General features: G+C 40.3%; 2 protein-coding genes and 1 non-coding gene across 4 annotated transcripts in view; all 3 read left to right on the forward strand.

The window, feature by feature from the left end:
- The window catches only part of LOC126293199 (serine/threonine-protein kinase fray2-like), a 98379-nt gene extending 88950 nt beyond the window's left edge, over positions 1–9429 (forward strand). Inside the window, exons 3-6 of the mRNA XM_049986323.1 lie at positions 2931–3165; positions 4557–4790; positions 5720–6408; positions 7428–9429. Coding sequence (XP_049842280.1) covers positions 2931–3165; positions 4557–4790; positions 5720–6408; positions 7428–8258 — 1989 coding nt within the window. The 3' untranslated portion in view covers positions 8259–9429. The remainder of the gene's footprint in view (positions 1–2930; positions 3166–4556; positions 4791–5719; positions 6409–7427) is intronic.
- A 54196-nt stretch (positions 9430–63625) lies between these two features.
- Positions 63626–121113, forward strand: LOC126293429 (peptidyl-prolyl cis-trans isomerase G). 2 transcript variants are annotated; one of them, XM_049986652.1, is made up of 11 exons: positions 63626–63780; positions 64005–64316; positions 64415–64502; positions 66917–66946; positions 71320–71465; positions 77907–78018; positions 81525–81822; positions 90983–91078; positions 107217–107365; positions 111409–111746; positions 118544–121113. In XM_049986652.1, the coding sequence occupies exons 2-11, from the start codon at positions 64025–64027 to the stop codon at positions 119518–119520; spliced, it is 2526 nt and encodes an 841-aa protein (XP_049842609.1). In that variant the 5' UTR covers positions 63626–63780; positions 64005–64024; the 3' UTR covers positions 119521–121113. The 2 variants fall into 2 exon arrangements, with proteins under 2 accessions (XP_049842609.1, XP_049842610.1); XM_049986653.1 differs by lacking the exons at positions 63626–63780; positions 64005–64316 and having other exon boundaries at positions 66843–66946.
- Positions 103032–103104, forward strand: Trnaa-cgc (transfer RNA alanine (anticodon CGC)). Its single transcript has one exon. It is a non-coding gene; the product is annotated as a tRNA-Ala (tRNA).
- Positions 121114–144179: the final 23066 nt, after the last annotated feature.

The following is a 144179-nucleotide window of genomic DNA, read 5'->3' on the forward strand; positions in this document are numbered from 1 at the left end:
TATCGATAAAAGTGAACATTGTACTACCACTAATTTCTAAAATGAGGTTCTGTTCATACAAAATCCAAAAAACTTTATTTTCCTCAGACCTGTCCACAAAAAGATCTTCCAGGCATTTGTACATTTTTTTGCTGTTGTAATATACTTGCATTAGAGAGCATGATTTTTTTCCACTGGACTGTGTTGGTTACTGAGGAACGCATTGTGATGTTTTGAACCCACCTTCACTTCCCATCCTCGTGTTGTACTTCTTGTCTCTGAGCAGAAGTGTTTTGTCAGAGGTTGGTAAAACAGTGTCAGTGGCCTGATCACATTTTCAAAGTTATCTTTAAATTACCAGATTTGTGTTGCTCCTGTGTGTGTGTGTGTGTGTGTGTGTGTGTGTGTGTGTGTGTGTGTGTGTGTGTGTGTGTGTGTGTGTGTGTGGGGGGGGGGGGGGGGGGGGGGGGTGCACGCGTGGCGCGCGCTTGAGTGTGTGTGTGTGTGTGTGAGAGAGAGAGAGAGAGAGAGAGAGAGAAGCAGGAGCACACTTGATGAAATTAGGTTGCACATAGAGTTTTATGTGCAGCTTTTGCAGTGACCAACATCAGCCCATGTGAAATAAATCGTACTGCAATGGTAGTACATTGTAAGATGCAACTGCAAATTGTTGCCCAAATATATATGTGGTAGTGACCAGGCTGCTAGATATTATTGTTCCTAAGGGCGGGGTAGGCGCGGTGTGGCGGCCGCACGGTTCGGACCGCCTCCGGAGGCCGCGCCCGCCGGGTGCCCGCCCGCCTGCGCCTACCCCCGACAGCACTGTTTGTGTTTGTCTCCTCTTGTGTTGCTAACATTGCTGGCTTCTTTTTTAAAGGTGCCTATATTTGGGCAGCAGCAGTACGCACCCTACAAAGTCAACTCCTAGAAAGTTGTGGTGCTCGAGACGAGACTCGAGTCTTAAGCATTCACGTCACCTCGGTTAACCCATTCTTTCCCAATGTGGTCCAATCTTAGCACACCTGTGGACTATCTGGTAACATTTTTTGAACTTTCTAATCTTTTATATTAATTTTTTTGATGGGAGGAGGGGGGCAGTCAGGGGAGAGAGAGCCTGGTATTGCAACGACACTGTCCAGAGCTTTGAATGTGATGGTTGGGTTGAGAGAGAGAGAGAGAGAGAGATTGTGTGTGTGTGTGTGTGTGTGTGTGTGTCTGTGTGTGTGTGTGTGTGTGTGTGTGTGTGTGTGTGTATGTCGCAAAAGCTGTGGAGAGTAGCGTGCTTCACCAGAATCTCACCTGCCTGCTGCTGCCTCCTCACCATAATGATCGTCTCAAGTTCAACCTCTCTGCAGAGTAACCGGGCATAGCCAGTTTCATTGGCTATCTCGTGTTAATAGATAATGCAGACTCCCTCCACTTCAATAGTACTTTATTGTGTGACAGTACTTTATTGTGTGGCAGTACTTGAACTCAGTTGTAGGCAGCAGACACTTGGCCTCTGTTATTTACGAGTGCTGCTGCACCTGCACTGTACAGTCTGCCATATTTTGTGCTGACATTTGGAACAAACTGTAACTATCAGCAATTCTTGAGAACAATCACATTAGTGAAGAAATGCAGGGAATGCAAACAGGCTGAACTAACTGATCATTTTATTTAAGGTGGAACACTGCATTATTCAGCTTCACCATTTTGTTGAAAAATAAGTGAAATTGTGGTCATTGTTGACTTAATTTTGAAATTATGTTGCTGCTAAAGAAATGCAGGTGAAGCATAGTTTAAAGCAGTGTGTGAGAAATGAACTGGAAATGAACTTGTTTTCATATTTTTCATTAATTACTAAAATTATCATTACAAATATTATTTGATTACACTTTGGTGAAAGTATTAGGGTGGCGTTGAATAGAGTAGAGGTTTGATTATTCATACTTGGTGTGGTGTGGCAACAGAAGAGAACTAACAGTCAATAACATTTTATTCTACCATAATTGGGATATTTCACATCATCTGCCACTGGCATACTGATTTTACAAATCGTGGCCTCCTCTTCACTTTCCTCTTACTGCAGGGAGGGGGGGGGGGTGGGGGTGTGTTTGTGGGAGGAGACCAGACAGTGAGGTCATCGGATTAGGGAAGGATGGGGAAGGAAGTCAGTCGTGCCCTCTCAAAGGAACCATCCCTGCATTTGCCTGGAGTGATTTAGGAATATCAAGGAAAACTTAAATCAGAGTGGCTGGACGTGGGATTGAACCGTCGTTCTCCCGAATGAGAGTCCATTGTGCTAGCAACTGCTGGGATGTTTGATGGAATTCCTGAAACGATGATGTTGACAGAAGTACATGGGTAGAATTATTCTGAAGTAAAACTGAATTAGGAACGTGAAGTGTAAATACTACTACCACCAGTTTGAAAGTACATTAAGTTCCATTTCCAGTTCAGAGAATGCTACTTTCTATTGTTATTTATTGATTTAATGACATTTCATGCTACACTACATTTTCACGCATACAGCACACACTTGACCTGTCTCAGAATTTCTGCTGCCAACACTACCACTGTACTTATACTTCAGCCTGTTCCTTCTCCTAAATAGAGTGCTATGTAATGCTATGTAAAGCTATACATAAGCAAAGTGGTCATAATCACAACAGTGTACATTTCCAGGGGGTGGAAATTTGTTTCATATTACTGAGCATGAATGTGGCCAGTAAATTACTTTCAAGTTTTGCACCATTAACTCAACCCCCCCACCCCATCCCAAAAAAAAACCCACCCACCCACACACACACACACACACACACACACACACACACACACACACACACACACACAGAGAGAGAGAGAGAGAGAGAGAGAGAGAGAGAGAGAGAGAGAGAGAGAGAGAGAGAGATGTTACCGTCTTGTTTTTTCAGAATGCTCATTTTGTACTTTTCTTTTATTTCTAATAGCAATCGTCTGCAAGATGTCACCCGCTCAAGCCAGCACCTGTGTTGTCCTCCCTGCCTGCCCTCAACGGAGAGAAGCCACCCCTCGGCAGGAGGAATGGGCTTCCCAGTGGGGTAGGAACCCACCGTGCCTCGAAGAGGGCTCAGCCGTCACCTTTGCCGCGACCCGTGGACACTGTACCCACACTCACGCCCTCGCCCCCCTCGTCGGCAAGCTGGGCGGCTTCGCCGGAGACTCGTAAGTATAGAATTATTATGTCCTCTTTCAGGGGCAATGAAGATTCTCCTTTTCTCTGCTAGATTCACTCCTCTCTCTTCCTCCCACCTTATTAACTTCCACAAGTGACCAAAAGCTCTGCACTGACACCAGGAGCGTAAGTGCTCCTCCTCACCTCTTTTGCAGACAACTGTGCTACCACCCCTTCCCCTCACACATTCACATTCACTGCCATCATTTCTGCTAACCACTTCCACCACCATTGCCATGCCACATTGACTACCTAACTTTCAGGTTGTCTAACCGACATCTTTTTCTTCCACTCATCTGCTCGTCAATCCCTACCATCCCCCCCTTTTCTACATTCACTACCATCCCTCCCTTCCCCTCTCTCTCACCCCTCCCACAATCTCTACCATCCCTCCCTTCCCCTTTTCCCCACCCCTCCCCACCATACCTCCCTCCCCTCACTGCTTCCACATTCACTACCATCCCTCTCCCCTGTCACATTCACTCAAATACATTCTCGTCCCTGGTTCACTCCAGTCCCCTCCCCTCACACCTTCCACACTCATTCCTGTTGCTTCCTCGCATCTCTCCAAAGTTCACACTTGTCCCTGTCCTGACCACTCATCCCAGTCATCAGTAGCTTGTATATTTGAAGTGTTGTGCAGAACATTCCCTGAACTCCCGTGTTACATTTCATGTTAATGTGCATATTGACCATTTGAAGTCTCCAGTGTATATGAGTAATAGTCTTTCTTTTTTCCATTGTTTGAGATCAATTAAGTTGAGTTCATGAGTTGTGCATTCTCTATAGATTTAAGTAACTTGGGCACAAAAGAGCCTATTAAAACAAGTACCGTGAGTGACATGGGGCAACTTTATTGGTTGTAGGCATACTATAAGGCTGCTCCAAATAAATCTATTTGCTGCAATTGGATGCTTTAAAAAAATGCTGAATAAATGCTGTTCCAGCACAGTATCTGTGTACTGTTGAACCTCTGAAACAGAGATAGAATAAATTATATGTTACTAATTCACAATCAAAAAATTTGCTACTGCTAAAGATATTTTTATCGGGTAGTGACAGTGAATGAGCTGTTAGATTACAGTTAGTTGAAAGTGGAAATTCTGACATTGTTAGGTGTTAATTTCGTTATTACAATTTCGGTGTAAATGTTTTTCTGGTTGGAATTCAGAGAAAAAAAAGTAAGATTGTTCCTATACTTAAGAACTTCACATTCTACGCAGGTCAATAAGTTAGGAGACTGAGATTTACAATTAAGGCAGCTACATGACACAGTATGCAGAATTACTTCTCTGACTGAGTGATTCTGAAGTTTTAAACAAATACCAGGTTCTCAATTCTTAGGAGTCGGTTATAATTTATGGTGTCTTCTCTCCCACAGTGACATCACCGATGTCCGCGTCCATGTTCTTCGCAAGCTCCGCAGTCGCTCCTCAAATGGGAGAGTACGTGGGTACTGCAGAGCATTCAGAAGTGATCTCTTGCTGGGGCGAGCAGCCTCCAGACCTCGTGACGGCAGCCAGTTGCATGGAAAGCTTCATGGACCTGAAGCAGTACTGCAACACATCAGCCTTCACAGAACAACCAGAGGGTGAACTCAACACCCCAATCATAGGTGAGACTCGCTCATACTATATCCCAAGTTCTTTTAGAATTCTAACATATAGCTCAATTTTAATGAAAAATGGAACATCAAAAGAAGAGAGAAAAAGAATACGAAGGTTAAGAATTTGTCACCAAAAGGTCTACGGAAACTGGATTCTAGCTCTGATCGGACTGGTACAGGGAAAGGAGCAGATTAGGACATTCTATTAAAGAAAAATATCGGCACTCACGTGAGGTGACTTAGGGAACTACAAAACCCAGTGAACAGTGGGTATTTAAATCCTATTCCTCCCAGAATGAAGTATCATGTCTTAAACAGTTTACCAGATTGTTGTCCATAGAATTTAATTACAGAGATAGCTGCTATGAACATAAAGCAGCTTAAAGTGAGCTTGAACAAAAAGCCATTATTATTGTGACAGGGGAATTGGTAAATATAGTTATAGTGACCTGAGAAAAAAACAATGAGGAACTGTCTCTGTATTGACACACTGTGGTTGTGAGTTACCAGTGCTGAGTTAATGTCCGCTCTTTCGGGCAGATCTATCTCTGAAAACTGGTGACACATTTGAGAGAACTCGTGTCATATCTTGTGCGGACAATGACCAGTGTGAGGAAAGGTCTTTCTGCGACTTTGCGCATCTGTCAACCACTTTTTGTGCCAGTCGTGGCATCTGACTGGCGTCCGGCCGGTCTAGTGAGTTCTCGGCCTCTTGATACAGGCAGTAGCAGCTCACATTGCATGTTTATGTACGCTGCTAAATGCGATATGTGTTGGGACATCCTTCAAAAAAATCTCTCTTTTTATTATACCATTTGTGAAAGTTCTAATTCTCATACTTGTCGTGCATGAAATATATATGGTGCACAGCAAAATACTAATCAATTATTTTACGTAAGAAATGGTAGTATGGAATTAATTACTATATTCTTTTTCAGACCTTACCAAGGAACCAAACTTCGACATACCGTCTAGGACGGTCCCTGGAAATGACTCTGTCGACTACTCGTGGAGACTAAATGATACTATGGGATTAAATGATAACTACAGTATTGAGGGGTGGAAGGAGACAGAAGAGTCAGATACCCCTGCTGAAGAAATGGATATAATGATTAGTGACAACAACAATAACAATAATAATAATGATGATGACAACAACAATAATGTGGGAAGAGACTACACAGCCAGTGAATATACCCAACTCAATCCTGTCCGTTACTCTCATGATGTGACATTCGGCGATAGTGCTATGCCGTTATTCACGAAGTCGGAACTCGCAGGCACAGAGACGTACACTACTACCACTACTGCGATGACAGGTGACGAAGTGTTTCTCGTGGTCGACCGCGAAGAAGTGGTTCCGCCAGTTGCCGAAGAAGTGATAGTGAAGAACGAAGGGTGGCCGCAGCACACGCGCCACGTCGTCGAGTCCGAGCCAAGTCCCGCACCTGACGACACTGCCGGATCGAGGCACTCCGCACCAGCTCGCCGACGGCATGGCCTTAAAGTCGAGTTGCCGGTGCCGAGTGTCTCTGCGGTGGCTTTACAGGTCACTCCGGGCACTGCTTCGGGAGACCTGTTCCAGTCGGTGCCGCAGGACTTCGATCTCATGAAGTTCCTCCTGGAGGTGAGCAAAAGTATCATATTCTTCTTGTCTACCGTGTAACTGTTGAGAGCAGTTGCTGGACATGAATGTGGTTTGCACGGACAGAGGCATGCGTGTGGCGTGCTGTACTGGAGAGAGGCCGAGAAACATGGAGCTGGTGTCACATTCGTGTTTTCTGCCTTCCCCACTCCGTTAGTTTGAGTTATCCTCTTCTGCTCATTCTCTACTAAAATGTTACTACACTCTGCACTCAATCACTTTATTTCTTTGTGTAATACTTAGTGCATTTCTTTCCTGTCATCCACGGTAAGGGTGCCCATACCCGGGGTTAAAGGGGGCTGCGCCCTCTCCCCCCTACCTCTCAAGGAAAGAAAAAAAATGTATAGTTGGGTGTTTTTGTTTTAAAAGTGATTTAAAAGTCTGTATTCCACAGGTTTTTGATGCAGTTGGAACTGGAACTTTATTATGGCTACTTACGAGTCACCTTTTGTCTTTGTACTCTCTGTTTGCCCGCCAACCTCACCAGCTATTGGATGGGTACTCTTGCTCCATAGAGTACACATACATGCACTGTAGCTATGACAGTAATCGCCCTAATTAAAAAATTATGCCAAATGTTTACTGTGCATCATGAAATTTTTGCAACTGACTGAACTGTCAGACAGTACCACAGTTCTTAACAGTATCTTAAGAGAACCTGCTGCCGGCTTTCTCGTTGCACACCACTCTGTCTACAGTCCAGTGTTTCCTTCACTGGAGTCTGGTATGTCCCTTCCCTTAACCTCATGTAACGTGCAATACTGCTGTTCACTTTTTAAGATGGAAATGGCGATGACTGTAGCAGTTTACTGACACTTTGGGGTACATGCTTAATTCTTCATTTCTGTACTTGCTGTAAGTTGCTATTTAATTGCATATTCATGATAAAGTATAAATTTTCTCAGATGATTACACAACTTAAATTGTGTAGAAATTACTGATCATTTCTCACATTTCTGCTCTTTCCATTTGATATTGACCCAATTCGATTATTGTTACAGGACGGAATGCCTGAGGAAGTGCCGGATCCATTGGCAGCCCTGTGCAGAGACGGGTGGGTGCCCAACTCGAGCTCTGCTCGTGTTGCACCCGCCGGCGAGAAAACTGCCCCTTCAGACGTAAAGGACGACTTACCCGACGTAAAGGACGACTTAACCCTCAGTGCTGACAAAGGACGGGACGACAGGACATCGGAGACCGACCGGCAGCACAACACAGGCAATTCGCGGGACACGAACCGGCAGCGGGAGAAGTTGCAGCTGGTCATCCGGAAGACCGACAGCCCGGACGGCCACGAAAGTCCATCATACGCAGTTGTCCAGAGGCCGCAGAGGGCGGCTTCGAGGCGAGTCCTCCAGGCTATCAAAGAAGAGCTGCAAGACGACTACGAAGAAGAAGAATACTTGCCGGACGACAGCGAGTACGGAGACGAGCTCGAACGGGAGTCGGGCGACGGGCGGCGGACGACCGGGAGGAAGCGGCGTGCACCCCGCGGGACTCGTCGGGAGAGGGTGCAGCACGAGCCTCCGAGGCAGAGGAGGCGGACGGTCTCGACTTCGTCGGCCGATGACGTCCCGATCTGTCGCCGGTACAGGGAACTGAGAGACAAGAACAACGAAGCGTCACGGAGGTCTCGTGAAAACCGCAAGATGCGTGAAGCCGAGATGCAGGAGCAACGTGAGAGGTTGGAGAGGGAGAATGCCCGGCTGAAGGTCCGTGCGGAGGAGCTGGAGAGGCTGGTGGATGCCCTGCGTAAGGCGCTTGTCGCAGCAGTGTCGACGTCTGCCACCAGGCGGAGCACGGCGGAGACGGAGACGCGGACCGAGGACTGAGCTAAGCCCGTCCGCCTGCAGGTGGGCGGAGGGAAGAATGAGGTGTATTTCTAAAGGGCCCCGGGCAGGGTGCCATTTGTATCGTCCGCTGATGGAGTTTGTGTCGGTGGGGTCGCAGGAGAATCGGATCGGTGAAGGCATTTCGGAACGAGTGTGCAGTGAGAACTGTTTGGGAGGAATTAATGGACTGTTCCCGGGTATATGCCACCGATGTCTAGGTACCGGTGGTCACCGTCTGGCTGACAGTTGTACATGTGGATCTGATTGGGACTCTGTGTTCTGAGGAAAACTGGGATTAGTTTGTGTAGTCTCTGTGTGTTGTAACATTCACTGGTATACGAGCGGTGAGAGATACTTAAGTATTGCTGTATGCATAGCGAGTAAAACTGTCATCATTAAGTTGATTTTGTAACATCTGATATTGTAAGTAATTTAAGAGCAGGAATAAGTGAGTTGTCAATTGTAAGTAGTGCACAGTATGTAAGTTGCAATAAGTGAAGGTGATTTACACTGCAGGATGAAGGTAAACATGTATCAGTACAAATTTTGTGTATTGTTGAAAAGACTGACTAGAGGAACACAGTTCTTTTGGTATTAAAGGAACAACAAGCACTTGGAAAGTTTTTGGGGAAAGTTTTTGCCTCTTCAGCATTTTTGTTGGTATTCTTATTTTCTTCCTGTAGTTGATGTGGTTGACTCAGGAGCTGTGTGGATTGTAAGGGAGACAGCATTACTTGTGCATTATTAACATCACATAACTGAATTTCCCAAATACGGTTTTAGCATTGTTTCTAATGTGTAAGATTCCATGTGTTGGAAATAATATAAATGAGTAGCCATAATAGGCACAATGTAAAGTGTCCCATTGATACCATACCAATTTTTAAGTTACTTTTCTTGCCAGGCAAGTATTTGTAGTGGCTTGGTATTGTAAATACTGACAATGTACATTGTCTTCTAACTTCTGAGAAAGATCACTGTCTGACAGTGTTTAGCAGTCAATACCTTTTCATTTACATGGTACACTGCATGTACAATCTTCTTTATGTCTATTAGCATTTTTAATCACTGGTTTTATTCTGTGCAATCTTCGAACAAATGCATGTTTTATTAGTAATCAGACTGGTCAATGTGGTTAAAAGTGCAAAATAAAAGTTTTATAACAACTTCACTCCATTGTATTTCATCCAACTAACCCACAATCAATTTACAACTTCCTTGCTATGATCTAGAACAGTTCAGTTTATTGTATTGCCACAGAATGTTGCAGACATGTTGAAAGATTAAACATTTTGTTAAACCGAGGAGTTAATATGGCAGTTTTGCATCTGGGCACAGTTAGAATCTTAGGCAACCAAAGTATTTGTTTGTGACAGGCATAAAATTTTGCTAAATAATTCACATGTCTCTGGAATATGCAGCTATGCACACTCTGGCTTAGGTCTTGCCTCAGGAAATGAATGTAGCATGCTGTGTTAGGCTGTGGAAGTAATTAACAGAGGAGTGTGTCAGTGTCTGGATGGGGAGTAATTTTAATTCATATTTCAGTAGGGTTTAATCACGAGGCTTTTCTGGTTGTTTATTTTATGTGGATGACCAATTTAATTTGAATCAGAAGCAGAAATGGTTTGTTTTTGATTGAGATATTTTGTGCCACAAGAAGGAAAGGAGCACCGACAAAGGGCTGTAGTAAATGATGGAAAAAGACAGTGGTTTTACTCAATGGCCTTGCTTTAAATTTTTACACTACAGATGTTAGTGAGCTGCTTTTAGAAAATGGCTAACCGAAGCATGTTCTTGCAGATTGTGAAAGGATGGAACAAATATGTAAGTGAGACATCCCTAGAACAAATGTCAATGGTTCATCACTGTAGTATACGATATGTAGTTCATCTCGTTTTTCAAACTTTCATCTCTTTATGCAAGCATTTAAAAAAGGCTTGAAACTTGTAACTGAACAATTTGCAGACCTGGTAAAAGGAGAGAGAGAAAAAAAAAAAAAAACAGTCGTCACATGCTCAAAAAACAAGAGTACGTTAAAGATTCTGAGCTGTAATTTAACTTTTGTAGGTTGAGTAGCTTTTGTAACTGTGAAATTTTAAACTGGCAGTGTAATCTGACAGCAATAAAATTCTTTGTCATTGGGTACAGTTCTGTTGCTCTTTTTAATGTGGGTGCCTCCATGACTGAATTGTTACTATATGTCCTGTTCTAAAGATAATAGGATTTACCAACAAGCAGAAACTGATGCTTTCAATTATAGAACTCAATGTCTTGTTCACATAGTAGTTTATCAAAATTCATGACCAGTCTCTCGGACCCAATGACTGCAATGGCAACATGTAGTCAGTATTGACTATGTCACTGCTGTACTCCCGCAGTCTGCGTTAAAAGAACAGTAGAATCATAAAAATGACTAAAGAATTTAACTGCTGTCCAGATTAGCTAAATTAATAGTTTCGACACTGCAGTTTTACAGTTTCATGGTTCCAAAAGTTTAATTTTAGCTCATTCATGACTACAGCAATATTGGCAGACCTGTACCTAGAAGATTATACATTACAACATCATAGTACATCAAAGGTGAGTTATATGTAGTGGCTGTGAAGTAAACCAACTTCTGTTTCTGTGTGCGTAAACATACCATCTCTCTCAAAATCTTCAGCAACTGACACTTAAGAGCGAATAATTTGATGTCACTTAATGATGTGAATGTAACATTTTGCATATAATTTATAGTCCTTTACATATATAAAGTTACCTTCCGTGAATAATTTTCATTTTCTTTTGAAAGTAAAATTTGTTACATGAGGTGTTTAACCTTATAAGATACAGTGCATTTAAGTTAGGTAACACAGTTGTTGCTGAACAGTTCCATTTTTTTGAACATGTTATCAGAAATCCGTCAAGTGATATCTTTCTTTGAACAAAACTTTTTGGTGCTTTTGACTATTGTAGTGGATAAGTTAGAATGAGCAAACAGTTTGAGGAATGTCAACGTTATTTTATGTGGGATTTGTAATACAACCTACCCGAGGAATGATTCTGGTCGCTACAGGAGATTCTATGGTCATCACTGCCAGTACATGTACTGGAAAGAGAGCAGCTCACCTCAGTACTTTGAGTTGATCTGGCAGTGGTGCAAGAACAGTTAACAGTATTGCATGCTGCAGTCTGTAGTAGTAATGCCCATTCTACGTCTGCTTGTGTCTGTGTATGTGCGGATGGATATGTGTGTGTGTGTGTGTGTGTGTGTGTGTGTGTGTGTGTGTGTGTGTGTGTGTGTGTGTGTGTGTGTGTGTGTGTGCGAGTTTACACCTGTCCTTTTTTTCCCCTAAGGGAAGTCTTTCTGCTCCCGGGATTGGAATGACTCCTTACCCTCTCCTTTAAAACCCACATCCTTTCATTTTTCCCTCTCCTTCCCTCTTTCCTGACGAAGCAACTGCCAGTTGCGAAAGCTCGTAATTCTGTGTGTGTGTTTGTGTGTTTTGTTCATGTGCCTGTCTGCCGGCGCTTTCCCGCTTGGTAAGTCTTGGAATCTTTGTTTTTAATATAAGGATAACATCAGACGCATTTCTGATAATGGCCCTCTCACTAGAGTGAACATCAAGTCAACCTACTAGTGGGACAATAAGCCCGAGATAAAGCATTTGATGGAATGTGTTAATCCAGACTAGGGCTGTCTATAACATATCAATAAACGTCAGTGATACTTTTCCCCCTGATATATTGATATCAAAACATGACAATATCGAGTGCCACTATTTTAATTTCATTTATTTTTTTGTACACAATTTTCAGTAAATATTTGCAGTTGTTCTTTTGAAATTGCAGTAGAACATAATTTTACTTTTGCTCTGTGCAGGATTCTTACTACTTTTTGAGCTTTTGTCATGTCCAATGTTTCATTTCGACTGTGCGGAGCAAGTATATGTTATTCAAAAGAAGAAGAGCTGTCATTGCATTTGGGGGGGGGGGGGGAGGGGAGGGGAGGGGGTGGTGATGTGAATGGAATAAGATTTCCAATGTGGAAAAATAGCACACCAGTGGCGTTAAAAACAATTTTTAATGCAATTGGTGTGCTCTTTCTTCACATCTTCATTCTCTAAAAACAGTTGTTGAAAATGATGAACAAAAATCTAAATGACAAGATTGGTCTTCGCACTGGACATGAGGAATGCTGACGCAATTGGTGCTCAGCGGTACTGACAAAAACTGCAATGTTTAGTTTCACCGTTCTATTTTGAGACAACTGCCAGGTTGCCTGCATTGGCAGAAATGTAAAAATAGGGAAGTGGACAAGAAGTGTTTGAACAAATCTGGTGTATGATGAAACAACAACGGATCCATTGGGCACCTCTTACTGTGCCCTTTACATAGAGTTACCATTGTTAGCAAAGTGGTTATCACCAAACTTGAATGGGCATCGATTTCCTTTCAAATTTGCTGCAAGGGGGATAGGCAGGCAGCTACCTGGTTGATGTACAGAATACCTAATAATAAATCAATACTCTAGTATACAACTCTAAAACTGGCAGTATTTTACAATACAATGCAGCTAATATTATTATAGGCAAGTATGTTGATGTTTTTTCTGTTGATATATCAATTCTTTTTCAATACATTGAGGGGTGGTAATGATATTTTAAAAAATACTGATATATTGGATTCCTGATATTTTTTGAAATATCAACATTCCTAATGTAGACTGTAGAGCATGAAAAATCACTCATGGGAGAGGGACTATCATATTGTCCCTCAATCGATCGCATCATGCATGACATGGTTTGCATCCGAGGCTTCAGATGAGGGATGACTTACAGGACTGACTGCCAGATCCATTCAGTCTAGGCACAGTAGTAGCTGAGATATTCCAGTGTATTCACTAGGCCTTTTAAGGTAAATTCACCCAAAAGACAGAGCTGCAGAACAAATAAAATTGTACTTGAAACTACTAATAGTACAACAAAACACATCAATTTGGACAAAACCAAAGATATTCAAGAACATGTATTTAGTGTAGCGGTCGCCCAACTCTTTTGTTTGAGAGCCTGGCATTGTGGGGTGGCATCACAGGCCACATATGTACCGATCTTATTATCAATTGGCAGGCTACACTGGTTGCCCCCCCCCCCCCCCCCTCAAGTATTGACAGTTAAAAGTCAGCATCACTTGGAACACTTTGAGTCTACTGTTCTGTGTCTCAGATAGCCACCATCTTCAGCAGCCCCAAAACTGCGAGACTGTAATTGCCTGATGAAGTACTGTTGTCTGTGTGAATGGAGATTAACTGATTAATATTAGTAATTTTATTTGTATTTAAATGCATTATACAGTCTGAGACACAACCAAAAATGATTACTAAATGTTTTTAGTGTCAGTTTCCTTCTACCCATTACATTATATTACAATAATCTTAATTTAATATCATATTGCTTGCGAAAAGTATGAACCACATTTGGAGGTGACCATCTGAAATTAATGACTAATTGGAATGAGACACACATCCATGAGTGGTCAGTCTTGGAAGCACATGTAGCAAAAGAAATTCGTGACTGTATAGCCACACTATTGATGACAATCTGCTGGAAACAGTATCTACCATACAATATCTAGGAGTAAGTGTCCACAGTGGCCTTAAATGGATTGACCACATAAAACAAATAGTAAGAAAAGCAGATGCCGGATTCAGATTCATAGCAAGAATCTTAAGGAAATGTAACTCATCCACGAAGGAAGTGGCTTATAATGTGCTTGTTCAACCAATTCTTGAGTATTATATATCTGGGATCCCTACCAAGTAGGACTGATAGAGAGAGAAAGATCCAACATAGAGTGACATGTGTCATCACAGGATCCCGTAGTCAGTGTGAGAGCATTATGGAGATGTTCAACAAATTCCACTGGCAGACATTAAAAGAGTGGATTGTGCAACACAGAGAGATATACTTTTGAAATTTCAAATGAGCACTTTCCAGCAAGAATCGGACAAAATATTAATTTTCCCCACATATGCCTCATGTAATGACCAAAATTCGAGAAAATAGATCCAATACAGAGGCTTTCCGACAATCGTTCTTCCCACGCAATGTTTGTGAGTGGAACAGGGTTGGAGACCTCAGTTAGTGGTACAAAATGTACCCTCCGCCACACGCCATTAGGTGACTTGCAGAGTATAATGTAGATGTAGATGAAGACACACAATAATAACCTTTCTCACCTCTTCCTGCCTCGCAGTTTCCACACTACAACATCAGCTAAAATTAAATTCATCTAAAAATATACTCCCCCAGTAAATATTGTTTTTGTTGTTACTGAGCAGGAAAATGACAGCTTTAAGAAGCCCTTAAAAATAGTCTACATTTCTCGATTCGCTGTTAGCCTTTAGAAGCATATCATTATAATGCATCTGAGAACCACAGGCTGCACGAACACTTGAGGCCACAGTCTGACGGCCACTGATTTAGTGCCTTCCAAAATAGTGGATCATGAAACACACAAGCTTGTAGTGCTGACAGGTCACAGGCCACCAGCAGGAAGTGTCTCAAGTTTGATAAAGCAGCTAGACACAGATTGAACATCTAGAGGTGTTGATATCCAGGTTCGGATTATCTCCCACAGGGAAATTCGCTACACAGATAGAAGACATAGTGCAACAACTGCTAACAATTGATTGGTTCTCGGGCCCAGTGATTTAATTGTACAAAGATTTATCTGACTTGATATGGTCAAATGTTAATGGTAAAGTTTACTGTCCAGTTGGATACAGATTATAGTACAAGGTGCACAACTTTGCTTCCGTCGTTTGCCGATAGCTGGCAACAACGGTAAGTAGCGGATAGGTGGCAACAACAGTAAGTAGCGGTCGAAAGAAACAGATCACAGACATAAGGCAGTTAGCTTGGACCTCGGTTAATAAAACGTCATTCATACATTAGTCGATTTGTGTCTGCATCATAAAGTTGTTCTCGATTGAAAATGTCAGTTTACAAGCCTAATTCTCGTCATATGCAGGAGGTGTTACTGTTTTGTTTCAGTACGAAGAAAACAGAGGCTGAGTCTCATCAAATGTCTCAAGTACATTTGGTAATGATGCTATTAGTGAAAGAATGTGTCTTGAGTAGTTTCAAAGCTTCAAGAATGGGATTTTAACTTCATAGACTAGTATAAGGGTGGAAGAGAGAATGTTTTCAAAGATGCAGAATTGGAGACATTGCTGACTGAAACTGGAGAAGAATTTGCATGATTAGTGGGAGTGACACAGCAAGCCATTTCAAAACGTCTCAAGGGCATGGGCATGATTCAGAAAAGAAAATTGGGTCCCGTGTGCGCTGAAACCAAGAGACATTGAACGGCGTTTGTGTGTTTGTGAACAGTTGCTTCAGAGGCAAAAGCGGTTGGGATTTCTGCATCGCATTGTGACCAGGTACAAAAAATGGGTTCATTACGATAACCCTAAATGCAAAAAATCATGGTGATATCCTGGCCATGCTTGCACACTGACAGCTAAACCGAATATTCAAGGCTCCAAGATCATGCTCAGCATTTGGTGGGACCAGATCGATGCCGTGTACTATGAGGTGTTAAAACCAAGTGAAACAATCACAGGTGCTTGTTATCGAACACAATTAATGCATTCGAGCAGAGAATTAAAAGATAAATGGCCACAATACAGTGAGAGGCACGATAAAGTGATTTTCAGCAAGACAATGCTCGACCTCACGTTGTAGAAGAGGTCAAAAGGTACTTGGAAACGTTAAAATGGGATGTCCTACCCCACCTGCCATATTCTCCAGATATTGCTCCCTCTGACTATCACCTGTTTAGATCAATGGCGCATGGCCTGGCTGACCAACATTTGTGATCTCATGAAGAAGTCACAAATTGGATCAATTTGTGGATCGCTTCAAAAGATGAACAATTTTTTCGACGCGGGATTTGTACACTGCCCAAAAGATGGGAGAAAGTAGTGGCCAGCAATGGAAAATATTCTGAATGATACATGTGTAACCAATTTGTTTCATTAAAGCCTCAAATGTTGGGGGAAAAACATCAGAAGCAAAGTTGTTCACCTTGTAGAAACAAACAAAACTAGTAATCCAAATACAATTCAGCCCACGGAAAATAGTACTGACAGAAACATTGACACTTTCAAATCACTGGCCACCAAGTTCGATGACCACTTTTCGACAGTGGCTGCAAACACTGTTCCCAGATGAGTTAGATTTATTTGGGTAGACAGTGCATCCTACACTGAAATAATCAGTTTCAAAAATACAATGCCTAAGAAGACAACAGAATTCATCAGATCATTAAAAAGTAGTAATTGGATGGGTTATGGCTATTTTTGAAGCACATCCTTAAAATGTGGTGCCAACTTCAGCTATTTTAATATTGAATCAACAACTCTGAATGTACGAATATTTGTTGACAGATTCAAACACCCATGTACAAAACTGGAGATACACATGCCATGTCTAATTACAGACATGTATCACTCTTTCCAATCTGTTCAAAACTGTTTGAACAATCTACCTAGAATACAATACTGACTCATTTAACTGAGTAGAACTCATTAAATGTCTCTCGTGGCTTTTGTAAAGAATTCTCAACACAGAAAGCAATATAAGACCACAAAAATGAAGTGCTTGGAGAGCTAAGCAGGAAAATTATCTTGTTGATATATTCTGACTGTGCTAAAGCTTTCGACTGTGTTTCTACTTAGGGAACAAGTGTTACAGCACTGACTGCATCTTGTATGTGCAGAGCCTTATCTCTGTGACGGAAGGCAGGCATCTCACTAATAGACTGTGTCTCATGCATGGAAGTAACCTTAGACTGAGGGGAATGTAACAGGTTGAGTGGCTGGCACAGTGGTGGGAACTGGGCCCTCTCTCAGTTCTGATCTACGTAAATATCTTCTAATGACTTCAAAGAGCAGTTCAAAAACTGTAATGTCTACTGATGACACAAGTATACTAATGGAGTGTCCGAACCTGGCAGAACAGCTCACGTGATAGTTGAACAGGGCTGCACAGCAAGCAGTTTAAGTCTTAATTTCATGAAAAGTTATTTTTGCTGAAAGCTGGCAAATTTTGACTCTTATTTATGCACTTGTCACGACTGGCTACCTCAACTGTTCAGTGAGTTGTTACCTTTGCTACTAAATTATTTACACACAGGCTAATATTATGAAGTTTTAAAAATCAATAATTACTTTTTAGCACTACAAGAAGGAACTGAAGGTTGAACACTGAATGAAGAACATTGCAGAAAATTAATACTTGGTTTAAAAAATGAAACGTTTTCCAATAAATTGGACATTGGGTCTCGGAGGTGTTGGTAATGTGAAATAAGAAGTCAGTAGTTACAAATTATACAGCAATATTTATTGTGCAAAATGTTTTCAAAAGTGGAATTTTTTTACAAGACACAGGAATCTATACGTTATATTAATAATTTTAAGTACACCCTACTGATATTGTGATTTACAGAACAGTTAATAAGATGAACACTTACAGAAGACTGTTCTCTTTACATTCATTTTGTATGAAAGGCCACAAAGCAATTTGCATATTTTTTTAGGAAAAGGTGAACATCATTTTTTGAAGATTATTTTTGATTTCCCTTGAGATGGTGTGTTTTAGCATCTACCTCCATCTTTGCATTTATCCACAACTGGGAGATGGTTAATACCATCGTAATGTACATTTGATTGCTCTGGATCTTTTCTGTTGAGTCTCTTTTCCAGCTTCTTCACTGCTTGGTCTACCTCTTCTTCTCTTTGTGTTTGTACCTGCTCTCACAAGTCTTTCAGCTAAACTCATTCGAAAATGCAGTAAGTCAAGTGCTTTATTGTCTTGAATTTTTTCACTGAATAGTGTTTTCGATATTCTAACCAGCTGTTGACCAAAGCAAAATCAACGGCATGCATCAGTATTCTCATAGTCCATTTTCTGGATTTAATAAAGATTCTGTACAGTCCAATCAGCTGTACAAACAAGTCTACTCCACCCACTGATTCATGGTACGATTTAAAAACTTCAGGGAGCCTGATTTTTACGTATGATCTTGAGGTTTTGTACCATCGTTCAACAGTGTCTTCTTTACCTATTCCAAAAAAAGTTGAACCCAATACCACAGTTCTGTTATCAAGCTACTTTGTCAGGACTACATTATTGTCTCTACTGACAACCTGGTCAGAAAATCCCCTCCCATTCTTTCTGATATTGTTGTCATTTATCAACACAGGAGAAAAAACCTCTTTACACTAACTGTTCCAGCACCAAAAATTTTTCTGTGTTTTAGTACTTGAAGAAGATGATAAGAAGAGAAGTAATTGTCAAAATATAGCTTGTGTCCTTCACTTTTTATTCTGTCACACAAATGGAGAACAGACACACCTAAGCCGAATAGTTTCTTGTTCTGTTCATCAAGCTCAGTCACACTATTCTGATATATTAGGAAGTCATAAGCAACACCAGATCTTCCAGCCAAAACAAATACTTTAATTCCCCAAGGACACGACTTGCCTCCACATTGAAAGCTGACCATTGAATGGAACCATCTGTTCATCAATACATAAAGATTCTTCAAGAGAGAGTTCTAAACATCATCTTCCGATGGCATTATACAAAGGTTGAACTTTATACAATTTGTCACTTGAGTTTGCAGGGCATTCCAAATTGTTGACAATTGGAATCTAAGAATAAACCTATTCCAACAAACTTGTCCCAGCCAAGTCTCACTCGAGGAAATTTCAAGTTTCCTATCGCTATATATGGGCCAATGAGTGCTTTTATTTCATCTGGGTTGGTTGGTTGGAAATTTGTATAACAAGACTGTAATGCATATATATTTGTGTTTCTCAAAAACATTTCCCATTCTTGTTTAGTTACATACGAATGGAAAAACTGGTAGAAGCCGACCTCGGGGAAGATCAGTTTGGATTCTGTAGGAATGTTGAACACGTGAGGCAATACTGACCCTATGACTTATCTTAGAAAATAGATTAAGGAAAGGCAAACCTACGATTCTAGCACTTGTAGACTTAGAGAAAGCTTTTGACAATTTTGACTGGAATGCTCTCTTTCAAATTCTGAAGGTGGCAGGGGTCAAATACAGGGAGACAAAGGGTATTTACAATTTGTACAGAAACCAGATGGCAGCTATAAAAGTTGAGGGCTACGAAAGGGAAGAAATGGTTGGGAAGGCAGTGAGAAGGGTTGTAGCCTCTCTCCAATGTTATTCAATCTCTATATTGAGCAAGCAGTAAAGGAAACAAAAGAAAAATTAAGAGTAGGAATTAAAATCCATGGAGCAGAAATAAAAACTTTGAGGTTGGCCGATGACATTGTAATTCTCTCAGAGACAGCAAAGGACCTGCAAGAGCAGGTGAACAGAATGGAAAGTGTCTTGAAAGGAGGATATAAGAAAAGCAAAACGAGGATAATGGAATGTAGTCGAATTAAATCGAGTGATGCTCAGGGAATTAGATTAGGAAATGAGACGCTTAAAGTAGTAAAGGAGTTTTGGTATTTGGGGAGCAAAATAACTGATGATGGTCGAAGTAGAGAGGATATAAAATGTAGACTGGCAATGGCAAGGAAAGCGTTTCTGAAGAAGAGATATTTATTAACATCTAGTATTTGTATGGAGTGTAGCCATGTATGGAAGTGAAATATGGACGATAAATAGTTTAGACGAAATGAGAATAGAAGCTTTCGAAATGTGGTGCTACAGAAGAATGCTGAAGATTAGATGGGTAGATTACATAACTAATGACGAGGTATTGAATAGAATGGGGGAGAAGGGATCGGTTGGTAGGACATGTTCTGAGGCATCAAGGGATCACCAATTTAGTATTGGAGGGCAGTGTGGAGGGTAAAAATCATAGAGGGAGACCAAGAGATGAATACACTAAGAGATTCAGAAGAATATTGGTTGCAGTAGGTGCTGAGAGATGAAGAAGCTTGCACAGGATAGAGTAGCACGGAGGGCTGCATCAAACCAGTCTTAGGACTGACGACCACAACAACAACAACAACCTGCTAGCTTATCCCTTCAGTTTCCCACTAGCTTATCCCTTCAGTATACAGACAGATTTTCTGCAAAAACCTCACTGGAATCAGTTTTGGGTTTTAACCATCTTTCTGTACCTATTTTAATGGGAACTCCATTGCCTTTTTACGAGTGCTTCCAAGTCTGGCACTTTGTTGTGAATACTTGAGCAATTAAGCCCTAGGATTTTAATACTCTCACCTTTGGGATACATACTTTTTGATCTCACATTCATACTTCCACATTTCCTATAGCTTCGTTATGTGGACCAGCCAGAGAGTTGTATAATATGAAAAACCATTTTGTGATCACCACAAACAGTAGCTACTCAGTTTAACAGCCTCCTATGTGCAGTGCACACTGACCACGAAGGGGACCCTAGAGTCCTCAATCCTTCAGTGCAAGTTGCAGCAAAAATTGTCACAGAGTGTCTAGTTTAAACCTTCCACTTTACTTCGAAGCGCAGTGGTTACGGCTACTTCTGGGGACATTGCTGCAGATTGTTAGCTTTGAGCTCTGTCGAAACTCTGTGAGCAAAGCTGCCCTTCTCAGACTTTTCAACCGGTAGCTGGAACGATCTGAGTATGACATCAAAGACCACATGACTGGCCTCGCTCGCTCCAGCATGTGCCGCTGTCTGCAGTCGGTTGCATCCCACCCCGTTCCCACGATGGCTGTCTGAACAGCCTCTTCAAGATTTCGAATGAGAGTAGGTGGGAGGGGGATGCAGGCTCCACCTCATTGAGTGCAACATGGACAGTAGTGGGGACAGTGGCTGTGCGAAGGGATGCTCCGCTGTCTTTCTCATCTCTCATTGCCATTTTCCCAAGAGGTACCGTTATTTATTACGAGTTCTCCCAGGTCTCCGTCTCCCTGTCAAAACATCATCTGCAGTTGAATGGAGAAGTGGCGATAGGTCCTGCAGTGCTTCCTGTAGAGGAGATAGTATTCACAGGAGCCATGACACGGTACGGGAGAGACCCGTATTCGGGTGCCTTGTCGAGGATCGCCAATTTGTGTACATGGTGAGAATGGGAACTGAATTAGCCGGGGCGAGAAAATAGCTTCGGCAAGAAGATGAAGGGGGACATTGGAAAAAGAATAAAAGGAAATATGCCAGCTAAATAAATTCACTTTCTCTCCTTAGTTAAAGATAATGATAAAAAAGCTTAATTGGGATATCAGTAAAATTATTAAAAGCATTAGAGTTTTTAAAAATGCCAGAATTTTTAAAAGCTACGACTTAACTGCTGTATTATTATGAATGAAATATTACAAATTATCCAGATAATTAAATGACATAATAAAGGTGAAAACAAAGTTCATACCTAGTCAACGGATCCATAATTCAGTTGACTTAGTGAACAAGTTAAAAGACATGCAAGTCGTCTTTCGTGCCAAACTGGTATCTTTTGATGTTAGCAACTTATCCACTAATATATCTGTTAAGGAGTGCCTAGATATTCACAAAGAATTACTAGATAAATCAGGAGTTGACCTACTTGTCATAGATGACATAAGGTCAGCTACAGGAACTCATCTAACATAAATTATTTCCATTTCAATGATAGGATATGCAAACAGTTGGATAGTCTAGCCATGGGATGCCCCCCTACCACACAACTTCAAACATTACACAAGCAACTAAATTCTAGACACAACAGTACAGAATACAGTATAGAGTCAGGCAGTAACTCCATAAATTACTTAGATCTAGCAGTAGACATCAGTAACTGTATTCATACTTTCAAGATTTTAATGAAATCCACCACCACAGAAATAGCTCTCAACCCATAAACATGCTGTCTTTCATTCTGTGATACATCACCTAATATTCATGCTCATGATTGAAGAAAACTTCCAAATGGAATTAAATGCAATCAAACAATGGTTATCCCCCTACCTTAGTGGACTCCGTAATGCATAAAAAGCAGAAACAATAGGTGTATTTTCTTCTTTACCCTGGCCTTGACCCCCGACTTAAAGAATGCAATAAATGGTACACAATTCCATACTTAGGAAAAGTCTCACTGGATGTAGCCAGAAATCTTAAATCCAAGAATGTGCACAATACTGTTGGATACTTTTTGTCCAATGGTAAAGACAGCACTCCAGCTTTGGAAAAGAGTGGGATATATAAAATTACTCGTAACTGTAATAAATTCTATAGAGGTCAGTCTGGCAGGACAATATGTACCAGTTTGAACGAATACCAAAGAAGTCGGAAACTTACAAAAGGAGACCATACTTCTCCATAATACCTGTGTAAAGAAGGCCATAGTTACAAGATGAAACATGAAGTATTACAGCACATCCATAAAGGACAGAAGATGAACTGCCTTGAAACAATGGAAATTAATAAACACTTGTCCATCAACCTGAGCTTAGTACTGAATGGCCAGACAGTTCCCCTGCTTGCCACCTATAGCTGCAGATACTATTCACAGTCCCATTCAGACCATGTTGTAAAGTACCCATCTTACTCATATGCTCCATTTCCTTTATTTCACTTACAATAATTTCTCCATTGCATTATAATATTTTTACTTTGTATAATCACAGTTGCTTCAGTCACCTGCTTATTACCACTATTGTATCTTATTTGTTTGTAATTTAGGATCTATTAAAGACAAGATTATTTTGTTCAGCCACATCTTTCCATACATCACCAAAGTTCATTGTTCAATTCCGACAGCTGTTGTAATTTGTCTGTAGTTCTCTAGTAAATGAGTCACATAATTTATCTGTTAAATAGTCTTGCAACACACTTACACTGAAGTAATCCAGCTAGTTTTATTCCTAATTCTAACATTACTATTATTCATCTCTGGAAAAGGAGATGCTCTATACATGCACTAGTTGAAAATCTTTGATCCAACAAAATTTCACTGCACCACATACATGGTACATCAGATAAAAACTGGGTCATGTAACAAATAATACATGTTGCAGAGTATTACACCAGTGCTGTGTGTGTTTCATTCATAATGTATAAAACATTCTATCACGAACTGATACAATGGTCAAGCAATGCAATTAACTGTTGTAAATAATCCTAAAGATGACAAAACTGGTGGAATAATACATGTGTACACACAGCACTTTCTAAATATGACATACAATAATGTAACTTACAACTAGTATGGCCTTAGTGATATTTATTACTTGTAATAAAATGCAGAATCACAATACAAGACACAAAAATAATTTTCCTATAGGCTTTGATTCTTTGTCACATACTCTAGTTCAAAAGACAGTAACAGCCTTCCTTCTAATACACAGCAAGAAACTGGAGACTTCAACCAATTGAGAAGAAAATTGCTTGTCTTCCTCATTAGGCACTCTCAAAAATTGTCCACTTACTTAGGTTCAAGGACTGAAAAATCTTGTTAGCTATGTGGGATGTAACAGTGAGCCACACAGCAGTCACAAGTGCACAGGAAACGAACCTGTGTGTCTACTGCCAGAGCTAACTCTTTTCCTCGAAGAGACCACTGTAATTGAGTTTGGACATACTGATCAATTTACCAGGAGGGGATGCAAACCCCAGACTGACCACTTTTCCACACACAGTTCTGGCAATGCACACGCATCCTGCGGACTATAAGATGCACTTTTTTCTTTGAAAAATTGCCTCCAAAATTCAGGTGCATTTTATAATTGAAATTAATATAAAAATGTCCAGTGTTTGATTTACAATTCCTGCCAGTATTGAGAAACCTATCTGGCAAGACTGTATTCAATTGGCAGCAGCAGCGCACCGATGCGATGAACACGAGTTGCGGAAATTCACAAGCTTGCTAATACTGTCTCCCTCCCACCCTGCCATCACAAACCCAGAACACTGTCTGGCCTCATAACAGTCTACGGTGCTAGCAAACTTAAATTGAAGGTGATATGTGTAATCGGTAACAGTAGGGGAAAGGGTCGTACCTTGGGATGATTTTCACATTTTTATTTTTTTGTGCTATACATTTTCACAAGAAATGCAAAAATTTACCCCATCACAGGCAGCAATTGTAAGTAATGTTGAATGAACAACAGTTTAGACTAGCTCCAACAATTACGTCACTATTTACTAAAGAAGACTTCTGTGATACTTGTCCCAAGGTACAGTCTATGGTTTCAGCTTGCAGCAGTGGTGGTTCTACCTTTGGACAGGATAATATTTTTCAATTTCTTACTTTTATTAATGAGAAAATCTTATTGAAATTAGGTAGTACATGTTTTTTTTTACTACGTCTAAATATAAAAGCAGTTTTACCTTAAAACAAGAGGCTGTGGGAATAAAATATTGAACAAATGAAACCCACGACATACCACTGAAACCAGTAGTTCCTTCACTATACAGGGTGTTACAAAAAGGTACAGCCAAACTTTCAGTAAACATTCCTCACACACAAATAAAGAAAAGATGTTATGTGGACATGTGTCCGGAAATGCTTAATTTCCATGTTAGAGCTCATTTTAGTTTCGTCAGTATGTACTGTACTTCCTCGATTCACCGCCAGTTGGCCCATTTGAAGGAAGGGAATGTTGATTTTGGTGCTTGTGTTGACATGCGACTCATTGTTCTACAGTACTAGCATCAAGCACGTAGCATCAACAGGTTAGTGTTCATCACGAATGTGATTTTGCAGTCAGTGCAATGTTTACAAATGCGGAGTTAGCAGATGCCCATTTGATGAATGGATTAGCACGGGGCAATAGGCATGGCACGGTATGTTTGTATCAAGACAGATTTCCAGAACGAAGGTGTCTCGACAGGAAGACGTTCGAAGCAATTGATTGACGTCTTAGGGAGCACAAAACATTCCAGCCTATGACTCGCGACCGGGGAAGACCTAGAACGACGAGGACACCTGCAATGGACGAGGAAATTCTTCGTGCAGTTGATGATAACCCTAATGTCAGCGTCAGACAAGTTGCTGCTGTACAAGGTAACGTTGACCACGTCACTGTATGGAGAGTGCTACAGGAGAACCAATTGTTTCCGTACCATGTACAGCGTGTGCAGGCACTATCAACAGCTGATTGGTCTCCACGGGTACACTTCCATGAATGGTTCATCCAACAATGTGTCAATCCTCATTTGAGTGCTTCATTCCAACGTGATCAAATTGTAAATTTTCACAATCAACATGTGTGGGCTGGCGAGAATCTGCACGCAATTGTGCAATCACGTCATCAACACAGATATTCTGTGAACGTTTGGGCAGGCATTGTTGATGATGTCTTGATTGGGCTCCATGTTCTTCCACCTATGCTCAATGGAGCACGTTATCATGATTTCATACGGGATACTCTACCTGTGCTGCTAGAACATGTGCCTTTACAAGTATGACACAACATGTGGTTTGTGCACGATGGAGCTCCTGCACATTTCAGTCGAAGTGTTCGTACGCTTCTCAACAACAGATTCGGTGACCGATGGATTGGTAGAGGCGGACCATTTCCGTGGCCTCCACGCTCTCCTGTCCTCAACCCTCTTGACTTTCATTTATGGTGACATTTGAAAGCTCTTGTCTACGCAACCCCGGTACCAAATGTAGAGACTCTTCGTGCTCGTATTTGGATGGCTGTGATACAACATGCCATTCTCCAGGGCTGCATCAGCACATCAGGGATTCCATGCACTGAAGGGTGGATGCATGTATCCTCGCTAACGGAGGACATTTTGAACATTTCCTGTAACAAAGTGTTTGAAGTCACGCTGGTACATTCTGTTGCTGTGTGTTTTCATTCCATGATTAATGTGATTTGAAGAGAAGTAATAAAATGAGCTCTAACATGGAAAGTAAGCGTTTCCGGACACATGTCCACATAACATTTTTTTTTCTTTGTGTGTGAGGAATGTTTCCTGAAAGTTTGGCTGTACCTTTTTGTAACACTCTGTATTACTGCACTCAACAGTGCTGATGTCCTCAACATTAAGGAATAGAAAATGAGTCCTTTGCTTCCTTCAGATCTTCACAGTTATATCTTGTTCAGTATTTTCTAAAACTATTCCATCATAGTAAATGTGAGCTCTGCCACTGATGTCAAATTTGACTAAGACCCCTGAGAACAAGAAAGTGTTCCTTTTTCAAATGGAAAGAAGCTGTTTCATGGAACTGAGGAAGAACCTTCAGTTCTCAAAGTCATGGCTTTCTTTCCACAAGGGTGTGCTGTAATGTACAGCCTTCAATTTTTTTTATGTGTGATGTCTTAAAGCTTTTTAAGGATACAGAGTACTTTTCCAGCTCAATATTATGCGAAAATTAACACCTATTTCTTTCAGTCACTGTTTACAATGTATATGTTTTACAGATTTTTCGTTATATCAGGTAATGCAGCACACTTTCTAAATGAATTAGAAGTATTTTAAATATTTTTGAACCAGATTAGTGTTATTAAAAAAATACAAAGAAATTGATGCATTTTTTTCCCGAAATGCTTCCTCAAATTGAGGCATCATTTAATCCAATGTTATACATTTGAAGGAGACCGAATTTTTACCAGATATGAATGACATGATGGCTGAGGTACCAGACCTATTTAATTCCACCCATTATGTATATTACACCCCCCCCCCCCCCCCCACTCCCCATGAACCATGGACCTTGCCGTTGGTGGGGAGGCTTGCGTGCCTCAGCGATACAGATGGCCGTACCATAGGTGCAAACACAACGGAGGGGTATCTGTTGAGAGGCCAGACAAACGTGTGGTTCCTGAAGAGGGGCAGCAGCCTTTTCAGTAGTTGCAGGGGCAACAGTCTGGATAATTGACTGATCTGGCGTTGTAACATTAACCAAAATGGCCTTGCTGTGCTGGTACTGCGAACAGCTGGAAGCAAGGGGAAACTACAGCCATAATTTTTCCCAAGGGCATGCAACTTTACTGTATGATTAAATGATGATGACGTCCTCTTGGGTAAAATATTCTGGAGGTAAAATAGTCCCCCATTCCGATCTCCGGGCGGGGACTACTCAAGAGGACGTCGTTATCAGGAGAAAGAAAACTGGCGTTCTACGGATCGGAGCGTGGAATGTCAGATCCCTTAATCGGGCAGGTAGGTTAGAAAATTTAAAAAGGGAAATGGATAGGTTAAAGTTAGATATAGTGGGAATTAGTGAAATTTGGTGGTAGGAGGAACAAGACTTTTGGTCAGGTGAATACAGGGTTATAAATACAAAATGAAATAGGGGTATTGCAGGAGTAGGTTTAATAATGAATAAAAAAATAGGAGCGCACGTTAGCTACTACAAACAGCATAGTGAACGCATTATTGTGACCAAGATAGACACAAAGCCCACGCCTACTACAGTAGTACAAGTTTATATGCCAACTAGCTCTGCAGATGATGAAGAAATAGATGAAATGTATGATGAGATAAAAGAAATTATTCAGGTGGTGAAGGGAGACGAAAATTTAATAGTCATGGGTGACTGGAATTCATCAGCAGGAAAAGGGAGAGAAGGAAACACAGTAGGTGAATATGGATTGGGAGGAAGAAATGAAAGAGGAAGCCATCTGGTAGAATTTTGCACAGAGCATAACTTAATCATAGCTAACACTTGGTTAAAGAATCATAAAAGAAGGTTGTATACATGGAAGAATCCTGGAGATACTAAAAGGTATCAGATAGATTATATAATGGTAAGACAGAGATTTAGGAACCAGCTCTTAAATTGTAAGACAATTCTAGGGGCAGATGTGGACTCTGACCACAATCTATTGGTTATGAACTGTAGATTAAAACTGAAGAAACTACAAAAAGGTGCTAATTTAAGGAGATGGGACCTGGATAAACTGACTAAACCAGAGGTTGTAGAGAATTTCAGGGAGAGCATATGGGAACAATTGACACGAATGGGGGAAAGAAATACAGTAGAAGAAGAATGGGTAGCTTTGAGGGATGAAGTAGTGAAGGCAGCAGACGATCAAGTAGGTAAAAAGAGGAGGGCTAATAGAAATCCTTGTGTAACAGAAGAAATATTGAATTTAATTGATGAAAGGAGAAAATATAAAAATGCAGTAAATGAAGCAGGCAAAAAGGAATACAAACGTCTCAAAAATGAGATCGACAGGAAGTGCAAAATGGCTAAGCAGGGATGGCTAGAGGACAAATGTAAGGATGTAGAGGCTTATCTCACTAGGGGTAAGATAGATACTGCCTACAGGAAAATTAAAGAGACCTTTGGAGAAAAGAGAACCACTTGTATGAATATCAAGAGCTCAGATGGGAACGCAGTTCTAAGCAAAGAAGGGAAGGCAGAAAGGTGGAAGGAGTATATAGAGGGTTTATACAAGGGCGATGTACTTGAGGACAATATTATGGAAATGGAAGAGGATGTAGATGAAGATGAAATGGGAGATAAGATACTGCGTGAAGAATTTGACAAGCCCCGGGAGTAGACAACATTCCTTTAGAACTACTGACAGCCTTGGGAGAGCCAGTCATGACAAAACTCTAGCATCTGGTGAGCAAGATGTATGAGACAGGCGAAATACCCGCAGACTTCAAGAAGAATGTAATAATTCCAATCCCAAAGAATGCAGGTGTTGACAGATGTGAAAATTACTGAACTATCAGTCTAAATAAGTCACAGCTGCAAAATACTAATGCGAATTCTTTACAGATGAATGGAAAAACTGGTAGATGCGGACCTCGGGGAAGATCAGTTTGGATTCCGTCGAAATGTTGGAACATGTGAGGCAATACTAAACTTATGACTTACCTTAGAATAAAGATTAAGAAAAGGCAAACCTACGTTTCTAGCATTTGTAGACTTAGAGAAAGCTTTTGACAATGTTGACTGCAATACTCTCTTTCAAATTCTGAAGGTGGCAGGGGTAAAATACAGGGAGCGAAAGGCTATTTACAATTTGTACAGAAACCAGATGGCAGTTATAAGAGTCGAAGGGCATGAAAGGGAAGCAGTGGTTGGGAAGGGAGTGAGACAGGGTTGTAGCCTCTCCCCGATGTTATTCAGTCTGTATATTGGGCAAGCAGTAAAGGAAACAAAAGAAAAATTCGGAGTAGGTATTAAAATTCATGGAGAAGAAATAAAAACTTTGAGGTTTGCCGATGACATTGTAATTCTGTCAGAGACAGCAAAGGACTTGGAAGAGCAGTTGAACGGAATGGACAGTGTCTTGAAAGAAGGATATAAGATGAACCTCAACAAAAGCAAAACGAGGATAATGGAATGTAGTCAAATTAAATCGGGTGATGGTGCGGGAATTAGATTAGGAAATGAGACACTTAAAGTAGTAAAGGAGTTTTTCTATTTGTGGAGCAAAATAACTGATGATGGTCAAAGTAGAGAGGATATAAAATGTAGACTGGCAATGGCAAGGAAAGCATTTCTGGAGAAGAGAAATCTGTTAACATCAAGTATAGATTTAAGTGTCAGGAAGTCGTTTCTGAAAGTATTTGTATGGAGTGTAGCCATGTATGGAAGTGAAACATGGACGATAAATATTTTGGACAAGAAGAGAATAGAAGCTTTCGAAATGTGGTGCTACAGAAGAATGCTGTAGATTAGATGGGTAGATCACATAACTAATGAGGAGGTATTGAATAGAATTGGGGAGAAGAGGAGTTTGTGGCACAACTTGACAAAAAGAAGGGACTGGTTGGTAGGACATGTTCTGAGGCATCAAGGTATTACAAATTTAGCATTGGAGGGTAAAAATCGTAGAGGGAGACCAAGAGATGAATACACTAAGCAGATTCAGAAGGATGTAGGTTGTAGTTAGTACTGGGAGATGAAGAAGCTTGCACTGGATAGAGTAGCATGGAGAGCTGCATCAAACCAGTCTCAGGACTGAAGACCACAACAACAACATGTATATTACAAGGATAAAAAATATAATTCTTACATTTTAATTTTTATGATTTTTTTTCCTAATAAAAATGCTATTTTTTCTCTAATTTAGTTGATTCTGCAATAAAGCTTAGATCTGCTACATAAGTACAGACTATTGCAAGTTATAGAAAAAAATTAGAGTAATGCTTTATACACTTTAAGAAATATTTGTACATAAATTCTGAAAAATACAACTTGTGGGAAATTGTGAATGAAGATATGAGTCCAATTAAACTGTGCCTCAGAACATTCCTGAAGCATAGTCTTCATCCTGCAGCATTTCTTCATCTTCAAGCTTCCTTTTTGCATTCCTTTTAGCAATTCTTGCTTCTTTGGTAACTTGAAGAGTGTATCTTTCAGCTTCATGCACCCGTTGCCTGTCACACGTGCAATTGATCTTCCATATTAGAGCCATATTTTATGCCTAAATTTCTCAGGACTTCCAACCTTTCTACCACTCCATCATTGAAACATATCATTGCATCTAGTACACCAACTTTTAATGTATTTAGTCCTACAGAAACATTCTTGGGTTATCTTTCCCATATGCAATGGTTGAAACTTTCATTTGTATTCGAGTGCCCCCTTGAAGAGATTTACTAAGCAAAACAGGGTCACTCAGGTCTGTAAAAATTGGTTTTATTCCATTCATAGCAGGCTCTGGAAGAGAATGCTTATGATGGTATATTTGATCACTTCTTTTTGGTAACCACAGCAAGAATCTGCTCCTTTAGACAAAGTCCGTGAACAGGGTGGTCATCTGTGGACAACTTATGAAAGTAGGTGGCCCATACAGCTTTTCTCATTGCTGTAACATCATTCAGAGGTGCGGTGCCTCTAATGGCCAGTCCATAATAACTCTGAAGAAGATCTATTTCAGTTTCTGTCAGTCTGCCTCGACCAGACAGAGATTTTCCATCAGATAGCAACTTTCCTTTCAGCATGCTCTCCTAATTTTCTAGGCTATATTCAGCCATACTCCAATCCAGAAATAATTTGTTGAAAGAATCGCTAATGAAGTATATGGTGTGTGTGTGTGAGAGAGAGAGAGAGAGAGAGAGAGAGAGAGAGAGAGAGGAGAGAGAGAGAGAGAGAGAGAGAGAGAGAGAGAGAGAGAGAGGAGAGGTGAGAATAGGGTCATGTTGTTAATGCAAGTTTGCCTTCAGACACTCATCTACAGATTAAATAGTGCATTTACTTGGCATTTTCTTCACACTATGCCCAAAAGTATTGATTTTTGTCCAATAGATAAAGGTAATTTGTTGAAGAGTTGGGTACACGTATTTTTCACCCTGTCATGACTTCCGTTCAGTCTTCGCCTCACCATTTAAATGTTGCCCTGCTTTGTGTGTCGTGGTTCTCTTCTTCTTTTTGTTTTGGAAATATCATGACTTCATTACTCTGTAGGTCAGCTTAGTTTATTCTGATCTCCATTCCTGCCCAGTGTTCTTTTATTCACATAACTTTGCAATCTTCTTTGCTCTTAAAATTTATAGAAAGAATTCTGTAATTGAAGCAAAGCAGCGGTCAGCATAAAATGCTAAAAATGAAATACAAAACAGTCTTGACCACATTTCAAGATCTGAAAATGCAATCCAGACTGTTTTTATTTATTTTTAGCTTCTTTGCTCTTCTGTCCATGATGATCCTGTCCTGGAACCCTACAACAGTCCACATTTTTTACTTGTAAGTCATCCTGTTGCAAATCTCTATCTCCTATAATCCCTGTTCTTCCAGATCTCTTTATTTCTCTTGGCTCTCCAGTGTATTTGGTTCCGTTGTTCACTTATACTGTATTACTTGATGTGTCAACCTTCACTGCTCAATTATACAGTGTGACTTTTTCCACCGTGTACAGACTCTAGAGACTGGTCGATGAGAGGATACAGAACAAAAAAGTTCTAATGAACTTATGTCCAGAAATGCATGGTTTCCATGCTACAGACCATTTATTGAATCATATATTGTTACAGAAATTACGGTCTAATATGCACTGTACTATGCAGCCACAGTTACTGTATGTGCTCAAAACTGTTTCCGTGTGCCTCAATGCATGCATGTACATACCATAGCATGTTCTGTCTCACACGGTCACATAGGCTAGGCCACATCCGAACAGTGTCAAAGGCAGCATCAATACAATGCTCCAATGTCCCCACATCTGCAATCAGCTCTGCATACTCAATACTTTTGAGACGGTCACATAATTAGAAATCACATGGGTTGAGATCTCGTGAATGAGCAGGCGATGCAACTGGATCCCCTTGTCCAATCCACTAACCAGCGAACACACAATTGGGACGCATCGGGACTTTAATGGTGAAGAGAGCTAGAGCACCATCATGTAGCAGCCACATAACCCTTCGAATCATCAGCGGCACTTCTGCCAGCAGGGAAGGCAAAGTCATCCGCAAGTAACGCCAATAGTTCCGGCCTGTTAAGCGACATAGCAACTGATCACAAACTACAATTGCCAATTATGCCAGCCCACACATTCTGGCTGCACCAATGCTGATCATTTGCTGACAACATACCATGGGGGTTCCGCATACTATCCCACAGCTGAAAGTTGAAGATACCACTTCACATAAAGATGGCCTAATCTGTGGGTAGAATGAATGACACAAATCCTGGAAACATGGTTGCCTGGTGAAGAAACCAGTGACAAAGTGCTCCTGATGTGGAAAGTCTGTCGCTAGCAAGCCCTGCACATGCTGTAAGTGATAAATGTAAATGTCGTGTGACTAGGGCCTCCCGTCGGGTAGACCGTTCTCCGGGTGCAAATCTTTCGATTTGACGCCACATTGGCAACTTGTGCCTCAATGGGGATGAAATAATGATGATTAGGACAACACAACACCCAGTCACTGAACGGAGAAAATCTCCGACCCAGCTGGGAATCTAACCCGGGCCCTTAGGATTGACATTCTGTCATGCTGACCACTCAGCTACCAGGGACTGATACTATAAGTGATAAAGATAGTAACAACAGTCATGGAGAATGCTCCTCATGGTTGTCTGGCTTACTATGTACTGGCAGGCCAACTGCCTTGTACAGACACAGTGGTCGCCTTCCACAGTATTAATCACATTTTCCTTCAAGTCTGGCATACATTTCAGGTACATCCTTCATGATTTCCTGTTTCCTGAAATGACACAGTCTCAGAAAAATGGGACATACTGCAAAATATTAACCTCTGATACTCTAAAGTAATGATAACAATCTCACTAAAAGTCAGTGATTCTCAAAGCAGTAATGAATGTACTAGGCATTTAAACAAACTGAGAAAAATGTAGAATATTTTTGTGCACACAATTTTTTTAGTTTCTTAACTCACTGTATCACTGGAGAAGTGTCTACTGTTAATTAATATGTGGCAAAATAAATACTATCTTCTACCACAGTCACTATACTACGTACCACAAAATGAATTTTATAATTAGAAAGGTAATGCTGAACATACAAAGTGGGAAAATGTCAATGACAGATGTAAATAAAGTATTATACTACTTTAAAAATCATGAGGTGTAAATGTATTATACTACTTTAAAAATTGTGGTATGTGTAATTTTTCAATAAATTACTATGTATATACTGAATACATGTCTTTTAAAAAATAATTTACTTACCCTTTTTTAACTCAAATTTTGATGAAGTGTCTGCTAAGGAAAGACAGAAGATTCCACTTAAAGGGTTGTCTGTTTGATTTGTACATTTTTGGGGGGTAGTTCACTTAATATTTGGAGCTGAACATTCCCCTTCCTCGATGTATGAGTGAAATTTTGTGGTGTGAGAGAATGTGAATACAATGTTTCACATTAAATATGCTATAGTGAGATATAAAACAAAACAAAACAAAATTATGAACATTTTCTTATCTAACATCCTCTCTCTCTGTCTGTCTCTCTCTCTCTCTCTCTCTCTCTCTCTCTCTCTCTCTCTCTCTCTCTCTCTCTCTTTCTCCCTCCATAAGTCATAAAAAAAAAGAAGGGGCCGGGTGCCAGGCATGCACCAGCCTCGACACTACCCTCCCCATTACCTATTCCAGGTACTGGAAAACATTCCGTCAGATTACTGGCAGTAACCCCATACCTCACTACCTGCTTCTCCATGATAACCACCATTATCTGACAGTCTGAGCAAAGCTAACCACTTTGCATCCTATGTTTCTGACATCTTCTCCATCCCTGATGACTCTCACTTTGATTACTCCCTGTTCCCTACCTTCTACAAACATACTAAAACTGCTGTCCTGCCCCTGGCTCCCAGCTTCCAGTACTTGGACAACATACCACAAACAGAATTAAATACGCCCACTATAGCATGTGACATAAAACATGTACTTTACAGAAAACGCAACATTGTCCCTGGTTGTGGTTGCGTTACTTACTGTCACCGCAAAGAATGTCCCCTCTCCTTTCTCATCACCCTTTCCATCCTTTACACCACTGTCCTCTCCACAGGTTACTATCCTCAACTATGGAAACCATCAAAAATCTTACTTTTCCTCAAATCTAATACTGATACCTCCTCCAACCACCCCGTCTGCCTCACCTCGGCATTTAGCAAGATCTTTGAATCCGTCCTCTCCCGACACATCAGTTGACACTTAAACCGACACCACGTTATTCCTATTAACCAGATGTGTCCCAATTTCTCCTGTGACGACCAGCACCTGCACATCACTCATCTCCTATCCCACCAACTCACCTCGCATGAATCTGCTATTCTTGTCTCCCTTGACCTAAAAAAAGCCCACACCCATGTTTGACATTCCTGTCTCTTTTTCAAATTCCAGACATATGCACTTGCAGTTGACTATTTCCACCTTATTGCACCCTTTCTGTGTAATTGTCCATCCCTTGTCACTCTTAACAGTACCAATTCTTGTACCTTCCATCCCACAACAGGAGTACCCCAAGGCTCTGTCCATCCTCCTCTCCTTTATCTCCTCTACGCTGTTGATACATCCAAACCACAACCATTAGTTCACCTCCTTCAGTATGCTGATGACACCACATTCCTCACCTTTACTGGTGATGACATCAGCTTTGTAGTGTTATGTCCGAAACACAGCCCTCTAGTAACCCAGCTGTGCATTCACAAAATCTTGCATATTTGCCATTTCTGCATCACAAAATTACAAATGGAGTTACTGTTTGTTGATTGTTATTTACTCTTTATACTAAAAGAATACCACTCTAAGCAGTATTATTATCTTTAAATTACTTCATACCTTTGGCCTCAAAAGAGATTGATTCATGGAGTTTAACCTCACACTGTACTGTTTCGACTTTTTATAAAAGGAAAAGGTGTGATACTCACTCACAATGATACTCATAAATGTTTAATGCTTCACTACAGTCTTATGTTTCTCAAATAGTGCCATTCAGTCTCGCCATTAAATTTCTTGACACACACAGATATTTGCAAAGAATGTTTTGTACTTTACTAAAGTATGTTTCAAGTCAATCACTGTACTTCAAATTTGGGTGTCCACTACAGAATATACTTTTCTGTTTCATCGCTAAATCACATACACAGAGATATTGAACAGTCATCCCAAAATATTAAATGAAGAATACCCCACACATAAAAATCTTAAAGTGAAATCCCTTTGCTTCCCTTAGCAAATTCTTCAAAATCTACTGTTAAGTGGTTGTACCAAATGGCAGGGAGGGGGGCAGTGAAAGATAGTAGTTATGCGCAATATACCTTATTTGCTTTCAATAAGTCTCCTATCCATTCTCTCTCTCTCTTTCTCTCTCTCTCTCTCTCACTCACTCACTCACTCACACACACACACACACACACACACACACACACACACACTCTTCACTACATCAAAATTTATGTGATTTTTTCTTAGCAGATGTTTTAAAATGTACAGCTCAAACTTATCATAAAAAGCACAGGTATTTGCATATTCATTTCCTAAATAAATTCCATACTTCAAATTCAGTGCCGGGCGCAGTGGTCTCACGGTTCTAGGTGCGCCGTCCAGAACCGTGCGACTGCTACGGTCGCAGGTTCGAATCCTGCCTCGGGCATGGATGTGTGTGATGTCCTTAGGTTAGTTAGGTTTAAGTAGTTCTAAGTTCTAGGGGACTGATGACCACAGCAGTTGAGTCCCATAGCGCTCAGAGCCATTTAAAACATTTTTTTTTCAAATTCAGTAACCCCCTCAACCAGCTTCTCTCTCTCTCTCTCTCTCTCTCTCTCTCTCTCTCTATATATATATATATATATATATATATATATATATATATATATATATATATATATATAAAACAGAAAGAAACTTCCACATGGGAAAAATATATTAAAAACAAAGATTCCAAGACTTACCAAGCGGGAAAGCGCCGGCAGACAGGCACATGAACAAAACACACAAACACACACACAGAATTACGAGCTTTCGCAACTGGCAGTTGCTTCGTCAGGAAAGAGGGAAGGAGAGGGAAAAATGAAAGGATGTGGGTTTTAAGGGAGAGGGTAAGGAGTCATTCCAATCCCGGGAGCGGAAAGACTTCCCTTAGGGGAAAAAAAGGACAGGTGTACACTCGCACACACACACACATATCCATCCGCACATACTAAATGATGTTTAAGAAACAAAGATGATGTAACTTACCAAACGAAAGCGTTGGCATGCTGATAGACACACAAACAAACACAAACACACACACACAAAATTCAAGATTTCGCAATCAACGGTTGCTTCATCAGGAAAGAGGGAAGGAGAGCGAAAGACGAAAGGATGTGGGTTTTAACGGAGAGGGTAAGGAGTCATTCCATTCCCGGGAGCAGAAAGACTTACCTTAGCGGGGAAAATGACAGGTATACACTCGCAGACACACACATATCCATCCGCACATATACAGACACAAGCAGACATTTGTAAAGGCAAAGAGTTATTACATTTTGTAAGTTTCTTAACAGCTGTTAGAGAGAAAGATGGTTGTGGGATAGGGTGTCAGCGGAATACGACGTTGCTGATAGTTACCTGGGGGTTCTGCAGGACCTTCAGCACGGCTTGCATTGTTCGGTGCAGTGAAGCTCATTGAGGTGATGGTTGTGACATTATCTGTTGCAACTTTTGTTTGATGGGCTGTGCCATGTGCAGTGGTGGTGGAGATTTCTGCTGAGTCGTGGCTAAGGGGACCTGGGGACAGGGAGAGATGCACGTGTAACTGATGTGATAGAACAAGATATGGTAGGTAAACAGAAATAGATGTAGGGGTTTGAGTTAGAAGACTTGCTCCATATGATGACAGTGGGAGCAGGAGATGGAGAGGTGTAGATAGCTGCGGTAGCAGGATGGTCCATGACGACTGAGAGTGATAAATGGTGTTGACTGTGGTGATGGGCCTCTGAAGCTATGCTGGAATGATGGTGACTAGTTGTGATGAAGTTGTGAATGGTGAAGAAGTCTCCAATGAGACAGTGATGGGAGTAGCTATGTCAGGTGTGATGTAGTGGTGATGATAAATGGATGGGGGTGGCGGCAATGATAAACAGGTGATGAAACGGTTGGACACTAATGGAGGCAAATACCAATGTGAGTTGGTGATGGCCAGTGACGAGGGTGTGGGTCTGGGTGTGAAGATGATGACTGGCAGCGAATGTGGTCACAGGTAGTGAGGACTGGCAGTGAAGGCAATGATGAAGACTGGAAACCTTTCTCTAACAGAATTTAAATCCTGAGAGCAGCCCAGGCAGTCCTTATTCATGAGAGTTAGAGGGGTTCCAAACCTCAATTCTGTGTCAAAATCGTAAATGTCCTTCTTATATTTATGTCGCCTTGAAAGCTAGCCTATCAGCATACATTCAGTCACAGATACTGATGCACAACTAGCCAGGATCGAGCATCACTTCTCTTTGGCTGGTTGCAACAGTGAGAAACTGCTCAAAAAGATTTTGTTGCTCAATAAATAAATGCATGTACCCTCTGGCCGTACACGGCAGTGATATAATTCTGCCATTATTTATGTATACATTATGTGAGGTACTGTGGTCATGCCTCTTTCAAAGATATTCTTTGGCTCAAACACCTGAATGAGGCCATATTGGATTTTCTCAACCTTGCATTTGGTGTGTTTTACATTATAACCACGTTAAAACTTGTGTTCCAAAAATAAATGCCATTCCAAAACACTACCACGTTGAGGATGTCTCAGAAAGGTACAATCTATTGATATTCAATATCAAATAATGAGTTATCAGCATTTAAAGGTTTTAGAAGGCATATGACACAGTGATTAATTGGAAAGTATGCATTGTCACTCTGGCACAATGGCTAAACTACGTCGCCTTGTAAGAATGGGTGGAATTACATTTTAGTTGGTTTGGGGGATTAAAGGGACTGGCAAAAATTTTATCATTCATCTTCATGTTCCTGAGAGCTTCTGGGACTTTTCACTGTCAATAATTTACAAATTAGACATGAAACACTGAAATACAAGTGAATATGCAAACCATGTTAATTATCTGGTAAGAACACTGAGAACGAAAACCATAAATAAGCCTAACACATGTGAGAAAGAACTAAAGGGTGGCTTAATCTCTGACATGTAAAACAAGTATTAAACATGGTGAGGTATCTGCATATGCTAAAAACAGTGTCAACCTAGTCTATGAAGTTATAGATGTAAGTATACTGTATGTAGATGCAAAATTTGAAGCTGCCATAATGTTGCCAAAACATGAAATCACACTAAAGATGTGTTTGGCAAGCTTCTGGAGAAACTAATACTCTTGCTACTCAAATACAAAGATTACAGAATACAAATGTTTGGTGATATCGATATAGCCATTAGGTTTAAGGATAGAAATGTTGATCATTTGCTAAATACATTACGAGTCATTATTTTTTGTCACATAAATGACAAACCCACAAGGCAGGAAGCATGTCTAGATAATATAATATGAAATCTCCATACAAACAAAAAAGAACTTGACACAATCAAACTTTGCATTTCTGATCATGAGGGACTAATGCCTCAGACAAACCCTTAACAGCAAAATAACTGAAACTTCCACTGAATATATAAAAATTATAAGACCAATAATGAATCAAAGCTAAAAAAGTCAATAAGTAAATTGAATTTAATACAATGGGATAAAATAATAGTCACTGCAGAAGCAAATGAATCTATGAACAAATTTATAGAACTGTTAACCAAACATTTTGAAGCATATTGTCCTAAACGCTACAAGAAAATATCTAAGCACACTCGCTGTACCAAACTGCAAGATCTAATAAATAATAATAATAATAATAATAATAATAATAATAATAAACTGGTATGCCCCACGTCTAAGGAGAATAAGAATCATAATACTAGCTATCACAATAGTTGTAGGCATAATAATGCTGACAAGGAAATGTATGTGAAAGTGAAAAAGATTTACACGTCTGAAATCAAGGCAACAAAGTGCAAAGCAATGATATTTATGTACTGAATTCAGTGAATGCATGGGAAATTATTAAAACAGAAATAGACTGTGATTTTTAAGTTTACCAGATTCTAATTCCTCCTAATATTCTAAATGCACATTTAGCCAGTCCTCAGTCAGATGACAGCGTCATGAAGGATGTGAGTAAAGCAGCGGCACTGCTGCCAGAAATGAACAGCAAGCAGACAGCCTTTGCTGCACTCATATAGCTGAGAAGGCAACCATGAATCGATAACTAAGCTCATATAAAAACAAAAACAATCAATTTTTGACAATATACTGTAATCAGATAGATAAAGAACTACTCACCAATCAGCTGCAGAACACACATATAAGAGAAGGTTATAATTAGGCAAGCTTTCAGATGTAAAAGAATGTTATAATTAGCTCCCCCCCCTTCCTAAGGTCCACAAACCCAATCCATCCTAGTTGATCAGCACATACAAAGTACAAAGACTTCCCTCCTATATCAAAGATACCAACCACTTCCTAGTTTGTCTGAAATCCATGCCCATTCCACTCGCACCACACAACTTGCTTGTCACCATTGATGCCACCTCCCTCTATACCAACATCCCTCACGTACATCGTCTGTCTGTTGCTGAACATTTCCTCAGCCAGTGCTCGCCCGATTCCAAACCTATGGCACCCTACCTACTCGTCTTAGTCAACTGTGTACTACTTCACTTTTCTGGGTGAGACATACAAACTGATCAGGGATACGGCAATGGGAACCAGGACAGCTCCTTTCTATGCCAACCAACTTTTTCATGGGTCCATAAGTCTTCCACACCTGGCCTGGTTTAGATACAATGATGACATCATTACCAGATGGACTCATGGCGAGGCTGCACTGTTAAAAGTCCTGATCTCTGAATCTCTTCTCCCAATTATATTTCACATTGTCCTATTCCAAATCTCATACCATTTTCCTTGATTTTGATCTGCTCCTCATCAAAGGCCAGCTACAAACTTCTGTCCACATTACATCTACTAACAAAAAACAGTACTTATGTGTTGACAGTTGCAATCCTTTCCATGTCAAACATCTCTCCCGTATAGTCTTGATAGTCAAGGCAAACGTATTTGAGCTGATGCAGACTCTTCACAGCAATACACCACAATTCTCACCACAGCCTTCACTGGATGCAATCACTGCACCAGCCTGGTTCAAAAGCAGATTTCCTGGGCCATCACATACAATCCTGGTACGGCTAATCCCTCCAAAAAACAACCTCGGAGCACACCACTGGTCACCCAATATTATCCTGGTCTGGAACGTATTAATCAGCTACTTCAACGAGATCCATTCTGTCTGAGATGTTGCCCACAACACCTAGAATAGCTTTCCATCACCCTCCCAATCTCCGAAACATTATTGTCAGGCACTATGCTTCTTCTGCATACAGATCCCTACCCTATGGCTCCAACCACTGTGACTGTCCCCACTGCAAGACTTGCGCTATGCACCCTCCTACCACCAACTATACCAGCCCTGTAAATGGCAAAACATATACTATCAAAGGAAGAGCCACCTGTGAAACAAGACGTGTCATATACCAGCTGTTATGTAAACACTGTTGGATCTTTTACATCGGCATGACTACCACCAAATTATCAGTTACGATGAGTGGGCATAGGGTAAGTGTGTATACTGGCAACACACAATATAGTGTTGGAAAGCATATGACAATCATGACCTCAGTACCCATTTCACCAGACATGCCATCTGGTCATTAGTCTACTGACTGGTTTGATGTGGCCCGCCACGAATTCCTTTCCAGTGCTAACCTCTTCATCTCAGAGTAGCACTTGCAACCTACGTCCTCAATTATTTGCTTGACGTATTCCAATCTCTGTCTTCCTCTACAGTTTTTGCCCGCTACAACTCCCTCTAGTACCATGGAAGTCATGCCCTCATGTCTTAGCAGATGTCCTATCATCCTGTCCCTTCTCTTTATCAGTGTTTTCCACATATTCCTTTCCTCTCTGATTCTGCGTAGAACCTCCTCATTCCTTACCTTATCAGTCCACTTAATTTTCAACATTCGTCTATAGCTCCACATCTCAAATGCTTCGATTCTTTTCTGTTCCGGTATTCCCACAGTCCATGTTTCACTACCATACAATGTTGTACTCCAGATGTACATCCTCAGAAATTTCTTCCTCAAATTAAGGCCAGTATTTGATATTAGTAGACTTCTCTTGGCCAGAAATGCCTTTTTTGCCATAGCGAGTCTGCTTTTGATGTCCTCCTTGCTCCGTCCGTCATTGGTTATTTTACTGCCTAGGTAGCAGAATTCCTTAACTTCATTGACTTCGTGACCATCAATCCTGATGTGAAGTTTCTCGCTGTTCTCATTTCTACTACTTCTCATTACCTTCGTCTTTCTCCGATTTACTCTCAAACCATACTGTGTACTCATTAGACTGTTCATTCCGTTCAGCAGATCATTTAATTCTTCTTCACTTTCACTCAGGATAGCAATGTCATCAGCGAATCGTATCATTGATATCCTTTCACCTTGTATTTTAATTCCACTCCTGAACCTTTCTTTTATTTCCATCATTGCTTCCTCGTTGTATAGATTGAAGAGTAGGGGCGAAAGGCTACAGCCTTGTCTTACACCCTTCTTAATACGAGCACTTCGTTCTTGATGGTCCACTTTTATTATTCCCTCTTGGTTGTTATACATGTTGTATATGACCCGTCTCTCCCTATAGCTTACCCCTACTTTTTTCAGAATCTTGAACAGCTTGCACCATTTTATATTGTCGAACGCTTTTTCCAGGTCGACAAATCCTATGAACGTGTCTTGATTTTTCTTTAGCCTTGCTTCCATTATTAGCCGTAACGTCAGAATTGCCTCTCTCTTGCCTTTACTTTTCCTAAAACCAAACTGATCGTCACCTAGCGCATTATCAATTTTCTTTTCCATTCTTCTGTATATTATTCTTGTAAGCAGCTTCGATGCAGGTGCTGTTAAGCTGATTGTACGATAATTCTCGCACTTGTCAGCTCTTGCCGTCTTCGGAATTGTGTGGATGATGCTTTTCCGAAAGTCAGATGGTATGTCGCCAGACTCATATATTCTACACACCAACGTCAATAGTCGTTTTATTGCCACTTCCCCCATGGTTTTAGAAATTCTGATGGAATGTTATTTATCCCTTCTGCCTTATTTGACCATAAGTCCTCCAAAGCTCTTTTAAATTCCGATTCTAATACTGGATCCCCTATCTCTTCTAAATCGACTCCTGTTTCTTCTTCTATCACATCAGACAAATCTTCACCCTCATAGAGACTTTCAATGTATTCTTTCCACCTATCTGCTCTCTCCTCTGCATTTAACAGTGGAATTCCCGTTGCACTCTTAATGTTACCACCGTTGCCTTTAATGTCACCAAAGGTTGTTTTGACTTTCCTGTATGGTGAGTCTGTCCTTCAGACAATCATATCTTATTCGATGTCTTCACATTTTTCTTGCAGCACTTCCTATTTATTTCATTCCTCAGCGACTTGTATTTCTGTATTCCTGATTTTCCCGGAACATGTTTGTACTTCCTCCTTTCATCAATCAACTGAAGTATTTCTTCTGTTACCCATGGTTTCTTCGCAGCTACCTTCTTTGTACCTATGTTTTCCTTCCCAACTTCTGTGATGGCCCTTTTTAGAGACGTCCATTCCTCTTCAACTGTGTTGCCTACTGCGCTATTCCTTATTGCTGTATCTATAGCGTTAGAGAACTTCAAACGTATCACGTCATTCCTTAGAAGTTCCGTATCCCACTTCTTTGCGTATTGATTCGTCCTGACTAATGTCTTGAACTTCAGCCTACTCTTCATCACTACTATATTGTGATCTGAGTGTATATCTGCTCCTGGGTCCGCCTTACAATGCAGTATCTGATATCGGAATCTCTGTCTGAGCCCAGACACTAGTTTCTCAGAACTCCGCAGATGGGACCTAGTGCTACAATGTGTCCTTAGGGTTCGTCACCCATCTGACCTCAATTTACATTAATTTCTTCCGTCTCAGCACTTCTTCACAGTAACTTCACTCCGTTTTAGTTTTCTACATATTTCATTTACTTACTTATTTGTTTTTCTCCGGTCCCTCCCATGTCTGTTACCTACAATGCACTTAGCTTTTCACTCATTACTAACTCGTACACCATGTTTTAAAGTGAGCTCTCACTGTCAGTAATATTGACAAAAATTGTCAGTTGATAGCGCGATTTTAGAAGGCTAACATGTCGAAAAGCCAAAATAAAGTGTGCTGGAATTACATTACCTGTAGCTTGCAAGCAAGAGAGTACAACGAAAAAGAGGAAATGGGTTTGAGAGTGGTTGAAAGAAGGAGCGAATGGTCATTTGCGAATTTACTGTCTGAAATCAGAATCAAGGACCCGAAAGATTTCAAATATTACTTTCCGGTGAGTTCTGCATTAGTGTTGATACGAGATAAAATAGAGGAGCAAAATATATATTGAGAAAGGCCGTCGTGTTGATCAAGCGATTAGCAGTAACTTTGAGAAGTCTGACAGATCATTCGAATGCTCGAAGTTTAGTTCTATAACATCAGCAAGCACAAACAGTAAAATTCTATGGAAACCTGTGAATCAATTGTACTTGCTGGCTGGGACGTTTTCAGACAATTAACGTAAAACTTTTTTTTTACGCATTGTGGTATTTCGGTGAAACTGACATCTATTCCACAGACGTCTTATATTGCAGATATACGACGTATTTTTCGAAATGGGAGTATTTTTGAAAACTGCTGTGTAACAACAACACTACAATTTCAAATTCATAATGTGAACAATGGCATACACAATCAGTGTTGCCAACAGTATATATTACATAACTTTTTCCAACCAGATTGAGAGCAAAAAGGACTAAAATGCCTTAAAAGAACTAGATTCTAAATTTTTATTCAGAAGCACAGAAATGACAATGAAAAGCCACTTACTCTAGATATAGACTATATGTAACATATTTTTTTACTAAACTTACCTAAAACTGGATAAGAATGTCGTCTTCGTCATTATCGCCATCCTCCACATGAGAAAGATAAGCTGGACTAGAAGTTGATGGTGTCGATTTATATGCTTCAGTTGTTCCCATTTGTTCTTAGAACTAACTCAGAAAATATGTAATTATGGCAGCACCGATTCTTTCTGCGAAGACCTGCACAAATCCCTGGTGTTTACCATATCTGTACACATTCGATTCCTTACCTTCATTTTGACGAGATTCAACTGGTTGAAATTACTTTCTAGCTCGCCGTTGGAGCAAGGAAGTACAAGCCTGGATAATGCAAATTATGGAAGTTCTTTAAAAGGATTTTCGCCGCTGGCGTCATGGTAACTAAAAACGTCCCACTAGAAATCGACAGAATTGTTAACGTTATCCCCTTGGACGACGGTCATTTTTTGCCACTGTAATTCAATTATTGTAACTCTATATTATCCAAGTAAAAGCTTTCTAATAGAGGAATTAAGAGTTCTTTTACCACTACACGCGCCTTTGAAACTGCAAGAAGAGATAATTTCCTCAATACTTCAATATTATCAGGCAATCTTTGCTGTAATTCTTTGACAAGTGAAGAAACAAATTTTACACATCTTTCTCTAATGTTTTTTCCTTCGCCTTCGGTTATTTTGTTTCTCATTTCTGAATTTTTTTTCAAGCAGGTATGCAAGATACAGCTTTGGATCTGGGTCTTTTGGAAATCATTGTTAAGATATTTTCTCTGAACTGGATAGGTGGGAATGAAAACTTGCTTAAGAAGAGATTGAATAAGAGAAATCAGGTCATCTAAAAACTTGCATGGGTCCACACCATTTGACTTGAATTCCTTACTGACTCTCTGAAGTCTTGGAAGGATAGGATTAAAAGATATACTAAATATACTAAATTAAGTTCGTCACTGAACATCGAATAGACCAGTTCAGCTGTGTAGCATTTTTCGCTTTGCCAAACAATTTCAAAATGAGTTTTTAACTCGAGCCATTGATCAATTATTCCACATACTGCAGGTTCAATAGAAAACCGTCTTGTGTCACAGACATGAGAGATTTTCAGTGGCTCCTCCTCATCACTTAGGACTGAAAAATCTGGCGGTATGCAGCTGCTGCAGAGGTTGGTAACTGAATGGAATGACAGACACACCTTATAAGTACCAAATGCGGTATCTCCCTTTCAAGTATTTCATACACTCCGTTATTAATCCTCTTCCTTTCAATTTCTTTAAATCTAAATTAACTTCTTTCAACACCTCTTTAATAGCTGATACAATAGACTCAGCATTGCATTCTTGACATCCGACTAGTGTAAGAAATGTCAAAACAACCTTGTGAGATGTTTTACTATGATAAATTATAGCAATTAAAATACTGTACATGCCATCATCAACATCACTTCTCAAATCGTTTGCAAAATAGAGCCCAAGAACATTCTTCATAATAGCACTATACCTTGTACGATGTAACTTAATCTGGCTTGCAATAAGACTGTCTTTGAACCTGTTTTTACACATTTCTCCTAAGTGATCACGTGACAACTTAGCATAATGTGCAGACACAAAGAGGGCAAGTGACCCTTCAGCTTCGCGACGTCCTACTGAATTCTGAAATGGTTTAAAATTAATTTTTGCCTGTCTTTGGGAGGAAAAGGAAGAAACTGTAGATTTATATTTTTTTCTTTCGCGTGATTTTCAATATCCACTAATAGAACTCTTCCAGTAAAGTGACACACCTTACAGAATGCATTTGTGTTATCTCCTACAGCTTGTGATAACCATTGGACAAATTTCGGATTTTTTAACCATTCTTCCCTAAACTTTTGGGTGTAATCAGGTTTAACTTTACCTATTTTATCATAACTATAATCAGTCACTATGGCGAGAAGAACAAGCACTAAGCACAGCCACGTCTGACACGAACTCGGCAAATAATGAATAATAATAAGCAGTTTGCGTTTCATTGAGTTGCTTGGTCCTCGATGGTGGGAATATATAATAGAAATATTATACCGTATCATGCATTATTGAAGTTAGTTAAATTACCATTTCAATTTCTCATACATTTAACATAATTTTGCAAACTAAAGTATGAGAGTTCCTTACTTAATTACTTCTTGCACTCGTTATTTACATTGTTGAGTACCAGTAGCAATTAACCTTAGGTTCGTTCAAAGAGCTGCCAGAAAGCTACTGTAAGAACCAGTGAACAGGCGCTACTTCGCATGCAAGTCAACGTTGGTGTCTGGGCTCTTCAAACACATTTTACTGATCGACTGTCACCGAGTGGCGATCAGCTGTACTTCTACAGGTGATTTTATAAGCATAAATAAAAATAAAACATAAGAACAAATAACTTGCTTACCTTACAATTATCGAAGATCCACAAACAGTGAACTACTGCGATCAGCTATTGAAAGACAATCGAAAAAACGCTGCCATATACCCTCACTACAGGCCATTTAGCTATGTGCATGCGCGAAACTGGTGGCTTGACAGCGCCAGAAAATTTTCCTCAGGTAACATCTGGCTACTTCAAACAGCAGGCATCCCATTTCAAGTAACCATATTTGGGACCAGACGCGCTTCGAACGCAACTTCCGCCCTGCGCATGCACAGTAGCCAGAAAGCAGCCTTTCGAACGAATGTTTTCATGTTAACAGATTTTATAGTATATGCAGTTGCAAGAAAGTAATTTCTTCTATAACCTGTTTAGCACACTGAAATGAACTAGAATGATCAAAATAAACTTTTCGAAAAATATAATATTAAAAAGACTAGAATTCAACCAGATAATATTTTAAAAGGCTAAATTTCCCACTAGCAACCAGATATTAAATTTTCCAACCAGATGGTCTTTAAAAAAAACTAGATCTAGTTGGAAAACAACTAAATTGGCAACATTGTAGACAATCCCTCCATTAACCATTCTAAAGTGGCATACACAATGATTATCCTCACCTAGGCCTATTAAAATTCTTGTATGTAAAAATTATATCTGAGTTACGATATACAAAACTTTGAATTGAAAAATAAACACTGCACACTAATGCTGAAGCTTTGGCAACATCTGAATGGAGAATATTGTCAAATTGTAATTATTTGACCTCTCACGTTCAGTATATATACCGAAGGTATTTTGAAGTCCATCAATACTGTTCATAAATATTTCTAGTATTGACAATGTGCCAATATGTGCCTTCAGATGGTCAACGTATTGACATTTTGACAATATCATTGAACTTGTGAGATCCGCTTTAACAGTAATCTCTATATCTGCTTATTACCCAGTCTCCCAACTTTAAGGTCTCAGGGTTTGAAATCTCGTCTGGTGCAGTCCCAGCAATCAGTCATTGTGTCTCATCCCTTCCAGTCAGTCTGTCCTGACTCTCAGTTCTGGGTAGCTTTTCCAAAATCTGCCCCTTTTTGTAGATCTCTCTAGTTATTTTACTTCATCCCTCTTCCTTCTACTTCAACCCTTCTGCCTGCAGAAGGAACTACTGGCTCTGAAAGCTTGTCTAATTATAACCTTCTTTTATGTCCGTGTTCTGCTGCTGCTTGGTGAGTAGTTTTTTATCGATCCAATTATATTTCATTCTCAAAAATTGATCCTTCCGTTGTTATATTGGCCCCTATGATCAACATTCACTCTTACGTAATCCTCTTTGTTATCGTCTGCCTTGTTCAAACTGACGTCTGCTTTCTACCTTATGAGCTAATCCGTTCGTCTATTTATTCGTATCACCAAGATTAATCAACATGTTGCGCCTACATCTTTTCTAGTACTGATTTCAGTTCATGTAGATGGGTACATTTTTTTTACGAATTTGTGTATAGCAATTTCTTTGTTATTTACGAATTTGTCTATAACAATTTACGATCCACTACACTCCCGATTGCCTTTCGCCGATTTATTCGCTAATTTGACAGATTCTTTTTCCCCTCTCTCCACTTATCTTGTTTGTATGTAATTCTTTCACTCTTTCATGTGTTTGTTTTCCACCAAACCGCTCTGACTAACCCTTACTGCCATCTCCTACATTTCTTTAATTGCCAAGCTAAGTAGTTTACATTTTCTCCTATGACTTTCTCTTTTCTTTATTCAGTTTTTAATAATTTGTCTCTTTTCACGACTTAACCAACCGATTTTTTTTCTTTTCCAATCTTTTTTTTCGTATCATATAGACCACTTTTCTGGCGAGACAATTCTCGATCACTAATTACCTTTTGTTAACCATCGTCTGTTCTCACGATTTTCGCACTAATTTTTCAGACTTTATTCGATTTTTTCTTCCATTTTTCTATCTTTTATTCATCCTCTGCTTATCTTTTATGCCACTACCACAATTTCTAAAACTCCACACCATCCTCTCTTGCCATGATAAATCCAATCACATATTACATCCATTCTTTTCGAAACATGCTTTTACACTGTCAAAACTAAGATTCCATATTATGTTTCTTGAAACATGCTTGCCCCTTGGAGTTAACCCAAAAGGCTTAACAATGGAAGTCCTGTTTCTGGATGTAATCCTACTCTACACCAGGCTCTTTTACAGTTTCGAATACAGCAATGTCTTGCTCTTACCTGGATAATCTGTGACCTGTTTGCCTTAACAGCCAATTTCCGCTTCACCAGACTTCTCTCTTTCTACAATATCCTGCAGTTACCTGCCCCTCATGTTGGATGATATCATCCGCCAAGCCAACTTCAGACTGAAACATGTGCCAGACCTCAAAAAGCTATCCCACCTTCTCCTGAACTAACTGAACAGTGGGTGTTTATATTCCTGTCCCTATGCGGCTCCATAAACACCCACACTCCTCCTCTCCTACAAATCAGGCTGGGCCAACCTCCTTAACAACCAACAGCTCTCATCACAGTCTCCAGGACCAATAAGAACTCATAATCACAAGAACCAATCACAACAGTATAGAGTTCTCGTGTAAAGCCCTTTCTCCTCCTGAATTATCTGTATTCTGCAAGGGTCTCACTTTCAGCTATAAACATGCATTTGATCATGTTGCTTTGGTGAAGGGCTTACCTTCCTTCACATGTAATACCAACTGGGAACATCACTTTGCTACCCAATACCAAAATCTTTCCAACAGCAAACCTGACATCGAAACAAGCCTTGAACAGTTCTGACCATGAACCCAACATGATCCCCAATCACTACCTCTAAATCGTTCCTCACAAGCCTTCCAAGAATTCCTCAAATCTGGCATTACTTCACAGCTCTTACTAGGCTCCCTGCAACATGAACCTAACCTGTTCTCTGCAGAACTTGAGGCTCTGTGTTCCCTAAAAGCTGATGACTCCAACATTATCCTCCCAGAAGAAAAATGATCTACCACTGTGGTTCCTGAGTAAAAGGAGTATAGCAGTGAAGGTCTATGCCAGCTGTCTGACACCTCTACATTCAGTATCTGCCATAAAGATTCCATTCCCATGATTCAAACTGACCTGTTGTCGTTCCTAAAAACCTCAGATCCCCCACAAGGACTAACATCTCAATCCATAGAACTTCTCAACCCACCCAAACCACGCATACCCAGCTATTACCTTCTTTCTAAGAACCCAAACCTAATCATACTGGCCATCCTATAGTATAACTGCCTTAGTTGATGGGCACCTGCAGTCCATTGTAGGAAGACTTCCATCCTATATCAAAGGTACCAACCATTTCCTAGATCGTCTGAAATCTGTGCCTGTCCCACTCCCACCACACTTATTGGTTGTCACCATTGATGCCACCTCCCTCTATACCAATATCCCCCCATACATCGTCTGTCTGCTGCTGAACATTTCCTCAGTCAGCACCCACCTGGTTCCAAACATATGACAACCTTCCTACTCACCTTAAGCAACGGTGTACTTATCAACAACTACTTCACTTTTCCAGGTTAGACATACAAACTGATCAGGTGTACAGCAATGGGAACCAGGACGGCTCCTTCCTATACCAACCACCCTCTTCATGGGTCGCTAGGAGGAAACTTTTCTAGAATCCATAAGTCTCCCATCCCTGGTCTGGTTTAGATACAATGATGATATCATACCAGATAGACTAATGGCGAGGTTGCCCTGTTAAAAGTCCTGGATCTCTGAATCCCTTCTCCCAATTAAATTTCACATGGTCCTATTCTGAATCTCATGCCACTTTCCTTGATTTTGATCTCGTCCCCATCAAAGGCCAGCTACACACTTCTGTCTACATTAAACCTACTAACAAAAAATAGAACTTACATTTTACAGTTGTTATCCTTTCCATGTCAAACATCCCCTCCCGTACAGTCTTGGTATTCCAATTCTCACCTCAGCCTTCACTGGACGTAATTATCACACCAGCCTAGTTAAAAAGCAGATTTCCTGGGCCATCTCTTCCAATCCTGGTGTGGCTGATCCCTCCAAAAAACAACCTTGAGGCACACCAATGGTCACTGAGTATTATTCTGGTCTGGAACATATTAATCATCCACTTCAACAGTGCCATGACTTCCTGCAATCATGCCCTGAAATGAGATCCATTCTCTCTGAGATTTTGCCCACCACACCTAGAATAGATTTCCATCACCCTCCCAATCTCCGAAACATTATTGTCAGGCACTATGCTCCTTCTGCATACAGATCCCTACCTTATGACTCCAACCACTGTGACTGTCCCCACTGCAAGACTTGCGCTATGCACCCTCCTACCACCAACTATACAGCCCTGTTACTGGCAAAACGTATACTATCAAAGGGAGAGCTACCTGTGAAATGAGGCATGCCATATACCAGCTGTTATGTAAACACTGTTTGGTCTTTTACATCAGCATGACTACCACAAAATTATCAATTATGATGAGTGGGCATAGGCTAAGTGTGTATACTGGCAACTCACAATACACTGTTGGAAAGCATATGACAATCATGACCTCAGTACCCATTTCACCAGACATGCCATCTGTATTCTCCTCCCAGATACTAGTTTCTCAGGCTCCACAGGCGGGACATAGCATCCACTTAGCCTCAATTTACGTTAATTTCTTCTGTCTTAGCATTTCTTCAATGTAACTACTCCTTCCTTCACTTCATTTTAGTTTTCTACACCTTTCATTTCCTTACCTGTTTATTTTTCGCTGTCCCTCTCCTGCATGTATTACATGCAATGCACATAACTTTTTTACTCTTGTTAACTCTTACACGATGTTTTAGCAGTAATCTCTGTCTTGCATGTTACCCTGTCTTTCACCTTCAAGCCCTCAGGCTTTCAAATCTCGTCTGATGGAGTCCCCAACAACCAGTCTTTGCTTCTCATCCTGTCTGGTAAGCCTCCCATGACCTGCAGTTCTGGATGGCTTCTCCATAATCTGCCACTGTTCCTAGAACTCTCCCCCCTTCAACCCATCTAACCGAAGAAGGAGCCACTGTCGCTGAAAGCTTGTCTAATTATAACCTTTTTTAAGTGTGTCTTCTGTCACTGCTTGGCAAGTAGTTTTTATCTATCCAATGAAATTATAAATAGTTAAGCTCAATAATTCTAGAGTAAAGGATTACTATGACCTCTCGAATTAAGTTATTAAATACATCAAAAATCAAATTTCAATGCCACTGACTAAAATATTCAATAACATTTATAATGAAGGAATTTATGTGGCATGTTTAAAAATATCTGTAATTAAACCAGTACATAAGAAAGGAGATATAGCGCCTCCAGATAACTGTTGACCTATTTCACTTATACCCATAATATAAAAAATGATAGAACTCTGCATGCAAAAACAAATGAGTCAATATTTTGAACACAGTGATATACTTACCTCCTTATGGTTTCAGATCCACCCTGTAAACACTCATTTACCTTGTAACATCTTTTCTTAATAAATATGTTATTTGCTTTTGGCTGAAGATATGAAGTTCATTTACATCTTTTACTTCTTGTGGCAGCCTTTCGTACAGTTTTCTGCCATTATACAGCATACTGTTCAGTATTTTGGATTTTTTTTTTGTTTATGCATAAGGTGTGGCTAAATCTAGTTTCATGGTACTTATTGAGATGTTTGTAGCATATTTTTCCTTACATACATTACAGCCTGGAAAATGTATTCACATAAGGCAGACAGAATTTCTAGTTTTTTGAGTATATCAGTACAATGGGCCCTATTGCTGCTATCCATTATTATCCGTACAGCTTGCAACGGATTCTTATGTGCGTGTGTGCGATGCACCAGTTGCGACAGATTATACGTTGCTGCTGCTGCAATACAATTTCTTTTATAATTTTTTGTTCACCTACCTCTATACAGCGGTAGTTCTTGGCACGTAAACTCCTGATTGCAGCTACTTACGAGATCACAGAAAAGCAGTGTTGAGGAACCTGTAACCTCATAGCTACACGCCGGAGGCCGCTATCAGTAAAATTTGCTGAAAATTGTCTATGTACTTTAAAGAAATGATTCAGATAGGGGATGTCACTCGTACTTTAAACATGAAGTTCAAATTTAAACCTTCAATAGATCTTTATTGCCGTTAAGCAAGATCATCAGCCCACATTTACGAAAATTACTGCTCACAGTTATCACCATACCTAAAACAACCAGAACTTTTACCTTCCCAGACTTCGAAACCAATTACTTGTAACACAGTCAATGATCGGCCAATTAATTCTGCACACGATATTCAGTGGTTGTCTATAGTTAAAGTTTATGCTCGCCATAAAATACTCAGTAAGAATATACTCAGTACCGCCACGCTATATAATTCAAAGTTCACTCGCGATTTTCGCTGGAACGAATTATCACAACACTCTAAAGTTTTCATAAACAGTTTCTAGTCACAACCAGATACCATTAACACTGGGCCATAACGTAGAAGTCATCCCAAGACTTTCACATAATACGGAAAGTCACATACGGCATAATCGCCTCCAATCAAAGCTAGCTCGCGACTCCCTCTCTCATTCTCCCCACTCTCAAAACTTTATCTCCTCGCTAGGCGGCCAACCGTCTCGCTTCTCATTGGCTCTCAGCACTTACGACCAATGAGAACTCAGTTCTAGGACGCGGCTCGTGCCAAAATCTATCAAGCACCAACCACTTCTCTAGGCTCATTGACGTCATCAAATTAAGTAACACAAAAACTCTCTAATTAAATAAACAGAACAAAATGAACTATAAGCTTTACTCTACATCTGGAAATTTTTCATGCAGTCGGAATGTTCTGGCTGTCTTATACGAAAGCATACATACTTGGACGTCTGACATTCACTTGTAGGGGAACCACTAGTGGATTCTATCCCACGTTACAGAGTTGGAACACTTGCCAGTTCCTGTAGAGAATTACATGAATGATTTTTAATAATGCCGAACGTCCCACATACTCTCACGCACGCATTCTCATTCACACGCACTCTAACACACAATACACATATTGTGGTGTCACCGCCAGACACCACACTTGTAGGTGGTAGCCTTTAAATCGGCCGCGGTCCGCTAGTATACGTCGGACCCGCGTGTCGCCACTATCAGTGACTGCAGACCAAGCGCCGCCACACGGCAGGTCTAGAGAGACTTCCTAGCACTCGCCCCAGTTCTACAGCCGACTTTGCTAGCGATGGTTCACTGACTAAATACGCTCTCATTTGCCGAGACTATAGTTAGCATAGCCTTCAGCTACGTCATTTGCTACGACCTCGCAAGGCACCATTATCAGTTACTATTGATACTGTGAATCATGTAATGTCAAGAGCGATGTTAATCATTATTGGATTAAAGTTAAGTATTCCACCAGCTACGTCCATTTTTCTGAAGTCTAATTTCCTTGTCCTGTTCCAGACCTCACGCCAACCTGCGTGAGCTAAAACGCGTGCCTTCCGGCCTCCTCTAGTAACACGGTGTTGGCTCTCCTGCCAACTACAACACATATTTACTTAGAATTCTTGAAATTATTATAATAGAAAAATCACAGAGATTTTCTGAAACTAAAAGCTTTCCAAATTTATATATGAACAATGAAAGTGTTATCAGATCATCATACATAGTCACTAAAGGTGAACTATTACATAACTGTATTTACTTAAATTCTTGACTGTCGGAAAATTACGTTTTTTCTGGAATTTTACTAACTTACAAAATACAACTATTTTTGATCTCAGACTTTGACATATTGTTTGTTTTCACAACAGAAGGATGTACATCAAATATAATGTTCCTCAGGTTATTCCTTTATTAGTTATTAATATTTTTAGTTTCGTATAATGTAAGTGATCTGCCAGCGCTACTCCACTGCTTTCACACGTGCAGCTGCAACAGATGGTCGTGACGTCACTCTGCAGGTCACAACTCGTCCATTACTGATCGTATAATACTCTACCAGCTTACATTGCAGACCACATACATTCTGAAGTAAAGCTTTTAATAGACAAATGGGTGATCGCACACTAGTTGCGGTGCCACAAGCTCTTTTCTGTACCTAGGGGACAGACTGAATATTTCCATCACTTGTTCCCCAAAACATGATTGCATAACTGAGGATTGAGTTTATGTATCCAAAATATGTCACTTTGAGGCACGAAATATTGCACAGTGGTGCAAGTATTCATAGAGCATAATATGCTGTGGATGGCCTCTTTGTTAAAGATTTTACATGTTCTGTCCATTTCAACTGACAATCTACCTTCAACCTCAAAAATTTGGTATCCATTACATATTCTGTTACATCATCATTAATTGTTAATTTACCATCATTGTGTCTTTTCTTCAACCAGAAGTACATACAGTTAGTTTTATTTACATTTAAAGTTACTTTATTTTTCAGAGACCACTTGTGAACATCTTTGGGGGCTGCATTAGCCTTTTTATGTCAACTGTGTTAGAGTTTTGGCTTTGATCACTATGTTGCTGTCATCAGCGAATCATATTTTTCTCCCACTTCTGACACTCCACAGAAAATCATTATGAAAAAAAGTATTTGACCTATTATACTACCTTACAGAACGCCTATATTAATATTTTTTGGACATGGTAAGTGTTTCACTAGAAATCCTTGTCAAGTATGTGAAATCTCAAAACACTGTAATCGGTTTTATAGGTAGGACTTAAACCACTTCTTAAGCACACCTCTTATTCCTAGTAAATCTAATTTATATAATAAAATTATATGGTCCAATGTATCTAATGCCTCTGATAAGACCATTCACATGGTCACTTTCGTCAGGTGCCTCAAGAATGATGACCTTTGTAATCTGCACAATACCCAATATCTTTTTTTTGTCAGAAAGCATATAGCAAAGAAGGTTAAACTTATTTAGAAACTACATTCATAACTTTTCAATAATTTTGGAAATGGTGCGCAATAGAGGGATTGGTCTGTAGTTTTCTACATTTTCTGCATCACCATTTTGAAGTATGGGTATTACTTTTGCTTGTTTTAGGTGCTAAGGAAAACAGCCAGATTTGAATGATCCATTGATTATTTTTGTTCATGGAACCTTTATGGAATCTGCACATTCTTTAAGAATGCAAACTGGGATTTCATCTATACCAGTTGATTTTTTATTATTTAATTTATATATAACTTGTGCGACCTCTTTCTCAGTTGCCATTGAGTTTGGTGGATGATTCTGGATGGGTAAGACATATGTGTCTGGAAGGTTATGTTGTAAATTCTTAACAATGCTGTTGAAGTACACATTTACAAAGTTAGTTATTTCTTTTGGGTGGTTCAATTGTGTACTTTTGTTTTTAATTCGTGAGTGCAAATGTTTTTGCCGTGTGTTTGCTGTTTCCCATTTGATAATATTCCACAGTGGTTTGCTTTTGTTTTCTGCCTGCAATAGTATTTTAAGGTTTGTGATTTTTTAGCATCTAGTAATACTTTTCTGTAGGTTCTCTTGTAAGTTTTATAAAGTTGTAGAAAGGCTGGATCTGTCTGTCTATTTTTGATTGACGCGAGATACCTAAGAGGTACAGAGGATTTTCTTGATACCACTGGTTATCCATATATTTTTTCTGAATTAGCAATGGTATGTAAAGTTTTTGGGAATGCTTCCTCAAATTTTAGTTTAAAAATAGACATGAAAGTGTTAAACATTATGTTGACATTCATTTATGCATAGACTTCCTCCCACATTTCACATTGTATCTGTGATGAAAATTCATGGACGTTTGACTTTGAGAAGGGCCTTTTGTACACTTCTAATTTAGCGGGCTTTTCTACACACAATTTACTTTTAATATCTGAAACAAATGACCTGATAAGCCTAGATCTTGAACATGTATACCGCATTATTTCCTATCTATATCTTTTGCTACATGGTCTATCAATGTAGAAGATTGTTTGGGTACTCTAGTGAAACAATTTACAAATGAAGTCAAAACATTTAAATAGGCTTGGCTGGCGTCATCTGACTTCATTGTATTGATATCGAGGTCCCCACAGACAATTATGCTTGTTTTTGAGCAAGATGCATCGGATAGTATCTCATTTAGTTTTGAGAAAAAATATCCACATCACCATTTGGTGATCAGTACACACAATATCATTAATTTTCTTGAAATGCTGTACTCTGTTATTTCAGTACCTGAGAGTTCAAAATGTTTATCAACATTTAAGCAGTTAGGTTATTTCTGTCTTTAAATGAAATACATCTCTTTACATAAATACATGAATCCCCACCTTTCATGGAGAGTCTAGCCTACTGTAGAAACAAGCAAATTCTTATGAGGCTAACGTTAAATTTGAGATTTCATTCCCTGTGCACCAGGGTTCCATACAACACACAACTGAGCTGTCTAGTGTTTGTAAGTTTACTTCTACTTGCTGATCTTTATTTTTTGTGGACTGTATATTCTGGTGAAGCACTGTTAAACATTTAGTTGCACTTATCTTGGTGGACACCTCCTTTTCAGACTTGATGTTACAAAATCTTTCAGAAGGTGTAGAGGCACTGTTTTCTGCCTACTTGCTACATTGTATGTTTCACTTGCTGTTGTCTCCCTTCCTTCTGGTGGAGTTTTTCCTGAGTCATCTATTGCTGCTGTTGTTGTTGGTTGTGTACATGTACCTGTGATCGTTTCCTTAACCTCTGTAGACATTGGTTATGGATCTTTTGTTGCTGCTGTTGCTGTTGTTACTAATGCTTTCCTGTTGGCATTTACTTCTGTATCTGATCCTTCTGTGCGTTGTAGCAGTGCTACAACTGGATTCGTTAGGCAGGCAGGGTTTTCCACGACATTGCCAGCCTTGCTTGTGGCAGATACTTTGCAGGCATGTTTTGCTGTTGGCAGTGCAATTGTGTCATATTTCCCACTTCTACAAAAAACACTTGTCAGAAACATTTTGAAACTCTAGCAGGTTAATGATTTGTCCCACTTATTTAGGTGCATTCTGTGTCTTGTAAAGTGCTTTCTTTCCATGTCATTTAGGGTGACAAAAACTGCATTTAAACTGGATTGACCTATCTTTTTGTAAGCCTTGTTTGCCTTGTGGATCTCTTTGTTTACACATGACGATTCAATAAACTCATGCCTACATGGTATGCCTAGCATAATCATTTTCTGATCCACAAATGTACAAAGTGTCTGTCTTAATACTCTTGTTGCTACTTTCAGTTCATTTCTATATACGTCATTTGCGCCGCCTACTGTCACGATATACTAGTTTTGCGACACACAGTTACTGTTTTTATGGTCCTTCAGTATTTCCTGTAATCCTGCTCCAGGTTTCACCACACTTGATGTATTGAGGTTTTGTTGGTAATGAAGAATTTCTGTTATTCCTCTGCAGTGGCTGTCAGAGAGCAACACTATACTAACACATTTTGATAACTCTTCGTTTCCGTTGTTGCACTGCTTGTTTACTTTCATTTCGTAACAGTTGGTTTCTGAAGCTGTATTTCTACATAATGAATACATTGTACGTTTCTTTGCTGCTGCTTCATATCGAAATGATTTATCTGGATTGCAAATTTCTTTCGTTTCAAGTTCACTGTCTAATGTTAGATACTGAAAACGGTTTCTTAAGGGTAACTGGAATCCTTCTGAATTAAGTTTGGGTTTTGTACATTTCTTTCGTTAGTTGTAAGATTTCGAATTTCCAAGTTCTTTTTGCGATGGTATAGATAGGTATTTCACTGTATTTACGTGTTCTTTTGCGTTTTGCTTCTAACATTTTTCGTTCATGGTTAGAACGGTACATTGCAATTGCATCCATACAGCCATTATACATTTTCCCACATGCACATGATGTGCTTTCTTGATTTACGTAGATCAAAATTTCAGCCGGGATACTCACACAGGGAAATTATGTTACAAACTAGTTCATGTCTTCTGTCTGCTGTACAACCACAGTAGAAGTGTCAGTCAAGAACTTGTGTTAAGCGTATGTTGCATACCTGTGTTATGGGATACTATTGTGGGGCAATTCTGAACGTTCGAAATTAGGGTTTAAATGGCAAATGAAAGCTCTAAGGTGCATTGCAGTATGTAACCCATACGAATACGGTCGAGATTATTTTAAGAAACTAAATATAATGACAAAGCCTAGCCCATATATTTACAACTGCCTTGTCTTTGTTAACGAAAATCTATGTGAATTTGACCTAAGCAGGACCGTTCGTGCTTATCACACAAGATGTGGACATACAACTAATGTGCCATATGCTGTACCTTCAAGAACTCATACCAGCTACGAATATGTTGAAAATGTCTAATTCAAAAACTTACCTGAAACTGCTTACACAGTCCCAGGAAATAAATTTAGAATTAGTCTTTCGGTATGGATGGAAAGTAAAGTAATTTACTCTACTCAAGAGTTCCTTGAGTGCATGTCAAATGTCCCCACATTTCTTATTATAATGAACAATAAATTAGCTATAAAATTTTATATTTGCAACACTGTAACTATTTTACTACTGTTTCATGTTCCTATGGTTTATTATTTGTTTGATTACTTAGTATCTTTGCAATTCATTTAACTGTGGAGTTCATTTATCTAGTAATTGCTCTATCAGGAAACCTCTTGTGGTTATTTGCATTTATTTAAATATGTAGTGTATCTATCTTTGACTATATTATTTTAGTTCATGACATTTGCCCAATTTATATTATTATTATTGCTGCTATTGTGCTAAGTTTGATGACAACAATTGCATGTAAATATGCTCAGAGATCAAATAAATTATTTATATTTGTATTTACATACTTCACACAACTAGCACATCTATTTAACAGTGTGGGGGCTTCTCCTTAAGTTCTTTTTGTAATACATTCACAATATAAGTAACAAGTATGTTGCTTACAAGGTCTCAGTACAAATTTTTCACACAAATTAGAACACTCTTCACACAACCAGCAGCACTGAAGGAGCTTCTTATGTTTTTCATACACATATTGGCATATAAAGTTGGCTGTTCTCACTTTAAACGAAAGTTATCAAATCTGTAATGGATGAAACAGCTGAACACATAATGAGCTTCTGCTTAAATTCGTCTACTACAATGGCTGCAGCAGTAACTACAATATCTTTACCTTAACAGCAAACCTCTAATGAAACCCTGAAGAAAGGCAAAGTGTATCATTGAGAGGAGTGGAATATAAATAAAGGCACGTCAATGTTGCAAGGATAGAAAATTTTAGTGGTGGGGAACAAATCACAAAGGGAGTTCTAGAGGATACAATTTTGGGCCCACTTCCAGTTCTTATAGTGTAATTGCACCCCCACTTAACATACAATAAACAGAATTGGTATTTTTGCAGATGATATTGGTGTTATAGTAAATCCCATTAGAGAGAAGAGATCGTAAATCATGGTTTCCAAAAAACTATCAATTTGTTCTCAGATAACAGATTCGCCCTAAATTTTGATAAAAACATACTATATGCAGTTCTGTACAACAAATAGAGCTACCATGTACAGTAGTCATTTAATAGGGTAGAATGCTGCAAATATTATTATATATGTATCGATGTATCACTGAACTGGAAGAGGCTTACAGACCTGTTCACACTAGTCATCACAGCACCGTCACGTTGACAAAGTGTATTCATATTGTCCGTGCATCACGCCTCAGCACATCAAGTCACGCGATCTCAACGCGCATGGGTGTCCTCAACTGTTTTTTCTGAGGAAATTCGGTGTTGGAAAGATGATTTCCAACTGTTTTTATGCACAAAGTGCACATACACAGCGTGGTAGCTTATACACATTGATGCTGGAGTCTACATTTGTATTTAAATGATATTTATTGGACTCAAATGGTTTGCAGCTTGCGGGGATAGCTTTTATATTAGAGGAGGAAGACAGAAGTGCAGAACAACACAAAAAAGGGTGTGGGTCCAAAAAATGTCCTTACGAGGTACATAAGGAGAATTTCACACATTATACAAAGAACTCAAGGAAGAGGAATCTTCATTCATATTTTAGAAAGTCAAAACATAAGGTTTTTTAATTTTTATGTCAAATTGCATCCAGAGTTACTAAAAGGAAGACAGAGTTTTCAGTTGTCGTCAAATCCTACAACAACTGGTTTGTTTAAAGTTAAGTTTAGTTGCTAGTCCAGTGCAAATTTTAGTGCAATAGTCATTTCTCCATCAGTATCTTTTAATTAGAGATTTGTAATTTTCCTTAATGTCTTATATTTGGGTTTTAATAGTGTAAGAGCCTTATTTATACTGGAGCTACTACTGAAGGCACATAAATATTAACCACTGATGCTTGCAAAATTGTTTCTCACACAATCCAGAGAGCTGCTCAACAATAAATAAGCCTGGTACAAACTCATATTGAAATAAACAACTTGCAGTGTCTGAAGGTTTCAGTCTATTTCTTTACAGAACGATACAAATGCCTAAAAAAAGTAAAATAAATTCCACCTACTAATTAATCTGATTATACCCACGTTACTTTTTCCACTTTTAGTTGCAGCCACACTGCATCGCATATTACTGTAAAATATTAAATATCCAGCTGGTATGTATAAAAGTCCACTTTAAAAATGTGGTAGAGAGCTAGCAATTTAGTACGCTGATGTAGTGCAATTAAGACCGGCGCCTCTCTACTTCAATTAATCTTTCATCATTTATTATAAATTTTAACTGTTAAGATAAAAAGTTATTTATGCAACGTCTAAATGATTGTGTAAATATTTATTAAAGTGCCAGAACTGAACGTAAAATCAACAACAGAACAACTATACGTTTTTTTTAAAACTTTACAGATCTCTAAGACAAAGAACAAATACATCAAACATTAACTTTGCATCAAAGATACTTGCACACATATAAGAGAAACAAATATGAACTTGTAATATTATTTACAGTCCTTTAACATTAACAAAAGAAATGACAGAATGAAACAATTTATAACAACTAGAAAACAAATACAATGAAATGGAATATAGAGACCTGCGCATGGCGGTGCATCGGGACTTACGAGGAAATGAACTTGGCGGCCGCATCAAAACTTTCTTCCTGAGATACACTGACGATGCTGTGACGTGATGTGACGTGACAGAAGGAATTGAGAAACTAACAACGATAAAATTCATTAACGGCCAAAGCAAACTTTATAACTTGTGTTCTTGATCCGTTTTTTTAATAAAGAGCTCAGAATTGACATAACATTTCAAAACATTTACATTCATTTGATAGAGATAAGATATACATAGAAACACAGCAAACAATATCTATGAAGGAATAACCTGGCCTATTAAATTTTTTGTTTTACGTAATTAATGACATGATAGACAGCTGCATTCTTCTGCCTCATTAGTGCTTTTTAACTTGAAATGTTATTATTTATATACAGTCTGGTCGTTAGCTCTGTTCTGTTATTTTAAAACCTAATTACTATTCCTTTCTCATACATCTGTTCTCTCCCGTGGAAGAACACTCAATGGAAGAAACACCTCAATTAGCCCTGAAAGTAAAGTATAATAATATAAATAAAGCTTGAGAAGGCATTAAACCACGAAATACGACATGCGTGAGAAGGCGAAAATGGGGTAACTTTTGATGTCAACAGATGACCGCACCGTCAAAACTTACTTCCCGCGAAACTTTGACGTGACGTAACGGTCCGTTGACGGCCTATGTGAATGCAACCATTTAGAATGCATTGTGGAATTTTGTGACGTGACGTAATGTGACGTCCAGTGTGAATTGACCGTAATTTCCAATTCTGACGTATTTTGCGTATTTCCAGTTAATAATTTCTTATGTAATAATTTTCTCATGCAACTCACCACATAGAAAGTACCGATTGCACATGAGGGAGCAGTAAGAATAATATGTGGTGTTCATAAACACAGACGTCATGTTGCTAGCTCTTCACGGAGCTAGACATTGTAAGTGCGCCGTCACGCTGTATATATTCGCTAATGAAATTCGTCATAAATAATCCATTACGATTTTCGTTGAATAGTGATATCCACGCCTACAATTTCATAGGAAGAATGATCTTCATTAGCTTTCATTAAAGCTGTTGGTGGCTTAGAAACGAGTTCTATATGCAGTAGCGAAAATCTTTTATCATTTGCCCAATAACCCAAAATGTCTGACAGGCAGCAAATCAAATTTTAGATTTAACCTAAAATCATTTCTCCTGAACAACTCCTTCTGTTACAGGGACAAAATGCTGTTTAAAACTGTTAGCCAGGAAAAAGAACTAAAAACTATGTAATTCTAGTGCTTATAGTGTAGTGACTTCGGTAAGACTAAAAAAATATTAACGCTAATCATGTGCTCGTCTACATGTATTCCGTAACCTGACCCGTTCCACATGATTTCGATCAAAGAACATGAAACATATAACTGGCTAACTAATTGGCGCATGGTTTTCTAAACTGACTTTTTGGTTATTTCATTCGAATTATTTACTTGACTTGTACTAATGACATGCTGGTCTGCATTTAGGATGTTCGTACATTTCAGAAAATTGTGTGTAGCGTAAAATCTTTGATGGTTCGTGACTTCCATTTGTTGTAATGGGGGTCAATGCTAGTTACTGGTTATCTTTGGTGTGAAGTTAATAGTGTTGGGGTAGGGAAAGTGTTTGTTTTCGGGAACAAATATCGTAGCGTGTCAGAGAATTTTTTGGCTTTACATACGGCTCAAAATAAGTAGTAGTAGATTGCATTTAAGGTGTGTTATGGGAGTGTGTCTTCATTTGATGCATATTTCTGAAGCATGTGATTAAAGCAACGGATAGCTGCGTACTAAAATGTGTTTTGTTTGCTCTTAAGATTTTATGTCCATTGCATCGCATATCATCGCGTTCGTAAATGTTCAGTGATATGGGCTTTATGTTGATAGTAAGCGACTGATTAACATAACGTCAGGTACATTTCTTGCTCAATATGTTACAGGCGAAGTGCAAGCTGTAAAAATGACGGTGACGAAGCAATACAGGCCCCGCTGTTTCTTCGATATCGAAGTGGGGGGGTTGCCCATGGGCAGAATTGTTTTCGAGTTATTCTCTGATACATGCCCAATAACATGCGAGAACTTCAGAGCCCTTTGCACCGGAGAAAAAGGTGAAGGAAAAACTACCGGCAAACCTTTACATTACAAGGGAATTATCTTTCACAGAGTAGTGAAAGATTTCATGATTCAGGGAGGTGATTTTACAGTAGGAAATGGTACCGGTGGCGAATCTATTTATGGAGGAACATTTGCAGGTAACACGTCACTATTAGAAAAATCACTACATGTAATGTTACTTCCTGATGATCTAAATATTTGAAGCCCCCCAATGAGGATTTTTATGGTTTTTCAGATGAAAATTTCGAGCTTAAACATGATAAGCCATTCCTGCTATCCATGGCAAACAGGGGTAAAGATACAAATGGGTCTCAGTTTTTCATGTAAGTATAACTGATGAAAGAAATTGAAAACACCGGAATTGTCAGTGGATGCCATTTGTTAACGCATTATTTACTTCATAATACTTCATTGTAATAGAAATTAAAAATAGTTTTATATTGGAATTTGCACTGATAATATGACATATGATTTGCTTTTACTCTAGACTGTAAGATTTGTAAATAAGAAAATGAGAGATTTTTGTTAAAAAAAAAGAAAAAGAAAGTGAGGGTTGTCAGAAGAGGGTGTTATTGTATGCTTTACATTTCTGAACTATAGATATTTGATGGTCATGAAATAACTAAAGAGCAGTATGTGTACCATCATCTGGAGTAAGATTGGCCCCATTTTTTTTATGTTCTTGTAGAATCAGTTTCTATTCATGCTGGCTTTTATTATTATTTAGTATTATTGTACATTTTTATACAAACACCCTTAGCACATTATGTAAGTTACTTTTTGCATAGGGTAGTAGATTAAAAGTAATTGAAGGAGGTCAGAGTCTTTCCCATGATTTTGGGTTGCAGTGATTCCTCAGACTTTTTTTACTATAAACAAGTGTAGAATGGTTCTGGGATAAACGTTAATGTGCAGTATGAGTATGGCAATTGTTACACTAATTTAGTTGGTTTTAGTCACGGTATGGGTTTGCATGTTTGCGTTCCTGTGGGTGTTAGGATCGATGTTTTGGTCACAGTGTTGGATATGCTCAAAATAGGGGTTTTCAGCATGGTGACAATGTCATTGGTGAAAGTAGATGAGTGGTATTCCAGTGTCCAGTAATTCAACAAAGTCACACAACCTCATTAAAATGTGTGAATTTGACCACACAAGAATCTGATGATAGGATTAACCATTTCTTCTGGGCCAAGAAAGTGTTTCCCAATTGAATTTATAAGTGAATATGTATGATGTGCTCGACTTTTTGAACTACAATATTTTTTTAAAATTTTATTTTGGTGTGTGTGAGTTTAGGTCAATTCCATTGTAATTTATGACAATTTTTGTTTTCAAGAAGATATACATTGACCCACAAACGGAAAGAAAAGGATGAAATTGACCCTGGGATCAATGTTGCACCAATGGGGTCAGACTCATCCCAGTTGACAGTACTGTACTTTTGAATATAAAGTACTACTATTGAATATATAGTAAATGGTTTGGGAGTGTCTAGTGTATTGAATACAAAACTATCATGTGAATGGATAGAAATTTGAAGTTTTCAGCTAGAGATTTTTAGATTAAAGTGTGGTATTGGACCATTTGCCCTCACCTGAAATTTTTGCTGTGGCTACAGACTGATCGGCAGGACAGTCTGAGGTATAGGTTAGGCTGCAAAGTGATGATTTCGTTGTGACTTAGCAAAACAAACAAATTTGATAGCCAAGTAAAAGTTGCAGTGACAGGCTAACTGATAGTGCTGCTTAATGTTTGTGTCAATGCCATACTAAAAAATGCAAGGAGAGGGAGGTTCCAGTGCGTGCGTGCGTGTGTGTGTGTGTGTGTGTGTGTGTGTGTGTGTGTGTGTGTGTGTCAGCAGAGCATTTGCAGTGTGGTTTAAAGTACTGTATTTGCATAGTGTCCCAGCATAATGTTACAACAGAATTAAATATTCACGTAGTTTCACAATCTTGCCATTGCCATGTAGCTGTCTTTAATTTGATGAGGAAATTTGACTACACTGATATCAGAAATATGCTACTGTATCATAATTATGCAAGTGGGTGTGGGGAATGTTAAGTGCTCACCTATTCTGACATTTATTAAATTAAGAGTGCAAGTTTGTATAATGAATGTATACAAGACTTACGGTTACTTTGCAATAAGATAAATTTTTTTCTTTTTGAGATGAGAGCTCATGCTTTTGATAAATACTTACCACTCTCTAGTTATTCAGTTGAAAGACTACAAATTAACTTTTTTGAAAACTATACAACCAGTGAAACAACTTAATTTTATTGTATAAATTTGAAGTTTGCATTGTTTTGATGTAGAATTGTGTTGTGAATCTTGCCCATAGACATATGCACTGCTGAAAGCATATGTTTGTAATTATCTGATGATTACTTGTGACTTGTAGAAAAGTGTCAATACAGTGATATAAAATTCTTCAGTTAATATTGATGGACACATTACTGAGTCTGGCCATTTTCATTTTATATTGTGAGACTCCTTTTTTAATGATTAAACTCATCACTTGCGCTGTTTCACAACTTGAATGGTTTTCAACATTTGTAAGTGACGCTCGAATTTTGTCATTGCCAGTTACTGCTGGAGTTGGTTCTGATTAGAGATATGTAGCTACAGTGCCAGATGTGAACTGCTGTTTTGTTTCTGTGTAGTTGAGATGTGGGCGCCACTGCGGGACCCGTTAGCCGTGGCCGACTTCTTGCTCTTTAATCATGTTTTGTTCTAGTACGACACAACCGGCGCCTCATCTCGACGGGTAAGTTGAATGTAGTAATGTAATTATACGAATTTCTCATAATGAATGAAAAGTATTTTGAAAAATTACAGTAATGTTTTAGTGTTATCTATTTGGAGTGGCTTGAACCTAGTAATACCGGGCATTGTCTTTGACTTGTAGCATGGTGGTGATATGGAATCTTCTCATACATACACAGAAAGAGAGAACAGAACAGCGGCGGTATTTATTTTGCTGCTTTATTATTTTCTGAAACAAATGTGAAGATAGTGTTAGTTGTTGTGACATAATTGTCTATAGATTTTTATGATGTGAGGAGGCAAAGTCAATGGGTGGTATCTACAGATTCAATGTTTCCTCATTATATATATTCAACAACAACAACAAAAATAGACAAAATGGAAAAAAATAGGACCATTCATTTTGAGGGACACTATTGAGAAAATTTACAGAACCTGTATTTGAAGCTGACTGCAGATTAGTTCTACTGCTTACATTGTGCTTAAATACCACAAGGAACAGATGTGCGGAACTGTATCAGACGCCTTCCAGAAGTCAAGGAAAATGGTATCTACCTGGGAGCCTGTATCTAATATTTACTGGGTCTCCTGAACAAATAAAGCGAGTTGGGTTTCACACGATTGCTGTTTCCGGAATCCATGTTGATTCCTACAGTTCTGGGTTTCCAGAAATGTCATGATACATGAGCAAAAAACATGTTCTAAAATTCTACAACAGATCGATGTCAGATATATAGGCCTATAGTGTTGCGCATCTGCTCGGCAACCCTTTTTGAAAACTGGGACTACCTGTGCTCTTTTCCAATCATTTGGAACCTTCCGTTCTTCTAGAGACTTATGGTACACGGCTGTTAAAAGGGGGGCAAGGTCTTTCGCATACTCTGTGTAGAATCGAATTGGTATCCCGTCAGGTCCAGTGGACTTTCCTCTGTTGAGTGATTTCAGTTGCTTGTTTATTCCTTGGACACTTTTTTTGATGCCAGCCATTTTTTCGTTTGTGCGAGGATTTAGAGAAGGAACAGCAGTGTGGTCATCCTCTGTTTCAATGCCATCATCATCTCAGAGTGTCTGGATATGCTGTTTCGATCCACTTACTGATTTAACGTAAGACCAGAACTTCCTAAGATTTTCTGTCAACTCGGTACATAGAATTTTATTTTCGAATTCACTTAACGCTTCACGCATAGCGCTCCTTACGCTTACTTTGACGTCGTTTAGCTTCTGTTTGTCTGAGAGGTTTTGGCTGCATTTAAAGTTTCAGTGAAGCTCTTTTTGCTTTCGCAGTAGTTTCCTAACTTTGTTGTTGAACTACGGTGGGTTTTTCCCGTCCCGCACAGTTTTACTCGGCATGTACCTGTCTAAAACACATTTTACAATTGCCTTGACCTTTTTCCATAAACACTCAACATTGTCAGAGTCGGAACAGAAATTTTTGTTTTGATCTGTTAGGTAGTCGGAAATCTGCCTCAACCTTCCTCCCTTTCTTAAATTTCTATTTACTTCCACATTCAGGGATGCTGCAATGGCCTTATGATCACTGATTCCCTGTTCTGCACTTACAGTTGAAAAAGTTTTGGGTCTGTTTATCAGCAGTAGGTTCAAGATGTTATCTCCATGAGTCGGTTCTCTGTTAAATTGCTTGAGGTAATTTTCGGATAGTGCACTGAGTATAATGTCACTCGATGCTCTGTAGCAAAGGTCATAGTTGACTTTGGTGTTTGTGAAAGGAGACTGAACAATGGAGGCCATATCCAGATCACTGAGACTTCTTGTAATGTCAGTGAGGCACTGTGCTCTTCCGGCACTATATTTCACACAATACTCTGTGTGCTCTTGGAATGGTTGACAACTGCCTTGTTCTTGTGACCAGTGTGACACAAAGAGCCTGGGTTGTGTGGGGGAGGACAACTTCTGGCTTGGTCTGCAGTACTGGCAACATCGTTTGTGATGAATGAACATTGTCTTCAAAGACTAGAGGGCTCTACAGCAGGCTGTATACATGTTTGTGTCTGAAGTTGATAGCATGTGATTATGGTTGCATTCATTGTGTACAACATAGAATGTTGTTTTTATATATTTGGTTTTCACCTTTCATTTTGCACCTATGCATTAGTGAAATTAACTCCAAAAGAGAATATTTGTAGTGTCACACAATGAAAGTACATGAAAAAAAAGTTGTAAGAGGGTTGAGTAAGCTTAACAGTACTGCTGTTCTGTTTTTACCAGTTATGTAACTGTCGGTGCTTTCTGTGAAGTAAAGGCTGTGGTGATACTGATCAGTTGTAGAGCCCAAGGTATCAATTAGATGGGAAGGTCAGAGTTCGGTTAAGAGGTGGCGTAATAACAATCTGCTTTTTTAGCAGTAGATTTTGAAGCTGTCTTTACATCCGCATTGAAAACCCCTTTTTTCTCACTGTGGTCTCATATTACCAAGTTTTTAAGAAAGTCAAAAGCATTAATAAATGTCCCCATTCAGAACCTCCATATTCTCACAGGTGTTAGAGTACTTTGATACTTAACATAGGTACGAAAAAAATAAGTACTGTCATAGTTGCAGTTTCGGTTACGTAGTGCTAACAGGTAGTTGTCTCGTTGATAGCTTAATTGTTCGAGACAGACTGTATTGTCCTTGTAAGTTATATAGTTTATCCTCAAAATTTAATGTCTTGAGGCTGATCAACAATTGTTATAAATATCGTGTAAAATTGTGCACTAGAATGCGAGAGGTAGCAAATTGTTGAAAATAAGTTACTGATATATTTAGATAGTACTATTATACAGGGTGTCTACAGTGTGACTCCAAAATTTGAACTCATAAAATCTGAGAGGAAACACAATTTACTGTCGAACAAATACAGGGAAATCATACAGCAGCTCATCAAGTTTTCATACACAGGTGGACGGTTCAGTACACTTGAACATGGGAGCCACGGGTAGTGTGAAGAATATCAAGTCTATAATCGATTCCGTGCCATGTGTTGCAGAGCATCTGTTCTGTGACAGAGTTGATGACAATTCTTATGCACTGTTTCAAGTCTTGCAGGTCCTTTACTGGTGTAGTGTATACCCGGTCTTTCACATAACCCCACAAGAAAAAATCAAAAGGGGGGTTATGTCGGGCGAATATGGCGGCCAAGGAATTGGACCTCCACGGCCAATCCATCGTTGCGGGAATGTGTTGTTTAAAAAATGGGGTGGTGCACCGTCCTGTTGAAACATCGCATTTCGCTGCAGGTCTTTTATCTGTGGCACGGCAAATTGTTCCAACATGTCCAGGTAGATGGCTCCGTCCACAGTCTGCTCCTGAAAGAAAAACAGCCCAACAATGCAATTTATCATCAAACCACACCCCACATTAACTTTCGGACTGTCGCGCATGTGTTCCTAAGGTGCATGTGGATTTTCGGACCCCCAGATGCGCACATTGTGACGATTGACAGCCACTGACATGCGAAAGGTTGTCTCGTCAGTAAAAATCACGCATGATAAAAAATGCTATCTAACATGACACATGCAAAGTCTTCGATCTTTGGTCGATCATCAGGCTTGATTTCTTGCATGACCTGCACTTTATATGCCTACAAACGTAATCGCTGATGAAGCACTTTGTGCACAGTTGAACGTTTCATACGAAGTTCTCGTGCTGCCTGTCGCACTGACTTCTGTGGACTTTGTTCGAATGACCACCGCACTTGTTCCACATTGATGTTCGCTGATCTTAGGCTTACCACCACCGTGCCCTTTCGCAACACTCCCAGTAGCCAAAAACTGGTCACACCACTTCTTTATAGTCTTGAACGACGGGGGTGCTTTGTTCTTAACTCGATAAAAATTTCTTTGCAATTCGGTCACCCTTTTTGTCTCTGCATACCAGCAGACCACTTGTGCACGATCCTTCATATCCTCCATTTTGCTAAAACAATTGATTGCAGCTCCACTACAGCCACTTGGCGTATCAAATTTGCACACCACCAACTTGTTGAGTTGCTCTGCTGCCCCTTCAGGATTCACAGGTCCACCGTCTGATATGAGAAATATATATAATATTAAAATGTTGGAGTATCATTGTGGACATCCTGTATATTTATTTTCTCATAATAAATGAATAATTATTAGCCACATTTACTCCTCCATTTTGGAATAGTTCTGAATTGTAATAAAGCTCAAAATATCTCTTACTCGTCTGTGTGAGTTGGTTCCCTCTTGCATTCCAGTCCTGGGATGCTGCAAAAGTTGACATTTCTATAGATTATCGTTAAATGTCACACTGCCCTCAGTTGTAAAGCTGTCTCCAGCAAAGGAGGTTGTGCAGTTGTCACTGTTGCAGGTGATTTGTTTTCCACTGTTAGATTATTGTGTTATGTTGTGTTGCAGAGTACACGTGGTATTTGGCCACGTGCTATCTGGCCAGCACGTCGTCTCTCACATCGAGGGCCTGCCGGTCGACCGCATGTGCCGCCCCCTGCAGGATGCACGCGTCACAAACTGTGGAGAGCTTGTTTTGAAGATCAGAGGCAAAGGTGAGGCTCACAGAGGGAATGTTTTCATTTCAGGATAGTTTCCAGCTCATTAGTACTCAAACAAAAGATTTCCAATGTCAGCAATGTACTGCGTTTGTCATCTGGAGAGGAAATGCTATTACCTACATCTAAACCCCAGTGAAGTGCTGGGCAGAGGGTACTTCACACTGCACTTTAGGGTTTCTTCCCTTTCTATTCACATATGGAGCAGAGGCAGCATGACTGTTTACATACTGTAATTAATCTGATCTCATCCTTGTGAATCAACTGTTGCTGGTGTGTGCATAAATTTACAGTGTTTTTGGCATGTGAGGGATGCCTAGACAGCTGCAAGTTAAGATCAAGTTGACAGAGTTTGTGACTGCCTCCTATGTACTGCACAGAAGTCTCTGCAGAGAATTGACCAGTTATTGCAGTTACTGTCATAAGCAGCGACTTACTCAGACTTCACTGCAAAGATCTCGTAAAGAGGCATGTGTTTTGTGAGAATTATGACCATTACTGAACAGTGTGTGTATTTGCTTTAGAGTGTCATTATGAGTAATGGTGCTGCATTTAGTTTATCTGGAATTACTTGTAAGCACAGTGTCCAGAGCAACAGTGTTGTCATTGATTCAGATGTGGCAGCCCAAAAGTGAAGGCTAAAAGGAATGTTTAGTATGCCCATTTTATCTCCACGAAGAGAACTACAACCTCTGACACTAAAGTTGGGTGAATGAAGTTAGAACAGTCGATTGGGCAATGCTGGTGATTCGCAACACTGCATCTGTGTAGCAGCCGGAGTTGACGACCTGCCCCGCTGTAGTTCAGTTGAGCATCGTGTGTATTCTGTGCTAGACCTGTTGAACAAAGTGCCTTGATTAGTGCGTTGGTTCTGAACTGACAACAGGACAATGAATGAGCAAAGGATCAATTTAAAGTTTTGTTTTAAGTTTGGCAAAATACTGAAAGAAACGCGTGCTATTTTGCTACATGTTTATGGGAATCGAGCACTGTCCATGAAGTGTGTGTATGAGGGGTTCTCCCATTTTCGATGAGGCCGGGAAAGTGTTTTTGACAATCCCCGTTACGGACAACTGGCGGATGCCATCAGTGACAAAAACGTTGAGAAAGTGAGGACATTAGTCGTGAATGACTGTCGATTAACTGTGTGCACGATAGCCAATGAACTGTGAATCTGTGTGAAAAATCCTTACGCAGGAGTTCAGGAAGAGGGAGACGTGTTGTCTTGTGCCATATCACTCGATTGATGATCAGAAGCAGGCACTTTTAGAGGCTTCACAGAATTTTGTCAAAACGGTGGATGCAACACCCTACTTCTTGAACCTTATTGTCACTGAGGATGAAACCTGGTGTCTCCGGTATGACCGTGAAATGAAACGGCAAAACATGGAATGACGTTCTTCGACATCACCTCGTTGGAAAAAGGTCATAGCTGGAAAATCGTGGATCAAAACAATGCTCATCACTTTTTCTGATAGTCAAGGTATTATCCACAAGGAATTTCTGCCTGAGGGAACGACGTTGAACACATGCGGTAAGTTGAAATTTAGACCTGTTTCATGCAATGTCTACACAGGGTATGGCTCCAGGATGCACAACAAGGTTCCTGGTTTTTTGTTTACAACAACACTTGCCGCCCCAGCAATATCGTCAAACAGTTCCCGGCAGAAAAGGGGACGATGCAATTTGAATATCCACCATACTTGCCAGATCTCAATCCTTCAGACTACTACTTATTCCCTCGACTCACTTGCTTTGAAAGGAGAGAGATTTGATGATATTGCTGACATGTGACAAAATGTGATGCGACTTCTGAACACCATCCCAAAAGAAGACTTTGTGCAAAGTTTCCAGGATATGCGTAACAGAGCTCAGCAGTGCATGGTTATCGGAGGTGACTATTCAGCCCCACTGCATCCACGTATGAAAGCCTGGAATAACCAAATTTTAATGCTCACCAGGCACTTTCACTGCAGACAACACCTTCTGTGTGCAGACCTCCAGTTCCAGATGGTCGAATATTTGAAATTTCTTCTTTTGACTTTTCATCGCAATCAGTGTTAGCACTTACGACACAAAGTTTCTGCTCTTGAATTAACTAGACTCAAAGCTACTAACGTTTACTAATACATCTGTGTATTCTTTCAGAAGATTTCTTAAAAGTGAGACTGCTACTCAGGTTGGTTGTATTTAGAGATTTGACAAATTCACGGTTGCAATAAATGCGTTTCAAGTGCACATTTTCATCTTTTAGCATGTATGGCATTATGCCATAACAAAGAACCAAACACGAGAGAAGACAGTACTGGTACTCCATGAAAATTTACTTCCGAATCTGGACATTCGGATCTGCACTTTAAACAGAATTACGCGTTTTTAGCATGGTTTGCAAAATGCTGATGCTCTTGGAGTATCCTCTAATGTCTTGTTTCTTTTATTACATAATGTAAGATTTTTAATGTTCTACACGTAGGAACATACGGGCTTCCTGCGCCGTCATATCTGTGCAAGTGCGGTGATGCCCCTCATCTGGTGCTCTCTGGCAACTGCTGAAACAAATGTATTTTTAACAGGTTGTGAGAAAATATTGCGAATGGTTGTTTGAAAAGCATTACTTTCAAAGTAAATTTCCTTTTACGAAAGGTGAACGGTGTGTGAGAATGTACAATGAACTTCTAAAATCACAGAGCCTTTGACTCTCATTTAAAAAGCAACTATGACGACAACCGTTAGAAGGATTTTGAACCCAGAAGATCAGACATTCATGTCGTTAAAAATTTTACTGGCACATTTGTGTGATGTATCTTAAAATGTAACACGCGCAAAAAAAATCAACATTATATGTGAAAGCTTAGCTTCTGTTGCAGCTTATTAATCTTACAGGCCAATATTATATGTGAAAGCTTTTCTTTTCTTGTAGCAACAATATATATACTAATATAAACCATTAACTTTCTCTGTTAGTGTGTTAGCGCCACTTCACAGTGATGATGCGTTTGGCTGACATCATCACATGTCCATATTCTGTGAGTATCCACTGTCAGTGGCTGGTTATATCACGTGACATGAACTATGACAGTGTTACAAAAGAGCATTGCAATCTCGATTTCAATGCTTCGGAAAGTAACATGTGGTGTTTGGAGGAATTCGAATTTATACTTTTGTAATACAAAAATATATACTGGATGTGTTGCTGCACATCAAAGATTTTCCAAAACGTGTCTTTTTCCCCTGAGTTTTGTTTTCTAAGGTGCTGGGAAATTCTACACCAGTGTATAAAACCATAATCAAAGGATTGATATATTTTACAGTTTCAAGGAAAGGTATGCTGTCACTTTACATGGAAAAAGTGTTTTTTCACCCGGGAGAAAGTGTATTTTTAACCGGAAAATCCGGGAAAAAGACGGGAATTATTTTTTCTTGTCCGCATATACACCCTGTTATTGCATTAAACAGTTTTTGGTGTCGCTAAGCAACAGTCATACAGTAATTTTTAAATGAAAACACTGCCATTTGACTGTATTTTTGTTTATTTAATTATGGCCCAGGTTTCAGCCTTTGACGCCATTTTCAAGAGATTGAGTTTATGTCATTAATGTATGTTACAGGACATAAAGCTTAAAATTGGCTCCCCACCAAATACCAGATGTAAAGTCATCATCTTGTGAAAAGCTCAGTAAATAAAAAAGAGATGATGACTTTACACCTGGCATTTCATGAGGAGTAAATATTTTTTTAAAATTCATGGTCAATTTTAAGCTTGATGTGCTGGATTATATGTAAATGACATAAATTCTGTCACTTGGAAATGGCATAAAAGGCCGAAACCTGGGTTGTAATTAAATAAACAACAATACAATCTCATTGTATTCATGACTCGGTCTCAGAATGTGTTCTGTCAATTGATCCCTTCCTTAAATCAACTTACGTCATTAACTATTACTTTCTTCGATCGATTCAGTACCATCTCATTGGTTATTTGACCTGCCCATCTAATTATCAGTAATTTCACTTTTATATGAGACTACATTACAGACAAATATATTCAGAAAAGACTTGCTAACACTTAAATTTATATTAGAGTTTAACAAATTCCTCATTTTGAAAACCACTTTTGCACTATAGCTAGTCTGCATTTTATATTGTGTTGTCTACTTCGGCTGTCGTCAGTTATTTGGCTGCCCATATAGCGAAACTTATCTTCTAATTTTAGCATCTTATTTTCTTATGTAATTCCTTCAAAATCGCCTTATTTAGTTTGTCTACATTCAATTAGCCTCATTTTATTTTTGTCTTGTGTTCACTTCCAGACCTCTTTCCATCAACTGCTCTTCCAAGTACTTCGCTATCATTCGCACCTCATTGTTTTTATTTCCTCTTCCTGAACTTAAATTCCTTCATATTAGACCTCAGTTTTTTCTTTTTTTTCTCAGTGTACAGGTGAACATTGGAATAGGCGATGACACTCTCACCCCCTTCTCGGCCACTGCTTCCCTTTTCACATCCTTGATTCTTAAGTACAGTCTGGTTTCTGTTCAAGTTATAAATAACCTTCTCTCACTGTGTTTTATCCCTGCTGTCTTCAAAATTTCAAAGAGAGTTGTGAAGTCAATATTGTTAAAGGCTTTCTCTAAACCTAAAAGTGCCTTAAACATAGGTTTGCCTTTCTTCAACCTATATCTTAAGTTGTAGGGTCAGTATTGCCTTGCATGTTGCAACAGTTCTTTGGAGCCAAATCTGATCTATCAGTTTTCCCATTCTGTAATAACTTGGTAGTATGCTGCAGCTGTGGCTTACAAAACTGACAGTTCGCTAATTTACACACCTCTCACCAGCTGCCTTCTTTGCAGTTGGAATTGTGTGACTGTCCTTGAAGTTTGGTGGTATTCACCTGTCTTAAGTGTGTTCCCCATCAGGTGGAATAGTTTAGTCACAGCTGGCTCTCCTGAGTACCTAGAAGATTCTGTGGGATTGCTGTCGGCTTCACCAGCTTCATTTCAACCGACTGTATCTCGAGACTTGTTTTCATGTACTTCATCTTCCCTTTCTATAATATTGCCTCAGTCCATTTCCCATTCGTTGCCCCGTAGTATAATAGTGATTGGTTCGTGTGAGTGCGAATCCAAAATCTGCACTTAAAGGGCAGGGGGAAGGTACCTGACAGAGTTTTGTGGGAAGGGATGGGTGGGGGAAATGAAGTGCAGCTTCTTACAGAATGCAACTAAAAGCCAATGAAAGCTGTTCATTGGTCGCGAAATGTACTAATTCTTTGTAATGGTACAAACAAATCTTCAAAGAACTTATTTGAGAGAATGTAGTTTGTAGGAGATTTGCAAATATTTCTTTGCTATCGGGCAGCTAATGTTGAGGTACACAGAACTGTTTCCTGTGTTCGCCTTTTTAAAACTTTTTGTCATTTTGGCTGGTAATGCGAGAAAAGCATTGCAAACTGAATGTACGACTTTACCGGAAACTTTTAGAACAGAGGGTTACCCGGCATTTTCAGTTGCGAGGAGAGCACCAGTGAGTTGCGGAAGTTCAAGTGTTCGCTATCGTGCTCCGGGTTTGTTTGTTACTAACGAACATGATATCTGTGTTCTCCTTTTTTCTAACTGATACCAAATTGATACATCTGTCTGTGCAGTGAAGCCGGATGCAAGTTCTTTGCACCATACAGTTAAGTTGTCTAACAGTCGATGTACTCGGACACGAGATCGAAAACCTTGTGAGTGTACACACTTGCACAGAGCTACATTATTTTGTGTGTCAGTGTGTTTCTGTTCAGTTTCATTATTCAAACCCAGACTTTTGAGTGCAGAATTAATAGCAAGTATTAATATTTGGAGTATCGTAAGCTCAGCTGTTGTTGCCCTGTTCTCTGGCGAAGTATTGCTACAATCTGAGTGACCGGAGGAGGGATGTCTACCCAACCTGTGCTCTCACAGCACTGTCCGCTTGTGTGTGCCTGTCTGCTGTGTAAGACTGATCCACGTGGATTGCCAGATGCCTGCAACTCTGCTTTGGTAGCAACTTGCTTCAATTCCGTTGTTGTTGTACATTTTCTGGCCTTTGTCATATCGGTTATCCCCTCGCCTAGGCACCTGAGGTACGGAAACTAGTGTGTTATTTTGGTAAATGTTTTGTGCAAAATTTACAGTAATAAAAAGTTACAAATTATTCCTTGTGAAAAATTTTTCAAAAAGTGCCGTTTCAGATACAGTTTATGCCGACGTAAAAATGAAGTTGTTGGTGCTCATAACCTAATATACTTTTCAATTTTAAGTTGCATGAGTTAATGTTATCAAGGTCGTAGTATGAGAGTATATAACCACTTTAATATTTCTGTCATGTAGAATAATGCTATTTGTTACTTGTAACTGCTGTAGGACTTATTTCCCAATTTTTGAGAAATTAATTGTACTTGTTTCTCTGCTGCAGAGAAAAAGAAAAGGAAAAAGGTGTCGAGCAGTTCTGCTGAAACAGGTAGTGATTCTGATGCAGATAAGAAGAAAAAGAAGAAGAAAAGAAAGAAGCAAAAGAAAGAGAAAAGGTAGAGCTTACAAATACTTAGTTGCGAATGTCTGATAGTCTATTTTTGTCATTGTACGAATTCACTTTAACTTCAGTGCCATTGGCAAATTGAAAGATGACCATCTTCCATAACCTTTATAAATATTGTCTTAATGTTAAACCAGAATATATTGAGCTTGAAGGATATTTTGAAACACATTAGTGGCTTTGATGTGTCTTTATTAGGTATGACTAGGTTACTTTTTCAAGGTACCATTTGTCATCAGTGCTGACAGGTATAATTTAGTGAAAAATATTCAGTTTGGTAATGTTTAGTATCAGAGAAGACTCAAATGAAAGGACATTATTGTTGCAGTAGTGCTTCTATCATAGATAGCAGCTGATCAGGTAGAATATTAAACGCTAACCTATCTTACACACACCTATAGGGAGAACATCTGAAGTAAAAGTTAATTCTAGCAAAGAAGAAAACAGCAATCAGCTATTTTTAATAACATTATTTGTTAACTCAAATAGTGCTGTTACTGGATAATTTTTGTACAGTTGCTCACTTTTATGTTCTGTTTATCAGCTTTTACATCAGTTGTTGGCTATTTTTAGCCCTTTTGGCAAATTTTCATTGAGTGATAGAGCCCTACATCAAAAAGTATAGGAGAAGTATCCTACATAACTGTAATGGTACTTAACGGGTGAAAACGATGTAAAACACAATCTGCAAGCCAATGTTATTTATATTTTAGGTTGCTTTTGTTAAAATTCCCACTTCATTATGTCGCACACTGTTGATTTCTTGTGTTCACGAAATAGTAAAAAATATATAAAGCAATTTTTTATATATTTATATAGCAGTGAAACATGAAGAAATGGGTCAGTTTCAACATAAGTAACCTAAAATGTCAAAAGTTCTATCTTAGAAATTTGTTGAAGCTGTTTTATTCATTACTTTCTGTGTCAGTTCAATAGGAAATTTCACATATAGTGTTTTACTATAGGACACCATCACCCAAAGGACCTTGTGCAACAAGGGAGGGAAAAAGGCCCAAAAACTGAGGTGTAACATGCCACTTTCTTCTTCCAAACGAATGAACATTGCCTGCAATTTTTAAAAGAATTTTCGTTGTAGTTTAGTAGACATTTACTTTCTGTGTGTGCAGTTTTTTTTTTCCTTCTCTGTACGTGCACCTCGTGCTGAGATGAACGCAGTGTATTTCTGAAATGGGTAAGGGAACGGTAATATTACGTTGTGTTTGCAGCATTTGTTGTTGCTTGCAATTACTGTGCCACTTATGTCCCACCTAGGAGATATGCTGTGGTCTACACAGCCCTCAGGAGTTGGAGACATTGCTGTTGTATTTATGAACAAAAGTTAGCCATCAGTCGAGAGCCCCGATGTAAGAGAGACGTTGCAAGAGGTTGATGTTGTATGACTTGGGGTTGTAAGCAGTTGTTAAAAAATGCAATGTACACATTGTAATGGGATTTAAATACATTTATTGCAAGGAAGAATAGCCAGATTCATTCAGTAATAGCTGATCTTTCAAGTAACCTTTCTGGCTGATGCAGGCATTGCAGTGGATGAAAAGGAGTCTGAGACCGAGATACCTGGGCCATCAGTAATCAAACCAGCTGTGGTGCTGTTTGTGTAAATGAGTAGTTTCGTTAGCATTGGCTGCTTGCTGTTGCTTCTTTGCAACAATCGGCTTGTGTTTTTTGTGCACCCACAGTCTCAAAATGTTGATAAAATAGATTATCTGAGGTTTCGACAGAGTAGCTAGTACGATTTGAGTCCTGAGAAAATGTTAAATAATGTTGTAACTTCATTACGTTCATAGTCTGTGGTAGACCTAGGTACATTTCCATTCATAAAACAGCAGATGAGGTTTAAGTATTTGCCACAGGGCTTAACTGCAAACCGCAGTCTTCTGGCTTCCCTCTCAAAGATACAGCCAAGTGAAGTCACATATTGTATGATTGAAGGTGGAGGAAGAAAGGGAGGGAACTGATACTATCAGCTGCATGGGGACATCAGGCAGAATCGGCAGCGAGTCAGAATGTGTGCCGGACAGGGATTCTAGCTCGGGATCTCCTGCTTACTGGGCAGTTTTGTTAACCACTGCGCCATTCGGACAGTGTGTGTAGTGCAAATACACTCTCCCCGGCCAACCCACATTCCCACCTATTGCCACCTATCCACAGTCCCCGTCCACACCCTCTGTGCTCACTAGTTTAGATTCCCGATAGATGTCTAACAGTATTGTGCATCTGCACTGAAGGTTGTCAATTCATTGCTCATCAAGGCATGTCCGAAACTGCATCTGTGATACATATTATGTACATTGAAGATAGGGGCGGTGGGGGAAGGAGGGGGCGCAGGGGAGGTTGTGGAGAGCGGCGACATGCCTGAAAGAAGAGACACCACACATTCGTATAATTGATTTACCTTGATGGGAAATGAATTGACAACATTCAGTGCAAATGCACGATATGGTTAGACATCTGCCGGGAACCTAAAATTAGTGAGTGTGAAGGACATGGTTAGGTGGCACTAGGTGGGAATGTGTGTCAGCTGGGGAGTGTTCAGAGATAGTCCATGCATTTGTGCTGAGCACTGTGTCCAGATGGTGCAGTGGTTAATGCAGCTGTCTAGTAAGCAAAAGATCCCACCCAGATTAGGGTCCCAGTCTGGCTCACATTTTGACTTGTCGCCTCCAATTCTGCAAAAAATCCTGATTCAATTGATATTGCCAATTCCTCTCCTTTTCTTTCCTTTCTCCCTCTTCACTTTCAGTTTACTTATGACCGTTGCGGATCCACATGGTGTCTATTCTTTTGGATGTGTCCAAAAGAATACACACCACGCATTCATATGAATGAAGTCGCGTAATTGTTACGCTCCTGATGTGGCGAGTTTGTTCATCAGCAGTTTCTCCTAAATCACTTCACATTAATGCCTCAAAACATTATAAATGACAATGAGGATTTCTAAAATTAGTGGGGTTCATACGAATTGCCTTTCTTAAGAGGGCAAACTTCATAGACTCTGCTACATATAGAAATGAAATGCAGACATATCGACTATAGAAAAAAACTATGTTTTGAAGCACATTTTCTGTAGGGGATGCTGGGATGATTCCTTTGGAAGTCGTGGCAGATTTTTCGTTCCCATACTTTGTCAACCTGAGCTTGTGTTCATCTCTAACGACCTCATTGTCAGTGGGATGTTAAACCCTGTCTTCCTTATTAATAAGAAACAGTATTGTATATTATGTAGATAACCTCTTATAATTGATACAGTTCGCTTGTATCATAATCTGTAAGTGACTTCTGTGGGTCTTCGTGTTATTTCTGAATTTTACATTTTGCTGTCTACCTGATTATTGTATGTATGTACACATTGTTTGGCTAAAGTTTTATTGACTAAAATTATTTCGTTGTTGCCTGTATTAACAAATGACAGTTGTGGATGTAGCACCATTTGTATTCGGGCTTTGTGAGTTTTCTTTGACTATTTGTGTGCGCTCTCAGGAAGAGCCACAGTTCCAGTTCGGAGGACAGCGACGCCAGCGCAGAGAAAGATGACGTCTCCAGCCCGGAGGGGCAGCCGCACCCTCTGGTCACACTCACGAAAATCGATCCCGACGAGATACCGGACGTGCCACGCAACAAGTTCTTGTTTCGTGGTGGTAACGTGTCTGCCGACAAGGACAAGAAGGACAAAGAGAAGGACAAGGATAGAGACCGTGATCGTGAGAGACGGCGGCGGAAGGCGCGCATACGTGGTATTACCAAGAGTGGCCGCCTCATCAAAGGCCGTGGAGTATTTGTAAGTGGAATCTGTGTGGGCCTCACTTAAGAGACACGCGTTGCAGTTCTTAGGACTTTCTTCGATATTATGATAATTTTTCATTTAAGAACAACCTAGAGTACTCCTCCTGGCATTCACATTTTGTGTGATTATGAAATATGATTTTCAGGTTATAATATGCACATTGCTGATGAACGGTTTCATGGTAATTCTTTCTCGTGCTTCTACTACAACCTCTATTATATGTTGTTGTTGTTGTCTTCAGTCCTGAGACTGGTTTGATGCAGCTCTCCATGCTACTCTATCCTGTGCAAGCTTCTTCATCTCCCAGTACTTCCTGCAACCCACATCCTTCTGTATCTGCTTAGTGTATTCATCTCCTGGTCTCCCTCTACGATTTTTACCCTCCACGCTGCCCTCCAATGCAAAATTGGTGATCCCATGATGCCTCAGAACATGTCCTACCAACCGATCCCTTCTTCTGGTCAAGTTGTGCCACAAACTTTTCTTCTCCCCCATCCTATTCAATACTTCCTCATTAGTTATGGGATCCACCCATCTAATCTTCAGCATTCTTCTGTAGCACCACATTTCGAAAGCTTCTATTCTCTTCTTGTCCAAACTATTTATCGTCCATGTTTTACTTCCATACATGGCTACACTCCATACAAATACTTTCAGAAATGACTTCCTGACACTTAAATCTATACTTGATGTTACATCTAAACTTGATGTTATATCCTCCTTTCAAGACATTGTCCATTCCATTCACCTGCTCTTCCAAGTCCTTTGCTGTCTCTGACAGAATTACAATGTCATCGGCGAACCTCAAAGTTTTTATTACTTCTCCATAAATTTTAATACCTACTCTGAATTTTTCTTTTGTTTCCTTTACTACTTGCTCAATATACAGATTGAATAACATTGAGGAGAGGCTACAACCCTGTCTCATTCCCTTTCCAACCACTCCTTCCTTTTCATGCCTCTCGACTCTTGTAACTGCCATCTGGTTTCTGTACAAATGGTAAATAGCCTTTTGCTCCCTGTATTTTACCCCTGCCACCTTTAGAATTTGAAGGAGAGTATTGCAGTCAACATTGTCAAAAGCTTTCTCTAAGTCTACAAATTCTAGAAATGTAGGTTTGCCTTTCCTTAATCATTCTTCAAAGATAGTCGTAAGGTCAGTATTGCCTCACGTGTTCCAATATTTCTACGGAATCCAAACTGATCTTCCTCGAGGTCAGCTTCTACCAGTTTTTCCATTCGTCTGTAAAGAACTCGTGTTAGTATTTTGCAGCAGTGACTTATTAAACTGATAGTTCGGTAATTTTCACATCTGTCAACACCTGCTTTCTTTGGGATTGTAATTATTATATTCTTCTTGAAGTCTGAGTGTATTTCGCCTGTCTCGTACATCTTGTGCACCAAATGGTAGAGTTTTGACAGGACTGGCTCTCCCAAGGCCGTCAGTAGTTCCAATGGAATGTTGTCTACTTTGGGGGCCTTGTTTCGACTCAGGTCTTTTAGTGCTGTGTCAAACTCTTCACGCAGTATCGTATCTCCCATTTCATCTTCATCTACATCTTCCTCCATTTCCATAATATTATTCTCAAGTACATCACCCTTGCATAGACCCTTCTCCTTCCACCTTTGTGATTTCCCTTCTTTGCTTAGAACTGGGGTTTCCACCTGAGCTCTTGATATTCATACAAGTGATTCTCTTTTCTCCAAAGGTCTCTTTAATTTTCCCGTTGGCAGTATCTATGATACCCCTAGTGAAATACGCCTCTACATCCTTACATTTGTCCTCTAGCCATCCCTGCTTAGCCATTTTGCACACTCTGTCAATACGTCTGTATTCCTTTTTGCTTGCTTCATTTACTGCATTTTTATATTTTCTCCTTTCGTCAATTAAGTTCAATATTCCTTCTGTTACTGAAGGAGTTCTACTAGCCCTCGTCTTTTTACCTATTATGTGTATAAGGAAAAAAAGTCAGATGACAGCAGTTCATACAAAGCTGATATATGTTATCAAGAATCACTGTTTCTACAGAAAAGAGTAAGTGTCTGCATCCAGACTAGGCCGTATCTCTCTAAAAGATGATGTGTGAGAAAGATGTCTCGAAATTGCAATGTCATAAAAAAATCCACTGAGAAAGTGCAGCATTTGTAGTAGTGTGATATTCTGTTGCTTTTTTACTGTGATGGTGGGTGGTGATGTACAGTCAGATTGGGAGCTAAGACTTTGTATTATTCAATCTTGCTCACCTTATTACAGGGTGTATACGACCCGGGACAACCGGGAGATCCGGGAAAAACCCAGGAATTTTTTCATATGGGAAAAACTGGGAAAAACCCAGGAATGTTTCATTGTTTTATTTTTCAGTGAAATTTTTGTGATTTTTGACTGGTAAGAACCAATACTCCAACAAAGGATATTACTGTATCTCGCGTCTGCAGGATAATACTGCAGCAACAAAACAAGAGGAAGAAAAAAATGACAATAAACCTTAAGTCGCAAAGAAAATCCGCCATATACAACAACAAAACATAGTGCTCATACAAGCATCTGCCAACAGCAAAGTGTGTCAAAGGCTTTAGAAACACTGTGCAATGATTCATAACGACAAATTGCCTCTGATGGGCATGATGTGACAGCTGTTGACATTAGATTCGTTTGAGCAGTTGCGGGCAGACTCTTCTGCATGCGCAGTTGAGTTGCGTATGGGTATTTCCTTCTCCCACTTCTGGCTATGGATGTGTGGCTGGGCGCCACTATCTAGTATTGTCCCAGTTCGGAAATATCATAGATCCAGGGCTGATGCACAGAGCAGTTTGAGTTGAAGTGAGCAGGTGGGTAGTCTCCACGTGACGTGTGCTTACAGTTTGTGATTTTGTTGTTTCCTCTTCATTTATTACTCTCAAATCAAATGAAAAGAAAACAGATGAATTAAAATACAAAACAAATGAATTAAAATACATTCGCATAATTAAGGAAGGCTAAAATATGTTATTATTTTCAGGTTTTATTTCCACCTTTGACAGTCAAGCATTAGTCACCTTGCAGAACAATTAAGTTATTTTTGTTGCTTTGCTAAAGACATTTGGCTTTTAATAATCTTTTGTACTGAGGCAGTCAATTTATTTGAAATGAAGTGTTTAATTTCACACTGTTGGCTAGTTTCAACTGTTCACAGCATTTCAAATGCACATTTTCCATCTTGTAGCTCGCATGGCATTATGCCATAATAAAGAACCAAACATGAGATATTACAGTACTTCTACTGAAGAAAATTTACATCCGAATCTGGACATGCGAATGTGCACTTTATGCTGAATTATGCATTTTAGTATGGTTCACAAAATTCTGATTAACTTGAAGTGTCCTCTGATGTCTTGTTTCTTTTGTGACATAGTGCAAGATCTTTTAATGTTTTACATGAATGAACATGTGGGTTCCCTGTGTCATTGTAGCTGCACAAGAGCGGTGGCGCCTGTTATCTGGCACTCTCTGGCAACTGCTGAAACGAATCAGTTTCTAACAGGTCATGGGAAGAGATTGTGGATGGTGGTTTGAAAAGCGTTACTTTCAAAGTAAATTTCCTTTTACACAAGATGTACTATATTCAATAATGCACGAAGAATTTCTTAAATCTCAGAGCGTTTGACTCTCAATTAAAAATCAACTCTTTGAGGTTGACCATCTAGGAGAATTTCGAGCCCAGAAGATGAGGCATTTACGTTGTTAGTAAAACTTTTACTGGCACATTTGTGTGATATATCTTAAAGTGTAACATGTGCAAAATAGATCAACATTATATGTGGAAGCTTAGCTTCTCTTGCAGCTTATTAATCTTAGAGACTAAGATTATATGTGAAACCTTGTTTTTCTTGTAGCAGCACTATGTATATTAATTTAAACCATCAACTTTTCTTATTTATGTGTTTGCGCTACTTAAGAGTGATCTTGCTGTTGGCTGACTACATCACGTGTTCTATGCTGTTATCAGCTGGCGAGATCACATGACATGAGCTATGACTGGCTTACAAAAGCACATCACAATCTCTATTCCAATGCCTTGGGAAGTAACATACGTTGTTTGGTGCTATTCGGGTTTATATCTGCGTAACATGAAAATATGCAGCGTACATGTTGCTGCTGCGCATCGAAGAGCTTTCTAAAACATACATGCCCCCGCCCCCTCCCTGAGTTTCGTTTCCTAAAAGTGCTGGTAAATTCTACGTCGGCGTATAAAACCATAAACATTCAAAAGGCTTATAAGTTTTACAGTGTGGTTGTCAGACGCGGCGGTCTAGTGGTAAAGTGTGAGCACTGAAATTGAGCGGTCACGTTATTGATTCCCAGTCAAACTCTAGATTTTTTAGTCTGTGTTTCAATTTAGCCTTCACCTCCTAATAGTGTGAAGAGTCACAGTGTGTGTCCCAAATCGAATACGATAGAATATGGTACGCTCACTCTCACCTACCATTTCCAATGGAGATAATTCTCATTCACTGGTGCTTGTCGCTCCTGTGTAAGCTGGACTGAAACTGTATCAAAAAATGTCATTTCACTAATTTTTGTGGATAACTCCCGGTTCATACTGACAGCTAAATTGTTGCAGTTATAACTCTTAGAAAGGTTACTAGCAGAGGAAATAAAATCGTGGTAGTGTTAGATGACTTCTTTAATTGGGACTTTTAACTTGATGAAATGAAGTGTTTCTTGCATGCATTTAATTTTATAACAGTTCTTATAGCATAGATCTTATGATAATTTATGAATATTGTACATTTTGCTAATGATGAAACAGTTCCTTGTTTATAACCTATGGTCATCGCAAAAAATGTCATTTGTCTACTGAATTACAAAACTAAACATTTTCCTTATACACTTGGGCACTTCATAATAATTCTGGCTTTAAATAAAATAGAAAGAAACTTCCACATGGAAAAAATATATTAAAAACAAAGATTCTAAGACTTACCAAGCGGGAAAGCGCCGGTAGATGGGCACAATGAATAAAACACACAAACACACACACAGAATTTGAGCTTTCGCAACCGGCGGCTGCTTCGTCGGGAAAGAGGGAAGGAAAAGGAATGATGAAAGGATGTGGGTTTTAAGGGAGAGGGTAAGGAGTCATTCCAATCCCGAGAGCGGAAAGACTTACCTTAGGGGGAAAAAAGGATAGGTATATACTCGGGGTGCGTGCGTGCGTGCGCGCGCGCGCCTATACCTATCCTTTTTTCCCCCTAAGGTAAGTCTTTCCGCTCCCGGGATTGGAATGACTCCTTACCCTCTCCCTTAAAACCCACATCCTTTCATCATTCCTTTTCCTTCCCTCTTTCCCGACGAAGCAGCCGACGGTTGCGAAAGCTCAAATTCTGTGTGTGTGTGTTTGTGTGTTTTATTCATTGTGCCTATCTACCGGCGCTTTCCCCCTTGGTAAGTCTTGGAATCTTTGTTTATAATATAATTCTAGCTTTATTTAGACAGAGTTGGTGTGGAGTAAAAAATAGCTCCAGCCATTGTTCTGCATATTGCACTACGTGCTGGGTGTACTCAGTCGTATTGGTAAAATGCGATGCAAACCGATAATGCACAAATAACTGAAGCTTGAGAATACTGTTCTGCTGATAAACCTGACGTGATAAAGAGCTATTGAAAGTAATGTTGTCGGACAATTTCTAGGGAATGCTTTCCACTATGAATAAATTCTTCACCAGGAGATTGAATCACAGAAATAGTTCGACAGAATCCACATTATATCAATACTGTTTGTTTGGTCATCGTCCTCAAAAACAGGTGTCATTGTGTCTGGGCTGAGAGTCTGACAGAAGCAATGACTTATTTTCTGCGTGTGTCAGGAAGATGTTTTGAATGAAATGTTGAAGATCATTCTTTCTCATTTTTCCAGTTAAGATTTTTGTAACTAAACAGCCAGTTTTCAATTTTTGGTCCTAAATCATCAAGGTTCCTAAGACAGATATAAAGCTGCAGATAGAGCGATCCACTCGTATGTATCACTGACTAATATGTCATAGCATTTGTTGATTGCACAACTGAGCCATTCCTTTTTTTACTCTAAAATTATTAAGTGTGGTGTTCGTGCATGTCTCTCATGGAACCCAACTGATCGGCATTGTAACCAACAGTTGCAGATGTAGCAGCAATTCATCTTCACACTAGGTGCATTGTCGCTCACGAGCAGCCCTAAAGTTTTCAGTCGTTCTCAAGTTTCATTTTGGCACATATTTTTTAATTTGTGTCACTATTTGTAATTCGTGTCCAGATTTTACGAAACAAAATTCTTTGCACACTGTTCAGTTTCAAGCATTTTGTCCCTTCTTTGTCTAACCAAAAATTAACAGCCTTTTCTTTGTCTCTGAAAGCCATTGAAATATGGGTTTGATTTGGGCTAGGAAGGTATGCCAAAGTCATTCGAATGAATGTCCAAGAAATTACCAAATGACACATATGTAAGTCTTAGATGATATCGACTGGTAACAAAGTTCTTCATATTTTGTTTTCACAATATTGAGGACATTCCACATTAGTGTGAAACTCTGGAACGTAGACAAAGGCAGATGTTATCAACAGCCATTTATTACAAAAATGAAATGAATGTTAATTCATTTTTACAGTGTTTCAGTTGTTAGCTCAAAGAGCTACTAACAGTTGTTGTGGATCTTAAATGAATTACAAATTTGAGAGAGTAGTAACAGTGAAGAATAGTGTCGGAGAAATGTAAACTTGAACTAAATCTTGCATTACAAATGACGATCGGGTTGTGTCATGTTTTCCGTTTACAGATGTACCATCTACAGAGGCTGTGCGCCTGCCTTGCAATGTGTGCGTGATTGTTAAGCCTCCAGCTGACAGATTACGAATTTGACATTGTTTTTACAATATTTGCTGTGTGTCTCATGAACTAATATTTTGACAGTGCATTTCTTTTGCAGTATTCTTCCTGTATAAAAAATTTCAAAGCATGTTTCAACATGTCAGATTGGGCCCTTCCCTTGTGGGTTCTACACGAACTGATAAGACCAAGTGCACTTGGTCACTGCCAAATCATTAAAATGACATCACAATAATCCCTCCAGTACTTCGGTAAGTGTGTCCACCATCACTGATGTTACGGCAGTACAAATCTGGTGCTTCAACTCTTGCAGTTTCTGTGGTAGAGCTGGTGCATAAACATTGGCCTTAGTGAAACCCCACAGGAAGAAGTTACAGGGCAACAGATTTGATGACAATGGAGGTCAGCTGAGCAGTGCTATGTTGCTAGCTGTTTGGTGACCAATCCAGAGACTCGATAGTTTCATTCAGTTATTCGTGCACTTGGCGACTTCATTGAGGAGGTGCTCTCTTGTTAAAAAATGAAGTTGTCCTCTTTTAGCTTCGGAAATGGACAGTTTTGTGACATAGCAAGATACTGCTGACTGTTAACTGGATTTCCCTCAAAGAAATATCTTTGGGTGAATCTCGTACAAGTTAAGTGTGTGAATGGGGGTTGTGAAGGCTCCAAATTCAGACCTTCTGTTTGTTTACTTTCCAACTTAGGTGGAAAGGTGTTTCATCGCTGAACACGATGTGTGGTGCGAAATTACTGTCACTGTCAATAGCATTCTGGATCTCGCCAGAAAATTGTGACAAGTTTGTGTTCGTCGTCTTGACATAGAGGCTGTGACTTGTATGGTTTCATAACTGACCGATGTCTCAAAATGCGCCAAATTGTTATTATACTCAGTTATAACACCAGACTGCCTCAAGGGATTGATTTTATAGGGCTATGTTGGAAGGCGGGTTTGAATTTATGTCAACATTTTCATCTGAAACAGAGGGTGGCTAAGACTCTTTCCTTTACATACACATCCTGTGTCTAAAAATCTGTCAATTCCATCTATTCAGAATATCAGTTTAGTACCTCAGCCTAAAACATCTTTGTCATGTAATCACAGAATTACACTTAGCAGACTTGAGAACACAAAAGTATTTCTGCTGCGGAGTAGCCGTTTTGCAACATCGTGATAATAAGTGAGCAAACAGAAGCAAACTGACATCTAGTGGCAATGTATATAATCTAGGCACTGTGTCTTTCTGGCATTCCTTAGCTCGCTCGATTCCTGTGTCTCAGCTAACTTGTACCAGATACTTGCAGTGTTTTGTTAACTGATACTACATACTATTGTTCATATGTTGGGTTTACTTGGCAGTTCTTGCAACTGTAGCTGTGCTTGGAGTCTCTTGTTAGAGTGACTCTTCAAAAAAAGGGGTATAAGAAACGGATATTAAATGTGTGTATCAGTAAAGCGAGCAGGTACATTTGATTTGGCAGTATTGGCCTTTATAATAGTATTTCTGTGAGCTCACATACAAGAACTTGTTTGGTATGTAACAGTTTTTTCTACATAAGTAGTCACTTGCTCTAAAGTTCAGGGATTTTAGCACCAAACTGAACCAATAATTTTACATTCCTATAGGAAGGGTGTGTGAATATATGGTAAAGTGAAGTGTTTCTTGTTTCTTACAGTGTACTTTCACCAGTGCGTAAGTTCCTAAAGCTTCTGGTGTTTGTTTTATTTATTTATTTGGAACTAGCATTAAATGGAAGGTAATTATTTTTAATAAAAGGTTTTCATTAAAAGTTTTATTTCTGAAAGCACAAAAAAGTGTATAATTTTTTATTTTAATAAAAGGATTTTAGTAAAGTTATATTCCTGTAAGCATGAACATTTGTATAATTTTTATTTATTAGCATTTCAAACAGCAATTACCTTTAGTTTCCACACCAACCACCACACAAGTTGATCAGCAAATGAGTTTGCGACTGCCTTTTACATAAAGCGTATGGAAGTTACTTTTAACAATGTTTTTATCTACTGTATTTGGTGTTAGCCAGGTATTTGCCTGCATGATAAAATGGGGCCTGTAAATTCTGTAATCTAAACTACATATGTATAGAGGACTCTGCACACCATTATGATGTACTTAAGCTTATACAACTACAGTCTGTTACGATTTGTATGTATCTCTTGTTGTAATGTATTCTTATGTTTTTAGCACTGACAATAGCCACACTGTGGTCGAATTGTAGATCTGCGACAGACAGGTTACTAGTGACTGACTGCCATACTTTTTCTCGACTTTAAATATTTCTGTTCTTTTCAGCGTTACAGGACACCATCTAGAAGCAGATCAAGGAGTGTGACTCCTCCACACTGGAAACAAGCCCAGAACAGAATTATTAAGTACAGTGAGTACGAGGTGAGTACATGTTGACATAAAAGGTCAGCCATTTCTATCTGCAGTTGTAACAAAACATTCAGATTTCTTACAAATTTTGTGCTACTGATAGTACAATATTTGTTAAAAGTCGTAGGATTAATTGTGCTGATAAAAGGAATCTCCTCTGGAAATGTTTTCTCGGTGTTTATTTCCCTAATGTGGATATCAGGACTAGGTTGTAAAAAGAGTCCAGCAGTTGATCTGTAACTTACTTATCTTATTACATTGAGGTGTGATATGTCATTCGTAGAACAAGATTTTCCACACCCTCAATATCTAATGGCCAAAGGAAGCTGTTTGTGGGATAATGTAGTCAGTTAGTAGGAAACACCCCACTTTCAGGAGGTTTTTTGACGATTTGTGCACTTCCGAATTGTACTGATCCTGTGCTGTCAGCGATGTGAACGGTGTACTGGCACTTCAGCCTGACGGTTGTTCACATTTAACCTGTTGGGCGGTGAAGCAAAGCTGTGGAACACATGTGACTTTTGTGACAAAAAAGACATCACACGGTGTCTATGTTCTGTTTTTATCGTTCTGTGTCTCGTTTGAGATGGTCACATGACAGCATCCAGCTGGAATGTAAAGCATCTGTAGTTGATTCATTAAGAGAGCATAATAGGAAATAAATCAGAGTTCAACTTCTCTGAGTGTGTTATTCTTGTGAAATAACACACTTAGAGAAGCTGAATTCAATGTATTTTCTATAAAGTGAAAGTCTAACTTCTCTTAATGAATCAGCTACACATGCATTACATTCCAGGAAGATGCTGTCATGCATCGGTCTCACACGAGAGTCAGAACAGAGTATCAATGCCGTGATGATTTCTTTGGCTCGATACCTTTTCCTCACAACCCCACAGAGCGAATGGCACCAACCAGCAGATAGAAGCACCTGTCGGCAGCTCGCATCGCTGATTGCAGAGGATTGGTACAATTCCCATCTGCACAAACCGTCAAAAAACCTCCCGATAGTGGGGTGCTTCCTACTAACTGACTACATTATCCCACAAACAGCTTCTGTCGACCAATGGATATAAAGACTGTGGAACATCTGTGAATGACATGTTACACCTCATATTCCCCCACTGAGGTGAAAGACTTCATGCTCATAAAATTATTTCTAAAAGTTCCACACAATTGCAATGAATATAAATTTTCAAACACTTGTGTAATTTTACAACACTACAAAATATTAAAGTTGTTTGCAGTTCGTTTCCCTCTAGGACTTTGCATAATGTTCCACTCAACTCGTCTCATTTTCAGCAGTTACTTCCCATCATTACTTTACCCAACACCAAGTAACATACAGATCCGGTCCCTCTGGGTCTCTCATACAGTTTCCTTTTTCATTACAGTCTTTATCACAGTATAATTTCACCTCTGCTCTTACTCGAGCTACATGATCTCTAATTTCCTTAGGTATGGGCATTCCAACATGCACAAACATTTCAGTAAGTTTCTTGATATATTGCACCAGACTATCTATCGTGCTTTCTTTTCTGTATACAGCTGACACCAGTGTACTGTCATGTTCTCCAGGTCTTGGCAGAGATATTTGTATTATGTTTATTAACTATTTTAAATTACTTCTCTTAATTCATTCATTTACTTGAAGAGAGATTCTTGGATTGAAATAAGCAATCTATTTAATTATTCTTAAGCTCAGATACGTGCTTCCCTAAACCATAGTAGAAATGTGCTGATATTTATGAAGTTTAAGCAGCCTAGCCCATACCACACTATACTAGCCTGGAGAATGCACCCATAACATCAGCATCTTTCTTGTGCACGTTTACACCTCATTCTAGGGGCAGATACTTCTCAATTATCTTTCGATTTGAGATGTCAGTGTCCCTTTATAACTCCCTCATAAAAGCAGTACAGGTCCATTCTTTTTCAGATATACCCGACTGAAGGCGTAAGTCATTCTTTTCGTAGGTCCACTTACCCTTTATCTTCCTAACGTATTGCCTTCGGGGGTACCACGTCATCACTTTTCAATTCCTGTACAAAGTATCCTACCATATCCTCTCCTGAGATGACGACCTTACTCCTTGACCCCAGTGATCATTACCTTGTATACATTCTCGCCTTTCTCAAGCCTTGTCTTACATAAATACTTCACAGTAGAGGTAAAATATCATTGTTGTATGTTTCTCCTCACGCCATACCTTCTGCCAGTAACTCTATTCCAACTGTTTATTTTGGTCTGTGGTCAACGTATTTGAACTTCTTTTTCACCCTTCCCCTATTTTGAATCTAACGTGTTACAGGTACTTACCGGAATTGATACTAAGGGGTACATGTCTGCAGTTCTTCTGTGTTCCCACTGTTACCATAATTGATGTGCAATGTGTGCACGTTCTTTCCTCACTTTTCCCGTTGATATGCTGTACGAACCCTTTCTCCAACAACGTGATGCGACTAACGTATGACACATTATTATCAGTCATAAAATTTTGTCATGTTAGCTGATATACCTTTTCAATATACATGAGTTATTGCACGTTAATAAAAAAACATTCATACAAAATATGTAACACACAGATTCGAAATGACTCACAAGTTTTAACTAGTATGAATGTTATCCATATGTATATGAAGTATCATTTTATGTGTGAGTGATTATGTGTACTCTTGTGTACAACATACACACTGGTCTGACTTCAGTGATTCATATGAGGGTTGGCACATTAATAGTGGCTACTATTTATTTACAGCTCGTACAAAATAGATAAGTGCTTCAAAGTTTTACTGACCTTCAAAGTAGTCACCAGCATTGTGTATAACCCGTTGCCAGCGATGTGGAAGTTGTTGGATACTCTTAGCAGTGGCAGTTGTGTTGTCAGTTCGAGCGGCACCGTCTATTGCTCGACGAATTTGTAGCAGTTCTGAAGCGAATGCTGTGAAGACTTTCCTTCAGTTTAGAAATTGAGCTGAACTTATGAGGGCTTAAGTCAGGGGAGTGCAGTAGGTGGTATAGCACTTAGCAGCCCCATCGATCAAACAAATCAGTAACATCTTGCACTGTATGTACTTGAGCCTTGTCCTGCAAAATGGTGGTCAGGTCCTGCAGAAAGTGTCATCACTTCTGTCTCTATGTTGTTCATTTTTGGAACACAACCTATGACCAGGATGACTCTCAGCCTTCAAGGTCCGGGCAATCGCTTAGGGTGGGCTTATTGGTAGTTGGGAGCTCCTATGTTAGACGCGTAATGGGGCCCCTTAGGGATATGGTGGCTAAGGAGGGGAAGAAATCCAGTGTGCGCTCTGTGTGCATTCCGTGTGGAGTCATTCCTGATGTGGAAAGGGCCCTTCCAGATGCCATGAAGAGCACAGGGTGCAGCCAGCTGCAGGTGGTGGCACATGTCGGCACTAATGACGTGTGTCGCTTTGGATCTGAGGAAATTCTCTCTGGATTCCAGCGGCTATCTGATTTGGTGAAGGCTGCCGGTCTTGCTTACGAGATGAAGGCAGAGCTCAACATCTGCAGCATCGTTGACGGAACCGACTGCGGACCTTTGGTGCAGAGCCGGATGGAGGGTCTGAATCAGAGGCTCAGACGGTTTTGTGACCGTGTTGGCTGCAGATTCCTTGACTTGCGCCATAGGGTGGTGGGGTTTCAGGCTCCGCTGAATAGGTCAGGAGTTCACTACACTCTGCTGGCGGCTACATGGGTAGCGGAGGCTGTGTGGCGTGGACTGGGCGGTTTTTTTAGGTTAGAAGGCCGCAGGAAAGTATGGGGTGGGCTGCAATCTCAAAGGGTGCATGGCAAATACAGGACGTGTGTGGATCAAGGAACAGTCGGAATTGTAGTTGTAAATTGTTGTAGTTGTGCTGGGAAAGTCCCTGAGCTTCAAGTGCTAATAGAAAGCACAGAAGCTGTAATCGTTATAGGTACAGAAAGCTGGCTAAAGCCTGAAATAAGTTCTGCAGAAATTTTTACGAAGTCTCAGACGGTGTTCAAGAAAGATGGATTAGGCAGAATTGGTGGTGGAGTATTTGTGTCTGTCAGTAGTGGTTTATCTTGTAGTGAAGTCGAAGTAGATAATCCGAGCGAATTGGTATGGGTGGAGGTTATACTTAACAGCCAAATTAAGTTAATAATTGGCTCCTTCTACCGACCCCCAGACTCCGATGATACGGTTGCTGAACAGTTCAGAGAAAATTTGAGTCTCGTAATAAATAAATACCCCACTCATACGGTTATAGTTGGTGGGGACTTCAACCTTCCCTCGATATGTTGGCAAAAATACTTGTTCAAAATCGGTGGTAGGCAGAAAACATCTTCGGAAATTGTCCTAAATGCTTATCCGAAAATTATTTCGAGCAGTTAGTCCACAAACCCACGCGAATTGCAAATGGTTGCGAAAACACACTTGACCTCTTAGCCACAAACAATCCAGAGCTAATAGAGAGCATCATGACTGATACAGGGATTAGTGATAACAAGGTCATTGTATCTAGGCTCAATACTGTTTCTTCCAAATCTACCAGAAACAAACACAAAATAATTTTATTTAAAAAAGTGGTTAAGTGTCACTAAAAGCTTTCCTAAGAGAGAATCTCAATTCCTTCCGAACTGACTATGCAAATGTAGACGAGATGTGGCTCAAATTCAAAGATATAGTAGGAACAGCAATTGACAGATTCATACCTCATAAATTGGTAAGAGATGGAACTGATCCCCCATGGTACACAAAACAGGTCCGAATGCTGTTGCAGAGGCAATGGAAAAAGCATGCGAAGTTAAGAACAACGTGAAATCCCGAAGATTGGCTAAAATTTACAGACGCGCGAAATTTGGCACAGACTTCAATGCGAGATGCCTTTAATAGGTTCCACAATGAAACATTGTCTCGAAATTTGGTAGAAAATCTGAAGAAATTCTGGTCGTACTTAAAGTACACAAGCGGCAAGACGCAGTCAATACCTTCGCTGTGCAGTGCCGATGGTACTGTTACCGACCACTGTGCCGCTAAAGAGGAGTTATTGAACGCAGTTTTCCGAAATTCCTTCACCATGGAAGACGAATGGAATATTCCAGAATTTGAAACACGAACAGCTGCTAGCATGAGTTTCTTAGAAGTAGATACCTTAGGGGTTGCGAAGCAATTCAAATCGCTTGATACAGGCAAATCTTCCGGTCCAGATTGTACACCGATTAGGTTCGTTTCAGATTACGCTGATACAATAGCTCCCTACTTAGCAATCATATACAATCGCTCGCTCACCGATAGATCTGTACCTACAGGTTGGAAAATTGCGCAGGTTGCACCAGTGTTTAAGAAGGGTAGTAGGAGTAATCCATCGAACTACAGACCTATATCATTGACGTCTGTTTGCAGTAGGGTTTTGGAGCATATACTGTATTCAGACATGATGAATCACCTCGAAGGGAACGATCTATTGATACATAATCAGCATGGTTTCAGAAAACATCGTTCTTGTGCAAAGAAGCTAGCTCTTTATTCGCATGAAGTAATGGCAGCTATCAACAGGGGATCACAAGTTGATTCCATATTTCTAGATTTCCTGAAAGCTTTTGACACCGTTCCTCACAAGCGACTTTTAATCAAGCTGCGGGCCTATGGGGTACCATCTCAGTTGTGTGACTGGATTCGTGATTTCCTGTCAGGAAGGTCGCAGTTCGTAGTAATAGACGGCAAATCATCGAGGAAAACTGAAGTGATATCAGGTGTTCCCCAGGGAAGTGTCCTGGGACCTCTGCTGTTCGTGATCTATATAAATGACCTGGGTGACAATCTGAGCAGTTCTATTAGGTTGTTCGCAGATGATGCTGTAATTTATCATCTAGTAAGGTCATCCGAAGACCAGTATCAGTTGCAAAGTGATTTAGAAAATATTGCTGTATGGTGTGGCAGGTGGCAGTTGATGCTAAATAACGAAAAGTGTGAGTTGATCCACATGAGTTCAAAAAAAAAAAATCTGTTGGAATTCGATTACTCGATAAATAGTACAATTCTCAAGGCTGTCAATTCAACTAAGTACCTGGGTGTTAAAATTATGAAAAACTTCAGTTGGAAAGACCACATAGATAATATTGTGGGGAAGATGAGCCAAAGGTTGGGTTTCATTGGCAGGACACTTAAAATATGCAACAAGTCCACTAAACAGACAGCTTACACTACACTCGTTCGTCCTCTGTTAGAATGTTGCTGCGCGGTGTGGGATCCTTACCAGGTGGGATTGACGGAGGACATCGAAAGGGTGCAAAAAAAGGCGGCTCGTTTTGTATTATCACGTAATAGGGTAGAGAGTGTGGCAGATATGATACACGAGTTGGGATGGAAGTCATTAAAGCAAAGACTTTTTTCGTTGCGGCGAGATCTATGTACGAAATTTCAGTCACCAACTTATTCTTTCGAATGCAAAAATATTTTGTTGAGCCCAACCTACATAGGTAGGAATGATTATCAAAATAAAATAAGAGAAATCAGAGCTCGAACAGAAAGGTTTGGGTGTTTGTTTTTCCCGCGCGCTGTTCGGGAGTGGAATGGTAGAGAGATAGTATGATTGTGGTTTGATGAATCCTAAATGTGAAATGCAGAGTAGTCATGTAGATGTAGATGTTGATGTAGATGTAGATGCTGCATATATACAGTTTGGCACTTACAGTACAGTAATATGTCTGTGCCAGGCTTTAACTTCCTACCCAGATAACAAGTGAGGTGTCATATTGATTAAGGCACTGGAGTAAGAATGCAGCCAGCCTAAATGTCTTAGTACTAGTTTGGGAACTGTTACTTTGCTCAGGTTCCCTGCTCATCCTTGAGCAGTCCAATCTATGACCACGTAGTGATCAGCAGAATGGACCTTTCTTCCTTATTGCATTGACGTGAAGATAACATGAGGACACTATTCGTACAGACTGCGATGCTCTTGTCATTAAAATTACATGTGGTTAGCCATTTCAGTAGCTGATCACCAATTTCAAATTTCATGCACTTCTACATGAATACATATTCCTCACAGCCCTTCCATCATCTTTCTTACCCTTACAAATCCATTGTATAGCTTAGTTGGATGCTCAAAGAATTTCATTACCTTACTTCAGCAGTGGTACTGTTGATCCTTACCTTATTCCACATTAGGCCATTAAAATGTTCTAATGTGACATACACATTACACTGCAGGAATAAATGAAGTGAGATTGTCAGAGAAAGAATGTTTAAAAACTTGATGATGTTGGGAAAATATTCTACACATGTACCGGATGATTCTTTGGAAATCCACAAAAGAATGAGGTGGTAGTAACTGCTGTACTTTCTAAAGTATAGCAATTGACAGTGTTCAATAGCAGTCCACAAACTTAGTAACCAAAAGTTATCATCTTCTGCTGAGAGGGTGGCGAATCCAGATCATTTTCCTTGCTTTACTCACTTTCTTCACTTGTTAAGCTATCAACATTTGCTTTGCTTTCTCCTTTGAACTCTGGAGTGGTCGTGACTGGCGGAGCAGTTAACTGTTGTATAGGAGGACATGAAGTTTTTTAATAGGATAACAGCATATGCCATTGTATTTTGAAAAGAGTTGTTGTTGTTGTTGTTGTTGTTTTCAGTCCAAAAGCTGGTTTCATACAGCTCTCCATGCTCCTCAACGTGTGCAAACCTCTGTCTCCAAATACCCACTGCAACCTACATCCTTCTGAATCTGCTTAGTGTATTCATCTCTTGGTCTCCCTCTATGATTATTATCCCCCACGCTTCCCTCCAGTACTAAACTGGTGATCCCTTGATGCCTCAGAATGTGTCCTACCCACCGATCTCTTCTTCTAGTCAAGTTGTGCCACAAATTCCTCTTCTTCCCAATTTTATTGAGTACCTCCTTATTAGTTACGTGTTCTTCTATAGTACCACAAGCTTGTATTTTCTTCTTGTCTAAACTGTTTATCGTCCGCATTTCGCTTCAATACATGGCTACACTCCAAATAATTACTTTTAGAAAGGACTTCTGATGTTTACATCTATGCTGGGTGTTAACAAATTTCTGTTCTTCAGAAACACTTTCCTTGCCATTACCAGCCTAAATTTTCTATCCTACCCACTTCAACCATATCCAGTTATTTTGCTTCCCAAATAATAAAACTCATACTACGGACCGAGTGAGGTGGCGCAGTGGTTAGACACTGGACTCTCATTCGGGAGGATGACGGTTCAATCCCGCTTCCGGCCATCCTGATTTAGGTTTTCCATGATTTCACTAAATCGCTCCAGGCAAATGCCGGGATGGTTCCTTTGAAAGTGCACGGCCAACTTCCTTCCCCATCCTTCCCCAATCTGATGAGACCGATGACCTCGCTGTCTGGTCTCCTTCCCCAAACAACCCAACCCAACCTACTATACTACTTCAGTGTTTCATTTCCTAATCTAATTCCTTCAGCATCACCTGATTAAATTCGGCTACATTCCATTACCATCATTTTGCTTTTGTTGAGGTTCATTTTTTATCTTTCTTTAGACACTGTCCATTCCATTCAGCAGCTCTTCCAAGTCCTTTGCTGTTGCTGTCAGAACTACAATGTCATCGGCTAGCTTCCCCCTGGATTTCAATTCCTACTCAATTTTTGTTTTCCCTTTATTGCTTGCTCAATATACAGATGCAATAACATTGGGGATAGTCTACAACCCTGTCTCACTCCCTTCCCAACCACTGCTTCCCGTTCATGCTCATTGACTTATAACTGCCATCTGGTTTCTGTACAAATTGTAAATAGCCTTTCGCTCCCTGTGTTTTACCCCCTGCCACCTTTAGATTTTGAAGGACAGTATCCCGATCAACATTGTCAAGTTTTCTCTAAGTCTATAAATGCTATACATGTAGGTTTGCCTTTCCTTAACTTATCTTTTGATGAGAAATCGTAGGGTCGGTATTGCCTCGCATGTTCCTACATTTCTACAGAGTCCAAACTATTCTTCCCTGAGGTGGCTTCTACCAGTTTTTCCATTCTTCTGTGATGGATTTGTGTTAGTATTTTGCTACTGTGACTTATTAAATTGATAGTTTGATAAATTTCAGCACCTGCTTTCTATGGAATTGGAATTGTTTTATTCTTCTTGAAGTCTGAGGGTATTTTGCCAGTCTCACACATCTTGTTCACCAGATGGAAGAGTTTTTTCAGGGCTGGCTCTCCTAAGGCTATCAATAACTGTTGACAGAATGTTGTCTACTTCTGGCGCCTTGTTTGGAATTAGGTCATTCGGTGCTTCACAAAGTGTCATATCTCCCTTATCATCCTCATCTAAGTCTTCTTCCATTTCCATAATATTGCCCTTCTATAGACCCACTGGAGATACTGACAGGTTTCAGATAGATTATATAATGGTAAGACAGAGATTTAGGAACCAGGTTTTAAATTGTAAGACATTTCCGGTGGCAGATGTGGACTCTGACCACAATCTATTGGTTATGACCTGTATATTAAAACTGAAGAAACTGCAAAAATGTGGGAGTTTAAGGAGATGGGACCTGGATAAACTGAAAGAACCAGAGGTTGTACAGAGTTTCAGGGAGAGCATAAGGGAATAATTGAGAGGAATGGGGGAAAGAAATACAGTAGAAGAATAATGGATAGCTTTGAGGGATGAAATAGTGAAGGCAGCAGAGAGGATCAAGTAGGTAAAAAGATGAGGGATAGTAGAAATCCTTGGGTAACAGAAGAAATATTGAATTTAATTGATGAAAGGAGAAAATATAAAAATGCAGTAAATGAAGCAGGCAAAAAGGAATACAAACGTCTCAAAAATGAGATCGACAGGAAGTGCAAAATGGCTAAGCAGGGATGGCTAGAGGACAAATGTAAGGATGTAGAGGCTTATTTCACTAGGGGTAAGATAGATACTGCCTACAGGAAAATTAAAGAGACCTTTGGAGAAAAGAGAACCACTTGTATGAATATCAAGAGCTCAGATGGAAACCCAGTTCTAAGCAAAGAGGGGAAAGCAGAAAGGTGGAAGGAGTATATAGAGGGTCTATACAAGGGCGATGTACTTGAGGACAATATTATGGAAATGGAAGAGGATGTAGATGAAGATGAAATGGGAGATACGAAACCGCGTGAAGAGTTTGACAGAACACTGAAAGACCTGAGTCGAAACAAGGCCCCGGGCGTAGACAACATTCCATTGGAACTACTGACAGCCTTGGGAGAGCCAGTCCTGACAAAACTCTACCATCTGGTGAGCAAGATGTATGAGACAGGCGAAATTCCCTCAGACTTCAAGAAGAATATAATAATTCCAATCCCAAAGAAAACAGGTGTTGACAGATGTGAAAATTACCGAACTATCAGTTTAATAAGTCACAGCTGCAAAATACTAACGCGAATTCTTTACAGACGAATGGAAAAACTGGTAGAAGCTGACCTCGGGGAAGATCAGTTTGGATTCCGTAGAAATATTGGAACACGTGAGGCAATACTGACCTTACGACTATCTTTGAAGAATGATTAAGGAAAGGCAAACTTACATTTCTAGCATTTGTAGACTTAGAGAAAGCTTTTGACAATGTTGACTGGAATACTCTCTTTCAAATTCTGAAGGTGGCAGGGGTAAAATACAGAGAACGAAAGGCTATTTACAATTTGTACAGAAACCAGATGGCAGTTACAAGAGTCGAGAGGCATGAAAAGGAAGGAGTGGTTGGAAAGGGAATGAGACAGGGTTGTAGCCTCTCCTCGATGTTATTCAATCTGTATATTGAGCAAGCAGTAAAGGAAACAAAAGAAAAATTCAGAGTAGGTATTAAAATTTATGGAGAAGTAATAAAAACTTGGAGGTTCGCCGATGACATTTTAATTCTGTCAGAGACAGCAAAGGACTTGGAAGAGCAGTTGAACGGAATGGACAGTGTATAAGATGAACATCAACAAAAGCAAAACGAGGATAACTGAGTGTAGTCGAATTAAGTCGAGTTATGCTGAGGGAATTAGATTAGGAAATGAGACACTTAGTCGTAAAGGAGTTTTGCTATTTGGGGAGCAAAATAACTGATGATGGTCGAAGTAGAGAGGATATAAAATGTAGACTGGCAATGGCAAGGAAAGCGTTTCTGAAGAAGAGAAATTTGTTAACATCGAGTATAGATTTAAGTGTGAGGAAGTCGTTTCTGAAAGTATTTGTATGGAGTGTAGCCATGTATGGAAGTGAAACATGGACGATAAATAGTTTGGACAAGAAGAGAATAGAAGCTTTCGAAATGTGGTGCTACAGAAGAATGCTGAAGATTAGATGGGTGGATCCCATAACTAATGAGGAAGTATTGAATAGGATGGGGGAGAAGAAAAGTTTGTGGCACAACTTGACCAGAAGAAGGGATCGGTTGGTAGGACATGTTCTGAGGCATTAAGGGATCACCAATTTTGCATTGGAGAGCATCGTGGAGGGTAAAAATCGTAGAGGGAGACCAAGAGATGATTACACCAAGCAGATTCAGAAGGATGTAGGTTGCAGTAGGTACTGGGAGATGAAGAAGCTTGCACAGGATAGAGTAGCATGGAGATCTGCATCAAACCAGTCTCAGGACTGAAGACAACCCACTATATACTCCTTCCACCTTTCTACTTTCCCTTCTTTGTTTAGGATTGGTTTTCTATCTAAGGTCGTAGTATTCACATACCTGCTTCTCTTTTTTTACAAAGGTCGGTCTCTCTCTCTCTCTCTCTCTCTCTCTCTCTCTCTCTCTCTCTTATTATTATTATTTGTGTTGACAGCCTCTAGTGATATATGCTGCTACATCCTGACATTTTTCCTCTAGCCATTCTTGCTTAGCCATTTTACACTTTTCATTGATCTCATTTTTTAGATGTTTGCATTCTCTTTTGGCTGCTTCATTTATTGCATTTTTGTATTTCCTCCTCTCATTGATTAAATTCAATATCCCATGTGTTGTCCAAGTATTTCTACTGCCGAGCGAGGTGGCGCAGTGGTTAGCACACTGGACTCGCATTCGGGAGGACGACGGTTCAATCCCGTCTCCTGCTATCCTGATTTAGGTTTTCCGTGATTTCCCTAAATCGCTTCAGGCAAATGCCGGGATGGTTCCTTTGAAAGGCACGGCCGATTTCCTTCCCCATCCTTCCCTCACCTGAGCTTCCGCTCCGTCTCTAATGACCTCGTTGTCGACGGGACGTTAAACACTAATCTCCTCCTCCTCCTATTTCTACTAGTTTCGTCTTTTTACATACTTGATCCTCTGCTGCCTTCACCGTTTTATCTCTCCGAGCTACCCATTCTTCTTCTACTGTATTCCTTTCCCCTCTCCTTGTCAGTAGTGCCCTGATGTTCCCTGTGAAAGTCTCTGCAACCTCTGGTTCTTACAGATTATCCAGGTCCCATCTTAAATTCCTGCCTTTTTGCAGTTTCTTCAGTTTTAATATGCAGTTCATAACCAATAAATTGTTGGCCAGTCCACATCTGCCCCTAGAAATGTTTTAAAATTTAAAACAGTTCTAAAATGTGTCTTACCATTTTATAATCAGTATGAAACCTTCTGGTGTCTCCAGGTGTCTTACACACATACAACCTCCTTTCATGATCCTTAAACCAAGTGTTAGCAATGATTAAGTTATGCTCTGTGCAGAATTCTACCAGGTGGCTTCCTCTTTCACTCCTTACCCCCAGTCCATATTCATCTGCCATTTTTCCTGTTCCTCATTTTCCTTCTATCGAATTCCAGTCCCCCATGACTATTAAATTTTTGTCTCTTAGCTATCTGAATAATTTCTTTGATCTCATCACACATTTCCTCAATCTCGTCCTCATTTGTAGAGCTAGTTGGCATATAAACTTGTACTATTGTGGTGGGTGTGGGTTTCATGTCTACCTTGGGTACTACGGTGTATTCATTGTGCTGCTCGTAGAAGCTTATCTGCACTCCTATTTTTTTTAAATGCATTATTCAACCTAATTGTGCATTACCCCTTCTTGTTTTGTATTAAAACTCTATTCACCTGACCTGAAGCCCTGTTCATCCTGCCATTGAACTTCAGTAGTTCCCACTACATCTAACTTTAGTCAATCCATTTCCCTTTTTAAATTTTCTAACCTACCTGCCCAATTAAGGGATTGGACATTCCACACTCCGATCCGTAGAATGTCACTTTTATTTCTCTCTATAATGACATCCTCCTGAGTAGTCCCCACTCAGAGATCCAAATGGGGGACTATTAGGAATATTTTACCCAAGAGGATGTCATCATCATTAAATCATACAGTAGAGCTGCATGCCCTCGGAAATAATGTGACAGTAGTTTCCCCTTGCTTTCAGCCGTTTGCAGTACTAGCACAGCAAGGCCGTTTTCGTTGACGTTACAAGACCAGATCAGTCAACCATCCAGACTGTTTCCCGTGCAACTGCTGAAAAGGCTACTGCCCCTCTTCAGGAACTGCACGTTTGTCTGGCCTCTCAACAGATACCCTTCCATTGTGGTTGTACGGTCATCTGTATCGCAGAGGCATGCAAGGCTTTCCACCAATGGCAAGGTCCATGGTTCATGGGGTGGGGGGACATGTTATACTTCTATTAATACACAATCATGTTCGAGGGGAGGGGGGGGGGGGAGATTATCTTGAATAAATAGGGGTAAGGACTTTTAATATTTACAGGACATGTACATTAGTATGTTCTGCGGAAATGATTGGCATTTGAACCATGTCGACCCTTGGGTTGAAAGTGAACATAGATTCTGTGGCACAAAAACACCTACTAGTAAAATATGCCTGTGGTTCTCGTTGTCACTATAAACCTAAGGTAATGGATCAGTTTGACTTCAGCAGGCATACAGGATGCCTCAAAAATGTATGCGTGAAGCGTACCATCAAATCATTGAGTTTGAAAGAGGGCACATTATTGGTGCGAGGACATATGACAGATCCTTATGGAAACTTGCTGCTCGTGTGGGATAAAGTGCAACAAGTGTGCAGAACATTTCAGGGAAGGCCATAGAACACTACGACATGGGTCAGTTCGCACCACCTAGACCGACTACCGAGAAGATCAACACCTCATCCAAATGGCATCGCAGGACGTATCCGCATCTTACTCAGTTCTGTCACTTGTGGAACAATGCAACACATTGTACACTATCAGGGGTGACAGTCCATTGCCGTTTATTACAGCATGGGTCACTGGCACATTGTCCGCTTCTCCGCCTACCTTTGACATATGTGCTGAAACATGCTAGACAGCAATGGAGTGCTGAACGATGTCACTGGGGAGTGGAATGGCATCAAATAGTATTTCTGGACGAATCCATATTTTATTTGTTTGAAAATGATGGCCACATTTTGGTTCACTGCTGACGGGGAGTGACGTCACAGTGAGTGCATTCACACAAGACATACAGTGGCAACTCTATGTCTTATGGTGTGGGGTGCTATAGGGTACAGCTACAAACCATGGTTGGTGCATGACCGGGACACTGACCAGTGTGATTTATGCAAATGAAATCGTGCGACCCGTAGCCGTATTCTTTCTGTACAACAGCCCAGATGCCATTTTCCAGCCAGACAATGCATGGACACGTGCACAAACATGTGCTTTCTTGGTGGTGTCACAGGATGTCAGCCTTTTGCCCTGACCAGTCATGTCACCAATTGAAAATGTGTGGAATATAGTGAAACAACAGGTGCAATGCTGTGCCCAATGCCAACCACGACAGATGATCTTTGGAACCAGGTGAATGCAGCATGGGCAGCTGTACCACAGGATGCCATTCACACCTTAAACACAAGTTATCAGGGCTCTTGGTGGACCCTGTGCCTACTAGGTAACAGGACACATGCTGAACCGAAGTGACTGAAATGCTATTTCTGCAGAACATACTAATGTACATGTCCTGCGGAAATGAACATCATATCTCTAGTCATTCAAGGTGTTCTGCTGAACATGAGTGTATTTCAGAAGTGACAAATTTAAGGATTGCCCACATAAGTAAAATTTTTGTAAATGTTTAAACATTTGGAAGTGTTCAGTTGTTTCTATTAAGCTTCACAAATACCATAAAGAAATGAGTACATAATTTAATTTTATTTGTAGTTGTTAATATTGAAGCTGTGACTGAGTCACATTCATATAAAGGAGGGAAAAACTTCTGCCTTAAGATGATCTGCATTCCACACTTTAAAAAGTGCAATGTATTTTTTGAATCCTGAAGGCCACATTTAGATGCTTATCATGACTACTGTTATTATTTGCACCTAGCAGTTCTAGTCAGTCAGTCGTATTATTAATTGTATGGCCTCAAAGTGAGGGTAATTGACACAGTAAACTGAAGATGGTGCATATTTTGTAGATTTTTTACATGAGTCAACAATTTAAGTAGCTGTGTGTGAGACAAAATTATAAAATGGCTGAAAGTGGAACCAGGGCAGTGGGAATGTCTACGCATCAATAATGGTGCATCAGTGTTGAACATTTAAGGTGGGCCTGCAGGTCTCGAAATAGACCTCGGTTTTTAATAACAACCACAATTTGTGACTTAGGTTGAAAGTTTTTCTTTGATATTTATTGAATAACTCTTTTGGATTTAAAAGTGTGTCTTCAAACGATAAGAGCTTCTCAGTTAAAATGGGAGGCAGTGTCAGTTAAGTTACACATTTGCTGACGTTATATTTCACTGCTCATCCTCTGAACTCCTTTCCTCAGAGGTGTTCCCTATTTTCTGAAACTGTCATTTACAGGAGGCTTAAAACTTCACAGACCATCTCTGGCGACAGCCTGTGTTCGACTCATCAACTTTATTGTAAATGTACCATTACAGTGGAGCTCGACATGATCCCAGCCCCACTCTTTAAATTCTGTCCTACAGACATCAAAATTGGTGTAGTGAATGGCTGTTCAAATTCCCAATTTCCCTAAGTTGGTTAAAGTTCCTTTTAGAAGGCACAGTCGATTTCCTTCTCCAAATCAATCTCGGACACTGTCGTGGTGCCAAACAGTAATCTTCCTTCCTTCCTTTTTTTTATATCTGAATTTTTCCATAGATTATCAATACTCCATTTACAGGGGAATCATAATCTCCACAATTATTTTTGACTGATGTCAATAGCACTTACAAATAAATGTGATATATATTCAGTTTCCCTGTTTTCAGAAAATGGAGCAAGAACGTAAGAAGCGTGAGGAGGAGATCAAGCGACGTGAGGAAGAGAGGCGTAAGAGGCATATGGAGCGAGAGCAGAAAATGATGGAGGAGGAAGAGGAAGCAGGGGCTAGGAAGGTCCCATCGGCAGCAGCCTTCAGGTGCTCACAGAGAACAGTCTGCAATGTTTAGCACAAGTGTCAGATATAAGCTTTCCACCATATTACATTTGTCTCGCCTTCATACTATATGTACTAAGAAGAAATGTTGCCTTGCAGTCAACAAAAAAATTTCTCAGCCTGTTAGCGAAGACTGTATTGCTTTAGATGTAGTTTCCTGACCCATACATGGTAAAAACAATTGTTACATTAACAGCAGTAGCATTCTTATTTTGCTTCCTCTGTGGTACTTTCGCTTTGTGTATCTTGGTGGTAATGTAAGAATGCCTTTCAGAAATCTGGGAAGGTGCACAGTATCTGATGAATGGACAGATAGTGAGAGGAACAAGTTACATGAGAGCAGATGTTCTTGAACTTTTTCCGATTCTTTGAAATGAAGTGGTGGTTGTGTGTTCAAAAGGAAAGTGAGTATATGTGAACAGTTTCTCCTCACCATGTGTAATTTGTGTGAAAGGATATCTAAAATAATGGCAAGGTCTTCTAAATCATTTGAGGCCACTGAGAGGAGCAGGAATATTGTAGGAAGTTAGCAATAGGTGTAGACGACCCTTTAACAGGAGAAATGACACACATCCTCGGTTGCCGAAATGGTTCAGTAAGAGCTGCAGTAATGGGTGTCGAGTTCACACAGTCTTGTGAGAGTTCTTAGATGAACAAGTGTCTGAAGTATGTGACATCTGTGAATGACACAATTTGTATGCTTACCACACTTACTTCCAGCTTGAATCAGGTGTACTGTCTCAAAACATTAAAACCAAATTGTTTTGAATGTAAATAGTGATGTGCACTACTGACTGTAAGAGCAGATGGAATAGCACATAATTTCATGAAGCCTCTTGCATTCTGTGAGCAGACTTTCAGTACGGAGTAAAAGTTGTGGCCACATTTCGGGAAGAAAAGAAAATCCGGGACTTGAAGGTAACAAAGTCCATATTGTATGTTCTGCTCAGAAAGGCATACAGTTTTATTATAAGCTCTGAATGCTGCAAATGTGACTGAATAGTACAAATAACATAGCTAGACATTGGCATTTCTGGCACATGAGCTGCTTTTATTGTAACATACTTTTCTGTTCCTTTGTGGGTGGATCGTGGTGAGCCCCAAAACCATTGGAATGCTCGATTTTGGTGGCTGCCCTCGAACTCTGCCATCAGGGTGAATGCCAACCTCCATAACTCTTCCACTAGCTGCTATGCAGGTACCTGCAGAATACAAACAACCACCATTGCCAGTTGTAGCACAGACAGTTGTCCCCTTTATAACTTTTCACCTAGAACACTTCTTCGCACGGTCCATCATTTTGGAGGTAATTAGCTCCCTTAGGTTAAAACATATATATATATATATATATATATATATATATATATATATATATATATATATATATATATATATATATATATATATATATATATATATATATAGCATAAATGCTGGGATGCAATGTTTGTATGATTAAAAATTTTCTGTCCTTAATTGTTAGAAAAGTAATTTTAGAGTGTATTTAAGGATAGCTTTCACATCTTTTTGTTCATATTTGTCTGCTCTTTAAAAATTGTGTAATTTTACATTTTGTATATGTATGAAGTAGTAGAACAGGGCATACAGAATCTTCCTGATGAAGTAATGCTTACTAAATGGCAGGTATACATGGTAGTCTTGCCAGAACGTTAAATTTTTCACCTAAAAGGCAGTAAAATATTTTTATTTGTGGTGCACATTTGACGTTAACCTTAAATCTAAGAATCATCATCTCCACCAGAGCTTTCATTTTCTTAAGTTGTGCCCCAGAATGACGCACACATGGCTGCCAGAGTAGGTTTGTCATATGCGAACTGTGCAACATCATGTTTGTGTTTCCTCAACCTTTTTCATTCTTATACTATGTGCCGCGGTGGTCTAGCGGTTCTAGGCGCTCAGTCCGGAACTGCGAGACTGCTTCGGTTGCAGGTTCGAATCCTGCCTTGGGCATGGATGTGTGTAATGTCCTTAGGTGAGTTAGGTTTAAGTAGTTCTAAGTTCTAGGGGACTGATGACCACAGATGTTAAGTCCCATAGTGCTCAGAGCCATTTGACTATTTCTATGACAAAAATTGGATTGTATATTTTTAAAGGGGCTTAAGTCTACAGACACATTTGTAGGAAATCAAGAAGAATGGTTAATATGTTTAATAATGTTATATGGGTACCTTTATTGGCATTTTTATATGATGAAAATGTGTTTGTCATCCAAGAGATTGAACGTTATGGTTTGGTAATGAAATTAATCATTAAAAGCTCGAAACTGAAAACTGATGCCTTAAAGGGGGGCGGTGGGTTGTAAAAGGTACTGAAATCTCTCTCTCTCTCTCTCTATCTCTATCTCTATCTCTATCTCTCTCTCTCTCCTTTTTCTTTTTTTTTTAATATCATTATTACCTTGATTGCATATAATAGAGCTTGTACATTTCACAATACTAGTCTATAACAATCTATTCACTTGACTTGGCTGTCATTCTATACAGGCTATTTCATAATTTTTTCATAGAAATGTAGGTGTTTGTCAGGCAGATAATGGAGATGTTCAAAGTCCCGATTGTATTAGGCTTCATTCGAAACATTCCTGATGCACAAGCTAGTTTTCTAGCACTTTCGACGTGTTGTGGAGGAATCTCAGACAGAATATGTGACTAATCAGTCGATTGTTGTGTAATACACCCCTTTCTGATGTTATCAAAACCAGAATAGCTATTGATAAACTTTCCTTCGTCTTCAATACTTGGAGTTTCTTCAGAAATTCTGGTTTTCCTGTAAAATGACTGTTGTCATCACTTGAAGTCTCGTATTTCAGTAGCGGCATTCCCTCCAGGAGAAATTTGTGTGTTTAGAACTTGTAAGAATCACTTCTTTGGCACCATGTACAGTAAAGTGTCTGCCCAGTAACCTTAGTTTCCTTTTTCTAGTGCCAAAATCTCTATCAGAGGGTAAAAAACTGCCTTCTCATTGGAAATTGTCAAATTTCCCACAGACACTTAATACAACAGAAATACGCTGAGGGTGTGATTCGTATTCTGAGCTTAGCAGTTGTCTGAGATTAGACCGTATTCTTCTGCTGTACTCTTGGAAGCATTCATTGCATTACAAAAATATTCGGCAAACTACTGTCGACCCATATTATAATGCACATTTAACTTTGTGGATAATAAAGACAACAGTCAAAACAATTACAGCACATTGTTTTTTTCTGAACACTACTGATAACTCTCTATAGGGTTGCAAACATTTGCAGCATCATCAGTGCTATCAAAGTTTCGTTTTCAAAAGGGCACGAGTTACTGACAGATACCTCTTTACTTTTAAAAGGACACAAGTTGTGGACAGATGGCCCTACAAAAATACCATTGTTTTCAGAATCCTACAGAATGTATACGTACTAATGGACCTATATCCCTTTAGTGCCAGTATGTGCTGTTACAAATGTCATACTTGAAGCAATAGCAAACTCTATCACAAAATTATGAACTGATCCCCATTTTAAAATATGATTCAGTTTTCCTTCACAGTAGAAAATTTGAAAGTTGTCTTTTCCTTACCTTTCTTTTCCTTAATAAATGCGTTTGTGTGGGATGTCTCACGTAACTTGTTTCCAATCCTACCTTCAATCAAAATATCCTCGAGGCTTGGTACTGTGTGCACACTCAGGGAAGATCCTCGACACAGTGTAGCTGGGAGCAGTAAGATCAACAGAAATTGGAAGGATATTGGCAGGTATCAATTAGTTTCTGGCCACTAACAGTTTTAGCCATGAGACAGTATTATGTTGAGATGACTAAGTCTAGCAAATGAGAAGTGACATGCCAAGCAGACAGATGCCGAAATTTCATATGTAGTTGAGTTTGAAATGTTTTAAAAACATATTATTTTTCTATCACTTATCTGATCCGCAGTTGACACGAGTACCCACTTTCAGTTGTCGGGAGCATTTATCGCAAATCAAACTTTATAGTATTTATGTATTTGTCACTAAGTTGCTTATTTATATGCAGGCGAGAAGACAGAAAAGGGACTGCTTCAGATGAAGAAAGCCACACACCTCCCCTGTCACAGCGGCGGCGGCGGGATCCTCCGTCGGAGCCGGAAGAAGGAGAGGTTGTAGCGGATGACGAGGGCCCAACGGCTCCAGATGAGGCTACCAGTGAGGTCCGCAACGGCACGTCACCGTCTCGTCAGACAGGTGGCAGGGAAATGCGTACTGCTGGGCCTGTCGACTACAATGCCCTAGACTACGACGAGGGTGCAGGTTCCGAAGAGGAAGGCCAGAAGCGGCTCTCTTCTGTTGCGAGTAGCGTGAAGACTTCAGAGAAACCGAAGGAGTCTGCAGAAAGTAAGTGGAGTTGTTTTATATTTTTCTTCGGGTTCAGTGAAAATGGAACCCTTATAGCGTAACTTTATTTTCTTTCTGTTAAGAATCCATTAGTATGAGTAGATGTGTCAAGTTGAAAATCGAAAGATATGACCATTTATGTCACATATGTCACGAACTCACTCATCAAAAGAAATAGGGTTCTTCCTACTGACTTAAAATAGTGAAATTTTGCAAGAAGCAAGGTTTCACAGCACAAGTAAGGGGGAAAAATCTAAAAATTTAATTTGTAATTATATCACACAAGAATTTTTTTTTTCCTTTAGCTATCCAACTGACTGTCTGCAGCCTGTTAAGACCCCTTTCTCTCAAGAATAAATTGACATATCAAGTTGCAATTTGTCGTGTATTAAGGTCTACTGTGTAACAAATTTAAGTTTCTATGTCTATGCAATCAAGACGTGCAGCTGTTTGTCACATATTGTGATATTTTGCAGTATCATTATCAATAACAGGCAGAAATTGTCGAGTCTCCATTCTCAGGATTTATGAACTATCTGTATACATAGTTAAGTTTTTGTAGAACCTTCGATGTGCAAGTCCTACTAGCGCTTACCCGGATTTTTCGGTTTATTGCCGTATTTATTCCAGGTCGCTGTGTGGTCTTAGGACGTCAGCCTTGCATACCATGTGGATAATTTTGCTGTCTCAAAAATTTTAATAATGCTGAAGGATTGTTGTCTATTCTTGCGGCCTCATTTCCAAAGGTCTGTCAGTGCTTTATCAAATTCTTCTTGCGCATCTGATTTCAGTTATTGAGTCTTTCTTTCCATAACATTACATTTAAGTTACATTCTTCTGTCTAGTCCTTTCAGCATCCAGACTTCCCTCTTTCGTTTAGTTATGAATTCTCAATATTAATCCAATCACCTCTCTATCCTCTATACTTTTCCTGCACATGACATCTGTCTTCCTGATCAGTCATACAGCTTTGGATCTCTTCTCCAGCCATTTCCACTTTGTTGTTTGTGCTCTCTGTGTCATTTTTTTGTGTCTATTCCTTTTTGCATGATTTATTTACATATTTTCTCCTTTTGCCAATTAAATTCAATATTGGTTGGTGTATCAGATTTTTCTAGGCCTCATTATTTTGTCTGCTCACACTACTGCATTCACTATTCTCAAAGCTACCCATTAGTCTTCAGTTGACTCCTGTCCCCTGTTTGTCTGTCATTGTCTAACCCTCTCTGTGAAACTGTCAACAATAAGTGTTTCTAAGTTTTAATGTGTAGTTCATGACCAATAAATTATGGCCAGCCATCATTCATTGTTGGTATGTTTTTCAGTTTCAAGTTTGATGTGGAATTCCCTATTTTACCGTTATATAAACTATCTGAAGTCCTTTGGTACCTCTAAGTCTGTTTCATGTATACAACTTACTTTTTTGATTCGTCAAAGAAGCATTAGTAATAATTAAATTGCACTCTGTGCAAAATTCAACCAGATTGCTTCTCTTTTCATTCCTTCCCTTCAGTCCATGTATTCCTGTTATTTTTACTTATCTTATTTTGTGTATAATGTAATTCGTGATTGACACATGAATTTTTCATCCTTTGTAACAAACTAAATAATTTCTTTTATCTTATCATCCATTCTATCAATGTCTTTCCAGCAGAGCTAGTAGGCATATAAACTAGTGCTGTTGTGTTGGTTGTTACCTTTTTTGTCTGACTTGGCTACAATAATGTGTTTACTGTGCTCTTCATAAAGCTAATCTTCATTCCTGTTTTCTTGTTGACAATTAATCCTACTTCTGGATTGGAGCTCATTGATTTTGTGTTCAAAGCTGTACTCAAGGTACTACGAGTTCCGCTCTTCCTATCACTGCATTTCACTATTTCCCATTACATCCAACTTAAACATTTCCCGTTCTCTTTTTAAATTCTCTAAACTACTAACCTGATAAAGATACTTAAAGTTCCACACTCGGATGCATAGAATGCCAGATTTATTTTTTGTGACATTGTTCTGAGCAGTGCTCACCTAGAGATCCAAATGACAGTAGTATTTTACTTACGGAATATTTTACCCAAACATATGCCTTCACCGTGTACCCATATAGTAAAGCTGCTCATCTGTGGAAGATATAATGTTGTAGCTTTCCCTCACTTTTAGCCATTTGCAGTACCTACATACCGAAGCAATTTTGGCTAATGGTGTGAGTCAGTCATTCCTCTTTCGGAACCACAAGTTCATGCTGTCTTTCCACAGATATCCCTCTGTACAGCTGTCCATATCATCTAGATGCGAACTGTTTAAGTAAGTCTCGTACAGTATAGATTATTCTGTGTTGTAGCTTTGAGCTCCATTTTTCATATATTGTAAAATTGCCACTTGTTAATAAAATCTAGTGTAGGTTTGCTTCCTTCTTTGAAATTACCCATCTTGCAATTATACATGGTTGGCTCACAACCAAGACATAGGGATGAAGACTTCAGAGGGGTAACAGCAGCAATCCCACCTACAGCACTACTGCTGTGCATGTGTCTGAATTAAAAAAGGTAATGCAGAGAATGCAAAAACACTTATTGTGAAGGCATAGCATTTTTAAGTCTTAACTTTGTAGTATTTTTATCGCTCACACCACTGGGAAGAGCGCCAGGCTTGCTGACATGGGGTGAAACACTTTCCCTGTTACCTGGTCTGTACTAGCATGGACGGGGACACATTCACTGCCACGAACCCATTACTTTTTTGTGGAAAATATCGAAGAAAAGTTCGGCGAAGTGGAGTCTCCAGTAAGATGCAGTCAGGTTGTCTGTTGATCAAAACTTCTTCTGCCACCCAGTCTGCAGCTCTTTGTTTTTGTGGTCATCTTGGCAACATCCCGGTGTCCTTAGCACCTCACCAGTCTTTCAGTATGGTCCAGGGAGTCATTTTCCATAGATTCCTTGACATTCAAACTGAAGAGGAATTCCGGGCCAATCTGGAACGACGAAGTGGTCTTTCTTCAGCATGCGCAGAAAGGTTATAGGGACAATCGCACTGATAGAGGCACCGTTAGTCTGGCTTTAGAGTGAGATGACCTCCCAGAGAAGGTTAAGGTTGTGTGTCATCGGCATGATGTGAAGCAATATGTCCTACTACCTGTGAGGTGCTTTTGGTGCTTGCTTTTCGGGCCAGTGTTCTTCCTGATGTATGGCAGACTCTCTATGTGATTATTGTGGACATCCACTCCATGGGATGATGCCCTGTGTCCTGCCACCCATGTATGTACATTACCTTGACTGTCAATCTCCATGCTCACCAGATTGCCCCGCTTATAAGAAAGGAAAGAAGATACAAGACTATAAGTCCATGGAGCATTTATCTTACACAGAGGCTTGTCAGAAATTTGACAAACTTCATCCTGTGTTGACTTCTACTTTTGCCACTGTTTGTCCTTTCTTCCTCTTCCCTCTTCCTCACCCCAATCCCGCCCCCCTTTCTTCTTCCCCTCCCCTGTGGTTCTCATGCCCTCCTTTCCACATGCCAGTCCACGTCCCCAGCTGATGAAGTGCTCCCCTTCTTCAGAGCCAGTTGGCGATGGGACTCCCTCCCAGAATCCCTCCTCCGGCACCCCTTTGGCTGAGGGCCTACTACCACAACTTGGCGACAGGGCGCTCATTTGTGCTTTCCAAGGTCACCTGCTGTCTTTTGCTTCTGGACCTTGCAGAAGCCTGCTCTGCCTCTGTGCACTGACCTCCTAAACTTACGAAAGAGGAGGGGGGAGGAGGAGGAAGAAGAAGAAGATGAAACATAAGTTCCAGGCAAGGCACCCCTAGTGCTTGTAGCGGTGTCACCTCTCCCATCATTTACGGATGTCACCCTGTTGTCATTGGTGACAGATGGTGACCTGACAGGATTATTTGGTCCATTCCGTTTGGCTTCCATTGGGACACACGTTCGTGATTATTCAATGGAGCTGTAATAGATACTACCGTTACCCCCTCAGAGACGCAATCTTTTATTGTCTTTTACTCAGCAGCTTCTGTCATTTTACAGGAATCTCCTTTTACTGATGCTCACTCACCAGCACTTCGTGGATTTCATGCTTTCCACTGGAACCGGGTCAGCCCTTTGAGGCACATTAGTCCATATGGATCTTGTTCATACACGGATCACACTTATTGGAAGTGGTTGCCATTTGGGTCCACTTTGACTCTGCCGCCACGATTTGCAATCTGTCTCCCTCATGACAGGCCAACTACCACTGCTGCCCTAACTGCCCTCCTTCATTAACTTCTTCTTTAGATTCTTGTGGTTGACACTGGGATCCCTCTCCTTTAGATTCAGTGGTCCCAGCTCCTGGTTTCCTATGCCATCATTTTATGCTCTTCCCCTGCTTACCCCTGCTAGTCTTTCTCCAACTTCGGGCTGTCACCCATGTGCTGCCTCCGTTGCGAGGGATTTACTGTTTGGGCTCCGCCTCACTTCCCCCTGCTGTGACTTCCACCTCCCGGCCTTGTCCTTTTCCCCACGTTATCTCCCGACCACCCCACATTGGTTAGTTCCTCAGCTACAGGTTCAGACAGGTCTCTTCCGGGGTTCAAACGCCTCAGTCACTCCAATAGTGTTGTCGTTTCTTCCTATTGCTCTTACAGGAGTTTCAAGAGACAGCTTTTACGCCAATTGCTGCAGATCCTATGATCGTGTGGAACATGCCTTCACGCATTTTGGTGGCACAGAACACAATCTCTTGCTTGCCACGTGTGAGGTGTTTATTGCGGAATTGGTGGCTGTCTATCATCCTTTTGTTTTACTAAACTGCCCCGTTGTTTTTTATTCCACACTGAGTGCGCCCCCCCCCCCCCCCTCCACTTGTTAGGATCCATATATTTTGCTGGAATGCTCCCGCCTGTTGGACCGTCACACTAAATTATGCCCATGACTATCCTTGTCTCTGGTGTTAGCCAGTGACCTTCACATGGTTACATCCATCCGTCCTCAGTTTTCTTTGTAAAGGTGATTTGTACTCTTAAGTATAAGTCCTTGAATTTTCCCTTGGAACTTGAGTCCTTCAGTTAGCATAGGTTTTCGTTATGGAAGCCTTGACCTTGCTTCCACAGTGGTCACGTTCTCCCCACTTTTCCCCTACATTTTGTCTTGTCTGTTGTGCTGTTTTGTTTCCCCTTTTCTTGCATCTTCTTCCTCTTGTGTTACCCCGATTGTATCCTGATGATGGTGTGGTGTGGGTGTCAGGATTGGTCGGTGGCGGTCGTGGTGTCCCATTGCACGTAGTGTTTCTGGGGTACCCCTTCTCTCATCCTCAGGACAAGCAGTGTGCTGGTGTATTTAGTGTATGTGCTTACCTGACTACTCGGTTTCGTGTGAAGTCCACTGACTTGTGGAAGAGTGCCTAATGCAGGAGATGGCAATTATCGAAGCAAAGTAGTTGGTCTTTGCCTGATCAGAAGTGTGGAGGCCTGCATGTAGGTGAGAGGTGGGGTAACTGAAGAGAGAACAGGTGAATTTCGTACCCTGGAACATATCAGTGTCTCATTTAAAAATGTAATTAGATAGATGAAAAAACTAGACTTTTTTATATATACAATGAGATTATATTTTCATAAACTGATACTTTTTGTCGATAAACACACAACCGTGCTGTCGCTCTTTTGATTTCGTATGCAGACACATTTGTTGCTCGAGCTGTGGAGTCCATCTATTTCTTCTCTTTTACTGCTTAAAGACAACATTTTGCATGATTAATTTTGTATCAGGTGTGTTATCGGTTACCCTAGTAGAAATTTTCTCTTATATTGCATTCTCTACATAAATTGAATATAAGGTAGTTTAGGTAACTTGAAGATGGTTGTTACTGATATCTACAGTGTGTTAAAATGTTCTTGATTGTAATTGAATAATATTTTGGCAGAAAATGTGTGGACTTGCTTTTAATGAGTTAGTTCTGCGAAATGAAAGGAAAGGTTCTACCACCAGCATCTAAGAGGTGATGCAAAAGTAACATAAAAATACAAAACTCAAGTTGAGGAATCATTACTAGTAGCCCAATGTACAAAGTTTAGTGAATTTATATAATGAAATTTTTTCGCAATAGTTGTTTTTTTCCTGTAGGTCGCACTGTAATTATCCATTGCTATGTAAACATCTTTGGTTCATGGTGAACATATAAAATGAGGCAGACTGACTCTTCAACATTAACAGAAGAGGCATTTGCAAATGTAAGCAGAAATTTACATGCTTTGAACCGTTGTATGCCACTTCACAGATGACTGGCTCAGTGAAATGTCATACATTTCTGAAGAAAGGAAAACCTTGTGCTAATATTTTTTCATTATTCGAGGAGGCGACGAAGACTCGTCTCCGTAATTTTTCTGTGACAATATTTTTTAATAACAGACATTTAGCAGAGGAAATTTAATGCTGTCTACTGACATGAATTAATGTACATACACCGTTGTAACTTATGGGAATAGTAGTAGTTTGCTAGGGCAGGAGAGAGGAAAAGAAGTGGAAGGGAGGAAAGGGGGAGGGGCTCATCTGGGCTGAGAGAGCTGCACTTCCTTTCTAATCGTCTCCCCTCTATCCCTCTCGTCTGCCATAGGAAAGTACTACTATTCCCAAAAGCTATGTGACAATATTTGTACTTTCATACATGTCAGTAGGCAGCACTTAGTATAAACACCATCCACACAGTTCTGCCTCATGACCCCCCCCCCCCCCCCCCCCACACACACACACACACAATCTTCTTTAACATTTCTTGCATGTTTATACTAAACGTGTGAATTAAAAGCTATACTGTTTTTCTTCAGGTGATAACATCAAGACAAAGGCTGAAAGGAAAACAGAAAAGGCGTCTCTTTCTGAAACAAAATGTGTGAGTAAAAGTTTGCCTGCCCAGGATAATTTGAAACGATCTTCAAAAGTCCCACAGGATACGGAATCTAAGAAAACGAAAGAGAGTAGTAGAGACCGTGATGATTCCCACAACAGGTCAGTTCCTGCGCACGTGGAACGTCATCACAAGAGCCAGAGAGAAAAGGAAAAAGACAGAGACAGGGAGAAGGAGAAGAAGGACAAGGAGGGTGGTAAAGATAGGATAAAGCAGAGAGAGAAGGAGAAAGAGAGAGAACGAGAAGACAGAGAGAAGTCGAGAGAGAAGCACAGGGAAAAGGACGAAGAAAAGAGGAGGAGAGAGAGAGAGAAGGGGGAGAAAGAGCGAGAGAGGAAGTCGAGACGTTCCCGGTCGAGGTCTCACCACCGTCGTGGGGGGTCTCCGCAGTCAAGGAGGAGAGATAGTGATCGCAGTAGACATGGCCACGAGAGGGACAGGGAAAAGAAAGAGAAGGACAGGGAGAGGGAGAAAGATAAGGTGAAGGAGAGGAGGCCAGAAAAGCAGATAAAGGAAGAGAAGCAGATAAAGGAAGAAAAACAGATAAAGGAAGAGCAGCCGCAGGTCGCGAAGGATGCCGGAACAAACTCGGAGGGCGGAAACCGGGACAGGGGCAAGCGGTCAGAGCGGGAGCTGTCGAAGGAGGGGGTGCGTCCTGTGGTGGTGACACCGGCCCTGGCAAAGGTGTCCACGGCTGAGAAGGGTCCGGCGAAAGGTGGTCGGGGGAGCGCGGCTGCCAGGAGCCGCAAGCGCTCCAGCAGTTCCAGCAGCAGTAGCTCCAGCAGCAGCTCCAGCAGCTCCAGCAGCAGTGGCAGCAGCAGCTCGTCATCGTCGTCCGGTCCGTCTTCTTCGGGCTCGGACTCCAAGCGGGCTGCACGGACCTCCCGCAAGAAGTAGTGAGGCACCCTGTGAGTTTACTGTCGGATGGCTGTATCTGAATGTGTGGGACAGTTTTTCAGTTTGTCATTTTTTTTACCACTAATATTTACAGTGGCATTCTGTTGACATGAGACAGCGACTGGACTAGAGCTCGTCGGCACCTACAGAAAAAATGTTGGCTCTGAGGAAAGTGTACACTTGGAGGTACATATCTTGTATGAATCTTAGGTAAGAGAGGAAAGATGAGATACTTAACATGAGAAAAAATTGTGCTCTGCGAACACCTGACACTGTCGCCTGGGATGTGCTTCTCCCCTTTTAATTAATAGAGTTGCCTATTTCTGTAGCATTGTACGAGATTAGATTCCAAGTGTGTCTCTTGAAAATGGTAAAAAAATGGGAGTCCGTAGAAAGTTTGACAAAACATGTACCATGTGAACTGTTCAGTATTGCAGTATGTATTCAGCTGGCTGCTTGATAAGTATTGCAAATCAACTAAGCAGATGTAGCTTTAAATTTGACACTTTCCAGAGGTGTTTTAGATATACTTCTAGCTAAATATTGAGGATGTGACTAGATTTTAAAGCTTTTGAGGCTAACATACCACATGGAAAAAGGAGGGGATTGACTCCGTGTATGCGTTTCATTTGTAAACACCATTTCAGTACACTGCCTGACAATCGAGCTTTCGAAAAGATTTTAATCGAATGTATTGGTTCTTAATCTTGTAAAACTAAAACCATCCAGTCATTTACCTCCATGCTGCGCTAAATATTTAGCGGTATGCGGCACTAGTGTACTTTCTGGCTTAGAATGTGTCTCCCATTACTTTTTCTATTGAGTCAAATACCGGGTGTTGCACATTTTTCGTTAGACTATGATCTTACTCATTTCAAGAGATGACATAGCAAGTATGATGAGAATCTGAGGTACAAATTCCTAAGTACCCCATGTTTCATTTCATTCCTGTAACTTAGTTCACAAGTGACATCTAACAATCTGAAAGTGCTCCATAGTATCAAGTGGATTTTATTTTTTGGGTTTTGATATTTACATCCAACACAGTGCAAAAATATCCACAAGCTGTTATTTGGTAAGAGTGTGTAGTGTAAGATCTGAAAGAAAGAATGAATTGCCTTTTAAGTGCAGTACCATAAAGGGATGTTACAGTTTGATTTATATATTTACATTGTACTCTTGTTGCCAGCATTCTTCAAAGCGTCATTCATAAATAAACCAGAGAGTGCAGATTCACTATCTTGTTATGACAAGGTGACAGTTTATAACAATCATTAGCTCTAGAGACTGTTGTGTACTGTTGTTTTTGATTTATGGCTATAAGTATGGAAGCAACAGTGTGTATAACAAGAATACAGTTTAAAGTGTCGTAATTGGATATCTGCACATAATTGTAGAAATCTTGGAATTCCGTCTCATAGTTTGCAAACAATTTGAAGTGCTCTTAGAATTCTGAAACTAGCTAGTAATTTGTGAAACAGAGACTAAGTTTTTCAATAGTTTTACATTTGTCTGATTTGCCCTAAATATTTCTGTTGAGTGAAACATTTGTTAATGTGCAATATCTTGTCTTAATAAACTGAAGCTCCCAAATTGTTGTGTTGTTGTCAGAAGTACATCTTATTTTGCTTGCCAGATATGTAGTCGATTGTGTTTTAAACATTTACGTGGATATACCAGTTGTAAAGTTTTATGTCTGAATGTTATCATCTTATCCATTTCTCCAATCACAGTTTCTTCTCTAATGCGCTACTTCTGTTACATTTCTCTCTCAGAATTTAACAGTACATACGCAGATAGCATTCAACAAATATTGCAATTAGCGTAAGTTACCTAAAGTCTTGCAACACAATTCTTCTCCTTCCCCTCTTCTGCTATCCCCTTTGGAAAAGATTTGAATATATCTGACTTCAGTAAAATACACAGTATTTTAGCTATTATAATACAGTTGCGGATAACTGAATGCCTTAGTGTAACTCACTCTATTTTTAGAAATGCGTATGTTCAGATCAAAATGCTTGTCTTCAGGTTATGATCAGTTACTCTTAAATTCTCAAATGCTGTGTCTTGAACTAATATTCAAACTAACTGTGTACTTAGCATTAATGAGGACACCACCATCGCAGTTGCGTGCTGGAATCATAAAATTTGATCAATTCTCAACTTTCTACTAAATACAGCAATAGAAAGCATTTCTTCTGAAACACTGTTGTTCCTTACATTACAACCCATGTGTACAGGGTAACACTTCACATATCATTAGTCTCAAATGCTGTGTCTTGAACTAATATTCAAACTAACTGTGTACTTAGCATTAATGAGGACACCACCATCGCAGTTGCGTGCTGGAATCATAAAATTTGATCAATTCTCAACTTTCTACTAAATACAGCAATAGAAAGCATTTCTTCTGAAACACTGTTGTTCCTTACATTACAACCCATGTGTACAGGGTAACACTTCACATATCATTAGTCTACATACATTTATGACATTACATCAGTCCTTTCTGACATTAACAAATAACAGTTCTGTCCAAATCTGACCGATAACTGAGCTTAATTTATCATCATTGGCGTAAGCACCACTGTTACTCTGAACCGGGATGTCTCAGCAGGTACTGTGAAGCACATCATTGCACTTCGAAGAAGCTTGGCATCGCCATCTGTTTACGTGCTAGATTATTTTCTAATTAGATAGATGTTGGGTAATTGCTCACTTCATCAAAGTGATATCTTAGACCACAGTATGTAGCATATGTCCTGTAATTGTGAGGTCACTGGCTAAATTCCCACTGGTTGTTATAACAACGAATCACATGAAAATCGAAAGTATTCAAAACAAAAATTTGGCACAAAAATGTGAAACCTTAAATAGAAAATAAAGTAAGTATTTTATCTCCAAAGATTGTACAGTATTATTGATGTATTCTCGTTTAACACTGAGACATTTGCATGTCTTATGTCAAGTTTTATTTTCAATTAAAAATAAAATTTTTAATTGTATTACAAATTATATTTCTAAATTTGGTAATTAACTGTTCCATATGGTAATAGCTGAATTCTTCCCCCAAACAACATTGTAACTGATAGCTTTGCCAGAAGCAAAGCTGAAATAGCATTCTGACACCCTGCATCTACTGTTTAAATTATTCCTGCCTCACACTATTTTTAGAGTCATTGACCAAACCACAGAACTGTTGTGGCAAACGATGGTAAGTGAAGGAATTGTGGGTGATGCACCGCATGTTACGAGAACGAGCTGACTGATAAAAGCACTCAAATAAAGTAAGTGTAAAGTTAACATTTGTGAGTGGAAAGACAGTAATTGCAAGGTATTGAGGTGTAGCAGATGCCCTTATATACTGAGGGGAAATGGTCCTATTTCTGAAAAAATTGCTATATGGTTGGATGAGTGGAAAAATGTAATCCTACGTGTAATGAAGAAATGTTTCTGATAGTTCACATAGGAAAAAAGTTGTGTGTGTTAAATATTTGCAGAGTTCTAATGTAGTAGAACACTTACTCAGAACTGGAATGTTTTGACCATGGTGAGATCCACACCATATAACGAGGTGCAGCCCTTTTAGAAATTCATGTTCTCAGTTATGACATGCAGACACAAGGCTTTCCAGTTACTGGGATGGCTGATGTAAAGAGACTACAACAGATTAGAGTTCGTCTTGTCATTGTTCACTTATATACCATTGCACATAGAAATTGGTAAGATACACATTTGTCAAAAGACACTACATAATGCTTTGTATGTTAACTTTGTGAAGGGCAAATTGTGATCAACAAATTAAAGAGAAATTCATGCCTCTAAGGGAAATAAGGAACACATTTTGACAGGCCTTGCAGAATTTGGATTGTAACAGAGACTTAATGAAGAAACAGACTGAATGTTTCTGCAGCATGAAAGCTACTATTCCAAGTATAAAAACCTCAATTGTTGTTTAATCTCAGATTAGAAATTCTGCAAAATGCCTGTACTTTTTCAGAAGTACAGTGGACTAAATAACAGTGCAGAAATATTTTCAATTGAAACTTTACTTCAAAATGCCGTGTATCAAGGTTGAATGCATGCTCATATTGTCTGACTTTTTATTCAACAATGTAAGGAAAAGGCAGATTGCTACTTACCATAAAGATGACATGCTAAGTTGCAGATAGGCACAATTAAAAGAAATTTACACAAGTTTTCAGCCACAGTGTTCATCAGAAATAGAAAGAAACACACACACACACACACACACACACACACACACACACACACATTTAAAGGAGCAAGCACAGCTGAAGCACACTAGTGCCATCTCTCTCAGCTTGGGCCAGAATGCAACTGGCGGGTGCTAGAATGCAAACAGGTGCAGCATGTGGGGCAGTGAGGTGGAGAACAGAGCAAAAAAGGAGAGGAGTGGAGAAAAATGGGCTGGTATGTTGTCAAAGGGTGGCATGCAAAGAGGGTGGGAGACGAGAATAGGGATTCACTGTGCCAATTATAACTCCTATACCTATAAATCCTGCCAGAGTGATCCCATCCTAGAAGCCCAGCACAACCTCCAATCCCTGCTTAACCCCTTAGGCACTTCCCAGAACCTCTCCCCTGAATCCAGTTTCCTTCTCATCCCTATGACACCCTACACATCCACCTTCTACATGTATACCAAATTTCACCAACTCAACAATCCTGGATGCCCCTCTGTGGCTGGTTATTGTACTTCCACTGAAAGAATTTTGGCCCTCATTGATCAACACCTCCAACCAATTGCCTGTAATTTTGCCTCCCATATCAAAGATACCAACCATTTTCTTCACACTCTGACTTCCCCATGCCTTTACATCTTAGATTCCTATTCATAACTGTTGACACCACCTCCCTCAACATCCTTCAGACTCCAAATCCACTACCTCATGCCTCATATACCCTAACACACTACTACTACTTCTGTGAAGGGAACATACTAACAAATCTACAGCACAGCCATGAGCACCCGCCTATACCATTCTGTTCATGGACCACCTAGAGACCTTCCTGGCCTCCCAAATCCCCCAGTCTGGTTCAGTTTCCTTGATGATATGTTCATGATCTGGACTCGGGCCAAGACACTTCAACTTCATTGCTTCCACCACCTGTTCCTCCTCAATCCAGTGTGTCACGTTCCTGGATGTTAACCTTCTCCTCTCTGATGGCTCCATCCACACCTCTGTCCGCATTAAACCCAGCAACAGTACCAGCATTTTGATAGCTACAGTACCTCCCAAACCAAAAAATTTCTCCCATGTGGCCTGACCACCCAAGGTATGGCATATCTGCAGTGACAAGAACTCCCTTGTCCAGTACGCGGAGGGCCTCACCAATGCCTTCACAGACAGTCACTATCCCCCAGACCAAGTCTCCATCTGATCTCTCGCACCATTTTCCCTCACGCCTCAATTTTTCCATCAACCCCCAAAGAGTGCCCCTTCCATTACCCAATACCACCCCTGACTGGAATAACTGAACTACTTCCTTCACCAGGGCTTTGATTACCTATCACTGTGCCTTGATATGACAGACATGCAATCTAGTCCATTCCTATGCATCTCCCAGTCCCAATCTCTTGCCATAAGAATTATAATTTGTACGGAAGACCAACCCGACTGAATCCACCCACCCAACACTTCCTATTCAGTTCTGTCACAGGCTTATCATACTCCATCAGAGGCCACACTACTTGTGGAAGCAGCCAAGTCACATACCAGCTCTGCTGGAATTATTGCACAGCATTCTACATTGATACAGCTACCAACCGCCAGGATGAACACACACTACAAAACTGGCCAAGAACAAAGCTGACCATCCTGTAGTACAACATGCAGCAGAACATAACATGGTTGATTTCAGTGGCTGCTTTACTACTACTACCACCACTACCAGACTGTGCGAGCTACAGCAGTTCGTTGTCAGGCGGCCCAGGCAGCAGTGGTAGACTCAGCAGATGCTATGTACAGAAAGTGGGCTGCAGGTACTGTCAACTGGCATGTGACTCTTATATCCTGGCATTACCTAGAAACAGTGCGGCAAACTGTGGGGCAAATCACAGACTGTACTGAGCTTGATGGATTGGTTGTACTCTGTTTAGAGCTGAACTATTTGTGCAGTGGATCCATAAGGTGGGAGTCAGCTGCTGTATGGTAAATTTAGTCTAGTGTGCACTCGCTTCACTCCACTTTGTGAAACATTTGGGAGGTGTACATCGGCTTTTGACTAAGTTAAGCTCCACATCTGCAAATATACACGCACTGGAATATAGAACCTGGTCAACTGTGGTGGCAGCCGATGCTACTTTCGAGAATGCCGAACGTGCTTTTGGAATCAGTTATGAGCTACACGTCAGTCAGAGGATATCAAAGATGGGCTGTATCCAGTCGAGAACACCAACCAGACACAACCAAGGACCTCAAGCTGAATACCATCAATCACATAAACCACAAACACTTAGAAGCTAACCTACAGCTCAGTAGATAGAAAATAAGGATATGTTTCAAACAGCTCTTCGCTATGTAATACTAACTAAGCATGAAAAGGATAAAATCTGCTTCCCAACTACAGAAAAACTGACAGGATGGTCCTAAGAGTTGAAAATTTTCCAACAAATTGTGAGCTTTTAGGGGAGGCATGTGTGCAAAGAGGAGAGGGCCTAAACCTAGGGTAAGTATACAGTACTTCATGAGGGTGCAGGGAATTTAAAGAATACACACCCAAGTGTTTTCACTTCGCTAGATACACCTGGATGTAATAGAAATAAATTTCCAGGGTAGTACCCTAGTAAGCACGGAACTAGGTAGGATCTAACATGAAACCAAAGCAGACATCACCTGCGTTCAGGAACTCATTCTGTGAGGTGAGAAGATTCCAGGGCTTTCCCTAAATTGCAGCACAGTAGCAGGAGCACCAAACACGAAAGCCGATATAGTAGTAGTTTAAAAAAACCTCATAACAGTTTTCCTCTGAACACATCGCCACAGCAGAAGTAACAAATGGGCAGGATGATAGCTCATATCGTCTGCATATTCTTAATACTCGGATGATATAGAACCTTTCTTATACAAAATAAGACATTGCACTACACTCAGAAAGAAAAAGGCTGCTCATTCTAGCCGATAACAATGCAAAATCTCCCTTGTGGAAGTCAAATAGAACTGATGACAGAAAACAATTAGTGCTTGACATGGTAAATGAATGCAACCTCTTCATACTGAATAGGGAGAACAGCCACTTATCAACTGCGGAGATGCTGGTGGTATAAGCAACATAGATCTTTCTCTATGGAAAGCAAAATCTCTTCCAATTGTCAGCACATGGGGGTATTAGATAGAACCACACACAGTGACCACAATGCAGTTGTCATAACCACAGACAGATATGTCAATGCACACTACATGGACCATGAACAGCAGCATCTACTCACAGGAAGGGTCGACTGCCAAAAAGTTTGAGACATCGTTGAGGCGGCGTCACTACACACTGTTCAAGGCAGTATAGACTACAAAATGCATGTTCTGACAGAGGTCCTACAAAGAGCACAGAAAACAGCTATACCATTGGTAGAAACTGGGGGACAGAAACAATCCTGGTCGATGAAACTGGCAAGATTAAGGAAGTATCCATGGGCCAAAAAGAAGTACTACCAACAAGCAAAGACAGCTCCTAAAAGACATAAGACTTGGCCTGTATCATGATGCTAAACAGAAATACCAAAAACAACTAAAGACAACAAGGCAAGACCACTAGACCAATTTCGTCAAAACCCAGCTACAGAATGACATCTGGGGACGATCATTCAAGATAGAAACAGAACAAAAGATACCGACAGTTCTGACAGTACTAAAACAACGGATGACACAATGACCACAGGATGGAGAAGCACAGCAGAATATCTCCTGAATAGGCACCTCCCAGATGACAACCCCGCACAAGATAAGTGACACCACACTGACCTAAAGGAGAGGATGGGGCAACTATACGTCAGTGACAGTGTAACCATACCCTTCTCACAAGCAAAAGTCGTGACAGCAGTCAGAAGACTTAAAATCAAAAAGCACCGGGCCGAGACAAAATGCTCTCAGAAAAATTAAAAAAAAAACAACAGTAACTCAAATGGCACCTTTTATTACTAATATGTTCAATGAGGCACTACTAACAGGCAGAATTTCAAACCTCTGGAAAGCTGCTAATGTAATAATAATCAGTAAATCGAAAGACAAAAAGCCAACAAATCCCAAAATGTACTGACCGATCTGACTCTTAAACACTCTCGCCAGGTTACAGGAAAGGCTCTTGTGTGACCGCTTACAATCGCACAGATGCCTCCTTGGCCTAACCTCCCATCAAGTCGGTTTGAGGGAAGGTAGATCGATAGAAGACACTGTCAATCAAGCACTGACAGTAACAAATAGCAGCAGCGACAAATATGTGACCGCCATATTAATAGACATAGCCGGGGCATTTGACAACCTGTGGTGGCCGTCACTCTTCACCAGGTTAAGGGAAATGAGGCAGTCAGGTTCCCTGTACAACAGCCTCCTCGACTATTGCAGAGGCGGAGTGGAGGGCTGGTACACACAAGGTTGTCAAGATACTAATAAACGGATGTCCACAGGGCTGTATCTGCAGACCAATATTTTGGGATATCGCAATTGAGCCCTTGCTGAACACCCTGGGTGGGGAGGACAGTGTAGGAGGGGTGATGGCATATGCAGATGACCTGCTCGTATAGGTGTCAGCGAACTCGAGAACAGCACTAGAGGCAAAAGGCATGCAATTGCTTCGCAAAATGAACAAATGGTGTAAAGAAAATAACCAAAAATAGTGCCCAACAAAACTGCATACTTACTGCTCCGTAATGAAACACGCTTGTGGAACACCATTAAAATGTGGCGAGAAACAACTTGCCCTCACTCATTTTAAAACCTTTACGGAAAAAAAATCTGCCTCTAAGTTTTCTGATGTGGTTAAGGCGTCGTCTAAAATCAGACAATGCTAGATTAAAGGGGAGCAAGCCACATGTTATCGAGGACTCCATCTTGACGAAAAACAGACTTTCAACCATTGTATCAAGCTAACAGTTGACACAGCCTCCAAAATTATGCACATTCCAGCAAGACTCAACACAACTCAGTACAAATTACCTAATGAGATGATTAGGACGTAACACATAGCAATATTTGAATATATCACATAATTCACTGCAAGTGTTTGGGTTCACAGACTGAACATACAGACTACCCAGACAACGGCAAGATGAGGCCAACGTAGTGTACTCCTGATAATGAGTGGAGCCTTCAACACCACATCACTAGAGGCTGTGATGGGGACCTGCCGTATAGACATAACAATACGTTATAAAGCTGCACTTCACTGGCTTAAGAAGGACAGGCTTGATAAAGTCACCGAAGTTACAGGAACCAACACTACAAACAAAACACAAATGAAACAATGGTGGTTTCAAACGCAGCAGAGAGAGTGGGAGGCATCTGACAAGGGTCGCCTGGTACACTCCTTTCCTGACATGCATGAAAGATCACAAACTACAACATGTCAAAACATGCCAGAGGCTGTACTCAGTACACTTAAACTGCATGGGACTAACGATGAAATATTTATTTGCAGGGAAACTAGGACACCAGAACATGTCACACTGCTATGCAACACACTAGCTCACGTGAGACTTATACAGACCGACAGTGACATTGCCAGAATAGTATGTAATCCCGATGATCGGAACTCTATAAATAGCGTAGTCGATATTGGATATTGTATTGAACACAGTGCATGAAGAATACAAACGCCAGAACACATATAGAATAGACGACAGAGGGATAGAGAAACAATTGAAATCGCTCAAAAGAGGAAAGGCCGCTGGACCTGATGGGATACCAGTTCGATTTTACACAGAGTACGTGAAGGAACTTGCCCCCCTTCTTGCAGCGGTGTACCGTAGGTTTCTATAAGAGTGTAGCGTTCCAAAGGATTGGAAAAGGGCACAGGCCATCCCCGTTTTCAAGAAGGGACGGCGAACAGATGTGCAGAACTATAGACCTGTATCTCTAACGTCGATCAGTTGTAGAATTTTGGAAAACGTATTATGTTCGAGTATAATGACTTTTCTGGAGACCAGAAATCTACTCTGTAGGAATCAGCATGGGTTTCGAAAGAGACTATCGTGTGAAACCCAGCTCGCGCCATTCGTCCACGGGACTCAGAAGGCCATAGACACACGTTCCCAGGAAGATGCCGTGTTTCTTGACTCCGGCAAGGAGTTGGATACAGTTCCCCACAGTCGTTTAATGAACAAAGTAAGAGCATATGGACTATCAGACCAATTGTGTGATTGGGTTGAAGAGTTCCTAGATAACAAAACGCAGCATGTCATTCTCAATGGAGAGAAGTCTTCCGAAGTAAGAGTGATTTCAGGTGCGCCGCAGGGGAGTGTCGTAGGACAGTTGCTATTCACAATATACATAAATGACCTTGTGGATAACATTGGAAGTTCACTGAAGCTTTTTGCGAATGATGCTGTGGTATATGGAGAGGTTGTAACAATGGGAAATTGCATTGAAATGCAGGAGGATCTGCAGCGAATTGACGCATGGTGCAGGGAATAGCAATTGAATCTCAACGTAGACAAGTGTAATGTGCTGCGAATACATAGATGGAAAGATCCCTTATCATTTACCTACAATATAGCAGGTCAGCAACTGGAAGCAGTTAATTCCATAAATTATCTGGGAGTACGCATTAGGAGTAATTTGAAATGGAATGATCATATAAAGTTGATCGTCGGTAAAGCATATGCCAGGCTGAGATTCATTGGAAGAATCATAAGGAAACGCAATCCGAAAGAGACGACTCAACAGGTAGTACGTTACAGTACACTTGTTCGGCCACTGCTTGAATATTGCTCACTAGTGTGGGATCTGTACCAGGTAGGTTTGACAGAAGTGATAGAGAAGAGAAGATCCAACGGAGAGCAGCGCGCTTCATTACAGGATCATTTAGTAATTGCGAAAGCGTTACAGAGATGATAGATAAAACTCTAGTGGAAGACTCTGCAGGAGAGACGCTCAGTAGCTCGGTACGGGCTTTTGTTGAAGTTTCGAGAACATACCTTCACCGAAGAGTCCAGCAGTATATTGCTCCCTCCTACGTATATCTTGCGAAGAGACCATGAGGATAAAATCATAGAGATTAGAGCCCACACAGAGGCATACCGACAATACTTCTTTCCACGAACAATACGAGACTGGAATAGAAGAGAGAACAGATAGAGGTACTCAAGGTACTCTCCGCCACACACCGTCAGGTGGCTTGCGGAGTATGGATGTAGATGTAAATAAACATGACTCAGAAGAGATCAACATGCAATGAACCCGAACCAACAACACACGACACTGAATGCCATAACACAGTCACAAACAACTCAACAGGCAGCAACAATCATAAACACTGACACCAAATACTAAGACTCTAGTAATAAGGTAACGTTTCTTGGGAGGAAAAGGCTTGAAGAACTTTTGTTCCAAGGCTCCTTCTTCCCAGTGACACAATGCATATTGTTTAAAATATGTTGTACACAAGACGTAATGTATTATTCGTCTTATTATGTGTAGGCAGAAGTATATTCTCTTCTTTACGTAAAGCTATAGTCGATGAATTTTATATACCAAATGTATTTTCTGGATAAACTACGTATAAAATAAAAAAAGTATTGTATTAAGTTGTTTAAGGAATACTGCACCAATACATGTATTCTTCATGTACTCAATGAGTATTTAATTTGTATAATGCCACGTGTATGTACCGAAGGTATCGCACAGAATATACCATGACTACCGACAATGAGACAAACAACTATTGAATATCATGTAGTGCTCTGGCATACAACACTCCTCGTAGTATATCAGCACACACAATCACAATAAACACACATAAACACAAACCATTTCAGATGAGAATAGTTCAAGGTTCTGCCGAGACTTTCTCACCTGAGCGTAGAAATAGGGTATAATCAATCAACAAGCTACTTAGACTTTATTACACATCCAAATATAGTATATCACTTCCCTCTACATATTGCAACTTATTTTCACCTCGTTTATTGTATTACTTTTTTACATTTACATTATATAAATTATATTCTCCTCAACTAGGCAGAAACAGATAGAACCACTTTAACATTCAATTCTCTGTCACCTTATAGAAATTTTGATATATTGTGTTTTTTATATTATGCATTAAAAGCTGCATACCAATATTATTGTAATTATAAAAAGTCTTTGCTGTTACATCTGACCCACCTTACACTTCAAGGTGGTGGGTTACTCTGTACTGTTAATGAAAGAAATAAATAATTCAGTACCTGAGCCGTCTGGGTCCTCCACTCCATCAGCAGATTTTCTGAACAGTGCTGATAGGAGTTATCATTACAACACATCCGCTCCCAAAATTATCACTGCCGCAACCTATGGTAACCAACTCTCCCCATACCCTCCACCCATCAGTTTCAAACCTGTCTGTACTGTCACCTGCTTCTTATTATTGTCTTCCACCCGCTTAGTGTGCCACCCTCTGCCAAAACCCCTGCCCATATTTCGCTGTTCCTTTCCTTTTTCTCCCCATTCTTATCTCCCTGCATCACAGCCTGCTGATGCTGTGCCTGTTGGCCGTCTAGTCCCTGCACACTCCACCAGACAGCACCCCCCCCTCCACCTCTCCCCCCCCCCCCCCCCCCCACCGCTATAACTATCCCTTTCCTGTCTCCACCTTCTCCAGATTGCTGCTTCCATTCCATGTTAAAGTTGCAGTCCGACCCAAGCTGCTGGAGCTGGTCGCCATGTGTGCGAGGTGTGGAGATGTGCTTGTTGGTGTGAATTAATTAATTAGCGCGTGTCGTTTTCTTTTCTCTTTTGCTGATGATCCATACAGTAGGTAGCAATCTACCTTTCCTTGATGATGATGATGATGATGTCCCATACTACTTGACAGAGCGTAGAGGACGATGCAGGAAACCCACACCATGTTACCTTACATTGGTCATATTCCAACTTGGAGTTTGCACCATTTAAACTTTTTATCATTTAGTTAGTGCAGATTCTGCTGAAGGAACTGAAGAAGGTGAAATGGAAAACTTAGGTCAGCCTCTGAGATCTAAAGTGGCATAGCAAACGCTTGCTTCTGATACTGGGAAGTCAAAACAACAGGTTATAATGTGTATCTTCAGCAGGTACTCTAGTCTCCACAGCTGAATCATGTTTTTGTTCTTAATCAGTGGAAGTTCTCTTCTTACAGCAGGACAATACATACGAGGTGCTATCCAAAATTTCTGGGACTTGTGCTGCCATCTGTTGAAAACATTACTTTTGGCCTAATGGTCACCATCACCCTTGAAGTAGTTCCCATCCTCACGTACACACCGGTCCCAGCGCTTCTGCCACTGGTCAAACGTTTTCTGGAAGTCCTGTTCTTTGAGGGTGTTTATCACCACCAGCAGTACTTCTCGAATCCTCTCTAGAGTGTCGAACCGAAGGCCTTTCAGCTTGAGTTTCAGTTTTGGGAATATCGCGAAGCAGCAAGGTGCCAAATCTGGTGAGTGTGGTGGGTGGGGTACAACGGTCATGTTGTTTTTTCCCAGAAGGTCCTGGTGAGGAAGGATGTGTGACAGAGCGCGTTGTCGTGATGCAGCAGCCAGTTCCCTCGACGCCAAAGTTCGGGCCATTGTTTCGAACGTTTTCACGGAGCTGTTGCAAAACGTCACAGTAGTACACGGAATTCACTGTTTGGGCACGCAACATGTCCTCCCGGCTAAATGCCACACCGCACACTGACTCATCAGATATGCAGCTCTCGCCACCTAGCGGTGCAAAGATCTACTACTCCTACTTTCCAGATGGCAGCACCAGTCCCGAAATTTTGGATTCCACCTCGTAATATGGGCAGTACCAGTCCATTCTTGCGTCTTTGGCATAAAAGCGTGAGATGTTACCATCACAGGGTGGGTCATGCTGAAATCTCTCTATAGATATATTAGTGGCCAGATGCTTAAAAACTATTCCGCCCGAGTGCGTCTTATGTAGCTCATAGGCAAAGTAAGTTCCACTACCTTCTTCACAGAGATTGTGCCTGACCCAACACCTGTTGCATCCGAAGATTAGTAAAATTGTTATTTAGAAAGGTTCACTACGCTCCAGCGTGGGCGCTGAATAGTATAAATGCTCCAGAAAAAATCATCTTTTGCGTAATTACGTCCTATTCGTTTATCTGTTACTACACAAGTCAAGGATGGCTGTTAATGCCAACATCCATAAGCACAATTATCTCTGGTAAGTGTATCTAAATTCTCAAATGACGGAAATTAAATAATTTGTATTCCGTTTAGAAGCCTCTTCACTAATAAAGCTAAAATTGTTTCACTGATATAACCTATCAGATCAATATGGTTTGAAATTCTTTCCTAGACTCACATTTAATGTAACTTATCGTAAACTCGTAACTCAGAGATTAAACACCACTTTCTCTTAGCGTCATAAGGTATATAAACTTTCATTCAGTAAGAATAACCGCTCTCCTTGATCTTCACACACACACAACTCAGGGGAAATAAATAATTTTCAAACTAATTAATTCTTTAACACAAAACGTTTAATTGTGTAACACCGTAGACAGATGATAAGTACGCTACTGGCCATTAAAATTGCTACACCAAGAAGAAATGCAGACGATAAACGGTTATTCGTTGGACAAATATATTATACTAGAGCTGACATGTGATTACATTTTCACGCAGTTTGTGTGCATATATCCTGAGAAATTGGCACCCAGAACAACCACCCCTGGCCGTAATAACGGCCTCGATACGCCGGGGCATTGAGTCAAACAGAGCTTGGATGGCGTGTACAGTTACAGCTGCCCATGCAGCTTCAACACGATACCACAGTTAATCGATAGTAGTGACTGGCGTATTGTGACGAGCCAGTTGCTCGGTCACCATTGACCAGACGTTTTCAGTTGGTGAAAGATTTGGAGAATGTGCTGGCCAGGGCAGTAGTCGAACATTTTCTGTATCCAGAAAGGTCCTTACAGGACCTGCGACATGCGGTCGTGCATTATACTGCTGAAATGTAGGGTTTCGCAGGGATCGAATGAAGGGTAGAGCCACGGGTCGTAACACATCTGAAATGTAACGTCCACTGAACAAAGTGCCGTCAATGCGAACGAGAGGTGACCGAGACGTGTAACCAATGGCACCCCATACCATCACGCTTTGTGATACGCCAGTATGGCGATAACGAATACACGCTTCCAATGTGCGGTCACCGCGATGTCGTCAAACACGGATGCGACCATCATGATGCTGTAAACAGAACCTGGATTCATCCGAAAAACTGGCGTTTTGCCATTCGTGCACCCAGATTCGTCGTCGAGTACACCATCGCAGGAGCTCCTGTCTGTGATGCAGCGTCAAGGGTAACCGCAGCCATGGCCTCCGAGCTGACAGTCCGTGCTGCTGCAAACGTCGTGGAACTGTTCGTGCAGATGGTTGTTGTCTTGCAAACGTCCCCATCTGTTGACTCAGGGATCGAGACGTGGCTGCAAGATCCGTTTCAGCCACGCGGATAAGATGCCTGTCATATCGACTGCTAGTGATACGAGGCCGTTGGGATCCAGCACGGCGTTCCGTATTACCCTCCTGAACCCAACGATTCCATATTCTGCCAACAGTCATTGGATGTCGACCAATGCGAGCAGCAATGTCGCGATACGATATACCGCAATCGCGATAGGCTACAATCCGACCTTTATCAAAGTCGGAAACGTGATGGTACGCATTTCTCCTCCTTACACGAGGCATGACAACAACGTTTCACCTGGCAATGCCGGTCAACTGCTGTTTGTGTATGGGAAACGAAACTTTCGTCATGTCAGCACGTTGTAAGTGTCGCCACCGGCGCCAACCTTGTGCGAATGCTGTGAAAACCTATAATCATTTGCATATCACAGCATCTTCTCCCTGTCGGTTAAATTTCGCATCTGTAGCACGTCATCTTTGTGGTGTAGCAATCTTAATGGCCAGTAGTGTAATTTTCAGAGTAATTAAATCTTTACACTTTTCTTTTTATAAGACACAAAACGTTTAATTGTGTAACACCTTAGACAGATGACATGTATGTGTGCCATCAAGAGTGGCTTTTACAGAACAGCTAACATCGACCTCTCTAACAGAACTTTAGTTACACCATTACATTTTCGTTTATGAAACATAACTTCATTGTTAAAAACATAGGCCACAGAATATAAGGGTAGTTTCTGGCAGATTTTTCCAGCATGCGGCCACCGGCTCTCTGACGTCTGCGTCCGGCAACTTGAGCATTGCAGACCAGGTGGAGGATTCCTTCCGCTGCCTCTTAGGTGCTGCGCCGCTCATGAAACATAAGAAGTAACAAACGTACACATCTGTAGGTTTAAAAACAGAAATCAACATTATTTATACAAACACTGTCTGTGTTATACGATACTTAACATGAATAAGTTCAGGCAGACACTTGCCACATGTCGCTGCTGCGATAACTGATACTGTAAAAAGTTCTGTATCATCACGCAGGCCACTCTCAGCTCAACGACATACGGCAGTAGTAATTTTAATTCCTTACTAACTCTACTGTTTCTAACAATATAACAGTTTCCATTTACTCTTTGGCAATGATTTCTTTATGTTCGACACTGTTTAAGACACTACAGTCTTCACATATATAACTCTACATGTCTTTGACTGTTTTTCTTTTAGAGTTCTGTCACAGTAAAACTATCATTTTAGCTCACATGTCACCAGCATTTAATCATTTCCTTTTATCCGCCTTGTTGCGAACCTTCTCGGTCTCATGCTCTTAGAATAAACGGAGATTTACATCCAAATAAAAATGACATATTTATCTATACACTGCGAGACAAACTTTTGTCACTCTTTTGTTTTTTAAATTAAGTAAAAAATGAACCTATCGTCTACTGTTTCACTGTCTCTAAGATAAGCAGGTTGCTCTTATCCATCATCATTTACTTTAGATCAATTACGTTTTGTACTAGTTCCAGAGCACTTTGGTATATGACCCAATGGAGTTACCTTAAACTTTATTGGTATTATCATTATGACTAATTATGTTGGCACTTGGATCTATGTCTATTCAAGGTTCAACATTCAGGTGCGAGAAGCTAGTATATTTCTTAACATTGTCTTCCCTCTTACTTGTATGACTATATTCCTTTTAATCACACCTCCATAAAAATAGATTTGTACATCTAATTGACACCATCTTAAACATTTTCTAATGACATATATTATGTAATAATAAAGCCTTATTATGTACCATTTATTTTGCGTTTCTATGGTGAACTGCATTTTACTCTTGCGATCCATACAGTTTGCTGAAAGGTTGCTGCTTCGTCGAAGCAGTTGGGTGCATACTTACACCTTAAATTAGCAGTTCTCTGTAAAATTTTGCTTTTAGGAAAATCGTTACAGGATGCCCAGGGCCTTAGGGTACTAGATTATATGGTTTCCAATTATCACATTCAATTAACTTTTTACATTGTTAATGGAGTGTGACATTGACAATTCTTAAGCTACCTTAAGGCACAGTAATTATAGTAATACTTTGGTTAATGAACTACAATATCATCTTCTCATTAATGACTATTGATGTTTGCATCTAGTTATTTTTAACTGCTAACACATATGGCCTTTATAGTCTTTCATGCCTCTTTACGGATTTCTTTGTCTATGTTACAAGTTTACTATAAACTTAATTTACCATAATTAATTGTTCTGGGGTCAACTGTTTGACCACTGCTCAGACACTTCCTGTCCACACTAAGCATTTTGATCAGCAAAACATCACTTATCGGAATCGCTTATCTGCAACATTCCCACAACTAATGCCAATACGTGACTACAGTGAGAAACTTTTTCTGCACTTAGCCACTAAAATACATAAAGTAAGAACTGAATGAGGTGGTTCTAAATCAATCTTCGAAAAAACTGTAACGTAGGCTGATCTCTTTGGCCACATTATTCACAGCTAAACTATACACAACTATTTATCATGCTTGCAAGGTACTATAGATCCACCCCTAGGTTGGAGATTGTACACACCTATCATCTGCATTGCTATTAATGAGGGAATATCCCCCAAACGAATTCATAAATTATTTCCGGCATTTGCGTTATTGTCTAATCTTTTTGTAGCCTGTTCTTTATGTTCCTTTTTATAGAGTTGATCTTAGCCAACAATTATCACAAGCAGGATTATGTGTCCACTTCCTTTATTTCAGTAAGAGATACTGCTAATTTTTTTCTTAAATTTTCTGAAAACCCAGATCAGTTTCATCTGTCCTCTTTTTCTTTTAATGTGTAAATCTGAAGATGCACCATGGACTTTTCTTAGTTGGCGTTTGCGTGGTCTACTGCAGTGCTTATAATACCATGATTTATATATGTTCTTATCTGATGACATAAACTCCTTGTTTTTATATCTTTTACATCTTTTCCGAATTTTGCACTAATAGTCCCCACTAATCTCATGTATGTTAAAAGTACGATTAAAAATTAGTTATCTATCACTAACTTTTCTATTTTCTTTACAATTACTTTAATCATTTCTCGCTTCTTTTGCAGTAATTGACATTTTTATAAATACTTCATATTATACAGGGTGTCTCACCTAACTGTGCCACCTAAAATATCTCTGGAACAACAACAGATATTCAAAAACGGCTTTCACCAGCATGAACGTACGGCAATGGATTAGAAAACCAAATACTATTCGAAATTTTAAAAAATTAACAAATCCTATTTTCAACACAAATCTGTGTATTTTTAAATGGACACCCCTACTATTTCGTATGCAATCAATAGCATGAAGAATCACAAAAATAATGGTGTTGGGTGCATTACATTGTGGATGATGTGAATCTTACATACAGAAAGAAAGGATATGGAAGGAGATGGAGATGTGAAAAAAAAGAAGTGTGTTTAGAGTCTACCTAAGTGAAATAAATATATTTATTTGTTCTGTAAATAACCTTACTTAACTAACCTTCATCAATTCCTCACGACGTGATTTGTATATTGGTTCATATGTTTCTGTAATAATATGTAAAATGGAACATGGGGACTCGATAACTATGTTGCAAGCTGGAATCTCTTTCGCCTGTTGCTGAAAAACTTAACATAGTCATAAGATGAACTTTGGCAGAAGTAACATTCACGGTTTAAACAACGAAACATTGCACGTGTTTTAGCACGTTACTTTGCGAGAATTTATTTTCACGATCAAGTACAAATATTTACATAGTTATTATATGTGACGTTTCGGAAAGTCGGACAAAAGAAATGTCCGACTGCAGAAACCGTAAAACACGACTACACGGCAAGACAGGCAGACCAAGACACACACAGACACCACATAAAATATCTGTGTGAATATTTCCTTTCGGTAATGAGAACAAATTCTCGAAAAGCGTCATATTAAGCATGAAACAAATCCGTAACTAAAGCGGTGTTTCATTATATAAATCGTAAGTGACACTGGAGGCATGAATTATACTCCTTCAGTCACAACTTTTCGTGTTTTATTAAGTACACGACGCGTTTCGGACCCTGTGTGTCCATCATCAGGTATAATTTGTCTCAATACATGCTTTATTTTTTCTCTTGAACGAGGTGAAACGTACACTCCTGGAAATGGGAAAAAGACCCACCATACTTGCTCCGGACACTGCGAGAGGGCTGTACAAGCAATGATCACACGCACGGCACAGCGGACACGCCAGGAACCGCGGTGTTGGCCGTCGAATGGCGCTAGCTGCGCAGCATTTGTGCACCGCCGCCGTCAGTGTCAGCCAGTTTGCCGTGGCATACGGAGCTCCATCGCAGTCTTTAACACTGGTAGCATGCCGCGACAGCGTGGACGTGAACCGTATGTGCAGTTGACGGACTTTGAGCGAGGGCGTATAGTGGGCATGCGGGAGGCCGGGTGGACGTACCGCCGAATTGCTCAACACGTGGGGCGTGAGGTCTCCACAGTACATCGATGTTGTCGCCAGTGGTCGGCGGAAGGTGCACGTGCCCGTCGACCTGGGACCGGACCGCAGCGACGCACGGATGCACGCCAAGACCGTAGGATCCTACGCAGTGCCTTAGGGGACCGCACCGCCACTTCCCAGCAAATTAGGGACACTGTTGCTCCTGGGGTATCGGCGAGGACCATTCGCAACCGTCTCCATGAAGCTGGGCTACGGTCCCGCACACCGTTAGGCTGTCTTCCGCTCACGCCCCAACATCGTGCAGCCCGCCTCCAGTGGTGTCGCGAATGGAGGGACGAATGGAGACGTGTCGTCTTCAGCGATGAGAGTCGCTTCTGCCTTGGTGCTAATGATGGTCGTATGCGTGTTTGGCGCCGTGCAGGTGAGCGCCACAATCAGGACTGCATACGCCCGAGGCACACAGGGCTAACACCCGGCATCATGGTGGGGGGAGCGATCTCCTACACTGGCCGTACACCTCTGGTGATCGTCGAGGGGACACTGAATAGTGCACGGTACATCCAAACCGTCATCGAACCCATCGTTCTACCATTCCTAGACCGGCAAGGGAACTTGCTGTTCTAACAGGACAATGCACGTCCGCATGTATTCCGTGCCACCCAATGTGCTCTAGAAGGTGTAAGTCAACTACCCTGGCCAGCAAGATCTCCGGATCTGTCCCCCATTGAGCATGTTTGGGACAGGATGAAGCGTCGTCTCACGCGGTCTGCACGTCCAGCACGAGCGCTGGTCCAACTGAGGCGCCAGGTGGAAATGGCATGGCAAGCCGTTCCACAGGACTACATCCAGCATCTCTACGATCGTCTCCATGGGAGAATAGCAGCCAGCATTGCTGCGAAAGGTGGATATACACTGTACTAGTGCCGACATTGTGCATGCTGTGTTGCCTGTGTCTATGTGCCTGTTGTTCTGTCAGTGTGATCATGTGATGTATCTGACCCCAGGAATGTCTCAATAATGTTTCCCCTTCCTGGGACAATGAATTCACGGTGTTCTTATTTCAATTTCCAGGCGTGTATATTCCTGTTACGAAAAGGTTTGATATTAGATTATAAATTTCGTAAGTGAAAAGCGAATATCATAACCTAATATCAAACCATTTCGTGACAGGGATGGATATTTCACCTCATTCAAGAGAAAAAATAAAGCATGTATTTAGACAAATTATACCTGATGATGAACACACAGGGTCCGAAACGCGTCGTGTACTTAATAAAACACGAAAAGTTGTGACAGAAAGCGCTTTCTAATTTATACCTCCAGTGCATCTAATACAGTCACATTTGAAGCTGCAAAATAGGGATAAAACTAAAAAAAATTAAAAAAAAAATGACGCGATTGCAGGCTTACCACACGCATTGATTATGGCGAATGAAATTAAGAAATGAGTATTCGGTATGCAAATCTCATGAACCACTTTCAAAATTCCAAACCGGAACGTTCATTGTCGCCGACCTGGTGGCCGAGCGGTTCTAGGCGCTACAGTCTGGAACCGAGCGACCGCTACGGTCGCTGGTTCGAATCCTGCCTCGGGCGTGGATGTGTGTGATGTCCTTAGGTTAGTTAGGTTTAAGTAGTTCTAAGTTCTAGGGGACTGATGACCACAGCAGTTAAGTCCCATAGTGCTCAGAGCCATTTGAACCAATTTTTGTTCATTGTCAATTTTTGAAATAATTTTAGTTGTTCTTTATGTCCTCGCACTGTAGCTCACGCAGCCAATTCTGGCGAACTCTTCCAGCTTCTCCTCTTGCTGTCCACAGTTTGACCCACTATCGTTTCTATTACCGTTTCTGTTCGAGCAGTGCACTCACCACCAACATGTTCCGTCGTTACCTGTTCGGCACCCGTTCTCGAACAGCCTCGACGAAACATTTTACCTTCATGTAATAGCTCCAGTGGAGTACTTCGGTCCAAGAAATCTGACGAAACCTTTGACAAAGCGTGCGTCTGTGTGGCCGGCCGTAACGCTGCATTGTTGGCGTCACACAACGTGCACGCAGGCCCATATTTATCGCTGGCCACGCGCATCACCAGTGTGACGTCACACATGGATGACGTGTTTGCGGCCACGCGCTGCGCTGGTGGGCACGCCTTACCAAAAGCCGGAGACCCACCACCCACTATCCACGACCCTCGACCCCGCCCCGGGAGCGTCTCAGTGTTTTCCGTACAGATGATCACTCACTGATAAACAACCTCCGATATTGACGCTTAATGATTCAGCTACCGTTCTTCTAAGAATGAGCTCTGCTACAGGGGAAAAACAGTCAAGAAACACATTGTCTAGTTATCTGCGGATATATTAGGTCTACAACTTTGCTTCCGCCGTTTTGCAGTTGACAGCATTAGTGGAAAGTAGTGGCGCAAGTCGCAGGTCGTAAATGTACACTACTGGCCATTAAAATTGATACACCATGAAGATGACGTGCTACAGACGCTAAGTTAAACCGACAGGAAGAAGATGCTGTGATATGCAAATGATTAGCTTCTCAGAGCATTCACATAAGGTTAGCACTGGTGGCGACACCTACAACGTGCTGACATGACGAAAGTTTCCAACAGATTTCTCATACACAAAAAGCAGTTGATCGGCGTTGCCTGGTGAAACGTTGTTGTGGTGCCTCGTGTCAGGAGGAGAAATGCGTACCATCACGTTTTCGAATTTTATAAAGGTCGGATTGTAGCATATTGCGATTGCGGTTTATCGTATCGTCACGTTGCTGCTCGCGTTGGTCGAGATCCAATGGCTGTTAGCAGAATATGGAATCGGTGGGTTCAGGAGGCTAATACGGAACGCCGTGCTGTATTCCAACGGCCTCGTATCACTAGCAGTCGAGATGGCAGGCATCTTATCCGCATGGCTGTAACGGATCGTGCATCCACGTCTCGATCCCTGAGTCAACAGATGGGGACGTTTCCAAGACAACAACCATCTGCACGAACAGTTCCACGACGTTTGCAGCTGCATGGACTATCAGCTCGGAGACCACGGCTGCGGTTACCCTTGACGCTGCATCACAGACAGGAGTGCCTGCGATGGTGTACTCAGCGACGAATCTCGGTGCTTGAATGGCAAAACGTCATTTTTTAGGACGAAGCCAGGTTCTATTTACAGCAGCATGATGGTCGCATCCGTGTTTGGCGACATCGCGGTGAACACACATTGGAAGCGTGTATTCGTCATCGCCATACTGGCGTATCACCCGGCGTGATGGTATGGGGTGCCATTGGTTACACGTCTCGGTCACCTCTTGTTCGCACTGACGGCACTTTGAACAGTGGACGTTACATTTCAGATGTGTTACGACCCGTGGTTCTACCCTTCATTCGATCCCTGCGGAACCCTACATTTCTGCAGGATAATGCACGACCGCATGTTGCAGGTCCTGTAGGGGCCTAACTAGATACAGAAAATGTTCGACTGCTGCCCTGGCCAGCACATTCTCCAGATCTCTCACCAATTGAAAACGTCTGGTCAATGGTGGCCGAGCAACTGGCTCGTCACAATACGCCAGTCACTACTCTTGATGAACTGTGGTATCGTGTTGAAGCTGCATGGGCAGCTGTACCTGTACACGCTATCCAAGCTCTGTTTGACTCAATGCCCAGGCATATCATGCCCGTTATTACGGCCAGAGATAGTTGTTCTGGGTACTGATTTCTCAGGATCTGTGCACCCAAATTGCGTGAAAATGTAATCACATGTCAGTTCTAGTATAATATATTTGTCCAACGAATAACCGTGTATCGTCTGCATTTCTTCTTGGTGTAGCAATTTTAATGGCCAGTTGTGTAGTAGGGCAGGAACTCAGGAGTACCTGGAGAATTTGATTCAACGGCGAGTCGGAGGTGAATGGAGCTGGAGATGCTCGTTAATGTGATATATAGAGGGTTTGAATGAGTCGTTGAATGCAGAGAGGGACTGTATGTTGACTGCTGTACATCAACGAATGAATTGTTTGCGGATATTTGAGGTGATGATCGTTTGGAAAATGGTTCTGATTTTTTTCTGGGCTATTGTACAGGGCGTTTCAAAAAGGATATACATATTTCGATTGCATATATTTATTAAACTTAAAGTTTAATACGATAGAGATACGAATTTGAAACTTTACACTCATATTTACGAACCTCTCAAGTTCAGATTACAGATGTTCAATATGTCCTCCATCAGCGACACGAACAGTATCACACAGTCATATTTACGAACCTCTCAAGTTCAGATTACAGATGTTCAATATGTCCTCCATCAGCGACACGAACAGTATCACATCGGTACTCAAATTCCTGCCATATTTGGGCAAGCGTGTCCTTTGTCGCTGATGTTATGGCAGTGTGGATCCGGTTTTTCTACTCCTCCAGGTTTTGTGGCAGTGATGGTACATAAACGTTGTCTTTAACGAAACTCCACAGGAAGAAGTCAGAGGGTGTCAAATCTAGTGACCGTGGAGCCTGGCTGACACATGCTAAGTCGCCAGCTCCTTGAGAACCAATCCAGGGGTTCGGTAGTTTCATAAAGA

The sequence above is a fragment of the Schistocerca gregaria genome, chromosome 10 (assembly GCF_023897955.1).
Source record: "Schistocerca gregaria isolate iqSchGreg1 chromosome 10, iqSchGreg1.2, whole genome shotgun sequence".
NCBI classification, from domain to species: Eukaryota; Metazoa; Arthropoda; class Insecta; order Orthoptera; family Acrididae; genus Schistocerca; species Schistocerca gregaria.

Coding starts and splice junctions, on each gene's coding strand:
- LOC126293429 (XM_049986652.1), top strand. CDS start 64,025: ATGACGGTGACGAAGCAATACAGGCCCCGCTGTTTCTTCGATATCGAA. Junction 66,947..71,319: donor CCGGCGCCTCATCTCGACGG/GTAAGTTGAATG, acceptor GTTGTGTTGCAG/AGTACACGTGGTATTTGGCC. Junction 107,366..111,408: donor CCATCGGCAGCAGCCTTCAG/GTGCTCACAGAG, acceptor ATTTATATGCAG/GCGAGAAGACAGAAAAGGGA.